At 49.9% G+C, this 138,815-nt stretch overlaps 13 protein-coding genes and 1 long non-coding RNA gene across 16 annotated transcripts; 6 read left to right on the top strand and 8 right to left on the bottom strand.

Annotated features, from left to right (window-relative positions):
* Positions 1–19,351: 19,351 nt before the first annotated feature.
* On the bottom strand, positions 19,352–25,066 carry LOC131215147 (uncharacterized). The gene is made up of 6 exons (XM_058209532.1): positions 24,748–25,066; positions 22,533–24,682; positions 21,992–22,461; positions 21,614–21,892; positions 20,805–21,455; positions 19,352–20,527 (listed from the first exon to the last, which is right to left on the bottom strand). Exons 1-6 carry the CDS (start codon positions 25,064–25,066, stop codon positions 20,428–20,430), a joined length of 3,969 nt encoding a protein of 1,322 aa, XP_058065515.1. The 3' UTR covers positions 19,352–20,427.
* A 601-nt stretch (positions 25,067–25,667) lies between these two features.
* Positions 25,668–28,658, top strand: LOC131213761 (possible lysine-specific histone demethylase 1). The gene has a single exon (XM_058207880.1). The coding sequence runs from the start codon at positions 25,760–25,762 to the stop codon at positions 28,484–28,486; it is 2,727 nt and encodes a 908-aa protein (XP_058063863.1). The 5' UTR covers positions 25,668–25,759; the 3' UTR covers positions 28,487–28,658.
* Positions 28,659–28,781: 123 nt separating this feature from the next.
* Positions 28,782–45,604, bottom strand: LOC131206463 (sarcolemmal membrane-associated protein-like). Its single transcript, XM_058199020.1, has 10 exons — positions 45,158–45,604; positions 33,961–34,362; positions 33,726–33,881; positions 33,305–33,654; positions 32,917–33,229; positions 32,707–32,844; positions 32,494–32,634; positions 32,306–32,423; positions 31,725–32,242; positions 28,782–31,653 (listed from the first exon to the last, which is right to left on the bottom strand). The coding sequence occupies exons 2-10, from the start codon at positions 34,357–34,359 to the stop codon at positions 30,652–30,654; spliced, it is 3,135 nt and encodes a 1,044-aa protein (XP_058055003.1). The 5' UTR covers positions 34,360–34,362; positions 45,158–45,604; the 3' UTR covers positions 28,782–30,651.
* A 1,571-nt stretch (positions 45,605–47,175) lies between these two features.
* Positions 47,176–48,059, top strand: LOC131205568 (uncharacterized). Its single transcript, XR_009156751.1, has 3 exons — positions 47,176–47,287; positions 47,690–47,736; positions 47,921–48,059. It is a non-coding gene; the product is annotated as an uncharacterized LOC131205568 (long non-coding RNA).
* Positions 48,060–48,608: 549 nt separating this feature from the next.
* On the bottom strand, positions 48,609–50,625 carry LOC131216459 (ATPase WRNIP1-like). The gene is made up of 3 exons (XM_058210954.1): positions 50,490–50,625; positions 49,362–50,416; positions 48,609–49,296 (listed from the first exon to the last, which is right to left on the bottom strand). The coding sequence occupies exons 2-3, from the start codon at positions 50,396–50,398 to the stop codon at positions 48,609–48,611; spliced, it is 1,725 nt and encodes a 574-aa protein (XP_058066937.1). The 5' UTR covers positions 50,399–50,416; positions 50,490–50,625.
* Positions 50,626–51,423: 798 nt separating this feature from the next.
* LOC131205219 (uncharacterized) lies at positions 51,424–52,379 on the top strand. Its single transcript, XM_058197233.1, has 2 exons — positions 51,424–51,630; positions 51,699–52,379. The coding sequence occupies exons 1-2, from the start codon at positions 51,424–51,426 to the stop codon at positions 52,287–52,289; spliced, it is 798 nt and encodes a 265-aa protein (XP_058053216.1). The 3' UTR covers positions 52,290–52,379.
* A 5,794-nt stretch (positions 52,380–58,173) lies between these two features.
* Positions 58,174–93,972, bottom strand: LOC131205995 (uncharacterized). 2 transcript variants are annotated; one of them, XM_058198342.1, is made up of 7 exons: positions 93,523–93,972; positions 83,417–84,102; positions 77,752–77,887; positions 68,384–68,526; positions 62,531–62,879; positions 60,737–60,851; positions 58,174–59,527 (listed from the first exon to the last, which is right to left on the bottom strand). In XM_058198342.1, the coding sequence occupies exons 2-7, from the start codon at positions 83,493–83,495 to the stop codon at positions 59,339–59,341; spliced, it is 1,011 nt and encodes a 336-aa protein (XP_058054325.1). In that variant the 5' UTR covers positions 83,496–84,102; positions 93,523–93,972; the 3' UTR covers positions 58,174–59,338. The 2 variants fall into 2 exon arrangements, with proteins under 2 accessions (XP_058054325.1, XP_058054332.1); XM_058198349.1 differs by lacking the exon at positions 93,523–93,972 and adding an exon at positions 93,346–93,444.
* A 29,759-nt stretch (positions 93,973–123,731) lies between these two features.
* Positions 123,732–124,826, top strand: LOC131216579 (uncharacterized). The gene is made up of 2 exons (XM_058211109.1): positions 123,732–124,530; positions 124,597–124,826. Exons 1-2 carry the CDS (start codon positions 123,744–123,746, stop codon positions 124,779–124,781), a joined length of 972 nt encoding a protein of 323 aa, XP_058067092.1. The 5' UTR covers positions 123,732–123,743; the 3' UTR covers positions 124,782–124,826.
* Positions 124,827–124,854: 28 nt separating this feature from the next.
* LOC131215148 (ATP-dependent DNA helicase Q1-like) lies at positions 124,855–126,983 on the bottom strand. The gene is made up of 4 exons (XM_058209533.1): positions 126,338–126,983; positions 125,579–126,278; positions 125,097–125,509; positions 124,855–124,865 (listed from the first exon to the last, which is right to left on the bottom strand). The coding sequence occupies exons 1-4, from the start codon at positions 126,981–126,983 to the stop codon at positions 124,855–124,857; spliced, it is 1,770 nt and encodes a 589-aa protein (XP_058065516.1).
* A 439-nt stretch (positions 126,984–127,422) lies between these two features.
* Positions 127,423–128,875, top strand: LOC131209810 (zinc finger protein 100-like). Its single transcript, XM_058202957.1, has 3 exons — positions 127,423–127,776; positions 127,843–128,588; positions 128,653–128,875. The coding sequence occupies exons 1-3, from the start codon at positions 127,651–127,653 to the stop codon at positions 128,792–128,794; spliced, it is 1,014 nt and encodes a 337-aa protein (XP_058058940.1). The 5' UTR covers positions 127,423–127,650; the 3' UTR covers positions 128,795–128,875.
* A 19-nt stretch (positions 128,876–128,894) lies between these two features.
* LOC131209821 (UPF0545 protein C22orf39 homolog) lies at positions 128,895–129,539 on the bottom strand. Its single transcript, XM_058202968.1, has 2 exons — positions 129,430–129,539; positions 128,895–129,359 (listed from the first exon to the last, which is right to left on the bottom strand). The coding sequence occupies exons 1-2, from the start codon at positions 129,505–129,507 to the stop codon at positions 128,964–128,966; spliced, it is 474 nt and encodes a 157-aa protein (XP_058058951.1). The 5' UTR covers positions 129,508–129,539; the 3' UTR covers positions 128,895–128,963.
* A 482-nt stretch (positions 129,540–130,021) lies between these two features.
* LOC131205250 (zinc finger protein 177-like) lies at positions 130,022–130,912 on the bottom strand. Its single transcript, XM_058197267.1, has 2 exons — positions 130,247–130,912; positions 130,022–130,184 (listed from the first exon to the last, which is right to left on the bottom strand). Exons 1-2 carry the CDS (start codon positions 130,630–130,632, stop codon positions 130,061–130,063), a joined length of 510 nt encoding a protein of 169 aa, XP_058053250.1. The 5' UTR covers positions 130,633–130,912; the 3' UTR covers positions 130,022–130,060.
* Positions 130,913–131,635: 723 nt separating this feature from the next.
* On the top strand, positions 131,636–133,845 carry LOC131205696 (recQ-mediated genome instability protein 1-like). Its single transcript, XM_058197908.1, has 3 exons — positions 131,636–131,987; positions 132,055–132,157; positions 132,223–133,845. Exons 1-3 carry the CDS (start codon positions 131,699–131,701, stop codon positions 133,778–133,780), a joined length of 1,950 nt encoding a protein of 649 aa, XP_058053891.1. The 5' UTR covers positions 131,636–131,698; the 3' UTR covers positions 133,781–133,845.
* Positions 133,811–137,648, bottom strand: LOC131205697 (dicarboxylate carrier SLC25A8-like). 2 transcript variants are annotated; one of them, XM_058197909.1, is made up of 4 exons: positions 137,447–137,648; positions 135,913–136,112; positions 134,764–135,034; positions 133,811–134,698 (listed from the first exon to the last, which is right to left on the bottom strand). In XM_058197909.1, exons 2-4 carry the CDS (start codon positions 136,051–136,053, stop codon positions 134,115–134,117), a joined length of 996 nt encoding a protein of 331 aa, XP_058053892.1. In that variant the 5' UTR covers positions 136,054–136,112; positions 137,447–137,648; the 3' UTR covers positions 133,811–134,114. The 2 variants fall into 2 exon arrangements, with proteins under 2 accessions (XP_058053892.1, XP_058053893.1); XM_058197910.1 differs by lacking the exon at positions 137,447–137,648 and adding an exon at positions 136,666–136,794.
* Positions 137,649–138,815: the final 1,167 nt, after the last annotated feature.

The following is a 138,815-nucleotide window of genomic DNA, read 5'->3' on the forward strand; positions in this document are numbered from 1 at the left end:
TCATGTGAGTTGCGTCTAAACAAAAGTCATTTAACGGAACCGACACCGTTCCGAGCGTTAGTGGCCGCGGGCTGAACTTTAAACCGGAGTTGGTCCCGGTGGGTTGGAAATACGGGCGCCTTTCACCACCCCATTCGCTGGGGTGCTGTTTAAAAGCAAAATGTGATTTGATAAATGCTTCGCATGGCACCAAAACACTGACGGGCTCTTCATCGATTAAAAGCCTGCCTCCGGTGCGGGCTTATTCCGGAGCGATCCCACCGGTGCCCGTGGACCCCCGAATGCTGGCGAATTGGCTGTATATAAATACCTCCTCCTTGCCAGCCTGACCCGGTCCGTTCCTGGCCCGGCCAAGTCGCCACGCTCGAACGGTGAAACCAATTTTTCAGCTAAAATTAAAAAAGATACACCGGGCACCGGGCACCGGGCACCGGGCGGTGGTCCACCCGTCGGAGAAAACCCGGGAAAAACAAAACACGGACCGAGACGTGTCCAGGCCCGGGGGTGCGTGCCGAGCGCGATTTGAATACTTTCGCACTGGCCGGCCGCTTGGACGGGTGCTTTGGGAAAACATAAGGCGAAAGGGAAACCGGGTTGGTTAAGAACCCGGGAGTCACCGCTGGGAATTTCCGGGAACGGGGAGGGGGGCCAGTGGCCCGGGTCCGGTGCGGGGAGAGCCTCTAAATTGCCAGCCCTCCCAGAATGGAAAGTATCGCGCCGCGTCTCTCTATATATTTTGGGAAACGATTTTCTTTTAGCGCGCCGCGGGTCGAGGACGGCGAGGAGCGCACTCATTTTCCACCCCACCCGGGGGGTGGTCGGAAGATAGCGGCTGCCAGAAAAAAAAACCGTACACGGAATTTCCCGGAAAAGAGAGAAAGAATGACGCCCGCAGAAAGGAGTGCGAACAACGCGCGCTTCCGGTGCCCGAAGCGGGATGGGTGCGGGGCCCCGGCAGCCTTGCGATCCAAGTGCCGGATGGACCGTCGGATGGTGGGCCCTTTCATGGCCACGGCGGAGTGGCAGGTGGCAGGGTTAGAGCAGTTGTTAGAGGAAATGGGCGGAAAGGATCCTACAGCATCCCGCCAGCAAGAACAAGCGGACTTTTTGTTTCGTCTTTCGACCCCCGGTGGGAGAGGTTTTGGGAGAAATGGATTAAAAATCAAGTGCTTTAAATTATCATTGCACGAGAAGGAAGCCATTTTACTTTATTTAACAAAGAAAGCTTAACCTAAATCAGTCACCAAAGCTCCGTTGGATTCCATTTTTTCCATAAGTTTAGTAAACCATTTAGGCAACTTTTGGTCTCCCGGGTCCCCTTATTCGCCCCCACCCCGCCCCGAGAGCGGCGGATCACAAAAGAGAGGAAGAGATTCCGTTCTAATGGCCCGCCGAAGCTTTGAAGCAACAACCCTACGGCAGCAGCCCTTCCGGAGTTGCCCCGCCGTCATCGTCGTCGGTCGGGCGGAGAATTCATCAGCCACCTCCGTGGCCACCACCCGCCGCCCATCCGCCTAAAGAAAGTAAATTTTTATGTACAATCAACCGGCACAAGCGGCGGGGCCGGCAAGGCGCACGGTGGACGGAACAACATCCAACCAAAAAAAAAGGGTGGCGGTTCGCTGCTAATGGAATCCGCACGCAGCTGTGTGCGTGCCCCGGTCCGCCTCGCGTTTTCATTTAGGGTGGCCCTGACCATCCGGGGACTACGGCGGGGTGGTACCAGGACCCGGGGAGGGGGGTAGGTTTTGCATACCGTTGCGTCTCTCCCGGGGGCCCCAGGACCTCGGGATTCATTTTGGAAAACTCTGGCTCGGAAGCAATCCCAGCCGCGCGCGTTGTTCGCTGGCCAGCGAAAGGTTTGCTCGGGTATTTAGCGAAGCGAACGAAGAGAAGCCGAAGCCACCGTGCACCCCTCGCCCCGGTCACCTCACCGGGTCGTGAAAAGTTTCCCTTTTTCCACGCGGGGCCGCGAAAGTGAAAGCCCGCGCTCGCGAATCGCGAAATAAACGCGAAAGCCCGGGCCGGGCGGGATGGCCCGTCCCGTGGTCAGCCTCCGGGTAGGGTATCGGGTAGGTGGCTGGCGGTGGTTAAGAAGGTCCCAGATGGCAACAGCAGCAACGGGAACGGGGAGGGGGGGGACGAGCTAAAAATAAAAATCGATTTCGCGCGCGCAACCCATTAATGAGAGTCTTGCGCGTATTTAAAACACGGCGAGCGACAGAGAGAGAGAGAGAGAGAGAGAGAGAGAGCGCGCGCTTCAACCCTATAGAAGGACACAACCGAGGCGGAGGCGGAGGCGGACATGCGCTCTCCAACTTCCGGGCGCCCGCGGTTTTAATGTCGCCTTTCGCTTTCGCGCGATTAACCGAAAGCCCGAACGGCACCAAACGGGTTCCTTTTCGTTCGCCCATTTAAACACCGTGTCCGCTGCGTGGCTGTGTGTGGTTGGCGCGTACGACACACACAGCCACGTGGCGCAGTGCGTAGCAACGACGAGGACCCGTCTCATTTGCATACGCAACCCCGCCACGTGGTCGTGTGAGTGGCGCTTGCTTTAACCCTTTTCACCACGCCGCGGATGAACGGGTTAAGGACTCTCATTTTCTCGCTTCATCACAGCGAAACTCTAAGCACTCTCTCTCGCTCTCTCATCAACTCATCGGCCATGTTTGGTCCGCGGGTTTTTTTTTGGCGCGCGGCGCGCTACGATAGGGTTACGCGAGCGGCCAACGGCTCGGTGTTAACCCTTTCGGTGTGGTCAAGCGCAACCTGCGCCGGAAAGAAAATGGCGCCATCGGGGCCTTTATTTTCGGTGGGGGGGCGTTATAAATAATGAGCACAAAATGGAACCAACAGCGTAACCGGGCACGTGGACCATCCTTGAAGTGGCCCTTGTCTTCGTCGTGCCGCCGGATAAAATATTCATTTCGTCCTCGCTGCAGCGCCATCGTTCATTAGGCGCAGGCTGAGCAATCATAAATCTCACTTCCCAAACCGGTTCGTTAGGTCGAGTCGGTCGGCAAATTAAGGCAGATTACGCGTACACAACCCTGTGGGCTGGGAGGCCCAGATGTCGTCCCGTGCACTTGTAATTCATTAAAACCCACCATATTTCATGCGGCGCGTTTTTTCTTGTTCAATGTTGTCTTTCGTGGGGCGTCCTGTTTTCCGTCCAAAAAATGAAGGAAAAAAAGGGGGAACGACAACGAACGAGGCTAAATTATAAATTTGAAACATTTTACACTATCACGCCGACAACGCACGCACTGGCGAACCGGTGGCCCGAAAAGCGCCGTGTGCTCTATCTTGGTGGATGGAAAATCACGCAGAACGCGCCATAAATCCTAGGGCAGTGAAATTATTTTAGCGGCCACGCACACCACCACCACCGGCGCAAGGGGTTAGTGCCACACCAACCCGACGTTCCGACGAACCCGGGAAGCCGAGCCCCGAGCAGCGGCCCCTAGTCACGCTCGTGCCCTGATGAAACGGATTCCCATTCTGGGACACGGCGCCCCGGACCGAGAGAGGGTGAGGCCACCCGACCCGAGAAGGGGGCCAGCAAATTTGCATAATGTAACCCCCTCATTTTTTCCCCGTGCTTTGTGTCGTCGTCGTCGTCGACGTTTCATTCCTACGAGCGTCGCGCCGCCCGGCGTTCGCCTATTACACTCCCATTACTGCTCCGTGTCCCGGTGTTATCCCCGTCCTTCCGGCGAGATGCAAATAAATTTTTAAAACATCACTTAAAACACCGAGAGACGATCTTATTATCTCTCCTTTTCGCGCTCCGGTTAGGGGTTTCGCGAGGGCCCCCGGAAAGGCTTCAGCAATCAGACGCCACGTCACGCAACCCACCGACCACGGATCAGGACGAAGGAGCGCCGTACGTGAGTTGAGTCAGTTTTATGCCCTTCACCGGCCTGCCCTTTTATTTCCTCGGTGCGCGGGTGCTCCGGCTGTGCCTTATCAGGTGCCCGGGATGCGTGGCTCCGAAAACGGGGTGGCAAATGAAGTTTAAACGAGATAAATCGACGACGGCCCAAAATCGAGTGCACCGAAACGTTATTAGTAGCTTCCGGAGCCCTCGCCGATAGTGTCCTGCTACGGAAGAGTGGCAAATTTTGCGTTCGAAATAAAAGTTGAGAGCCAAGTCGATTCACCGTCCAAGTGGCCCACTGGTCTGGATGTCCTTTTTTATTTATTAAAACACCCACACGATGCAGAGCTGCGTCCGCGGGAGTCACTTTATGTTTGGGTTGTAATTTTTAACAGCCTCAGTGCCTCGGCCATTTCGGCGCCTTTCGTCTGGTGTGTCTGTTGCGGTCGTGAAACCGTGTGCCAGGCGCGAGCTCATGCATGTCACACCTTCGTCACGTACGTGGACGATTCGCGGAAAATCACGGCCCACGTGGATGCACTGGCCGCACGCACGCGCTGCCGGTTTTATATGAATCATTGAAGTATTTTATGGGTCACACATAATTTTCGCACAGATGTCTTATGCCTGGCCAGCGCATCGTATGCGTTTGATGGCCACCGGTGGTTCGGAGTGTCGAGTTGAGATCATCAAAACATTCGCTTGCTTTGCTACTTTGACAGCTTCATCGCGGGCAACGGGATTTGCATTGACAGCCGAACGACAGACGATTTTTCCAGCACCACCCAGGCGTGGTAACGAACTTTGTGGGCTTTTTTTGGAAAGTGAAGGAATGCTGGGTGTCCGTGACACGTTACGGCTTCCCATCCCACGGCGCGCCCGAACAGTAATTGCGCTTCGGCAGTGGGCAAAAAGGAACCGGAAAGGACACGTGTGAGGCAGTTGTCACACGTCGCCCGCTCCGTCCACTCCCCGTGCGTGCCACCCTGCCCTGTTGTTGTTGAGAATTTTCAGTTTGTATTTTCCGTTACCGCACGCCAGCGTCGACGATGATTTCCCAAAAGAATCGTCTCAGCGCGCTCCTGGAGCGCTGGCGTCCAGCGCCAACCGACCACCAACCGAACCGTCGTCGCCGCTCGTATCCTGTAACGGCTGCAGTGAACGGGTCCTTCGGAACTGCCACTCGACGCTCGCGTTGATGGTGTCAATAAGTCAGAATTAACGCCTCCTTTATATGCATACGTTACACGGTGCGTTCGCCCTTACGGCTGACAGCGTCCCCTAGGTGCGATTGGCGCACCAAATGGTGCCAATATTGCGGTTTCCCGGTATGGGTGCGCCGGTTCGCGCTTCCTGTCGGTTGATTAGCCCGCGCGCGACATCGACGAGTTCGACGGTGTAATTTAATATTTTTTTTGTTGAGTGCGTCGTTACATTTTTTGAAATTGTGTAGAATAAGTTGCGCTCCCTTCGCGACGGCTCCTCCTTTCCATCAATCTAGTTAGCATTGATCTGTCAACAGTGCGCCCCAAGTGCTCATTAGCAAGCGAAAGGTGAAAGTTTGAAGTGCCAGTGGCCAGCAGCGAACGCAGTGCAGGGTCCTTGAAGCGCTAAAAAGTCCCCGGTTTCGGCTTTTTTTTTCGCACCCAAATCAAATTCCTTTACGGAGCCTCGAAACAAAACGGTTGCTGTCAAACTTCTCGCCTAGACCCACTCGGGGACCCGTGGGAAGTGTGGCGGTCATTGTTCTCCGCTGTCAGCGGCGTTCCGTGTGATGGGTTCCGGTTTTTTCCCGCGGGAAGTTCATTAAACGGCAATTGATGCGTGTTCCTGGCACCGAACCACTTATCGCCCGGGGGTCAGCCGGTCGGGCTGTGTCGCAAAAACCATCGGTGGCCATTGTTTCTCGGGATGAAATTTTGACGACCGCCATGAGGGCCGGTCGCCACTTTCCTGGTGCCCGGGTTTTTTCGCGCCCGCGGGACCGGGACCACGGTGCGAAATTATAATAAAATAGCTTTTATCGAAACGATTTCCAACAACCCTCGTCAATGGCTGGCTGGCGCACGTAAAGATGCCACGCTTGCAACCTGTCAATGGTCCGGCTGGGAATACCCGCGGCGAACCGCGGGGCGAGCGGTGTTGATAAGGATACCAAGCGAAAAAAAGAACACGTCAACGTTTTAGAATAAAACGTCAACGTTCCGCCCACACCGGGCCGTCCGCCACGTGAGAGGAGATATTAAAATTTAAATTTTCATTAAAATATCCCACCACCACCAAGATCCTTTCAGCTCCGGCACACTCGCTCTGGGCGAAGTGAATTACTGCGGAGCCAGTTCCCGGGACTGGCCCCGGTACTTTGGCGATTATCCTTGACAAAATGGGAACCAAATCTGCGTGCGCGAACCGCGGGGCCGCAGCTGGCCGCCGGTTGTTTGATCTGCGAACAGCGACAGCGAAGCAGCGTCCTGAGAGGGGCTTTCAGTGAGTGAGCCGGATGTTTGGCCATCGCCACACGGACACCACCGCCATTTATGGGGCCATTTACGTGAGCAGAGCCCCGAGGAGAGCTTTGTCGGCTTTGCTGCCACCACCGCGGCGCCGTACAGTGGCGTGGCAAACGTTAAAAGGCAACAATTAATATCGTTAAATTTCTCAAATTACCTAAGCCCGGCACCGGCCGTGCAAACAAAACACGCACATTCCGACGCATCAACGCAGGTAAATCGGAACGATTTCGCAGGCGCCATCTTCCTGCCGTGGCCGCCGGAAAATGGGCGGAAAATTGTTTTCAGTTTTTATAGATTGTCTAATGCCATTTTCTTCGAGTGGGATGCGCCGGGCCCGGGCACTTTCGCCCTCGCGCTCTCTCTCGTGACTTCAGAGCCCATCGGAGCCCGTGGGGCTTTTAGGCGCGACCACGCCAATGTTTTGTGAGTCACTTTGTTTTTATTTTATGAATACTTATTAAATTACACTCATTAATTATGTTGTTTTCCGGTGGGGGTGGCTTCCCGGGTTGAAGGTGGTCCCCGCCCCAACACCATTCGATCTTCGGCCGCAGGATGCGTAGCGCTCATTTAGTGGGCAAACATACTTACGGTTCTTACCGGGCTGTCGCAGAGATAGGCACGTCTGCCAGAATCATAGAAAAGAAAGAAAACGGATATTATTTTAAAGAATTAATTTTAAAAATGACTATTAATTAAAGCTGTTTTTCTAAGTAGGCTATGAAACAAGACTCGTAGATAAAAAAGAATAACATTAGTCATAGTTAATCAACGGGCAATGCTTTCATAATGCCCGAAAAAACAATTTGAAAAAATGTATCAAACTTTTATACAAAATTGAACCACAAAACTGGGCACCCCCAAGAACCTGGCCCAAAAGTGCCCTCACGGTGAGTAATGCCCGTTGTTAGGATTTTAAGAGGCCACCGTACGGAATCTAAATCCTTGGCGTGGCGCACCTTGGCGCCCGCCCCTGGTGAAGAGGCTTTAGCTTAGCGTTAAAAAAAATGATTCCCGAAATGACATTACCGGCCACCGGGCACTGGCCATCCTGCGGCGCCGCTCCATTAACTGCAGTCATTTTGTTTCACTCTCATGTCGTTTAATCAACGGATTCCGATCTTAATTCGGCTTTTAAAAGAAAGTTTAATTTTTCATAATTGCGCTCACCGGGAGGATAAAGCGCCTTTGGAGCGGTTGTCTTATCGTGTTTGGTGCACTGACATTTAAACGTGCCACAGCCTACTGGTTCCGGCACGGTCCCGGGTTTATTTGCTATTTTAACGGTTTTTCTACAACATCATTCCGGAGTGGGCCAACAGTCCAACAACAAAGGTCCTCTTCACGCTGCGGACGCCGTTTCCCAACATTTTTTTTCTCTCTCTTCACAGCATCAGCAACAGCCTTGAGAACCACTTGAAGCGGAGTGAACAGTTATGACCGGGGCCGTGACGCAAAACATATTTCCATTTAAACGGAACGTGTGTCATCATCGCCTGTCCTTCCCGAGCCGGCCGTGCAATCGTCCGAAAGGATACGCCACGCCACGGGGAGTGGCAAAGAAAGGCGACATGATTTCCTTTCCGGCGAATGTCCGTTGCAAAGATCAAATGTCGTTTGTCGGATCGACCGTCGGATTATCCTATCCTGCGAGAGCCACCCGAAGGGTACCGTTCCCGAAGAATGCGACCGGCCGCCGTGTGTGGAAAGGAATATTTCAATTGTCGATGGGCGAATATGATTTACCTGGCCCTGAATGGGTCATCCGGACCAGAAGTCCTGTTTGGTCGAGTGGTCGCCGATAAAAAAAAAATACACAACACGACCCAGCAACACATCCACAAAACGGTCCCGGTGTGACTGGGATTGTGTTCTGGGCTCAACAACGGACCAAGGGAAACATAACAACAGCAATCGGGCCTGGCAAGGGTGTGCGTTCGATTTGGGTCGAAATTTGAATTTGATTTGGTTTTGATTTGATGACAATCGGGCGAACGATTTAATGCCGACATCGGTTCGAACCAGACCCTTTTGGGGATTTTTCTTCCTCTTCCCTCCCGTCATTCAACCGATCGACCGTAAGTGATAAGGCATCAAGTGGCGAATTATGGGCCCCGTTGCCCATCAGCAGCGGACGTGTTATGCAAAAAAAACCCGGACGGCACATGACGGTAATCCGCATTGGCTGCCTGTTGACCAGTCGGCTGTCCGGACACCGGTTTTGGCACCCCAAGTTTCGCACAGCCCCGGGACCGGCCACTTGAGGTTAATTGTTTCGCAAACGGTCCTCCCGAAGACGGGACGGGAATCGCGAACCACACCGGAAGTGGCCGCCGGAGTGGAGCGGAGTCCCATCAATAACTGCCGACAGATGCTAATTCCTTCCCAATTTATTCGAATTTCCGTTGCCACGTTGCATAATGCGGCGGTGCATAAATATTGATGCCACTGAATAATTATCAACAGCTCTCACCGATCGATCCCCGCGTTGGATCAACGAAATAATGGACCTCATTAAAATGTTTGTCATTTCGATTGCTGGGCAAAACAGGCAAAAAAGCAAACATTCCGGAACATTCCGTTCGCAAATGGTGAGAAATTTGGAGAGCATACTTTGGGCGCATACCACCGCGCTTCAGATATTCATTATCGCGTCCTCACAGGACATCGGTGGGCGAAGTGACCGGGATAGATTCGCCCCGTCGGTATTTCGGTCCCACCCCACTAATGGTATGATAATTAACGCCTCATGGTCCGTGGCGCCAAATTTTGACGAAATTATTCAAGGTATTTGGCCCCAAAAAGCGTGATGGTGTTTGTTGGTGAATTTTATTAATTTCGAATTAGTGAGCGGCCAGTGGGCGGAAATTGAAAAGCGTGACACTTAGGAAGACCCCGAGGCTGGACATGCTTTTTTCTTCCGAGCGTATGAATTATGGATCGATTGTCAGTCGTTTGAAGACCAGTCACATGACTCATTGGAGCTCATCTGCATAGCCCTAGCCTAAGTGTTGTTGTTTTAGGAATAAAACCACGACAGGAAGGACTTACAAACCGTAAAACAAACTAACAAGCAGGCGTTTCAGTGAGTCGTGGCAGCGACGATCAGTCGAGCGGAATCCTGTCACGCCGAGTTACAATTAAACTCTGCTCCCATTCCTGAAGGACAAACATTGTAGTCGCCGTTCTTACATTTTCCTTGCGGCTCGACAGGCGGGCATTGTTTTCGAGCTCTTAACGCAACCCGCGGCCATTGCGGCCATTAGGAGCGGTGCTTTGCCGTTATCGGCCCCCCGTTCGCTGTAGGCGCAAAGACGCCCGGGCCCAATGTCGCGACTCCCTCTAGAGTCACCCTTCCGGTTAAATTCATTTGACTAAAGCGAACCGAAGTACACGGCGCGTCCGCAGGGGGGAAGGGTGGCGGAGGCACTGATGCCCACCCGCAGCTGGTGCCACCGAAATGCTCCGTTCCGCAGAATGCAAACTACTCGCTGTAAAGCCTATTAAAACGCGGAGCGAGCCGAGCCGAGAAGCCGGGGCGCAAGTTTCGGTTTCCGGCCGAGACAAGTGCGGCCCGCGGCTACTGTGCCATGCCGCGCTGGAATTGCACGTGGAAATGAAGAGTTTTCCGACAGACAGGGGCACAGCATGGGGAAACAAACGAACACACTTTAGTCCTTGCCGAGTTCTGGCGAACGGTGTGACGGCGCACACGGATCAGGATGAGATAAGAAACAAGGCTGAGGCTGCTGAACGGAAAAATCCTTGGGCTTTCCTCGCGATTCGTGGAACTCGGTCCGCACGTTGGGTGGATGAAAGATTAAAATTAGAAAATTGTTTTACTTTCTCCTAATTGGTGGCCGTTGTTTTGATGGCAGCTCCCGAACACCATTCGATGGTTGCAACGTTTCGATTCCAAGCCTCGAGTTTTTGGCATGAAAAATAGCAGGCACCTTTCCGGTTCACCCACACACACCGGCACAGAAACGGTGTCCAGTGGGGTAGTCAAATGGCCCGGGGTAGCCCTCGGTCGCCATCCCAGAGCACAGCCGAAAAAAGGGCCAGAAATGTTTTACAAGCCAACCGAAAAAGAGAACCGGAACCCCGAGTGCCCAAAATGCCCCGGGCGAACGGAGCGAAATGTAAAGCGCGAACCAGAAACGCAACGACCGAAGGACGATAAAATTAAAACGCAAAGTACACAACTTTTTCCTCCGGCTCGCCGGACGGATTTCGGGCCTGTCGGGTGGACCTGTCGCTCTGTCGGCTCTCTCTCTCTCTCTTTCACGCTCTCTGAAGGGAAGGGCCCCCGGTGAAACGCGGGTGGAGGGAGATCCGGTGAAACGCGAAACCTCTTTCACTTGCGCCAATTTGGCGCGCGGCAACGCCATTTCTTCTTAATTCTTATCAGTTTCTCCTGGGGAGCTCCCCGGGGCGAGCGGAGAAAACAAACCCAAACCCCCGAGCAAAAAGTAAGCAAAAGAAGGTAAAATACATAAGACGGTGAGGTATCAACCCACTCGCGCGGACTCGGCGCCAACCGTGGGGCGAGGGGGCGCGCACGGGGCTGGATCCTTATCCTTTTCTCCTTTCGGCCGAACGCGCCGAAAGAACGAAAGAGACAATGAATGGAAATTAAGCCAAGCCGCCCCGGGCCGTGTCGGCGGCGCTGCTCGTAGGCGATCCTGGCGGACCGAGGCGGTTTTTTGCGCTTCTTTCGCCACACCAACCAACAACGGTCCTTCATTTTGTTTCACTTCCTTTCGCGCAGAGTAACGACCCTGTTTTTAACCCTCTGAGCGAAATGTTTAAATGATCTCGCCACGGCCTCGTCGGTGGCGCTTCTTCGGGCGTTTTCGGCGCGTTCGGGAAATAAGGACACAACAAGGGCACGCGGACACTCGCTGACCCGGCCGAACGACCGACCGACCGAGCACCGGTACACCGCTTTATCCTGGGCATCCTGGGCAGCGCTCAAGATTGCGAAAAGGGTCGGGGGTTGGATGGCCAATTTCGAAGGACAAAACGTGAAAGTGTTCGTTTTACTTTCACCTCGCGGGAAAAGTTGCCGAAAGTGTGGTGGTTATTTTTTTCCGTTACTTTGCCGACCACTTTCTCCTGGTGAAATCGCATTTCCGGCTCACGTCCAATATCACGTTTCGGGGCGCTCGGGGCCATCATGAAATTTTACGCGATGCGAGCGAAGAGGCAAACTTTTGAATCGGAAATCATTTACACACGGAAAGAGTGAAACAACTTTGGCCTTTTGAAGTGTAACTATTTCGGTAGCGCGAGGTCCGACTTAAATTGTTGTGAAGAGAGAAAGAGGAAGAGAGGTTAAAATTGGATAAACATAACTACTGTTGGAGAAGTGAAGTGAGTAGTATAATATGCAACATTCCGGTTCCTAGTGGCCGTATTCCGCTCTACACGCAGAGCATAACGCGTTCGGGCAGGCCAAGAACGTTTAACACGGGAAGCGTTGCCAAAGCTTTCAGAGAAGCGTTGTATGTTCGAAAATGTTAATCAAAGCATTTCTACTTCGACAAGCTCATTGTTGAAGCGTTTTAGGATGAAAGCTTTCGGTGGAGCTTTTTAGATTTAACGGTGGAGAATTTCGAAAAAGCCCCTATACGTTCAAACACCACACGAGCTATGGGTTCTTGTTACATTTTGAGTGGCGCATTTGAGAATGCGTCTGTTCTGTTTCACTATCTGTTTCATTGTTATTGTTTGCTAGAGGTCGTTTTCGTTTAAGCTCTTTTGTGTTATCGTTCGGGTCTTCATTTTACCATTTCTTTTTCTTCGATGGATCGAGCTGAACGAGAAACATTCAGTGCACGATGAAGGTTAAAAAGTACGTTTCGCGACTCGCGGGATCTTCCCCTAGCCGGGATTCTGCAAATCACTCATCTACGAAGGAAATGTTATCCTTCAGAGACAAGTACTTCTACGGGACAGTTGGACGTTAGAGCGTCGCATCCACAATCACATTCATTACGCGCTGTTAACCTTATTGTGTCGCATAAGCTAATTTCGTTTTCGTTCTCTTGGTATTAAAAATTCATAATTTCGTACAAATAAATCATACTACCCGTGATGCTGCCACCGCGAGCAATACTTTTAATGTCACTGCTTTCATAGGCTTTCGTTTTTTTTCGTACGCGATACTGAAACGAAGAAGAAAAATATTCAAAAGTTAATTACAATCAATTAAAGCAAGTGGCAATAAACATTCCTACATTAATTAAAGACGTTTCCATCTGTAGCCGTTTTTTTTTCGTACAACCAACCTAAGCCATAAGCCAAACCAAACCCGCGGGCCAGATCGAGGGGTAACCATTTTTTGCGCCTACTTTAATTGTCATTCCCCATGGGGTTTTTTCTCTATAATCTTAATTTTTTTCTTTCGCTCCGCTAAGCATCCATGGCATCCTTTGGTTCGTTCCCCTTCAGTTTTTTTTGTGTGTATCGTTCGCTCTTTCATCCTCTCACCGGGGAACCGGAATGTAAAAAAGTCCACCCAAACAAACTACCGTCATTAAAAATGAACGTAAATTTATGCTATCTTAGCCTCACGCGACTCGCTGACTCCGTCGGCCTCGGAGCGGTTCGAAAAATACTCGAAACTTTTCTTTAAAATGCAAATTTCATTCCCTTCTTTCGGCAGAAAAGGGAAGAAAACCGGAAAACCTTCCACCGCGAAGAGACTCGACGGTGGCCAAAAATCCCCGGGCCAAAAAGCACCCACCCCCCCCCTGAACAAGGACACCGGTCCACCCGCTCGCTCTATCTCTCTCTATCTAATAGTGCCCTATGTGAGGCAGTGCTGGCGCCGGGAGCAGAATAACACGAAGAGGCAGCCCGATCTGGTGGGGAAGCAACCCGCGCAAAACAAGCAACCAGAAGCGTGGCCAGGGTGGCGGCCTCGGTGGATCGCAAAACACCGTACACAGGCGTAAAGTAGAGCAAAGGCGGTGGAAAAAAATCAACCCCCTCGCGGTTAAATATTCTGGAAATTATTTTTCACGTTTCGCCCGTCGCCCGACATGGCCCCTCATTCCCTCCAGCGGCCCGACAGCATCCGACGACGCGTTCCGGGTTCTTGCGCACCCTGAACCGGCCCCGGTGGCCGGTTTGCCATTTAATCGCCGACACACGCACCACCACAGAGGCAACACCCGTTTTCCGGTCCGTAAGCTTGCCTCCCATCCGGCCGTTTTCCGACCCACCACCGAGGATCGTTTGTTTCCGCGCGGGGCCCGCGGGCCGCCCCAACCTTGGTCTTACTACTCCGTTTTAATGTGCTCTTCGGCTCCGGCTCCGGCTGCGGAGCGAACAGGAGCGAAAGATGAAAGCGACCACCGGAAGGAGCGTCACACCGGAAGTGTGGCAAATCGTGTGGCGAGGAAACCGGGCTGGGCCTTAAAATGAAAAGCCTCCCCCCGCCGCAATCGAAAACTGGCTGAAAGGCTTCGGTCGCTCCCGAATCACTTGCGGATTCGGGCAAGAGCGAGAGAGAGAGCGAGAGGAAAACCTACCCCTAATTTATCAGCCATGCCCGTGCCGAAAAAGTGGGAAAGTTTGGTGGCACTCGGGGTCCGACGTTAGCGCGAGATAGCAATTTTGTATTAAAATGAAACGAAAATGGCTCCATGCGCACCGAGACTCTTTCTATTGCTCTCTGGTTTTGGCGTCTTTGATGAAACGGAGCGTTGTGATCCTGGTAAGCAATCGACCGAACGCCGAAAATTAAGTGAATTCCCATCGGAGTTGGGGCCAACCTTGAGCACCTGAGCTCCCGGCACTTCAACCAGCAGAAAGTATCCATCAAACATGTTGAACGTTACAATACTTATGCTTCAATAGCCATCCAGCCCCCAAGAAGGACCTCCCGTTTCCCGTTGCACCGTGCGCGCGCCGGGCAATTAAACTGATCTATCACCCGCAACGCTGGCACCCAATTTTTGCCGATAGCAAACGTCCTGTGAAATTATATTTCGCCTTCACGCGCGAACCGGAAAGCCACGATCACGGTTAAGTCACGAAGCGAAGCTGTCAATCCTCCAAGTTCCGGCTTGTGTGGCGGCCAACTTTCACCCATTCTAACCGACCCGAACTCCCGCGCCGGCCGTCCGATGGAAAGCCACAGGAATTGCGCCCAGAGAATTGTGCGCCATTTAATGAATCGCGAATCGGGCAAATGTGCCGGAACGGGAAGTGATACAACCGCGCCAGGCGCCCTGTCGCGCGGGGTCCGGGTGTAATAAATTTGAAGATTTTTCATCGCACTCTCTGGACACTTTTCTCGCCCTTCAGCGCCACGGAAAATCCACTTAACTGGTCCCGACCCCCGGGGGCCCTCGGGCTGGGTCTGTTGGGGACGAACGGGCCACGCTAAACAAAGAGTGTCTCAACCGAGCCGAGCCGACATAAATTATTGAACTCTCCGCGCAAAGTCTTTGCCACAGCCTCCTCCGGCGTCGCCGGTGCTGGTGAATTTTCCCGTTCGGACATTAGGAATTCGGGGCACAGGAAAAGGTCACTGCGTGGCTGCGTCGGAGATGTGGCGTAATTTTATAATTTTTTAATCCCAAAGTAAATAGCGCCCAGGCCGAGCCGAGCGAATGAAATGGGATTTACCCAGGGACTGTGTGTTCGCCAGGCGCCCTCCTTTCGCGTTCGCTGGTTTAATGTATCGAAAGGATGAATACATAACGACCGTGGACTGTGGGCTGTGGACGTTTGTTTTGCCGCGGCCGAAGATAATCCCAAGAAATGAAAACCAAATAAAATGGGGTCTTAAAATTTTCGTGCAACATTCAAAAGTTAGTGTCTGCTGTGGCGAATGCCAAAATGGTTGCCATAAGAAAGATTGTAGTATGTTTCAATATTGAAAATAGTCGATCAGCCCATTCAGATGATCCAGGGACGTGTTTAGTCAAATGCACCTCGTTCTGAAATTTAATATTTTTTGTATTATTCTCGAATTTCTTCTTTATTACTATTAGAATTATTACCTGTAGACTCCGTACTGCCCAACAAGCGAATGAATTTAAGGATTGAAGTCTGACCCAGGACCTCTGTTGTGTGCAGGATCTTCAGAAAGTAGAGATTGAGAAGTAAACTATTTTGCGAAGACAACCAAATTAAGAAAAGAAACTCTCAAATGCTTACAAAATAGTATTAAAAACACAGTTGGAGTAGTGAAGAATATCAAAACCAGCTTTAAAAACGCACCTTGCAGCAGCCTTTCGCGGCGCCGCTCCATTGGAGTGGACCCATTCAAAGGGCCCTTTAAGGAGCTCCCAAAAGAGCAGGTGAGCAGCCGCACGTTTATTAATGGGAGTGAAAATTTTTAAAAGGATTTTTATTTGAACAGTTTTCCTTCGCTACACACGGACCACCTGTTTGTGGGCGGCGGGGGGAGGCATTTAATGACTTTTCTTGTGCCATTTCGCGCCGAACTTGTTCCACAAAACTCCTTTTTCTTCGAAAGAGACCCTGACTCGACGATCGGTGACGGACGGACCGCGCGCCTGCCTAACAGCCTATCATCAGGTAGGACCACCAGCAGGGCGCGAGTTAAAACGAGATAATGGAACCGAAATGACGTTCCGCTGCCAGCTGAGACTCGACTGGGCCGCGCCACCGAAGTGAACTAATTTTCGGCATTATTCTATCGCGCGCCCGGCGTCATATGATGCCGCTTTTAATGTTCCATTCGCTTCGCTTTTATGTCCCACTCCCACACTGTGGGCCACTCTGGCGAAAGGTCCGGCGAGTGGGATGAAAAGCCGAAAGAAAGGCCGTTTATAAAAAAATCCGAACAAATAATACCTTCATTATTTTATTCCGCCGCCGTCATCGCTGCCGCCAGAAGGAGAAGCCGGAAGTTGCACAAAAGTGTGGCCCCGTAGGTGGCACTCGTGGCGCCCGCACGAAACGTCTTAAAATCCGTTCCGATTCAACCATTTCGAACAATATTTACTCGCCGAAATTAAAATATATTCTGCTGTGGACGTCGGAGCGCACCTGCAATTGGACTTGCTGGTGAAAAAAAAAACAAAAAAGCAGGACACAACGTCTTTAGGTTAAATCGATCTGCTTCCCTTATTTTCGTGGACCACTTCGGAATGCCAGAATCGTCCGAAAAGTTCGAAACAGTCACACTGACCCAGCACCATCGTTGCCCGTGGCAACGATCAAGCGGCTCAATGGACGGGCGGTACATTTTCCTTTTCGGAACGAGCCAAGCCCGCCCACTTAGATGAGCCGGAGCCCCATCAACGTGAGAGGATAATTTGCATTTAAGATTTTTGATTTGTTTATTTCATTATTATCTCAAGAGAGCAGGCACCCCACGGCCAGGACCGGTCTGCCATCTTCGACCGGATTTCCACCGGCCAAGTCCGTCCTAGGGCCATTTCGTCAATCTGCCGGCTACGGAGAGTGGAAAAGATAAGCTGGGCAAATTAGCGAATGTTTTGCCTTGAATAAAAAAAAGCGCCCCAAACAACTGGACGAATCTTAGGACGAATGCACGCGAATCGCTTTGGGTACACGCCTAAACTTGGCTAGCTTTTCTAGCCCAGCCGTGGCACCGGTTTCTTGGCCAACCGAGCGATTTCACTGATTGGACAGGCCATGAACCACGTGCTGCGAGGCGCGCCCACCAAGAATGCTATTCTAGTGCGTGTTCCGAGAAGTTTCTTACCGTGCGGGTGATGGAGACGCCACTTTTTGGAACATTTTCCCGTAATAAAACACACGTCGGTGCGTCTTTAGTCCGACACAACCGAAAACCCAAACGATAAAACGATTGTCGGAGATGGGGAGAAATTTTAATTTTTGATTACACTCGGTGTAGCCGAAAACGGCCAAAGGACACACAGCACGGGCGCATCATTTCGCGACCGCTTTGTTTATCGATGGCGGCGGCCGTTCGGACGAAGTAAATCTTATTATTCAAATCGCTCACCAAACAAACCCCTGATACTCTGCTGATTCGCGGCAAACAACGGCAGGAAACTTTTCGATTCGGATGGGCAGCCATGGGCCAAATGTGGCTAATTTTAATTGCTACCATAGTTACGGTAAAACAATCCCAGCTTCGAAGGACGTTGAGAAGGGCGATTGGAAAGTTGGAAAGCTTAACATCCAGAAAACTCTGATGGCATCCTGCACAATAAGTGTCAATCGCTTTTCGTGGGACGCCCTTCATTTTGTGCATCAATCACTTTCGCGCGGAAACTGGTAAACAATGGACGACGCGCTTCGCAACTTTCGAAGCTGATTTTCCAGCAACAACTTTTGGGCCGATGATGAATTAGAATCGCCGGTGAAGTCGGCGAGCTCTTTCACCACCACGAGAGGGGGGCTCATTATTGACCTCCCGAAAACATGCCAAAACCGTTCGCGGGGTTCGTTTGCTGGTTGTTTGGAAAAGTTTAAAGCTTCTGCCTGTCGAAACGGCAGCCCCGAATTTGCACACCCGACCGAAAACGTCTCCGACATGTACCGGCGGCCGGCACAAATCAAACGATATGCCGATGTGTCAGCGATCGCCCACCGGAGCTGGCCACGGTCGAATGCATCCATCAAAAACTTCAACGCCAGGCGCAGCCACGCGTTTAGCGAACCGTCCATTGCTGCTTCGCGGCCACAATTGTGGTGCCCCCAAAAGTGTTCAACTTTAGCAACGATCGAGGATGGCTGCGGCTCCACACCGGGCGCTGCTTCCAATCATCAGCCTCTCATCGCCCAACGTCGTCCTTTGGCTTCCGCTTTAGCGGGCGCCCCGAGGCCACCAATCCGAAGCCACCAGTGGAGGCGGGACTTTTCTTCGAGCAGTGTGCGCGGTGTAAATAAATTTGTTGTTTACCGAAATCAATTCAAACAGAAATTTGCTCGTCGCCCAGCAAAACTTTTCCACCCGGAGCACTTTTAATTTCGCTCTTCCGTCGGCCGGGCCGGGCTTTCGCGTGGCGTTGCGTGGAACAAGAAAAGAAAGAGAGAAAAAGCAAAATACTGCGAGAGGAAAACACCAACTTACCCGAACTGGTCCGCCCCGTGGTGGTGGTCACTGAACTGGACGCACCAAAGGTAGGTGGTGCCCGTAGCAACGGTGCCCGACGGAAAACTTTTCCATTTTCCTGCGCCATCTCAGCAAACACAGCCTCACAGCGCTACTCGTTTCCCGGCGCTACTCGAGCGCTCGCAGCAAACAATCTTCGAACAACCAAATTTTTTAACTCGCCTTCTATTGCGCGCCGCTACTGACCATTGCTCTCCTCGCTTTTGCATTTGTTTTCTTTAATTTCCGTCTTTCGGCCACTTTGCTTCGGGTTTCCCGATGTCTTTCCACTGCAAAACGATTCTTCTAAAATTTGCGTTATTTTCCTTTACTTCTGTTTTTTCTTTCTTACTTTCCACTGAACATGAATCTTTTCCCATCGCCCGCCAGGATCTTCGTCGTGGCTTGTTTTCTTGCTCTAACTTTCTTTCTTAGCCCACGTGGTGGATGCACGCCACGAGATGATCGCTTTATCTTTCGCTTCGGAGCATAAATCAAATATTTTGATAAGAACTCATTAATTTCAGCTTGCGCAAACTTTGAAGTTTGTTTCGCCGCTGCCATTGCCAACTCTTATTTTTCTTTCGTACGTCCCTGACAAACTTCCACGGCGCTCTCGGAACCGATAAGCTCCGGTAAACCCCCCGCTTTCGTTGGCTTCGGGGACCGGACGAGGCTGGATAATTGATGTAGAATTTCAATTAATTGTTGAGCAATTAGTTATGCAATTCGTGACACAATACCTGAACGGTTCGGTCAGTTCTTTCTCAGCCGTTGTGGCAAACCCAGTGAACAAATCATTTGCATGATTTTTATTCAATTTTCATTTTATTACTATTCGTTGCTCTTTGTTTTTTCGGTATACATTGTTCTCTCCCCAGCTGCTCTAGCTTAAATATACATTCCGTGGTAATTCATGATTTGTTCGACTTGTCACTTTTATCACTGTGTCCCTCGAAAACGTGGAGGGACTAGAAAGTAAAAGAATTGTTAGAGGAATAAAAAACAATGATCATAGTAATAAAAAGAACACTGCAAACCGTTGGAGTAAAAGCACGAAAACACGGACTAAAACTCAGTTCCAGCACTTGGCCGGCAAACCCAGGAAAAATTGATTAAACTATTTAATGAAAATTTAATGAAATGCGTTAATATCCGCTTATTTTTGCTCTGGTTGCATGTGAGTTGAACGAAATGATAGTTACTACGAAAATTAAGCAGGCCCCACGCGCAGAAATGTAGACAAATACGCTTATTAAGAATTTTGTACTTTTGATCGATAGTTTCGGCTCACTAAATACCAACAATAACCAACAGGGCACCGCCCCCGGCGACGGCACTTGCTTAACCACATTGAATCGACGACGATTTGGCGGCGTTCGGCAGCAGCTTTCATTATCACTTTTTCAAATGTTGTTTACGTCGTCCGGAATCCGTCGCTTACTAACACCATTTTACGAGGAACTAAATGAACTGCACGACTGGTCGGACAGGTCGGACGGGCGGCAGGCAACAGTTTCAGTATTCAGCGCGCTACTGATCGTCACACCATTACGCTGACATAACACTTACACGAGCTTTTTCGCGAGAGGTGAAACGATTTAACCACTGACGCGGAGGGCAGCGTTGGCGAAGGATTGAACGAAAAAACGAAAACTCAACTCGACGAGATAACTTACCTACTGAAATGCACTTTTCCCGTCCCGAAGCAGTGGCCTAGACACATTCGCCCCCGAGATCGAATGAGATCCTGCGTCAACCCCTGGCCCCACAAACGTTACAGGTGAGGTTGTGCTTTTCTGGATTGTCTGGATTGTCTGGGTTGTTTTCTGGATGAGGGAAGATGGAATGGGGCGGGAAGAGATGGAAAACGGAGAAATGGCACGCACGCAAGAGCGGCTTCGTCGCTTGGGCCTGGAATCCATCCATAAAGCTTTGAGAAATCTTCACCCAGGTCACGGCTGACGGAGGTGATCGTATTTGCAGTCCCGATCTACACACTGACCGTCGAGCTCGTACGGACAGAGAATCCCATTGGGAGTGGTGTTTAGAGCACTAAGAAGCATATAGATAAAGAGAGAAAGAGAGGAAGAGACAAACAGGGAGAGAAACAATGCACAAGGAAAATCCGGTGCGGAAATGATCGCATGAGTAGGAACGACATTGATCCACCAACAATGGAGGATCACAATGACGAAACACGGGAACGGATTGTGGATGAACGCAGGGAATGGAGAGGAATTGGAAGGAAAGGAGATAAAGATATGTTTTAATGCAACTGAACAATTGTGATGCAGAAGAACAATGCACAGAACAGGCAGCACTGACTTACCCTGGCTGTTTGAGTGACACTAGCGGTGATTTGTACTCTGTAAAGCGCAACGGTTCACTGAACCCGTCTTCACTCCCATGCACCGGCTTCCCTGGCATGCTTTCGACAACCTCTGATCGGTTGGTTAAGTCCTGCTGGGCATCGTTACCCGTACATTCACTGGGGGTAGCATTCGGCTCATTCGCCGCCTCGTGGGAAGTATTTGATTTGTTCATCGTTGGCTCAACATGCCCGATTAGCATTGGTTCTGTTTCCGCCGGGACTTCTGTGTCACTTCGAGGTAGTTCTTCCTCGCCGGGTCGTTCAGGATTCGCAAACTCGTCCTGATCGGCCGTCCCCGTAGAAGGTTCGAGCTGGTGCGCCTGCGATTCTAATGCTTGTAAATCAAATGATGTACCCTGTGCTTCGGCCATCGATGGCGTCTGCATCGGGTCATGTTCAGTTTTTTGGGTGTCATCTGGTTTTGGTTCCACAACAGGTGCACTATCAACACGAACGCTGTCCGCAACCAGAACCGTCCTTCGATTGGCCAAAATTCGACTTTTAAATTCTTCCAACGTAGGCTTGCGAATGAACTTCAATTGCTTTGTTTCGTTCACCAGAATGCGCAGCTGCTCTTGTAGATGGACCTCAGCAGACGCCGATGGCGGTCTAGAGAAACAGATGGGTGCGAAATGAGGGGAAAAGGGGAAATCCGGATTCAAACGAGGGTTGTTGTTGTCAAACGTGTTTCGTAGCCCCCGTGCCGAAAGTTGTCGATTCCTACGGTAAACAAAACTTGGGAATGCGTTCACATTCCACACACTTACTGATACGCGTCCCCAAGGACCAATCGACCGATGGTAACGCACACCCGCGCCAACTCGACCGATCGCTTCCGGTCGGCTACGATCCTTCGGTGTGAGGTCTGTACATTGGTGATCGATTCGAACGAGCGCTTCCGACGATCATCGTGTATCCGTTCCAGCGATGCAAGCTTTTCACGCATTAACTCGATGCGGTTCTCGAGTTGAAACAGTTCCTGGCGCTCCTGCTGTACCTCCACGAGCATTGTGTTGTGTTGCTCGAGCTGGCGCAAAAAAAAGTCGCTGGAATTGGGAAAGTGATCAAGAATTGAGTGATCAAGTGATCAAGAACACGCCAGAGAGAAATTATGTAAAAGCCTTGATCACAAGATGGTCTTCTACCTGTGCTTCACCAGATGCCTCTCGGTGGTCAACAGCAACCGACTGCGACCTTCCTCCGAAATTGATGGCAGACGACTTTTGATTTGGTGCAGCTTGCGTAAAACCGGATCTTGAATTTCGGTTGCGCTTTCTAAAGTCACTTCGGTCAACGGAGCCGCCTTCCTCTTCCCTGGGCCTTGAACGATCGCTGGGTGTTTGTTGGAAGGATCAAAGGAGTTACTTTGAGTGTTCGGTTGTTGCGAAATCGTCTCGAGAGAGGCATTAGCCGCGGGCTTTTCGACAGGCATAGCTTCCGAATGACTCTGCTGCACATTGGTGCCAGTATCGGTGGGATTGCGAACCACGGCTTCCTGGCCATTTTTCGATGACAACCGACGCTGTCTTGCGTTCTTTTGTCGCTCCAGCTGCGCCATGCGTGCGATCAGTCTTGTGTACTCCATTTGGGCGGATTTTGGAAGATGTTTTACAGCCTGGCTCATCAAAAAGAACAATACGAAACACATTTCAGCAACGTAAGAGAAAGAAACAAAGATAAACTTACCGTTGATGATGCCACCGTGGCCATCACGTCGGCAGGAATCGATTGCGTTTTCTTCGCCATCATCTGCTGCCTGGAAGCTACCGAGTTGTCAATCGATGCGGTCAAGCTGGAACATTCGAGGCCCTGTTTTGCGTCGTCTGTGGTCGGAAGAGGATTGCTGATGGTTTTGCTTCGGACGCTGCGCAAAAAGCGATCCAGTTGCTGCTCAAAGGCAGGACCTGGAGCCGGTGAATTGGGTGTGGGAGGAGCCGCAATTGCCACGCCATCCGACGTCTTGGTTGGCGAAAGAGATCCAAAATCAACATCCGAGTCGGAATCGGAATGACCGAGCTGAATGACCATCCTCGAAACGGGGCGCGAAACGAACGTTTCTACGTTTGTCAACTCTTTCGGTGACTCCGTCCGAACGATCGCAAAGGCCGTTGCTGAAAGCAACGGTGGCGATGGCGATATTGTGTGATTGAGGTTTATCAGTTTGTTCTGATTGTTCAGCAGTTTTTGTGTTCGCACAACCTGCAGCTTCGGGACAATGGTGCTCGTCTCGGACTGCGGTTGCTTAACGTCGCCAGCTGCAGTAGTTGCTGTGACATTCTTTAGACCCCCCACGATCTCTATGCTATTATTCCCTGGCCCATTGGTAACGGAAAGCGATTTCTTACGCCTCTTTCGTACCATCTTTCGATTGACGAGCGTTATCAAATTGGAGTTGCCCGCCTTTGGAGATGTAACTTTAACGTTTTGCGCTGCACTTGAAGACGTTTCATTCGGAAGCACATTCGTCAGTGTTGCTAGGGGTGATTGTTTATCCATTTCGTCTGTCAGCGGAACAGGTTGTTCCAATTCCATTGAAACTTCGGATGCCACTTCTGCTTTCGTTTCCACGAAAGCTGTGTCCTTTTGTTTTTGGCGCATTTTGGACAACAAAAAGTGTCGCAATGCGTCCGCCTCAGCTTCTCCCATCGAGTCGGGCGTCATCGGTGGGCTCTGAGCTTTCGCTCGATCAGTGGGAGGTTCGGATGCAAAAACAATACTTTCCGAGGGTAATTCGCTGCTGGGGTCACTACTTGCCAACTCCATATCAATCGGTAACTGTGAATCTTCCGTTGTCTCGTTGGGGATTGGCCACCGAGCTGGGCTGTCGGCGGGACTGATTTCCATATCGTTGCCATTGTCATCAGTGTCATCGATCGGACGCAGCGCCTCCCCTGCCGAGCCATTTCCATCGCTGAACAAGTCATTGTCCAATTCGTCGTAGATCGGTGGTATTTCGTCAACTGGCGATAACACTAGATTATCGCTAGGAGAATACGGTCGTTCACTCTCTTTCCCAAACCCCTTGAGCCGTAACCGGGCCTCATGTTTCTTGGTATACGCCGACTTCAGAGCAATCATTCGTAACTCGCGCTCTTCGGATCCTAAACGCTCGAGCGGCGCAAAGTGATTGTCGGGACAATTTTTCGATTCGTCCTGTCTGTCGCCACTGATGATTGGCGGAGGCGGTGGAGATGGCACTTGACATACATCAAACATTTCGTTTAAACACGCTTCTTTCACGATGGGTTTCGTACGTAGTGCTAGCAACCGTAACTGCAGTTCCTCTTCGTCCTCGTCGTCGTCGTCATCATCGACGACAAACGGTTCGGATGTTTCGTGACCGCTGGCCGAAGAATCGATCGTCACCATAGGCACCACATCGTTGTGTTTCACCGCTTCTCGCCTGCCCTTCTCCCTCTTTCCCCCGTTCAGCGGCAGCAGAAGTTTGCGCTTGAGAGCATTTTCATTCAGATGCAGCCTCCGTTTTCTGCCATTATCGATCGAGCAGGCGAGGAACTCGCGGTCGTAACTTAACTCGCATTCCGATTCGGACGTTTCTATCATAAACGTGGAACGGTGCATAGGTGTGGTTGCCGGAGATGCACATTTCCGCCGTTTGTGACGCCGGTGAGAATTACGTCGATCCTGCCTCGATTGCCGGTCTTTCCTTTTTTCGCTGTGACGTTTCGAGCTTATCAAACGCTCGCGTCGAACGGTTTGTCGTCGGCTGCTTGATTTGCTGGTCGCTGTGGAAGATTTCCCCACTTTACGGCGACGCGCGTGTTGGTAATGTTCGTTATAGTAAATGTCTTTGCCGTCGGATTTGCTAAGAAAATCTACGGAAAAAGACACCTTTGTCAGCACAACCAAGCGGTTACCCAAACACGGCCCCCACACTTACTGTAGTTATTAATTTGTGCGATCATTTTCAATTCCTTGTTCATGGCCACCAGTTCCGCTAGGCGTTCGCGTATGTTCGACTCTTCCTCCGAGCTTATGTCTTCCAGATCGTGCTGGACACGCCCGGCCGTCCTGCGGACGTTCTCTTTTTCTTCCTCCACGCCGTCCTCATCCGGAATCTCACCTTCCTCGTGATCTTCATCCTGCGAACCATCGTTACTGCTGCTTACCAGTATGAGCCCTGCCGGAAGGTCAATACTCTTGGGGGAAGGTTGCTGCTGCTTGTTATCTGCCAGCTCTATGGCCGATTTTTCCTCCATTGTGCCCTGAAAACGCGTGCAATCAAATGTGGCCACCAGCATCGGCGCTTACACTACTATAGTAAAATATGGAAAACACGGCACACGCTTAGATATGGCATGTGAGGATGGATTTAACAACAGCAAAAACCACTTGTCGTAATTCGCAGATTTTGCGTGATTTCTTTTACCAAGCAGAGCAAAATTTGCCCCTATGGCAGCTGTCACTTGTGACTCACCAATTCCGAGGTTGCTAGAGGCGCGAACAGTCCTTTCAAGGTGTGTAGGACCACCGTCAAACGACTTTCCACTGTAAAAAAGAATGTGAAGTGCACACAAAATTAAAGAAAATGATTAATTCAGTTATTCGATCTTGTAGTTTTTCACAGCCTGCCAATAGTTCCAAAAACACATGTTTAACTCAAACGAACCCCATCGGCACAGTACGCAGCCTTTTCTCCTCCGTTCTGCATCGTATCGAATTTTTCCAAACAAATCTCAAATCAAATTTGCATCTGTCAAACGAGAGAACAAGGACGAATAAAAGCTTTTTCTCGGTCGTTTTTTCGGTATTTACACGATTTTCGTTGTGACCCTTTGCCGTTTAGGAGATTACCGTACGTTCGTAGCATTGGCGGCTGATTGTACAGTTTGCAAACATGGTGCCATAGACAAAACGCCAAGGACCGCGATCGTACACAACCGGGTAGCAAAATGAATGGCTCGTCGGCAACGGGCAGCACCGGGACAACGAAAGACGAAAGCACGGCTGCGGCGGCGGCGGCCACCGTTGAAACGGTGACGCTAATCAGTGACGATTCGGATTGTGAACTCACTCCGGAAGTGAGCACAAAGCGGCGGGCCATATCCGAATCGGACGAAGGGCGTCGTACGAGCCGGCGCAAGAAGACGAAAGTCGAATACGGCGACAATGGGGCGAAAGTGGTCCGTCCTGGTAGTGCTTGCGAAGGAGACTCGCAGACACCGGGAACCGCTCCGAAGACGGATCCGCTCAAGCATGATGGTTCGCAAGGACCACAAACCACTCCCGCACAGGCACAGCCGAAAGTGAAGCGTCGTGAAGCGGATGAAAAGCCTTCGGCTGAACCGGACGCCAACCCGTACAAGGAGCTCATGACTGGTCTCGAGGGTGCCGCCTTTCAGTCGCGACTTCCGGTGGATAAGATGACTGCATCGGAGGCCGTTTGCTTTCCGGAAATCACCAAACACGGGCTGCTGACGCAGCGCGTCTTTCTCAATGTTCGCAATCGCATCCTGCAGATGTGGATAGAGGAACCGACGGTACAGCTGACGGTTGAAAATGCGTTGCTTAAGATGGAACCACCGTTCAACAGTGACCCGGCGCTGGTTCGGAAGGTGCACGCGTTTCTCGAGCGTCACGGCTTCATCAACTTCGGTATCTTCAAACGACTTAAACCGCTTCCGACCAAGAAGCTGGCCAAGGTGATCGTGATCGGGGCTGGAATTTCGGGACTATCGGCTGCTCAGCAACTGCAGCAGTTTGGGTTCGATGTAATTGTGCTGGAGGCCCGTGATCGTGTCGGGGGACGCATTGCCACGTTCCGTAAGAACGCGTATACCGCCGATCTGGGCGCAATGGTGGTGACCGGCATCTGGGGCAATCCGATAACGATCCTCAGCAAGCAGACGGGCATGGAGATGTGTCCGATCAAGAGCACCTGCCCACTGTACGGTTCTGGTGGCAAACCAGTTCCGAAGCACAAGGACGATATGGTAGAGCGCGAGTTCAATCGGCTACTGGAGGCCACGAGCTATTTGTCACATCAGCTCGACTTCAATTACGCCGGAAATCATCCCGTTTCGCTCGGGCAAGCGCTTGAGTGGGTTATCAAGCTGCAGGAGAAGCACGTGAAGGAGAAACAGGTGCAACATCTCTCGAGCATCATCGCCTGGCAACAGAAATTGATTGAGAATGAAACACACCTCGAGGAGACACTGCACCGAATACGGAGCTTAAAGACGAAAACGCAGGAACTCACCGACAGCAGACCGCCAAAAAGCATACCAGCGACCCCGTTACCAAGTAGTGGTGGATCGCAAGCAGCAGTCGGTCAGGAAGCAGGCGCTGGAGTGGATGCGGCCGCAACGAAATACCTGGAGCACGAGTTTCAGCTACGCATGACCGTCCGCGAAGAACACCTTGCGTGGAAGGAGGTGGAACGGTTGCGCGCGAACCAAACTGAAATCGAGGCCAAGATAAAGGAACTGGAGAACGAGCAGGTGTCAGAGGTGTATCTGTCGTCGAAGGATCGGCAAATTCTCGACTGGCACTTTGCTAACCTGGAGTTTGCAAATGCCACGCCGCTGAACAATCTGTCACTGAAGCACTGGGATCAGGACGATGATTTCGAGTTCATCGGAAGTCACACCACCGTCAAGAACGGGTACTCCTGCGTCCCGATCGCACTGACCGAGAATCTGGATTTGCGGTTAAATACGGCAGTCACCAGCATTCGCTACCGACCCGGTGGGGTCGAGGTTACGGCCGATCTCAAGTCGAACAATTCGTCCGTCTGCTACAAGGCAGACTTGGTCCTGTGCACACTGACGCTGGGGGTGCTGAAGATTGCGATCGCGGAAGAGTCGCGACAGCTCAACACAGTCCGCTTCGATCCGCCTCTACCCGAGTGGAAACAGTCCGCCATCCGCCGGCTCGGTTTCGGGAACCTCAACAAGGTGGTGCTGTGCTTCGACCGTATCTTCTGGGATCCGAACACGAATCTCTTCGGGCACGTCGGTAGTACCACGGCTAGCCGCGGGGAGCTGTTTCTGTTTTGGAACATCTCCCAATCGCCCGTCCTGCTCGCTCTAGTCGCAGGCCAGTCGGCCGCCATCATGGAGAACGTGTCGGACGATGTAATCGTCGGTCGGTGCATAGCGGTGCTGAAGGGTATCTTTGGCAATTCGGCCGTCCCACAGCCGAAGGAAACGGTTGTTACGCGCTGGCGAGCTGACCCGTGGTCCCGCGGATCGTACAGCTTCGTATCGATCGGATCGTCCGGCAGCGATTACGACCTTCTGGCGGCACCGGTCACACCGAAAGCACCCGATACTGACAAGAGTACCACTGCGAGCACCAGCAGTGCCAGCCAGCCGCAACAGCAACAGCAAACGCAGCCACAGCAGCAGCAACAGCAGGCCCAAGACAACGGTAGTGGCCAACGCCGGAGAACGACCGGCGTGGGCGAAGAGGAAGACGACGGCGATGGCGATGAGGACAGCAAACCGATCGACATTCCACGTCTATTCTTTGCCGGTGAACACACGATCCGTAACTATCCGGCCACGGTGCACGGTGCGCTGCTGAGTGGGTTGCGCGAAGCGGGACGTATCGCCGACTACTTCCTGGGGTTCCCCAACACCTATCCCGAAACGCCGAAGGAGGAACCGAAAAAGTAACTCCGACACTGTGTCCATCATAAACTACCATTCACGTACACCAAATATTCATTTGCACCGTGATTTTTATGAGTGAGTGTGTTCGTTGTCTAGCACTCCACAGAAGTACCAGCAGCAGCAGTAGCGAGCACGTCCTCCATTTGTCGTAATTCCACTCCGATTCCCACGAGAGTTAGCCATGTTCGATGTTGTAGATACTTGAAGAAACGAACGAACAAATAAAATAATAAGCTAGACTTCTGGCGCTATCGAGGCTTTCTAAGTTTCGATACACGATTTCTTAGTTCTCGTTCTTTGTGTATACTATAGTTTTATCGCTTTTATTCCTTTTGTATTTCATTTAGTTGTTTGCTGTCCTTCGTCAAGTTTCTGTTCATTTCGTGTTTATCATGCATTTTGCTACCTTTCGAGTTCCGGCGTTAGCACACACTCTTCACAGCGTTGTGTCCGTTCGCTTTTCTTTTGTGTTTTTTTACTATATAATACATAACTCAAGCGTCTTCAAATGCGCCATTTTGTGGGGCAACCCCGTGGCCTGCACAGCTTTTGACCTACTGACCTCTCTCTTTCTTGTGTTACCCTTTTTCGTGCTACTTATTTCGAATCGAAATCACATCGTGATCGTCCAGCTTCGTCGTCTGTTGCCGTCAGCAACTCTCAACTCCGCCTTTTAGTTTCCGGTCGTAGTTCCAATTCTTGCGCGCCGTATGTTGTTCCTTTTCTTGTGTTTATGTTTTGTACTTTACATTCCCGATGGCCGCACCATACGGGGTGCGCATTGTGAAAATCTATACATTCCGATAACTTGCAGCGTATTTATTCCGATTCTCGTTCACTTGTATGCCTTGGGTTGTGCAATGCGTGACACACTTGGTGTGCCAGTACTAGAGCTCTTCTCGGTCTGGGTAAGTCGGGTCGGGTGGCGGTGTGTGGTCAGTGTTTCGGTTCGCCGGATTATTATCATCACTATAAGGATTATAGATTATAGATTCATCATATAAAAGCTAGCCTAGCCAACGATCTGGCGTGCGCGTGAGAGTAAATGGCAGAAACAAAAACCCAAAACGGCCTCGCGATAGAAAAGTGTTGCGTTGTAGCGGACGAGAGATAAGTTTGCGGAAGCTGCGCGGAAAGAGTGTTAGTTCTACACCCTACATCAGAATCCGGACCTATCCGAACTTTACAACCTTTCCCCAGCCAAATCCACCTTTGATAACCATTTGCTTAGGGCTTTCGCTTAGCTCATCTGCCGATCACATTCACACCGGGGACATCACATTCATTCGTCTTCACAATCTTACACATTAGCTCGCTTACGCCTCTGGACCCCTATTGCTCTCAACATCACTGGGGTGTCTAGCTGTTGACGGTCAGCCGGCCAAGTTCCACTATTCACATCTATGCAACCTTCTCTAGTGTTTCGTCGCTCCTTTTCGGCCTATGCGGACTTCGGTTTAGTAATATTATTATCGATTCGTTGCAAAATTTCGCCGTTCCACCGCAACTGTGTAAGTTTTCGCAAAGCCCCACACAGAATATTGCCGATAAAATGTCTTTGCTTCGCGATTAATTGTTAATAAATACAGTATTGGCGCTACATGTACAATTGCCGGGTGAAGGTGTTTGTGAGATGATGAAGCTAAGGTGAGATTTAAGCGAACAGCGAAACACGTGACACAAGGAAAGTTTCGGGTAAAAGGGCCACGAATGAGCAATGAATGACGCGCGAACCACGCGGATTCGTGGTTGGTGCGACATGATGAGATTCTACGGAAACCACGGCATTCGAACCACTTTCTGATTTTTGTTTGCAATTTTTCGTTTTGTTTTGAGATTAAAGCTACACACCCTTGTCGCGTCTTCTATCTTGTTTCATACACCTGAACCGAAATGCGTCAAAAACACTGCAGACTGCGTACGGTGTGCGTTTGGACGATACAGATTAATAAATAAATGTGCTACAAAGAGAAACAATGGATGACAACGAAACGAAACGAAAAGTAATAAACAGTACGCCTTACAGTTTCTGCAAGGAACGAGAATACGCGTGTTTAAACCCCCACGTTTTGCTTAATTTTCGCACAGAGGATTTTGCACATAACCGGATGATAAATTCTGTTTTCGCTATCTCCCTCAATTTCTCTCGCCATTCTGGGCCATCAAAATTACGTTCGATTCAAAAGAATGTAACCGAAGATAGCCACGATCGGTGCCATGTACATGAGCAGCTGGAGGATGGACCAGTGCCGGAACTGGCTCATCTCACTGCTCAGCCGCTGCAACTGCTGATTCAGTCGGACGTTCTCCTCGCTTAAGTGCGCATACTTTTCCTTGAAGACGATCAACTCCTCCTCTCGCTGGACGTCCGGATGGTTAATGATAGCCAGCTCGTAATCGAGAGCCGCGGCAGCCTCTACGCCTTTCATATTACAGCTTGCGTCGTCAAGAGTAGAGGCCACCTGCACCAGAGAAGCGTTTCTACCGTTCGCCTCCGCCAACGGTTTCGCAATGGAGTCTCCATCCGTCGTTGGCCGCGGAAGCTCGTTCTGTGCTCTATTTGACGGACCGTTGAATATCGTCGTTGTGTCTATTGTTTCCGTCTTGTCGTCGTCGTCATCATCATCTTCGTCGTCCTCCAGATCCAGATTGGAACTGATCGACAAGTCGCTCACATCGACCGTATCGTCAAGAGGTATTACTGGTCGCTGGTCCGGTGTTGACGTCATTTCGTCGCCCTCGGTTTGCGTTTCCACGTCAACCATTGCTATCATCGGTATCGTGACCGGAGATGGCATTTCGGCCACCGGAGCACTGTCCGTCACAACCAGCAGGGTTTGCGGCATCATCGTCAACAATTCCGAGCTCGACTGCCTAATACCACCATCAGCTTCCGCCAGACACTCGTCTTGCGCTGGCTCCACAATCGCTGACACCAAGGGTGCGTCCGCGGTAGCAACCGCTGCTGAATTCTCTGTGTTTTTGTGATTCAGCAACTCCAGCTCCATCCGTTCCATTTCTAGCTGGCAGCGATCGTTCATGGTGCGCAACTCGTCCACCTCGAAGCGCAACGTATTAAGACTGGCCGCGAGACCGTCGCAAACGTGCTGCTTCTTGTCAAGTTCCTCCTGTTTCGGACGACATTCCAGTTCAGCCTTAAATGCCAGCAGCTGAAAGAGACGATTGAAAAAAGACGAGGCAATGAATGTCAACCGGCGTGGCGACCAATGCTGGCTGTTACCTCTGTCTCCAATTCGTCAAATTTGGCCTTCTGTATCAACTGCTCCGATTGCTTCTGTTGCATGGTCTTCTCCGCCTGACGCAGCAGCGCCATGCAGTCGTTTTTAATCTGGCGAATATTGCGTCGCATCACATTTTGATTCAGCGGCGCCGCCGTATCTCCGTACGGAGGGGCTGGCACTACACCACCACCAGTTAGTCCTTTCCCAACCATTTCCACCTCAGACGCTTTTTCTAGCTCTTCGTCCGTCGGTTGCTCTTCGTGTGAGACACTGGACGCGTCGGTAGTGCTGCTGTTGTTACTTGTGCTATCGCTGCCACCGCCGTCCCCGATATTGCTGCCGGACACATCATTCTGATTGCCATCGCATTCTTTGTTTTTGTCCTCACTGGGTTCCTCGGGTTCACCATCCTTATCAGCGATCGATTCCGGTAGCATCTTGACCGTTGCAACGATTGTCCCCGTCAGGGCACTTGATTCTGTTGTATCGTTTTGGGCTTCGTTCACATCGGCAGCTTCTATAAAACGATCGCAAATGCTAGTTAGACACGGTGGTCTGGAGCAGACCGTCGACAGTTTACCATTTTCCGCTTTCAGATCGGTGCCGAAAAGTAGGCTAAAGTTTTTCTCGAACGTGTTGATGCGCCGTTGAAGCTTCGTCAGTCCTGCGGTGTACTCATTGCTAGTAATATCGGTCTCCTGGAAGAGGTAAAAACACAGTTACGCCACACGATCATCAAAGATCGACACAGTGATCGTCGACACTTACGGTATCGTTGCAAATGGCCTTAATTATGTCTTCTGAACCTTCCAATTTTTTAATATCCGAGTTTTTCAGCCAGTTCGACATCGCGGAGCTGTGTATCTGCTGATGCTGGTGCTGTTGTTGCTCGTCGTCCGAAGAACCAACCTAGAAGCGAAAAGTGAACATCATTCACGATGGCAGACCTAAGCAGATACGACGCTCGATATGGGCCCTTACCGCATACACATCAACAAAGTGGTCCAGTTTGTGCGTGAGACTCGTAATTTCTGACTCTTTCGCCTTCAGCTGTTCCTCGCTGGAGGCAACCTTCTCATCGTACTGGCTTTTTAGTGTGTCCATGCAGACAGTAATTTCCTAGGGAGGAACACATATGTTAAAGAGCAACCAGTGAACGACGAATCTCTAATGTAGCCTCACGCCACCAACCTGCAACTGTTGCTTGGTTTTGTTGAGCTGCTCTCGCAGCAACGAGCATTCGTCCTCGCTCGTGCAGAGCGCCTTCTCTAGCGAGATCTGCTTGTGTACGGCCTCAAGCCGGTCCTGGTGAAGCTTATACATGGTCTCCTTGGCCGAGTTCTGGTACTGATGCTTCTCATCCTGCAATTTCAGCATCTCTTCGCGCAGCTTGTCCTCCGACACGTTCTTCTGACAGTACTGTAACTTTTTCTCCAGCATATCGATCCGGCTCAGCAACCGATCCTCGTCGATCATCGCCTGCCACCCGAGGGATGAATGTTGTCTACGACAAGAAACATGATCAGACAGGTGGTCAATCACTTCCACAACACCGTCCACAAGCAGCCGCTCCACTTACTTGGTCGATTCAACCATTTTCTGCAAGCCGATCAGCTTTGTTTCCAGAATCTGCTCGCGTTGGTTCGCCTCCTGGATGTACTGGTTCAAGCGGTACAGGTCCACCGGTGGTATGATGGCACTCTGGCCACCGATACCCACCTTCTGGCTCGCTTTCGTCTCGCGCCCGTCCGGCAGGAAAAGCTTGAGGGTGGCCGTAATGCAACCGTGCGTTTCCCGGCGCGTGTTCTCCATGACGTCCACTCCGAACTGTACGATGTCGCCCGAGCTAATTTCGAACGGCTCTGACTCGGTGCACGTTTGGCTGAGCCGCAGATTGTTAATGAACGTTCCATTGCTGCTGCCCGTGTCCTGTTGGAGCGCAAAAGATCGTTTAACGCATTCGATCGCACAATCATTCCCAGGCGCTCCCCGTCGTCTACCTTAATAAAGAAGCGGCCATCCTTGTACCACAACACCGCATGGTTGCGCGACAGCACCTTACAGTCGAAGATGGCGTTGTTCTCCGAAACGCGAATGCGCGCCACCGATCGTCCTACCTTAGCTTGGGCACCCGGCTCAAGGTAAAGAGTTCGATTCTGGAACGCAAAGGGAGAAAACCAGAGAGAGAGACAATGTAATCAACGTGCAAAGGCTGCACCGCGCCATGGGACTTACGTTGAAGGGATGCGAATTGGGCCGACAGATGAGCAGCGCCCGGGCAACCTGCGGCTGACCATTATTGTTGTTAATGGTGTTATTGTTGTTGTTGTTGTTGTTTGCGTTCAGTGGGCCACCTCCACCACCGGCAACACTGTTTACACTTATGTTGTTATTGTTACTATTGATAAGCGTGTTGTTGTTATTGTTGTTGTTGTTGTTGTTGTTGATGTTGCCGAGTGGCTGCTGCTGCTGTTGCTGTTGCTGCTGTTGCTGTTGCTGATACACCTGTGCTGCAACGTCGCGGTTCAATGTGGCTGTGGTCGTTGTCACGCTGTTCACTAGCGGAGTTTGCATTCTTACTCCTGGCGCTTTCAGGAATGGTAAATAATCATCTCTGTTGTTTATAATAACCATGACCTATTTAAAGACGTAAGCAAAAAAACGGAACCTTATCAGTCATCGTTGATCGGTACGGAGTGCAGTGGAATAAGAAAAAAATTTGGCTCGTAAAACATTGGCCACATAACGAGAGAGGATCGAGAGCAACGACCGGAACACCACGATGTGTGGGGCAAGTTTGTGCTGTCCCTTCCGATTTCCTCCGCTGGTTAATCAGCATTAAAAACACGTTCATGGTGCACACGTCTTCGTGTCTTACTACTGCCAAGCCTTTCTTAGAAACGATCTTCGATCGCGGGACTCGTACTGAAACCAAAACTTGGCCACAACTTTTCAACGGTGTTTTGGAGAGATCCGTTAGAAAAGGTACCGCCGACGCCGGTGTTCACCCTTAACCCAGTGCCGTCGGATCCATGCCCCAGTACCGGAAGTTTTCAAATAGCCCCACACGCGCTACTTGAAATAATTAAAACAGCAGCACGGCTCATTACGGAAAGTGAATTGTGGTGCGGTGCCTGCCGTTGCTGCTGGGCACTACTTTCGAACTAAGAACTCAATAGAAATTCGTCCATCACAGATTGGCGGAGGGCTGAGAGGTTTTGGAAGGTTTCAGGCGAGAGGTGACATTTGGGAGCAATCGACCCATCCGGAGTTTCTCCGTTAGTCCCAAAACCGACACATGGAGCATGTGGTCAATTAATGGTACGGCGCCCCAATCTCAGATTCGAAACACACATTCCGAGAATACCGTTTCCAACGTAACAGCAGCTAATAAGCTCACCCTTTCAGACCACGTAGTATGTGGGCAAGGTCCGCCACCACCGTCGCCGAAGATGTTCGCCACAAATGCAAACAACCGGGTCCGTAGTAAGAGTTCCAACGAAGGTGTGGCCCGCGTAGGTTGATTACTTTTTGATTAATATTTCCAGGGCACATTCCAGTCGGCCGTGCGCCAGAGCCAACACCGAATCGGGACCGCTCAGCGCAAAACGGAAACATCCATTTGGAGTTTCCCACGGATCCCACACCCCGGGAATAAACGGTAATCAAAGATGCGTGAAGCAGGATTAGCCCGATCGGAGGAGCGTTCTGCATGAATGTATTTTTATGAGACCCAGTACCCCGACCAGAGTAGTCTGATGAAGCATTAGATGTGTTGCTGAAGGCCCACTGCCGGTCACCGGCAGAGAGCTACATTGTGACTCCGGGTTGTTAAGGGGGCATAAATTTGTTTGCAATGAAAGGCTGACAGTTCTTTGACTAACTCAAGGCACTAAATATCGCTTGCCTTCTTTTCATAGTGGCCACGGTCTGGAGGACTGAACTGGAGAGATAAACCAATATGGGTCTCGCCAGTGGGTTGGAACTCGAAGGCAAAGTTATGACAGTGAAACTTTGTCTTACGAATGGTGCGCCGTTCCGCCCGAATGGGCTATCAAATGCTGCGCACCGCTTAGAGTGTAGCGCATTTGTTCGAAATAAAATTACGAACCATTCGATGGTAAAATCAGGCATGCATCAGGCCGCTCTCCAATACGACGCAAGGGCCCCCGCTGGTGGCGAAAACCGCCACTCTGCATACACTGCGTCTTCTGCGCGCTGCAGTGTTGGCCACATAAAAGTTACGGTGGTCTCCCTGTAAAAACTCCTTCCCTACCGAAAGGTTAACGTACGCGTGTGTTTTTGCACCGGCTACACCATCCTGCGACTGGCATCATGCCAAAGGTCCCGTTGGGGCCAACAGAAGAAGAACACTAATAAAACGGACACAGCGACGTCAAACAGGCCCGACTAATCTCCTACAGCAATCCCTTTGCCAAAAAACCCCTTGGAAAAAGATAAAACCTGAAACAGCTGGTGCCTCGGAAGTTGTTATCAGAAATTATCGTCGCAGTCGCAGCCGTAGCCGTCATCATCCTGCCGATGACTCGTTCGGCCAAGGTCCGCCATGATGAACCAGCGCCAGACGGTAGCGCCGAATCGATAAAGCCAATTCGGCTCGAGTGACTCCTTTTATTAGCTTAACCTCGAGTCGGTTGGGTTGGGTTAGTGGATCTTCGCTGTTCGCTGTGTACTTTACAGCCCGAAGGAGACCTCTTCCGTGCGGTCTTCGAGAACCCACCGGAAGCAAACAAGCCGGCCCAAAGGACAAAGGATGGCGGCGTTGGGGACCTTGTTTACCGCCACTACACGTCGGCCCAGAATCGCAAACAGTGTAATACGAACCGGACGGAGCATGTTTATTTTCCATTTTCCCACAAGATGACACCACAACAGCCGCGGACGTGGACAGTTTTCCCACAAGATCGACGGCACAGATTGGAAACCGATTACCGAAACGTAATTATTGGTAGCGGTGAGGGTGGGTCGGGTCGTAAAAGCCGTGACTCCTCGGTGCGGATTCAATTTTATAGGTCCCAACCGGAAAAAGAGCTTCGTTTGCAGTAGAGAGGGGCACAAGTGGATTTCCGGAAATCGGAATGCGAACCACCACGGGCCGGGCAACACTACGCTGCCGTCCTCGTCGTCGGTCGCTATTATTAGCACCACCCCACAGCGAGCGGTTCGCCGCGCCAACAACAACGACGTGCTGCGAAAATCATAATCATAAAATTTTTTGATTGATAAATCCGCACCATAACCGACCTGCCATCAGCGCGGGGCGGCAACAACTCGGTTACCGGGTTATGTGCAGTAGCGCTGTGGAAGTCATCGGGCGGCGGCCGCAAGGAAACACGACGGACCACAGCCGGTCGGAACGGACGCGAACTGGGGATCTCGTTGACTGGATGACCATGAACAGCTGTGAAGCGGGTCTTCTCTGTGTGTGCGTCGGCATCAGGTTTATGCTTCATTCTCGTTCCGTTCCGTGCGTGCCGCTTTCGGAACATCGATTGATGGGATTTTAAAGCTGGGCCCAAAATGGACCCCGCCACCGGGACGGTTTTCGTCCGATTTTATGTCCGCACGGGGCCAACCCGTGGAATGCCCGTGGAAAGGAATGGTTTAAACTGATTTTTTCTCAAGACATCGGGGGGCAATTTGGTGTTTGTCCATCATCGTATATTAGACAAGTTAAGCTCGCCGATAAGCTCTTGCTAATAAACTATATTTTTAATATAATGAGAAACGTTTTCGAATCATGTTTACGACGTTCGATGAACATTGTACGATTTGTCGTGCAATTATCATTCGGGCACAATTTTCCTATTATACATAAGATTTTAAAGTATCGTAAATCGACTCTGCCACATTTATCGTTGGTTACGTCATACGCGCGCGGTGGTCTCGAGTGTTTATCAACCAACTGCGCTCAGAGCCAAGCCCAGTACGATCAGCACGGCTCGAGAAAAACTTACGAACGAACGGGTGTCGTCACCGTGACCACTTGAGCTGCGAGACGAGACGAAAACAAGAGGCAGCTCCCCGTCAGCTTCTTGATCCCATCCCTCGGCCGACTTGTCGCGGCCAGTTCTTCACACTTGATAGTTTAATTAAATGGAGATGAGGTACACGTGGCGCGCCTCGACTCGAAGGACAGCACGCCATAGGCCTGATCGCGACTCGCTGGCTTTGATTGTTTTTCAGTCGTGCAAATCGCGAACATTCATTCCGCGCCCTGCGTGAAATTAAATAAACGAATGTGCACGTCTTCTTGGGCCCGGGCGTATTGGAGTTGATAATAGATAGGCGGACGGTTGGGAATTTAATCACGCGCGGGTCTAAAATTAGACGTGAAGGATGGTGCCATTTTATCTTCGAATGTTTTGTAGCTCCAAGCGGGGGGCAATTTTAACTTCCGGAAGCACTAATGTGACTTAATTCAACATGACAACCAGTAAAGACAGTCCCACTCAGGAACAGTGCACCGATTGCGCAAAACCCTCCTACAATTAGCCATCGCAATGAGCGCGCTAGAAATAGGATCATGGATCAATTTATGCAAATTGAACAATTGCACACAGCAGCAGAACCACGCCAAGCGAGACTCATAATAGACTGACTCATTACACTCAACCAGCAGCAGGGCCGCAGCCGCCGCCGGTACACATCACAAATCGAAACCAGAATCGAAAAACCTTCTCAAGACATCGTCGACTTGTAGAGCGCGGCACCGCCTCGTTCGATACAAACATGCGGCAATTGTGATTCATGGCGCAGTGCACAGTGTCTATTGCACAGCAGAGCAGCGGCCTACGAATGCATTCGACTGCGTTATGGCAAACACAAAGCAGTGGCCGGGGGCACGAGAGTAAGAATGCACTGCGCAACTCCGCGCCAAGACGACGGAGTTGGCAGCAGGAAGCCAGCAGTAGTGTTGCGCGCATGTTCTACGTTCTGGTATCTGATTATCGCGGTAAGTTGGTCCGGCCTCGCGCTGTCTCTGCTCCTCGTCCAGCGCGGCCACTCGCCTCAAAAACACATTCCGCCAGCTGTTCCGCCAAGAGCATCTCCCCAGCGCGCGATGGGAGTTGCCGGCAGTTGGAATTCTAATGTGCGCTACACGATGCACGCACAGTCAATTGGCCAGAGCGAGAGCGAGCGAGGGAACCGGGGGCCGGATCTAATAGGATCTGCTTAAAACATTACACGCTGCTCTGGGCCGCCCGAGAAACTGGTTCGATTCCAATCATCTTCAACAACACACGGCTCACAACACAACGGGGCTTGATTCACTTACAACACCATTCGGCTGCATGATGTTGTTAGATACATTTTTTCCCGCTAGCACACACTAATGAGCCAGACAGGGCACCGCGCAATGCGCATTGCTTCACGTAGCATAAGATTGGCTCGTTCAGTGGGCGAGTTCTGTGCCTTTGGATTCTACTGAAGAGCGTTGAAATTGGAGAGTAATCTCTTGGACCTAAATTACTGTACTCTTCACCATCTTCCTATATGAGAAAGCTTCACCTCTTCAGGGGTGTAATTGAATACTACTAACAAATAATGTATATAGTACCCTAAGTAGCATAAGATAGTTGCCGCGTTGTGTCATAATCTCTGAGTTAGTTTCTCTGATCAGGGTTTAAACCCTGTAACGACCACTCTTCGGTCCGTACCCTCTTTATCCTTCCGAGAGGGTCAGAAACCATCGTAACATAATTATGTTCAATGCAGTTCCCAATTATATTAGTTCCCGGTCCATCGTAATCGGAAACGTTGTTGGGCATTGTTAAGCACAACAAGCGACAAAACGAGAAACAAATGTTACAAACGGAAAGTCAAACCATTTTCCCAGTCCGCGTGTCACAGCAGTCACGGCGAGGAATTAATTTCATTGTGGCAACGGTGCAGCGGGGCTCCGTCGAATGGCGCACAATTTGCGTGCCATTACGACAACACCGATGAACAACAATGAACAACGCCAACCCAAGCTCGGTTGACAAATCTCGAGAAACGGGGTATCTTGGGAGTCGCTCAGGCCACTTTCACTCCCGTTTCCTTCCTGGTTCCACCGGGGAGCGCGATCTTTGAAGGGTTCAGCACGGTGACACGGAACCTCCTTCGAGTCATTGGCCCGAGAGGAGCGTTATCTTGCACCACTCTAAGACCTAGTTCCGACTAGCAAGTAACACCACAAAAAAAATATGGTTAACTGGGGCCGGTAAATTTAAGACACAATTAACATCGCGCGCGTGGTTGCGTCCACCCGGGTGGAACGGGAAAAATGCCAACCCATTCCTCCCTTTTGGTTTTGTATGTTCAGACAACGTGACCAACGTCAAGTTCTAGACTTACGACGAGTTCTGTTTTTCCGGCGTTGAATGACATCATCGGTCCGCAGACTTCGAGTTCGAGTGGATACCATTATCTACGACCCCGCATGGCCCAAATGGCTAGCCGTGGAAAACCTTTCCGCGGACCGTTGCTGATCGGTTTCGATCATTTTCTCCCAATGTCCAACCCAAACACAGCACAGCGTAATGGTTCGTAAATTTCCCTTCTCAATCGGCCGAGTCACGTCAAAGTTCCGCACCCCCGGCGGCTGGATCCGTGAAAAATTAGTCCATGGGCAGCACACGTTGGGAAAATCGGAAACCAGGCAAAACATGCCCCCCCTCCGGCAGGGGCCCATTACCCACCCGCTCTCTCTCTCTCTCTCTCTTTCTGAGCGCTGGCCGCAGTCTACAGCGTCATGGGTTCACGACGGGGTAATGGAAATAGATAATTTTAGGCCCCCGAATTCCGCCCCGAGCCCCGGGAGCCCATACCACCACTAACGACCAACCGCTCGCCCGCCTGACCGTCCATCGTCCGCCGGGTTCTGTGGGGTGTTGTTCGGCGTTGCCAGAAACCTGGCGGCCCGGCTTACAGGGCACGGTGGGCCAACCCGCGAGTGGTTGCTCCGCGATAAATTTAGAACTTCGACACTCGACCGGGCGGCGGCGGGCCCGGCCTCCCAATGGCCTTTCCCGTTTCTTGGCTGCCATTGCGCCATCAAGCTTCGCACGCGCGTCGAACGATTTTACATCTATTTATGCCATTCGCGCCTACCGCCCTGTCTACCACCACCAAAACGTCGTCGTGTGCGCAAAAATTCATGGCACAATAATATTGGGGAAATACATTTCCTATTGGTTGTCAGTCACCTATGGGAGTACAGAAAAAGCGTGTATTACATGGAGTCTACGACATGGGGACAGTGGAAGCTTATGCAGTCAGAGAGCGGAGAGGATCCCGATCTGATAAGCGGCAGCGCGACAGACAGGGCCACAGTTCTGTTAATTAAGCACCATGCGTGACAGAGCAGATGCGAACGATAAGAAAGTGATTAGATTAGCAGTCCAAGTGCAACAGGAGCTGGCTCCGGGCCATTAAACTGGTTATTAGAGGGCCTTTATAGGAGATGACAAGTGTAACAGGACAAAGCACAGGGGAGCACTATGACGAACCTAAACAATTATAATGCGCTCTTTCAATGCTGTCAATCAAACGATTAAGAATCCCACGAACGTGAGAAAAACTCTGCTCAATTTCCATTCAAAATATTCAATTATCAACAAAGATTTTAATCGACTTCGTCAAATGACGATCGTGAGGTCGAGGCTAGTAATACCATAACCGATGCACGTTCAACATTTCACGTTCTTTCAAATAACTTGAATCCGCTTCCAAATTTTTTTGTCTGCTCACATCACATAACAAATCATCTTCTTAGTCTGCTCTCTGCATAAATTAGAAATTGGCCAACACTTTACAAATTGCACGCCACGTGTGTAGGTGTGTTTGTGCCGCCGCGCACCAATTATGATAATGTTTTTGATAATTGCCCGACCCGGCGCAGTGTGCTCGGTCTGGCGTATCGCGTGTCTCTCTAATCACTTCTTCATTAGCGATTCATACGCGAGCGATCAAACGCCCGTGACCCGGGACGAGAAGGTGTTCCGCGACTTCCGGTGAAAGTCTTAAAGAGCCGAGTCGAGCGGAGATCCATCTATCACCCCCCCGGGGGGCCGAAACCATGCCCCAGGTGGCGGCGGCGGAGCCAATAATGACAATGCAACGGCCACCACCCACCGACCCATCATCAAGCCGTCCCTGTCATTAAGTGGGTGAACGAAACGAAACTCCTCCGGCAGACGACGGGGCAGCGGCCAATGTATCTGGTCACATCATCAACAACTTACACATACTTTGCACCATCACACCACCCCAATTATGGTGAAATTTATCAAACATATTGCGACCGACTGACACGATGGCTGGCGATCGCCATACACCCAGCCAAAGTTGGCGGAATGCTTATCCTCGGACCGCGACACGCAGACCACCGAGCGATAGTTTGTGGCTGACGCGTCAGTTTCCACGGAAAATCATACGATACATATGCAGCGATATCAAACGATAAGATATCCCTGAGTTGCAGAGTTACGATCCAGAGGAACACCATAATGTCGGGAACACCAGCCCCCGAGCGACGGGTTGGCTGCAAAAAAAAAACAAGCATACGATCGCATTTTGTTGCGAAATTTAACACTCCGGGGTACTGCATCGGTATTGCCTGCCGTTCCGTGGAATGCGTGGCACTTTACGTGGCGATTTGCACTGTTTATTAAAAACAAACACGGGCCTCCTGTTTTGTATTTAAATGCTAACACCGCACAACAAAATGCGAACAAATAGAAACCACCTAACGGGCTATATAGTAAACAAGTTGATAATTACTAGTTTACAAACAGTGCGAACACTAGCTTATATTGTTCCCAATTACTGTTTTATGGTTCCAATGGGCAGAAAATTCCAAATCAACACAACGCACCAATCGATACGCATCGCACCGCACCGAGAAGGTGGCCCAAACATGTGGGGAACACCGCCGTCCCACCCAACAACCTTACCACCCACGGCCACCTGTCAACCACTAGCTCGATGATGAATGGCAACGGAAGTGACGTTTCGCGCAAGACACCGACCACTGAAACGTACGCGTGAAAATGCGTGAAATTGGTGCGGATCTAAAAAAAACCACTTCCTTCGCGATAATCAAATGGCGGGTTCGCGGGGACGATATAAATAACCACCCAGCAGCAACTGCGCGAGGGTATCCTCGCCTGAATTGCGATCCGTCCTTGGCGCAATCGGTTCATTCGAACTCACACCGGCACAAGGGTGAATCCTCCCGCTGAGAAAGGGACCGTTTTCATTTCCCTACCGTTAGCAGTGGCTAACGTACAAATTTCGCGAAACCTTCCCAGGAGAGTAAATTGAACCAAACATGATGATGATGATGAAATATGATATGCCTCCCGGAATGTAGGGGGCTTCATCGCAGAAGAGCGAGACGTTTCACCAACCAGCAGTCGTCTATCGTCACCTGTCTGAGATCCATCATCATCTGGAGCACCATCATGGTTGTGGTAGTCCTATGCATGCATAACAAACGGCCCAGGAATACGATCACTATACGGAAGGTGGACGTGAGTAGCAGAACATTAGCTGTATAAATGGATCATCCCTTCTGTCCGCTGTTGATGGGCCAGACAACCATCACGGTGGAAAATGGTGACCTGTTGATTTGAAAATGCACTCTATCAAGAGTAGGTGGCACTACTTTCCAGTGCCCCACACCTTGCTAATACCCGGTCTGGGTGTGAAAGTAGGAAATTGAATTTAGGTCTGAACAGCACGTGGAACTTACAGAACGATGGGATCAGCGTGAAGAAATCACTGAAACACTAGGAATATGGAAGGACACTACGTTTATAGAATATTTGACGCCCGCCCGTTGCTGAATGCAAGGTAAATGACGTCTCCAGTCAATCCTATCCTCCCTTAGTTCAATCCAGCGCTTCATCATACTGAACGATTGTATTGAACGGAATGATGTATATCAATTGGCCAGCAAGTACAATGAACTTACAAATTGAAGCCAAGTGTAATAAAATAACATCCTGAAGAGGTTTGCCAATTAGCGAACCTTAAACTGTTCGCTATAAATATTGTAATAAGCAATTTTAAAACATCAACTGTGAACGGTTCAACCTTGCTAGAAGACATCTGGAACATATAACCCGTTCCCAGGGTTGGACATATTAATTTAAGAGGTCATCTAGTTCAATTGCATATGCGCATCGTCCTCCGCGTAAAGACGTCCGAAGGGGGCAATTGAATCAACCACATAATGTTGACAAGGTCCAGCACATGGAAAGGCCCAAACAGAGCAAAATATTGTATATTTTACATGCTGGTAAATAAACGAGAATTCACACTGCGACTCTGTAACTGAGTTGCCCACAGCACTGGGGTCACGAGGTCTTAGAAAGAACGGTCCACATCGTCGTTGGCGCTCCTAATTCGATTTAAGCATAATACAGTAGAAGCATGGGCGGCAACCAACTGGCCATCATTTCCGCAGCTCACGGCCACGACCTTGCGCGCGCTGACGGAATAGCGACACATGGCTTCCACGAGTCGGGTTACAGCAAAGTTGTTCGTAAACTGAACTAACTCTAATCTGTCTTGATTGGATTGGTCCGAACACGAAAGAATCGTTCCCGGATTTTGGTTGAACCGTAGGAACTTTTATTTCAAACGCGCAACAACTTCAGGTCAATGTTGAAGGCCTGAAAATACCGAAAAAACGCAAGCCAGCGAAGAAGAGCCGTGACAGCGTGAAATGAGAGTTAAAATGGCATTCATTTGGAGGGATGTTACATCTTCTCCACCCGCTTCGATGTGTTGTGTGACGGGGCACAATTTTTGAGCGAGGCTGCCCTCTTATCAGCGATCAACCTCTTCTGCAGCGGCTGTGAAACTTTTTGTGGCTCAACTTAGCAAATCAGAGAGGGGACATAATAAATAGAGCTGTTTATTAATATTAAATTGCCTGCGTCATAAACGTGGTAACGCTTCCTTGGCCAGCGGCAAAGTGGCAAAACTTGACTCGAATGCTCGAAACCGGTCAGACACGAATGATTTCGGTAACTGCTTCTTGGACCCTGGAGATAACATGCCATCGTTCTGCAACTCATGAACGGGACCTACCAAATATAACTCGATAAGGCAGAGACTCAGACGGCGAGTATAAATAAACATCGTGATATGCACAATTATGAATCAATCGGCACTCTATCTGTCTCAAAGGCAAATGGGGTGCGCGACACTCATCTATCAACCCGTTACACGTCCCACTTTTGCTTTAAGCATCCCATGATAACGGATCCTTCAGGAATTCCTGCTGTCTGGCCGCAGAATTCATCATGGATTTAATATTAAATCCTTCACAAACAGCGTTGATGTAACATCGTTTTGACCTCCCCGCAGTGGCCTACTTTCCGAGGCAGCTTGTACTGAGCCCCCTATTGCTTACCTGGTCTGATCACTGGAAGATGGACTGATGACCGTGGAAAGTGCAGTTCGAACAAAAGTACCGATTGTGTCCGTACAACACAAAACCATGCACGATACACACAATCGGGCGTTCTAATCCGCGTGTTCCGCTTCCTGGTTCACAGCGTGGTCGCGTTTGGTGTCCTTCTCTTCACGTCCACGTCGATGTCATCGGATCAATGAAGGGGAAGGTCGAGAAGGATGAGCAGTGCGGCAGTGATTCTTTCCGCACCGTCCAAACACACGTTTTTCTCGTGGCCCCGTCGCACTGCCGTCGTGTTAACAAACTGGAAAACCTGCCGCTGCGAATTGCACTATCGAACTTCGCAAACAGCCGAGGGCTACTAGACGCGATTTTCCACGTTCACACACTTTTCACACACGACCTAACAAATTCGATCAATTTCCCGCGAGATATGTGCGCATATTTCCTAGAACACTGTGGTGGGGGAGAAGGTGCACAATAAATGGGTTATTCAACTGGACCGTGTGGACAAGGGAAAACCAGTGCGAGGAAAGTTGGCGAGGTAAACGAGCATAAAACAGAGTCCAAAGGTAAAAATATCCAGCGTCAATAATTGTGACAGTTTGAAGAACAAAGCGAGGAGCGAGGACACTTGGTCTCCACGGCGACGGAACAGGAACCTGCGTATGCACAAACACAATGGCAACCCCCTTTCGCACCGAGCTGCAGAATTGTCTCGGTGCGTCGGGAATACGAGTAATGTGCAATTGCACAACTTCCGACACACCACGCCTACACACGTACACACCGCGAACCCTTTCCCAGCCAGCGAGCACGGTGCAACAACCTGCGCTACTGTGCCAGTCGATTTTCGGCGACGTTTCCCCTTTTCCGGCCCCTAAACGGATCCCGAACAGCTCACTTAGGCGCTCCTTGGCATTTAATTTTCACTCACCCTTGGCACACGCGAAACAGGTGAACAGCGGGATTGGACAGAGGCAGGATTCGAAAGACGCGTCCGCGAGATTAAACTCCCGTTACTAGGCAGCCCCGTGAAGTATTTTCTCGGGTGCTCGACGAAAGGGGGGACAAAGATTCGGAGGCTGTCTCGTAATCTAGTGATGGTCTTTATGAGCGCTCCCAGCAATGGCCACTTTTTAGGAGTTTCCGCACGAGGAGTACCGTATTACTTTTACGCTCCGTCTCGTAAGTGCACCCTTTCACCCAGAACCGGAGTCCGCTGGTTGCGTGTCTTTTCCACCTTACACCGTTTTCCTAGAAGCGTTGGTTAAGAGAGCGAGTGGCACGGGTTACTTGGGTAGAAAAACAACAGAAAACCATTTTCTTCCGTGAAACTTGTGTCAGATTCGTGTGAACCCTTTCTGTGTTTCCTTGTGTGCGTGCGAACGTTTGACAGCGATAGCGGGTTCCCAGTGGTGCGCTTCCATGCGTTTCAAGTCCTGTTGGAGCACGAACCAGAAGGCACATTTTTCCGCCGTAAGTCAAAATTCTTCGAATTGTTCGTTGTTTTGCCAAAATGAGTTATGTTAACAAAATAAAACGAAGCGGAGTGTTTTATCGCCAAAGTTCGTTCGCGAGGATGTTCCGAGGAATTATACTTTTGTGCAGCGATTGATCCCTTGTTCTATTTTAGGGTTGCTGATCCATTTCGACCTAGACAAATCCCTAGTGTTGCATTTTTCATTCGGGCGATGGTTTGAATTTGATGGCATGAATCAGTCCTATCTATTTTAGGAAAATGTAACTAAAATCCTCACTTTTAAAAATGAATTATGACCGTTGACCGCCTTTTTCAAGCGAGGCTGTTGAATATAGCAACCGTTAAGCACCTTGGTTTATACGTCGTGATGTGACATCTGTCAAATGAAAGGCTTTTTAATACGTCAATATAATAGGTTAATAAATACGTCAGCTTCTCTTTTAACCTAAAACCGTCGAAAGGAAAGGGTTGTTCCGGAATTCCCCCGAAAAAGGCTTCGAAATGGCCAACAAGGTTTTCAGGGCGCGTCGTTACCACGTTAACCGCGAAACGAAATCTACTTTGTGAAACCAACAATGTTTGTTACGAAATCTGAAACAATGTTTGCTCTGTAAAGCAAATCGCTGATGGCCTCGTGGATGAAGGTAAGTCAATCACATTTAACCCCACATTTAATCACTTGCCGGTTCTGTAACATAGCTTTAAAGAACGTTTTCCTAACCAAATTCGATTTGCAATATCGAATTTGGGTTACCACCGACCGCAAGGAACCGAACGGAAAATGCTAGGTTATGTTCAGCTTGGCTGGCTAACCGCGTGTCGGACTTCTTAACAAACTAATTTCTCTCTTGTTGCTTGTACGAAAGTGCAACAAATTGTGGCGTCCCTAATCGAAATTGGTTGCAATAGGCAAGCGAAAATTAATATGCCGAAACGATGAGTCTGCAATTACCCTTTTCCATATTATGACCACTATCTGCTTGATATACACAATGGCAAGATCCTTTAACATTCTAATGTTGTATTGTCCCTTTCATTTTACGTAGGTTTTCGCCTCTTATGCGACGGTTATAATGGCACCACGAGTACAAAGGTACGTTAAATATTAGATAATAAATAAGGGATTGATAGCAACACATTTATGATGATTCACATAACCTTGATAATTAATGAAACCAAAATGATTTAAGTACTGTGCACCACTCTGAGGATGCTATTCGAAGATCTTAAGAACTGAAACAAGATTTTACAAACTAACGGCTATCGTTTGTTCACAGGAACTGTACCTGTTCAATAACTCGTGTGAAAACCCAAGAAAAGGAACGACCATTTTCGGCGGGCTCGGCATTCTGATCAGGTAAGAATTGACGATGGCTTTGAATAGAAAATTTGAAAAGCATCAATGATGAATATGCAATTACCCTTTTCATGTATGATCTAAACGTGATTTTGTATGCATGCACCACTATCTGAAAATACTCCAAACGGTTCACAAAGGCAAGCAAATCGTAAACAGTCTTCTAACATTCTACGTTACTTTCTACTTCGCAGGTCCATCGCTCTGTTAAGAATACAGTCCATCAACCGGCTAAGGTAAGAATGAAATTCCATTGCCAACCACCTTTTATACCAAATCATAGTTTTGATGATACTCAATACCCTTGAAATCAATCGATGAATTCAAAATGATTAAATCGTTTACCATACACCCCTCTGAAAATATAGTTTAAACACTTTTGACCTCGTTAAAACGGCATAATACACACATTAACTGATGGAACCATTTCTTTTCAGATTACCCTCTGTATGCCGTGTCTGGTCTCATCTTACGATTGCAAATTTAACGTGAATGTTTATATTTCATGTACTTTGAGAATAAATACAGATTAAAAAAAGTAAAGGGGGATTCTTTTGTACTTCCGATTACGTCACGAATACCACAAATATCAGCGAGTGTGTTTGACACTAATCCGAAAAGTACTTCTCATCTTCGAGTCCCTCGGGCATGTAGGTGAGGCCAGACTCATCCTTCTGAAGATAATTGTATCCCACACCGTATTGCAAATCTTTCATGAGCTTCGTCGGTGCATTGCGCAGATGCAGCGGAACTCCGGGCATCGGCCCTTTCCAGTTTTCGATCGAAGTGCGGCACGTTTTAAACGCCTCGTACACTTCGCGGCTTTTGCTGGTGCGCGCCAAGTATACGGCACAGTGCGCGAGGATACAATCCGCTTCCGGCATGCCGACGGCTTGAACGGCGGCCAGCGTCGTCGTTGCCACTTGCAATGCGTTCGTGTCGGCCATTCCGATGTCTTCACTGGCCATGCGGATCATTCGCCGGCAGATGTAGCGCGGATCCTCCCCGGATGCAATTAGCCGCGTCACCCAGTACAGTGCGGCATTATCATCTGACGCGCGGATCGACTTGTGAAGCGCCGAAATTAGGTCATAGTGTTGATCGCCTTTACGATCGTACAGAAGGTGCGACTTTTTGATGCCCTCCCGGATGTCCTCCAGCGAGATCACGCTTGGGGATTCATTTTCTAACGGCGCTTTCGCACGCAGTGCCAACTGTAGGCTGTTCAGACCAATCCGAGCATCACCGTCGCACGTTTCGGCCAACCACCGGACGGTTTCTTCCTTGATGATGATGCTGTGTGGAATAGAAAATGAACTTGTACTTAGCAGCTGCGGAAACCTTTGAGAGAAATCACTCACCGTGGCACGAAGGACAGCTTGCTGAAATCCGGAATATCGTCGGTGTTGTTGTTGTCCGCTATCATTACCGCATCGTACTGTGGTAAGGCACGCTCCAAAATGCGCATCATGCTTTCGACCGAATGTTTTTCTAAAACGATCACCCGACAGCGACTGAGCAGGGCCGAGTTTAGAGTGAACGACGGATTTTCCGTCGTCGCTCCGATAAGCGTTATCGTGCCAGCCTCGACGTGCGGTAGGAAAATATCCTGCTGCAATTTGTTGAAGCGATGGATCTCGTCCATAAACAAAATCGTCTTGCGTTTGTATTTCTTCTCGTTTTTGGCCTTGCTCACCGCATCCTTCACATCTGCAGTGCCCGACATCGCGGCCGACAGCTTCACGAATCGCGTTTGTAGCTCGCTGTTTTTGCAGTGGTTTGCGATGATGTGCGCCAACGTTGTCTTGCCGCATCCTGGCGGCCCCCAGAAAATCATACTGGGTATGGCGCCACTGTCGAACAGCGTGCGCAAGATTGTGTTCCGCCCGATGATTTGCTCCTGTCCGACGTAATCTTCGATTTGTTCTGGTCGTGCGCGTTCAGCTAGCGGAATACTGGAATCTTCTTGCGCTGACTTTAGCCGATTGGAATTTGCAGCAGACAGCGGTACGACCGATCCCATCTGGACCGAGTTGACATCTTTAGTTTCTTGGCTTGCTTTGTCTTCATCGTCTATTTCGATGCTAATCACATCCGATTCCAGCTCTTCCACCGTTCGATCTGGCATCGGTTGTGTACGCTTTTTTTTCGCGGCCGACCCCGATGGACCGTGTTCGAAGATGCTGTAGTTGCGCTTTGGTGTTTTGACTTGCGTGGAGCTGGATTGAACCGGGAGCTCCTGTGCTTCTTTTGGACCTTCGGAATGGTTTTCGTTGCTCATGGCACATTGGTCAGCATGTTCCTCTATGAGGCTCATTGGGAATCGTTTGTTGCAAATCGGACATACTGATTGCGCCGACGACGTCGACGGAATCGGCGAATCCGTCACACTCTGCATTGTTACCCTTTTCTTTTGCTAAGGCACATTAAACCGTTGTTATTATCTTGATTATAGGGATTTTGAGCTTGAAGCTTCTTTCATCTCTTACCAACTCCTGTTTGCCAGATAAGTGTTGTATTTCTTGTACAGCGTAAACACATTAAATCTTTACTTATTAACACGTTTAGTTGTTATTTCTGTTGTTATGTTATTATCTTGATTATAGAGATTTTGAGTTTATTGTTGTTTTTGTGTTTTTATGAGTCAATATTGCGCGATTTTCAAAGTGACGTTTCGTTTCCAAACACAGATCCCGGGAACGCCGTGGAGCAGTTCCCGGAAAACACTGTAGAGGGCGCACAAGTTTGGCGCCACAAAATTTTGAATTCTCGTCTCTTCACGGGAATATCCGTTTACTTTTAACGTTTCATATCTTGTTACGAATCTAATCAATGACCGGCAGTAAATAAACTATCTTTTCAAATGTTGCATACTTATCGCAACCTCGTCCAATTAATCACACTTACTGCCACAGAATAGATATCCGTGTCTTACATAAACACATTATTTTGTGTCAGTTTTTATGAGTAGACACCCCACGACCCTGGCCGGAACCTTGCGGGGATGGGGATGGCGTGTTGTCGTAGGTTATTACAGTATCACTCCCCCTCCTCGAGGCACGGCGGTTTGTTGATCGGACGATGAAAAAGACAACGATGGTCCGCTCAACGCCTGTCGCGCGCCCTAGGCCAACCGTGTATCAACTGCGAACTGGTTCCTTTTTCGTTTGCCTAGGAGGGGAGCACTGGTGATTGGTTGAGCGTGGCTGAAAAGTAGTGCAAGGGGAATGTCAAGTTTATCATTGGACTGCAAATTTCAGAACATCCCTGTTTGCCTCGCGTGCCCAGCGTGCCTCGTTGTTATCGATCCAACAAGTGCAAACATATCAATTGGCGCTCCGCGGCCAACGGAACCGGTGACGGGACGTGAACGGAACCACATGGATGCGCTTTTCGGCAAACGTGCCCCGGCGGTGCATCGGAATGGACGCTTATCCGATCACGAGCGAAGATCCGGTAGTGCGTCGAAAGTTTGCCGAAAGCATATTCGAAATATTGCGTCCCCTGACGGCGTCCGAGATGCCACGGAGCCGTGCCACCTCCGACGACGAATCCTCCCAGTGTAGTGCCCTGTCCGATCCATTTTCGGACCTGGACGAAACGTACGTAATGTTGGATCAACGGAAAAAGGTAAACGTTGCCGCGATGCTGAGCAACATCCAGCAAAGATTAATACCTGCCCGCTGCTCCGGTTGCAGAAACCTGGTACCGATGAAGGCGACGAAATGTTGCTGATGAACCAGTTTACACCCGAGTTCCGGTCCACGTACGACGAGCTGATGGGCTCGAACCGCCCGCGGAGCAGGCCGGAAGTAAGTGTGGAAAACAGTTTGGACAAGTGCGCCACGCCACGGGCTTCCGAGGCGGAGTCGAGGGGTTCGTTTATGGACATTCGATCCGGAGACTTTAGTCCCAACTTTCGCTCGTTTATCGACGAAATGCTGGCCAAGTGTGACCTGCAGCATCATCTGGACGAGAAGAAGCGCAAGGAGCAGCAGCAGCACAAAAAGGATCGCCGCGTGCGGACGATCGTGTCGGAGGAATCGTTCTGCGGGCTGGAGACGGACTCGCTGTCGGGCATTTGGCGCATGCTGGACGCCGTTTCGGAGGATGAGTGCGAGCTGCTTCCGGTATCGGGGCCCAACTACGATCTGTACTATGACCGGCGGTTCGATTGGATGACCCGGGACGAGATTCCTTGGGAGCAAGTGGAGGCATCCAAGAAAAAGTGCGAACAGTGGTTGAAAATACCGGTCATTTCATCCACCGACAGCCTCAAGCCGAAGTAGACCCCCGAAGATGGGAAGCAAACTTAAAAGTGTGTCGTAAAAATAGTAGATACTTTCAGAACGTGATTTATACACCTATCTATAAGTAGCTTTTATCGAAACATCATTCCAAATCCCTCAACAGACGCGTGTAACGATTGGTTGTGATGTGATCAATCCATGTGAATAGAGCACACCATAGATCCTGATTATTTACCCTTGCTCGGGATGATGCATCTTCGTAGGAGATTTTCAGAGAATCCGAGCCCTTCCGGTAGCCAGCCTATCCGGATTGACCGGAACGGGTCGGATCGTCTATGCAAACGCTGCTGGTGGGCGCTGATAATTGAATATAAACCATTTGGCAAACAGCAGAAAACATTCCCCAGTTATGAGCGGCTCACCACAGGAAGTCCTAACGCGGGTGCCGCTTTTCCCGGTCGACTCTTCGCTCGCTAAAATCTCGTTCTCGGCCCGCAACCGTGGGTCCCCGGTACTGGCCAATGAATAAATGATCTAGTCGCTGGTTTAATTTTAATTTTCACCACCCCACCATTCCGTTCTGAGCACGTTTTCTGCGTTCTCGCAGTTGCAATCCGGCGAAAAGCACTCCGGGTCACCCCGGGCATGATGGTTCCGCCCAACGCCTAATGGTCTAAACTGAATGGATGGCATGGATGAACCTCCGAACCAGCGGTTCCAAAGCGGGTGGGAGGTGTCGAAGCGGCCAGACATGTTCCACGGTCGGGCAGCCCTGGAAACCGAAAAGTGAAGCAAAAAAATACAAAATAATTAATTTATGACACAAACCGAGGCCGGCACCCTTCGCTCCCGGTGGGGGTAGAGGGTCAAAGGGTTTACAGTTTATTTTTTGGTGCTTCGTGGGGTTTGTTTGCCCCGACCGGATGTCCCGCACCAGGCGCACCAGGACCGTAACAGGTAGAATATGAAAAGTGTACAATTTAATTCGTTCATTTTTCATACCCCAAGGGAAGTGGCCCGCCTCGTCGGGCTCGTCCACGTAAGGTCGGAAACGGAGCGAAATCAACAACGGTATTTATTTATCTTCTACTCATCACCATGGATTCACCCCCAGCGCCCCCATCGGGGACGACGTCGCTAGCGAGCGAGAAGGAAGATGCGTTTTTTCCCGTTGCAAATTACTCTCCCACATTAACATCCGGTGGCCCCCCCCCGTCAGCTGGTGGTCATTTACCAACTCCAAGGATTTGAGCGATGAGCCAGCCAGAGATAGACGAGCCGTGAGCATTGGGCCCGGGGGCGCAAAACCCACGCGCACATCAATCACGTGGCCGACCCGATGTGGCCGATTATACGACGGTTAAATCCGGCGTACCTCGTTAATATGGCACAAATAGGTGCTGCCGTTTCGTTTTCTGGTCAAACTGTGTCCACTTTCTGTAAACTGTCGAGATTCCTTTTTCTTCAATTTTGCTGGTGCGACTATTTGGCTGTCCACCCGAGGCCATCTGTACGAGGGCGCTCTCAGGATCCCGACCGGATGTTAGCGTTGATCGGCCTTCCGGGCGCCACGGAAAGGACAACCTCAACGGTTCAACACTTTTAATTACCTTGTCAAACAGTGTGCAGCTTTTTGTGCGCGTTCATTTCGCTGATTACAACCCGAATGACCGGCTACCGGGCGCACGGTGCTTCGACAAATCTGTTTTAAATAGAGGATACTTTCTCGTCTTTTTTTTTACGAAAACGCAAACAGTCTGCAAATTGCTTTGACGTAGCGGCGAAGGTAAACTTGACTCGCTGGCCGGAATTTATGGGTTAGCAAAGCTCTGCCAACGTTTCGTGTCCTTATCAACTTTTCCACCATACTTTTTAATGGAAAAATTAACAATTAGATACGCAACGAATGCACTGCACCGACCGAGCATCGTGTTGTGCATTTAAATTTACCCAACAGCTTAACCAGTATGACCGCGTCCTGAAGTCTTCGGCGTCGGAGTAGATTAAAATCCTTCACATCGAGCTCGTATGCGCGCGTGCCGAACTCGGTTCGGGTAGTTCGGTTTCATTTTAAATTCTTCACCCCCGAAAGTCGGACGAAAAAGAAAGGAACGAATCCTGTTTTTCCTACCCTCCCGACCCGGCCCGATCCCATTCCGGGGTGAAAGTGCACCCGAGTCACCGGAATTCCTGTTTGCGTTCGCTCCAATTTCCGGCTGCTTTTCCAATTTATATGCATTTTATTTTTATCGCGGTGCATCAGCTTTTTTGATTGAAGAAGCGTGCCCCGTTCGGACCGGGCTGGGCGGCGCTGTCCGAGGGGTCGGTCGCTGAGAGGATGTGCGAGAGGATTTCATCATCACCTCTACCGTTTGCGGATCGAACTGCGAAGTGGACGTCTGGGCGGGCGAGCCAGAGAGTAGATTGTGAGTGGTGTTTTGTGTAGCATGTAGCTTGTTTTCTTTCTTATTTGCACTTTTGCCGTACCCAATACCCAACACAGGACGTGCATTTTAGCTCGAGCCGTCACCGCCCCCAGCAGAGCCCCACGGGCCAGAGTCTGCAGCCGGACTGCACTCAATCAGTGGTGGGTGCATCACGCTGGGAGCTACCCGGCACAACGGCGATGTCAGCAGTGAGATTTCCCTCTTTTCCTCTTTATTCAATCAAGGCCTTCGTGATGCAAAATCGTGCAGCCTGAAGACGGGCTCTGGACAGGCTCTACGTGCCGGATTGCAGTAGCAGTTGGCGTGCATTAACGTGGGCCAATTTCGGTGACAATGAGGTATGCGTCAAAGTGTGCTCCGTGAAAGACTCGCCCAGCACGCGCTGGTCGAAGCCGGTCTAGTAGTCCTCGATGGAAGTGATTGCGAAAGAAGCGTTAGCGATTCATCCATCATTTGAACTCAACGAACGCAATTCATAAAATGTTCATCATCGTCTAATTCCCGCAAACCGATTAATTGTAAGTACCGCAAGTTAGCCTTCGATTCCCAATCTCTTTATCGGCAGGCATTTGATTTAAAGTATGAAAACACTCCGACTCTCCCTCTCTCTATCAAACAATTACAACCCGGGGACGCAAAGTCGCACCGCTGCACATCGGGAAAGTTAATTGACGCCGAACGTGCCTAAGCCCCCGAGTGGCGCAGCTGAATTCATGCTTTTCGCCACCGTATTGTCCGTACGTGTCACGTCACGGCGATCTCCACCGTTGCCGTTGCGTGGAGCTTCTCCGAGCGTTGCTGCTACCTACCGAAGTGCCCCGTACCGATCCGTAGTCCGTGCACGTAGCGCTCACCGAAAAGCGTAACCACAACTGTCGTCGTCCTCGTCTTCGCCGAGTGAACAGGAACACATTTTCCGCGTCACTGGCAGGGATAAACAAATGAAGGATGTGGCGAAAAGCTCTAGCCACCAGACACAGTGGCAAGGACATTACCACGTGGATCCTTCCTCCACCGGACGGTAAGTTCAATGCTGCTCGCGGAGCGCATTAATTTAAACCGCGCGATAAGCAGACCGCTGAGATGTCCTCGAATCCCGGGATGTAGAGTTTAGAAAAATACTCCGGCGTTGAAATCGCTCGAGAAGCTCCCGTGGCGCGTGGCTCGACTACGACGCGTGTGACGTGCTTCGTTTTTACGGGTATGTTTGGTTTACACTTCGGGATCACCGTCGCCGACGTTCGGTTGGCCACTTGTTTGCCAACGGGTTTAAGATAGGATTAAACGTGTTTGCCTTTTATCCTGTCCCTTGGAGCACCACGCTCCGAAGGTTCTTCCGGAAAATTCGCAAGACAAATAAAATAAGTTAGTTTATTTGTCTTTTTCGCAATCCGCTTTCGGCCACCGGTGGCCGTAGTGGGAAAGTCTTGCGTCAGCCCGGCTCCGCAGTTAGAAAATGGATACCGCCGTTAGATGAACCGGTGTAGAGCCGAACGAGGCAAAAGGCCCGGCTGACAAGCTGCTCCGGGAGTGAATCGAAATAAAGTTTTCAAAAACAATTAACGGCCCCATTTGCCACTGCCAGCCAGCTTGAGGGTTAGTTTGTTCAGCCTGGACGCAACCTCAACAGGTCGTCGGTATTAAATCTCTTTGATCCATCCATCGTCCGTCCGAGCCAGCGTGTATGTGTTAAATAATTTACCAAACACACAACAGACTGCAAAAAAGAAAATCCTCAACGAATGGAGGCACCTGGTAGGGCGTGATTGGGGCATGGCAAAAGTTTTGCTACCACCACAAAAAAGGGCCCCGGGATGAGGGGTTCCAACCAAAACCGCATTGCAAGTTGCATTAGGTTTCAATCAACGGCACGTCGAGTTTGTTAGTTTGTTTGAACGGCGTTCGGGTTTTTTGCCTCATTCGATTACGACGAGGCATTCCGCCAGGCAGCTTGTTACTGTGTGTCAAATTATGCATCCCGGTTGCAAGTGGCCACAATTGTTTGCACTGTTGTTATGCACGGATTGTTTTAGCCCATGTTTGAAACCCCGTTATTGTGTGTAGCCCAACGGCACTGCCCTCGCTCTATTACACCCAAAGCTAGATGAGCAACGATTTTGTAGCAAAAAGTATTTCGTTTGTGTAACGTGTTTGCTTAATGTTTCGATGTTGTTTGTTGTTTGTGTTTGTAATTTTCATCCTCACCCAAATGTTGTAACACATTCGGCGGATGGCAATATATTAATTTGATCGAAAACCAATCGTTGATTAGATTAAACAGCCCACGTATTGACATAATATCCATATCCGCCTCGGCAGCCAGCCTGGTGAATACGATTCAAATGAAATTCAAATAAATACAGCAGATTGTATGAAAGGGGTGCCTTGTGTAAACATAGTTTCTCCCATTAAATTACGTTTACAAACGCCAATGCTGAAAATTCTTGCAAAAAAACACCGCACCGCTGGAATCTGCCACTTTTTTATACGTAGCAAACGCCCAAGGGCGAAGTGTTTCCGTTTATTAAACTTTCATTGCAATGGAACTACCAATATTTACTACTACCAAAGTTCCAATATTTTCAATGAAATGAGAAATTCCAGTGAACGAAAAAAGGGAGTCAGTAAAAATCATTTCACGTGCCAAGTTCCTTTCTCTTCATTTTAAGGGCTGTAAACAAACCCCTGTTCCGCACGGAGATTCGACAAATAGAACCAACTAGACCCGTTGACCGCCGAGCATATAAATTAGGCTGCTGGACAACCGACGTGGCCACTGGGTGTCACTGAAATGGATACGCAACTGCAACCGTTCGATTCGTGTGAAATGGAAGCCTCAACGTTGGCATAGGTCCACGAAACCCCATCCGCGGCGTACCACGGATGTTTTTGTCCCTAGCCCATTTTTGTCCGGCTGTTGTCAATATTTTTACCCACCCACAATACATGCATGAGAATGAGCTCGAGGTTAGTGTCCGCGTGTCCGCAGCTCAATTGGAAAATAATCCATGCGTTATGAGTAAAAATATTGTCACGATTGCTTTTTTTCCCTTTTCGTTGTGCACCCGTCTGGGTTGGTGCGGAATCTTTAAACGAGATTGTGACGGCCCCAGGCGACGTAGGGGGACACATCGGGAAACCTGCGGGGCCGGTGCCGTTATTCGCGTTACACTTGTTCCCTTTCATGTTTGTCATTATTTAAAACTGATTTACGGGCAGAAGGTTTGGCTGATTAAATTATACCGTAATTGGTACTCGCCGTGCCGTGGCCCCGGAGCACGAAGATTGAATATTGAAACGCGTTTCGGCTGAATCGGCCAAAAAGTGGCCATCGGCCTCGTTTTGATCGTGGCCATGTTTAATTTTCTGCTGCATGTGGTTTTGGTAGATTGAATTGAAACGCAACGTTGGTTTGCGCTACTTTTAAAGTCCCAGACAGTAAACGAGAGATGGTGCGGTTTTGGTTTGGTGTACAGTTTTGGTTTCTTTTATTTTACTCATTTTTTGTAGCGCCTCATGCGTGCGTGCTTCGTATCGCTTTTCTTTTGTTATTCGTTAGTTTGTTTAAATTTTTGCTACAACTCTTACAACGCTTTACACACTATTCCGTCCACTGTTTTATGTTCCATATACAACTTCAATCAATGACGGGCATTGTTGGCTAAACTCCTCTCTCTCTTCCCCCCTTTTCTCTTCTATCGATTCCGATCGCTCTCCAGCTATCCGTATCCGACCAACACTTTAGGTAAGAATTAACAAAGTTTTCGGTTTTCTTTATGTTTCGCCTGGGCCACAGCAAAAATATCGATATCGTGTGTGAACGAGAGCGAGTTTAAGCTTTAGGATTCGTTTCAATTTGTCGTTAGTTTTGGAAAGAGTTTGGAGAAGCTAAAGTTTTATTTAAATTTTCTTCCGAGTGTAGTACTTGCAGCGCTAATAAATAGTGACACCTTTCGTTCGTACGTTTAGAGTGACAAAACTTAACAACAGACGGAACGAAAGCACGCTCCCTTAGCTTTCCGCTTGCCTGCCAGCACAACGCCGGTTCCGGCTACCGGCGACGATTCGTTTTGATCCGTGCGCCAACGGTAGCAACCGTTCACCGGGGTTTGAGTATCATTTAAACGAATGTGGCGCGAGTGCGAAGCGAAGATTAAACTAAACAAATTACAGGAGGGAAAACGTTGCATAGGTTACAGTTAGTGTGCCCGGTTTTGCTGCCCTTTTAGAACTGCAACTTCCATCGTCTTGAAACCCGTGAGCATCCGCCCACGGCACTGTAGCAGCTGGGGCTTGTTCTACCTTCCGTAGCTTTCGCTTCATATTTTTTCATTTGCATTCTTATAGCTGCAACATGCAAACCAGCGGCTCCACCTACCGTGGTTACTGTGTGCCGTTATTACACATTCGGCGTTGCCCGTTTCTTTCCAGCTGTTTTCCATTCTCACATCTGCATCGGCCACTCCGGTTACATATTATTGCCCCACACATGCGCTCGCTCTTGCTGGGTGAGTTCATGAGCTGGACTTGTCATCGTCGATGATGCTGGTGATAATGATGATGGCCGGCTGTTCCGATGAACCAGCTGGACTGTGGTAGTCCCGGTACGCGAAGATCATCTACGATCGACGGTGGTGGCGATTAAATAAATGTGCTCGAACGCTGCTGCAGCAGCACGACCAGGGCGACGTTGACGACCGCGACCGCCACGGTGAGCATATTGATATTTGATGAACCCCAGAACGGCACAAACGAACCCGTCCGGGTCGCGCTCGAACTGAAGTAATCCCGACATTTGCCACTTTCCGGCGTGTAATCGACGCAGTGCATCTGTTTTCCGGTGCCATCGAGAGAGCGAGAGAGGGAGAGAACGATAGATAGTGTTAGAATGATAAAATGGTGCCCACCATTTGGTTGGAATCGCGATCGTGGGTCTCGACGGTGGGGCAACGTTTTCAAAATTTAAACATAACCGCGACCTGGTCGGCCCACTGGGAGGAAGGACATGCGGACCTTGCGGAGCTGGGGAATGATTTGGAAAACTCGGTGCTTCTGCATTCGCGTAACACGGCGGTCACACGGTCGGCTGCGTTTTCCCTATTGTGTCACACCGGAAGGGCACGGATGCGGATGGGCGGAGGGCCGAACACAAATCAGTGACCAGCACGCAGATGCCCAATGGGCCCCTGCCGCCGGTGTGCAATATGCATGCGATTGCATGCACTGCGGATTGCGTTCGCCGGCGAGGGCGTGAACTAAATAATGTGGGCCAAAAAATATGCTGAACTTGCCGACGACAGGGCCATCCCTGTCGACCGGCAAGGGCCATCGGGAATGTTCAATTTGAATTTAGTGTCGCCCACGGCGGTGGGGATGCGTACCCCTAATACGACCCGCCGCCACCTGAGCCAATGGGCAATGTTTTATTCATCAATTTCAACGCACGAACGACGCTTCCAGGGTTGGGGGGCTGCGGTGGTTACAATGGTCCACCCCGATTGGCCCGCCACACCACTGGCAGGGTTCCCGCCGATCGCTGTTCGACCCCGTTAGGACTGTGGCCACGTGGCCCCACGTGCAAATTGTTTAATTGGCTCGGTGGGATTTAAAATGGCGCAATCGGTTCGAGCACTCGAAGTTAGTTTATTCATTTACCGTGCGACTCGCTGCTAGTAAATTACATTAACAATTTCTTTCGCCTAATCTAATGGCAACTGTTAATTGCAGCGACGACCTTGTCACACGCCCGAGTCCATTCGCGTTCGTGGAGAAGTTCCGGCGTGGGCTTTTCGCGCCCAACTGAACCGATTAAGGCGCGGGCGACGATTGATGTTTGCGGTGGACACTAAATAGACACTAATAAACACCGGACGGTGGCACTCTGCCCCCCGGAGAGCTGCAAGTCAATCCGTCACACGCTCCGTTGATCCGGTTCCGGATCCCTGGTTACCCCTGGGTGGCCCGGTCCGCAAACCCAAACCGCAAACAATCCCACAGAACGGCGCTGGCCTCGACGTCGTCCTTGTCGAGCAAACTTACCCGCATCAGCGTGTTGGACATCTTGTCGAGGAATCTGCGCGTGAAGAGCGCCGTCTCGTCGCCGCAGGCATGCCGTACGGTGAACTCCGAGCACTGCATGTACTTCTGGAAGGCGCTGTTGGGTGCGAGACCGAAGAGCAAGAAGAAGAGGACGATAAAACAAGCTGAGCTGGGGGGGGTGGTTAGCATTTAGGGCGACCCGGCGTGGAGATGAAGATAAATACAGCGATGGCGGGCGGCCAGTGTAGCGTGTAATCTGTGTGAAATTGACGGGAAATGCGCCCGATGCAATTGACGGGAAAAGCGATACAAGTTGCCGCGCCTTCAGGACTTGTCAGCTTTCCGCCGTGTGTTCGACTTTCGAAGCACTCCGGATGCGAGGGAACGCTATTTGCGCAACGCCAATGTGGATTTTGTATTAAAAAGCCTGGCTGGCTGGTACTTCATTGTAAATCAATTCACAGCCACAGTTCCCCATCCGCCACGGACAGGCCACACTAGGAAAGGGGTTTGATTTTAGCCACAAAATTACAACGGTCTTGGCGCGGCCCGATGCTCCGAGCAAGCACGTTCCATCTTCACATTTGGTCTTGGGCAATGCTTTTTTTTGTCTTCTCTCAGCGTCTCGGCGGAGAGAAAGATCAGTTCCATTACATCGATCCCGATGGCAATTTGATGATTTTCCAATTCGGTCCCCGTTAATGGGCACTAAACTCGACATGGGACACACAGCGAAATGAAGCCGGGCCCGTCGAGTGACACGACTGACAACCTACAGGCGCACAGCTGTCTCTGGGCCGGCGTCAGCGAATCCTAATTTCGGGAGTGGGCGCCGTCGAAGCATTGGGCCACAAAATATTTTGCCTCACCCGGGCGGGAACGGGAGAGACCGAAATTGAATGGTCATTGCGGACATTTTGCTGCCTCAGCCTCCGAGAGCATTTTGTTTTTCTGTGGCGAAAAATCAACGACGGCGTGCGGTCATCGTGAAGACAACGGGATCGATGCCGATGCGACCGGATGCGGTCCGGTCGGAAGCGCTTCTGCCATGTCACCGGTGGCCGCTCGCAGGACGACACTATCGGCCGCGGCTTCGACCGTTTGGTGCCATTTCGTGTGAAACAATAAAGTTGATTGCTTCGCGCTGACCATTGGCCTCACTTATCCCGTGCGCCCGCGTGTCTGTATGTGTGTCTGGTGCTAATGGTCGGCTTGGCTTTTCCGGGGAAATGACAAACGTTTGTCGTTTTTATTTGGCTCCACCCGGAACGGGAATGCTGTGGAACCACGGAGAGTTACATTTCGGAGAAGGGCAGTTTCATCCGCACCGTTGATTGTCCTCCGTAAGGTGCCTGGCCGTAAGTGTACGTAATTTTCTGATAACTTTCAATTTCCTTACGATTTCGGAGAACAGGACTTCTGGGGAAGCGGGGATGCCCCACGATAGTGATTGGCTAGCATTACGTTGATTGCGGTCAAATGATGGCAATTTTTACGTCCAATCTGATCCGAAGATTTGTCAATATATTGGCCTAGGATATTGCGCTCTGCAAACTGTCGGCAGAGACAGCGAAGTAGAGATGTCGGGACTTTGCATGAAGTACAACAAATCAAGATTCAGGATTCAATTTACTGCATTTGATGTGGGAATCAGCCACAGGGCCTAGTCTGCATATGACATAGAACCTCCATAAGTACTCCATCGCATCGACGTTCATGAATGAGGAAGCTTTTTCCCAAAAAAAAATCCCCGGAGTGTGTCGCCCCAAATGGAGCCCCCTCGGGCCTACTTACCAGCAAACCGTTTTTAGGCGCTCCTCCTCGGCGTCTTCAATGGATTTCGTGGTGTTTGGCGGATGATAGCCCCTGGCCCCTGAATGATTTTCGAACTGCTGTCGGCGATGGTGCTGCTGCTGCTGCTGGCTCATGTCACCGGTGTGGTACTGGCCGCTGCTGCTGAAAGCGGCCGCCGGATGTGTGGCCATCGTAGTGCCGATGTGGTACTGAAAGGCGGACGACGTCGTTGTCGTCGTTGTGGTTGCCACCGTTTGGCCGATCTTGGCCATCGTGCTCTGGTACCGGGCCGCACAGACCTCGTAGTCCTTTTTCACGTGCCGCATGCACGGTGCATGCCTAAGAAAGTCTGCTTTTTTGAATGGAGCACCGATTGAAAGGCCGAATACATTCCGGAACGGAAGCGGATATGCATCCAGCGTCCAGCGTCCGGATAGGTACCGAAAAAGAGAGAAAATAGAGTTCCAAGCAAAAGATAAGGAATGGGCCGGTTTTTTTCTACTCCAATCCTAAAAACCTGTCAGTTCCGTACGACATCAGTACGCCGCTCTGTCCTTTCGTTGACACACGAATAGAAAAAAAAAACACCCGGCCCGTGTTTGTGTTCCGTCAACGAAAGCACTGAGCGGGACCGAAAGGCTTAAGCAAACGAAACTGGACTGGTAGAAATAAAAATACGGTGTTTAGAAAAACCAAAAAGCAGCAACGTATGGATGAAACAGCCAAGCCACAATGGACAAAACAACTACAATCCGCAAGGAGCTACGGAACGCAAAGTTGAAGATTGAGTGACAACGCAGCAGCATGTTAGTTTCCATGAACAAGCATTCCACACAAGCACTCACGTTAAGGACACGAAGAACAAACAAACAAACAAACACATTTAAGCCTATCGTAATCTGGTTAAACCACAGCAATACGTTGGGGTCCATGTGGGATCAAATGGGGATTAGCTAGAAGAACCGCAGAAGAACAAACAAAGTCGTCCTTCCCTCAGGAGAATTTCAGAGACATCGCTTAAGAATTGGCAATCGGTTGCTGTAATCAATAATTGGTCTGTGCATTGGCATTTTTGAACATCGATTTTCGTCACTCAAATCACAGCATGCTGCGAAATGTCAAAATTCGTGCATATGAACTGCGGTAGGATTCCGATGGAAACGAAGTCCGATATTAAGCGTCACCGAGGTGGCATGCGCGTAAACAAAGCTCTCGAGTAAATTTTCTTTCCACCAGCCACCTAATTGTGTTGCCGGCTAACCATTATCTGCTTCGTAACAAGTTTTTCCAGTTTTACAGCACAGTGCTAACATGGAAACGGTCTCGCAACGGTACCTCGACAATCCATCGCCGCTTCCCCGAGGAGAAAGCGAAGAAGGCTACGACTTTCGGTTGAGCTCCGCAAGAGTACAGCAGAAAGCACTAATTAGCAGCTGACAACGTAGTTCAAAAGTGGTTCCGAATAACGGGTTAACTGGCGAAGTAAGTTCCCAACCGACACATTCTACCCGGGCCAAGCCACCAGCAACGACTTATAATTAAACAGATAATCCCCAAAACTTGCGATAGCCGCTCAGGACACAGGCAAGCTAAATGGCAATCACGACACGGCACATACGAGCGTGAGTGTCACAGCCGAAGCTCGGAAAGATATGTATTCACTTCCGCACTGCGCATCAGGACCAATGGGCGGCCGATGTTTTCGGTACTTCCTCGGTTCACTTGCGGGGTTTTTTCCCCACGATGGATCATCATTAGCATGCGGTTTAGTCCGCTCAGATGCTTCGAAGCGAATGAAAATTAGCAGCAACAACACGGCGCACCGTTTAGCGGCGCTTTCGTCGGGCGAGGGCCAAGTCGCGCCATTCAACCGAACTGCTAATTGACCATTGAACCACCTAGCGGAGTACAAAAAAACAAAAATACGCCACCACTGGAAAAACTTTGCCCCGCTTGACGTGTCCAATCACGGGCCAAATGAGATGGAAATGAAACTTAAGTTTAGCTCCAACGGGGCAACGCAGGAGAGCTCCAGCGAATGCGAAGCAACAAATTTAGATAGCAACCCCAGGCGGTGCCCCGGCTTTGTGGAGCAGATTGCGGGGCGCGTGGGTCGGGAGGGAGGTGAAATTAAAACATAGGACCAGATTGGCGCTCATTTGTCGGTGGGCGCACGACGATGACGACGACGATGAGACCGGCTCAGTGTGTTGTGGTGGGGCGATAAAGAAAAGTTTTGGCCGTTCCCGTTCGGTGAAACCGATTTTATGGTACGGTTTTGGACCAAGTTTTATTTTGGTGGAAACTCGGCGGTGCGGGACCGTAGCACCTGCAGCATGATTTGCTACACTTGGCTTCTTTGCTGCGATTTCGATTGCTCGCCCAACGCACTTCGGCTCGGAATTATGCTTCGCTTCGTGGCCTCTTGCTTTGATCCGCTCGATTTGCTCCGCTAACAGATCGTAAATGAGTCCATCAATCAAACTTTTCGTTCCCTGGAGGAGGAAATTGTGCGAGCTCGCAACATATTGATGTCCACCTTTTTTTTCTACATTTTTAATTTATGCCAACCAATTACAACTCTACTTTCCATTTGAACACAAAAGTGCGCGGACTTTGCCAGGACACGCTCCTCACTTGTAATAAACTAATCTAAAAAGGTAATTCCTAGGTCAAAATTAAATTTCTACGATTGATGCTAAACGTCCGGTTGAAGATCACAGGATAGGAACGGCCATTCCAACTCGTCCAGAGAGCACGAACGCTTGCAGCGAGCCGATTCGAAATGGTGCCCATCCGTCCCGAAGTTCATCATCGACTGTCGACCGTGTCATTCCACTTCCAACGGCTGCAGCACGATCATTACCGATGGCACGTGGGACCTGATCGTGCTCTAACCGTACTTATCGCATCGTGACCCTCTGCGTTGGCCAACAATCACTGCGACGGTTCCGAACCAGTCCGATAATCCATTATGGAGACGATGACGGAATCGTCCCAACCGTCCAGCTCATTTCGTTCCGCGTCCTGAAAGCGCTGCGGCCGAAGAATTCCATCATCGAACGTCATCGGACCAAACTAGATCCGGAGTGGCAAATCTGGTTCCGAATCAGAGCCGGAAATCGAATAAAAGGACCAACGCACTGGTGAGACCGGTGCACGTGCATCGCGGCACCCCGAGCGATGGACATGTTGCTGATATCGGCTGAAAATAGTGAACGCGATGCCTCGAAATAGCCTCGCCGATACTTCCGCGGACAGGTAGGCCGCGTGCACGGAGTCGAACGGACGGCAAAACTGACAGTTTGAAATATTGGCTTCATATTATTGGTTCCCGATGGATATAAATCCAGTTTAAAGGTGCCAACGTAAATCGGATTGCACGGTTCCCGTTCGAAGGATGCGGTGTGGCCATTGAATATGAAAAAGCTTTTCCTTTTTGGTCAACACACGTATGTCGCCGCTGGTCGGCTTCCGTGATGTCCACATCGGTCAACGTCTGTCACAGAGAAAGGGAGCGAGAGAGGAAGGGGTGCATCAGGGGGCCACAACAGTGACATTAGTTTTCGCAGTCGCCGGCACCGTCGTCGTCACCGTCGTTTTGATGCATGAGCGGACGTGTGATATTGGGTACGTGACACTGCTCCAAATGGAGGATATCATCAGTCAGAGGAAAATTGATAAGATTTCCTTCCATTGCGCTTTGCTTTACAGAGGCGCTGAGCTTCGGTCCGGTCCGTTGAAAGGGACCATAGCGCCCACCGCCACGAGCTTCCAAGGTATGCCTTTTGTACCTTCTCTGGAATCGGGTCGTTCAGCACAGGATGTGCATCCTTTGAAGCTGGCCCGGCTTGGCGTGATGCTTTTAGGTGCCATTGTCCTCGACTCAGGGTACCGGATGACTGACTGTGTCCACGGGCAGAGTCGAGTGGCCACTGACGATCATGCCGGCTGTCCGAAGACACCCGGACACGGACAGCCGGTGGCAGTGTCTAGCCTTCCAGATGGCGCCCGTGCGTGGGCTCAGTCACCAGCGTCAGAGGTTATTGATAATCCGTACCATCCGTTTGAAGTAACAGGCTTTTTCCCGCTTTTTTTACTCCACCCAGGATCGCTGTGCTGTGGCATTTCTGTCAACACAACAGCCGGGTGTGCAACTTTGCACGCCAGCAACAGACCCAGTACCGTGGCGGATTTTTTATTTCATATTATTTACAGTCCACATGTCGGATGCCTGAGCACAGAGCACGGCACTCGATAAGCTAGATTGCATTTTTATCGCCGACAGTTTCGTACTCTCTATTTCTGAAGCGTACCACGGCGATTCAGTCATTTTTGTGAATGAGAAGCACCAGGCGCCTCCATATTTATTTTGCAAACGTGCATTGTTAGCCTTTTCACATCAACTGATAACGGTGATTCCGGTGATAACATGTTCTGTTAGTAAAACACTGTTAAGACCTCATTAGAGTGAGCTCCCTGTTTGTTGCTCGTACAGTTTTTGTAACGATCGTAAATTCTTCAACAAACTTTGTCATAATCGCGGACACGCTGCCGTGCCGAAGCGAAGGGAAATGAAACGGGGCCGGGCTTAATGTTTCCACCCAACAGAAAGCTAACTCATTTATCCCTTCGGCATTATGTTGTTCTTTTGCCAACCCGCTCAACTAAATCACTCTCCGATGATCCACCAATCGGGCCCGGGCCGGTCTTGGGCCCACCACAGCGAAGGCGAAAGCGGTTCCGCGAAGCGAAACACTTTCACCGGCAATTTGTTGATGAGGAAAAGTTTTCTCGTTAAACCACGAAACAGCCCGAGAGAAACAATGGGTGGTGGCTGTGTGCGGCCAACGGGAGAACGCAGCAGCAACAGAAGCAGTGGCAGCATACACCTCACGACTCCTGCAGCAAGGATTGAAAAGAACTCGTGGCGTGGCGGAGCAGTTCTCACGGTGCCAGCGGACCACCGGTTGGTTAGTGTGGAAATAGTTGGCCCGAGTTAGCCAGGCCCGATTTGATCGCACCGACCACAATGATGATGATGATGATGATGGCGGTGGTGATGATAGTGCTACCGCACCGCAAGGTGGTCACGGTGCACGGTCACCGTTCTGCGCTTAAGCCACTTGAATATGAAAACAGCTCAATTACAGCTAATTAAGGAGTGTAACGGCAAACAAAAAAGTGCCTTCGTTCGCGGCGCTTCGTTTACCGGAGGGCTAATTCCTAGGGCCTCTCGATGGCCGACCGAACAGGGCGAACGACACCCCATATCGGGCGAAAGGTGGGCTTTCCGGAGGAGGTGGCGAATCGGGCGAAGATACGAGTGAAAAAGTTTACCCCCGATAATCAGCGTGATTTCCGATGGTTGGTTAGCCGCACGAAGGCGCGGGTGTTGATAGGGCCGTTGTTAATGACCAATTTGCGGTGCTGCTACTGCTGCTCATTATGCTTATGGGCTGCGCCTTGAGAGGAACTAGCATCTAGTGGGTGAATTATTACTATCTACTATTTAGGTTAAATTTAATCACATCTTTAATCTACCTCTTCTAAAGTGTCAAGTTACACTGTGAATAATTAAGCAAAAACGCCAACGTAAGCATTAATTTTCGTTTCTTCGCTTCACACAACGAAGGTAACTGCTGTCGGATATATGGGACCTATCGTTACTCATTACTTTGTGTGGTTGCGAGCAAAAGAGCAGAAAAAAGGGAACTACAAACCAAATGCTGAACACGCGCCCAACAACGTGCTAACGCGGACTCCTGCAGACGGCGGTCTGACTAACGGAGTCGCAACAAAAAGGAAACGGATACGACACACATTGACATAATTATTACAATACGTACGTGCCTTCCTGATAAGATCCTTCCTCGCAGAGCTCGTGTATCACTTCATTAGTGCCGTGGTACAGTTTGTTGAAGTGATCTCTTTGATGAATATTCATGCAGCGTCTGGTGTAGCTGCGGATACAGTGCAGTCCGGTGTGCAGATCCCTGCGTATGGCCGAGGCCGGGCGAAAGAGAGAAGAACGAGTAGAATTTGTCTTTAGCGCAAGGGCGCAAGAAATTATCGTAAACGGCTTAATGAGATGAGTGACTGCGGTGGCGAGGCGATGAGTGATTTGGTGCGTTAATGGCGTATGTTGATATTCTCCTCCCGGTTCCGGTGGTAGCAGCTTTAACTCGCTCCCCACTTGGATTGGCTGTGGATTGGCGTAAAATGTGCCGGGAAAATAAATCACACACGCGCACACAGTTTATTAGCAAACACTTTCTATTCTCCGGACTATCCCATCCCGTTCGTACAGCTTCTCTGCTCGACCGGAGTATCCTTCTCCGACAGCAAGGCGCCAGGCCATCGTACAATCAATAGGTCAAACGGGCCGTTTCACTGCCTGACGCAGTGGCAGTGGTTACTCCGAATCTTCTCTACCGGCAGCCGGATAAAGTTGGCGCCAGACGGTATGTGCGTGCCCTCGTTTCGGGCACCAAAGTAGGGCAGCTGGACGCTGGAGCGATTGTGGCACACAAAAACACACGGGAACTAACGCGAACAGCGAACTAGAGCATCACGGCAGCATCCTGGCGCAAGCAGACAGCGAGACGGCGCTTGATGGAATTGATTTACTGTATAATGAGCATCGGCTAGCCACACTGTCGCCATCGGGCGGCGCCACCATATCAACCGAGTCGTAAAAAAGGAGCGGAGGCTCGAGAAAGGATGTCACGGCATGTTTTTGCGAAATCGTAACGCAGGATGCCGACATTCTGGCGGTGGCTCGAACTTTCATTCGAAGTCATTCGAGCAGATATCAACCCGGAATGTTTGTGGTACTCGAAATGGTTGATTACATTGGCAAGAAGCAGTGGGCTGTTTCGTGCTTAAATGGCTCTTTAACATATACAAAACAAAAGAACATGCATCAAATAAATCCACGGGTCGGTTGAAAATGAAAATAAACTATGCATTATGCATTACAATATGGATTATACATAAATACATAAATTAATTGAAATCGTTTAAGGACATTTTGTATATTATTTTCTAATGCCGTCGGGTTGGAAGTGCCGACTACTGTGAGCGATGTCTTCTTGGATTATTTTTACAACGAAAACACTCTGTAAATTTTGATGGCAAAATGCCAAAATGGATGGAGACCATAGTAAACGGAAAGTGAGGCATTTTGCAACGCTTATTGCATACCTTTCGGGCGCGTTGGCCCACTATCGTGGCCTATTTTGCACAACCACACACCGAACTGTGTCACATTAATTTTGCGCCATTATTGTTCACTTCCGCAAAAAATGAAAACAAATAGAATCGCTCTGTCCGCTTGATGGCGCCCCTCCCGACCGCAATGTCATAAAAATTTAATTATTCATTTTTAACCAAACTGCGTGTAAACATTTATTGATTCACACGCGACTAATTATGTCACAAAGTACGCATAACGGTGAACGGCGCAGAAGGATCTCTAACTTACGCACACATGCACACGCCCCATTTAACGCTCATGATCTGATAACGACCCATTAAAATGGATGGCGCTCTTCGTTGGTGGGACCATTTTCCAGACACGTCGCTGGCGGGGGCCTACGAGGTTTACGAGGGGGCAACCGCAATGGTGTAGAGCCTACCGGAGCAGGCTCCCCGGTGGTGACGGTGCAAAGGTACCGGGCACCGAAAATGATGGTGTAATTTGTCTCAACATATCATCTCTGACACATCCCGGCAAGGACGCGCCCTCCCCATTGGTCCCCACACACGACCCTCGGTTCTGTGGGCAACCCTTTTTTGGGTAAACTTTTTCACTTCACCACCGTACCGCACCGCATCAGCATCAACCACCCACCGGCTGGGGTCCAGTGGCCCGGCGACGGTGGCAACACCATAACATTGCCAACAGTCCCAGTTTTACGGTGTTCCTCTAATTGCCAGGCCATTTCCGGTTCCGATTTCGAGCCCCCTCGTTCTGCCAGTGCGAAGTGTGCCGACAACGACAACGACGACGACGACAATAATGATGAACGGGGGGGGCTTGTCCGGGTCCCGAGCTCGGGCTGCCGGTAAATTACCTCCTTTAAATTGAGTTAATTTCATTAGGAAAATTTCATAAATTGAATCACCCCCACGGTTTTAATTTATTTTGATACACTTCCGGTGCGACCCTGTTTGAGCTTTTCGGCGAACGGTGGTTGCTGGAACTTTGGCCGCCCCTTATGGGGCCGTGAGCTCACGGGTATGCTCACGGGGTGGTGGTCGTCCCAACACACACGTGATGCTGCTGCTGATGCTGGCCTGGAGCTTGGCCACCGTTGGCAGTGTGTTTAACAAAAAGTTTTCAGCCTATAGGACCGTGAACGAGCTGGCGCACCAGCCACGAAGCCACGCCGGCTGTCATTATTCATTTCGCACGTTCACATGTGCTCGTCCCCGCGATCCACAGGGAATGTTGTCTGCCAAGCTGCGACAAGCCACACGGCGTGAGTTCCTAATCTGACAAGCGGATCGCGGCGCCTCTGGATTAAAGATGCTCGAGGTACGGCACACTAAAGGTGAGCGGCGCTGATCCTGACAGACGGTTGACAGAGACACTGACCGAGCCGCCGGCTAGGATGCTGCGCCACGAATGAGGTTCAAAACCCCCCGGGGTACTTCAAACCGAAAAAGGAACCCCGTCCACCGGTTGCAATCGGAATCGGGCCACTAACACACGCGCAAGTGCTGTCAAGACGGCGCGCGTTATGTTTCATTTTACGTCCTGGAGGAGCGTCCGGGAAAGAGTTGGCGAGAAGGCGCAAAACTAACAAAACAAAAAAAAAAGAAACAACAAGACCCATCCCCAGACCCAGACAACATCCGGGCATCCGGTTTGTGCGCTTAGAAACCGATGGCAACCGAAAACGAGCGCAGCTTTCGTCATAAATTTTAATTACGTACGTTATTCCGTGTGCGCTTGGGCCACTCGAAAGTCCCCGCACGGCACGGCACGGCACGGGGCCGTGCTGACGGGAAGTTGCGTCCGGGAATGTGTTTCACATTCGTAATTTGTTTTGTACGCTGCCGGCGCTGTTTATCTGCAGCACCGACTACCGACTGTTCCGGTTTCCTGGCTTTTTTTTTGCCTGTTGTATATTTTGATACAAAGCCTTCCGGCGACTTCTACTTAACGCACACACGAGAGGTTGAAGGCTTAATTCAGTGCCTTTGCGTCCAGAATTGTGTCGTTTCCGTATCCTTTTCATCCCTAATCTCAAACACTAGTGGCCGCGGGTTGCCATTAGCGCTGAGACAGCCACTTATCCGTTTACTGGCTGTCAGCAAAGCAGGATACTGTCGCCACAGCGCGAAAAGAATGGCACATGCCACAGGGCTGCGGATAGTAATTAAAAGTTTTCATAACGTTACACTCGTTTTGAGACACTCGTGCAGCGTTTTGAAGAGCAAGACGAAATGTCAACATGAAACCGTTTTTATCCTTGCAGGGAGCTTTCTTTGTCGATTCCAGACAAGGCAAACAAAAGATCTGAGCTATGGAAGCTAGTTCAAAAAAATCACACAAACCGGACAATAACTGAACTTGTTCGAGGAAAACTCAGATAAGATTATCTGAGTCTGTAATCCGTTTTTTTTAAGAAATGGAACTATCACTGAGGTGCAAATTGTGTTCAATGGCTGCTAGATCTAGACGTTGTGCTCTGCACTAATCCATCACTTCTGTCCAGATTCCTATGGTAACCAAATGGATCACTCAAATTCGAGTACCCGCCCGAAATGGACTTAAACCGATTCAATTAAAATCACTTCTTGAAGCTGCCAATAAATGTAAGGAATTTCTCGTTCAGCAGGCAAACAGCCAAATCCAGTGCACCAAGCCAACGGCCATTGTGCCATTCCGGAATCCCTGTTCTACATAAGCCCAGCCCGGAACGGCAACTACAAATCAATTTCCAACGCAACTGGGGCTCCGATCCTGACAACAATGTGTTACAAAATGTCGTAACGGAAACGCATTCGTCGAAACAAAAACCCCGAGCCCAAGAAACATCTGCAATTCTTCACCTCCACGGCCACAGGATCACTCTTATCTACATCAATTTCTCGGTGTCCCGGTCTGGCCCCGGCTACGTGTCCGTGTTGGGTGTTGATTGTGACTGTTCGGGTGTGTAATTGAGTGTTTGTTCGAATGGCCTGCCAATGGCCTTTTTCACACTCCACCCAACCCATGTGCCGGTGGATGTGGATTCTTTCCGGCTCGTGCCGACTTCACTCTCCACAAGTGACTGACCGGTCCGGAGCTGACTCCTTTCGTAAGGATTTGAAAGATTAATTTGCCAGCTTTTTTGCACTCGTTCCCATCCATGCCGGTGTCCTTTGCCCTCACCACTTTCACTAGCTGGCCGGTCCAGACCCGACCCGGTACGACCTCGACTTCCAAACCCCACGCCGGACCATATGGGGCATGGCATGAATGGGTGTTCTGATAAACGGACATTGACCACTGCGATGCGGTGGTGATGTTGGCGGCGGCACCGGCGGCGCCGTGACAGGGGTTTGACACATTTCCTACACTACTGTGTTGGGAAGTCTTCGAAGGAATTTACAAGATATGCGTTACGGTGGAACCTTCCCCAACTCGGAAGGATCCCCAACATCACGGCGTCACGGCGGCATCGTTCCCGAGTGCCGAAGTTCGACGCCACTTTGAAAGCAACCCCGCCAGGCCAAGACAGTCCAAGTCCAGGGCCCAGGGTTTATCGCTGGTACATCCCGCCTTTCCCTATTTCCGGTCACTTTACTGTACGATAACAACTGTATCCTTTCCCAGCCGTCCTTTTCGTCCGGGTTGGGCTCCGCTTGGCTAAGCCGCTTCGAAACTTGGGAGAGCATCCGGGCCGGACACGGGCCGGCCACATTTGCGTAAGTCGATTTCGTCTCCTTCGTCTTCGTGCATAATCTCCGGACTCCGGACTGGACTGGGCCCCCCTCGGTGGCGGGGAAGTATGTTGTGTCGCCAAAGCGGCGCAGGGCCTGGACGGAGCTGGTGTTTGCTAAGTACATCTGTTTGTAGCCACCGTGCGAGGGATTTGAAATGGGTTCCAGTTCGGATCCGGTTCACCTTGCTGGCTGGCTGTCTGTCTGTCTGTCGGTCGCTCGTCGCATGTTTACGCTTGTTGGGAAGGGTCCTCCGACGACACGTAAAGCGTATAAACCGGAACTCGGTGAAGCCAAGCTGGCGAGGGTCAGCTGGTTCATTTATATTTCATCTGATTTGATATGTGAACTTTTTGGCAGATGACTATGCTCGGCACTGTAGCCGTCGCGTGCGTGCGAAAGCGGACCCCATTGGGTCCGGAAGGCCAAAGTGACCGAAACACTGAGCATGCCAGGCCCCTGTAGAGCAGGAGTGGGTGGCCACCGGCCCACCCGCTCCCTGCTGTCGGAAGCAAATAGTTTTCGATTCGAGCTCACGCCGGAAGCGGTGGAATCTAAACGTTGTGGTGGTGGTGGTGGCCAACGAAATGTTGGAGTAATGTTTATTTATGTTCAAGTACATGTTTTATTTGCGGAGGGCAAATAGCAATAGTTTTGTTGTGCACACACATGCACGCGCCCAAGACGATGATCACCTTGTGGCGACCGGCGTTGGTTCGTTCGTTGGCTCCGGTTCATTGCCTGGGACCACCAGCTAGGCCTCCTCGGGGTAAAGATTGCAACATTCAAACGGAAGTCTCGATCGCCGAACGCAAGTTAAGCCATTCGAATGGAAATTGCAATGTTCGGAATCCTTACTCCTTGGGTATGCCGTAAGAAGCCATTAGATGTTGTGCCGGCGCTGCGTGTAACAGGGTACGACGATGAATTATTTGCAATATCCTTCCCCCTCCGCAGTTCGAATGCAGTTTGTTATTGAATTTTTGCCGACCCCTTAGTGTCGTTTTTGGGGTCCATTTCCCCGTAAACACTCAATCGCCGAGCGCTTGGAATGGGTCGACATTGGAATGTTGGATTACGACGTTTCGGTTTCGTATGCGGATGGGAAATGCGTTCATTGCCTTAACTGCGTGTCGTGCCGTTTCACACGGAAAAGTGGTACGTTTTCGAGTTTTATGAACATCAGACGAACGTTTTGAAGTGTAGCAAACGTCAAAAGAATTCCTGGTGCCTGTTTCATGTTGCACTTAACACTTGTTGCGGCGCCCGTTTCTCCAGACCGACCAGCGAAGGATAGCCGCCTAATGATGTCGGTAACTGATTTGAAATGATCAAAAACAGAACAAATTTAGGCTCGAAGATGGTTATGACCGTCAAACTTAACAGTCTGGCGCTAGTCTTATTGCATTCAGCGATTCTTTAGTTACTAATCACCTTCAACCGAAAGCCTGTGAAACTTCACGACTTTTTACTCTTAAGTTTATGAGTTATTGTACTTAATAATTTCGTTATTTAATTGTATACTGGGTTTTGATGGGAATAAGTACCATTCGAGCAAAACAATGACTTGGAAAGTGTTATAAGGACTTCGCTTCATCAGGATCAAAAATAAAACATTGGTTCGCTGACTTCAAACGTGGTCGCAGAGACACTGGCAGGTCACAGTGAAATATTCATCGACTATCTTGAGAAGGGAAATGCCATTAAGCATATGGCGAAGAGACAAATTTTGTTTCATTAACATAAGGCACCGTGTCACAAGTCAATCGAAACAATTGCGAAATTACATGAATCGAACTTTCAGCTGCTCCCATATCCACTATATTTGTTTCGTTCAAACCGTCAACGGGCTGCATAGCCTAGTTGACACTTAAATATAAACTTAAAAATTAAAAATTAAATTAAATTAAAAAAAAATTAAGGCCTAATATAACATACACACCAACAGAGGGACACGTAGTAAGAGCAATCAGGCGTTGTGTAATAAACAACAAGAAACTGAGCGTCAAAAGGAAAAGATATAAAAGTTTTTTTTGCACTGGTTTACGGACATGTTGATTTTCATTATCGCTGATGCATGGTCATAAGCTCGGTCAATCCGAGCTTGGGTCCGAGTTAAGCGGGTCAATCCGAGAGGAGGCATGATTGGAGAGCACATCCAACCCATGTGTGGCATGTCTACGAATGACCCGTTTGGGTGCGTAAATATTGACCTTCGCAAGCAGGATGGGAGAGCTAATTTTTGCCGTTAAGAATTAGAACATAAAGAGAACACAAGATATTAAACGCCAATGATTGGGAGGACGAATACCAAGCAAAAGACAACGTACATTATAACTAGGAAGATTATTGGAAGAGTGCCAACCCGTCCTAGCTAAGGCAACTCTTGTAAATCTTCTCTGCATTTCGGGATAGTAGTACAATAATTATAAGCTCCTGAAGGGTGTTGCAGTCCAAAATGCTAACAACAGACAAACAGGCTATATTCGCGACTTGGCTCCCAGCGACTGCTGGCTGTTCGCAGAATCTTTAAAAAATGTGCATCGGTGAGAAATGTTGCTCAAATGAACTCCCCGAACCTAACAGGCACCTAAACGCCATCGGTAGTACTAAATTGAGCCTCTGTACTAACTTTCGAATTTGAATCACTCGCTGTGGACAAAACGCTAAGCGATTGATTCGCTAAACAGGTTCTAAACAGAGCTCAACGGACTGTCGAAGCATCTTTGCCAGCCGCATTGATTGAACCGACTCTGCTGTCACCCACTACTAAGACTTCCACGGTGTGACACCTCCTCGCCGGGGCCACTAATTCCGGCCACGTCCGTTCCGGTGGCGAGAGACGGGGGTTCGTTTCGTGTGCCGCACGGCAGTCACCGGTCCGCGGTCCGCAGTCCGGGTCACCCATGCGGCCCACAGGTGTCGCGATTGCAATCGACACTCCACACGACTCCGGCCGGGAGTTAATTGGCTTTTTCTACTACGTGGTTCATCGCTTTATCGGTTCCCTTCTCAGAAGCCAGAAGGTGACCTACTCCTAAGGTCCTGCCCGCCGTCGGTAGCTTCACGGAACACTTCACGCCCCGTCTGTGTGGATACGTTAAATTAGAAAAGTTTCTCACTTCTAATTATTCGCTCTCGGTCCGGGAGTGTGTGAATATTATCACGACAATGCACATCGCGCTCGGTCGAAAGGGGGCCAAAAACGCGCCAAACGGGGTTGTGGAAATAGTTTGACGGGTCGCTATCCGGTCCGGGCGCCAACCAACCAACCAGCGCCAACCGGAGACTGAGGTTTCCGGCTACCAGGGCATCGGTCTGTCGGTACACGCCCGAAACGTTTGGGTTGTTTTGGGGTTTACCCCGGGAGTCCTGCCCCCGTCGTTGCCGGTGGCCGGGTAGGTAAAACAGACATAACAGCATGCGGTTGTTCTACGGAACTTCAACTGCATCCGATGCCGGGGAAACCGTTCTGTGGTCTACCAGGATGACGACACCGGCACATGGCCACTATTAGTGTGTTGGTGAATGTGGCTCAGCCGAGGACGAGGCACCCAGGCACAGAAGCCACTCCCCGACCATTGCCGTGTCCGCGATGCCTGCCGGAGAGCTGTGGGCCCAGGAATGTGGCTCGGGAAATCGCTTACCAGAACTGTCGTGACCGGCAGGCTGTGGAAACACTCAACACCTCCGATGTGACCCCGATTAGACGCCCTGTGCTGTGGCATTTCGTAGGCTCCCAGCATTCGGTTTCATTTGAATTCCTCACGGGGTAAGCCGGGTTCGCCGGGTTCGCTAAATTCCTTATCACGTTTTCGATTAACCTTCATTAAAACGGTGGAACTTCTTCCGGTGACCTGATCGGAGATCGCACCGAGGTCGGAAGTTCATCGGCAACATGTGATCCCCGGGCGGCTCTCTAACGACCCCCCCGGGCGGATGTGATGAATGCAATCAGGGTGCATCGTTAGATAAAAATCATCTACAAAACACCGGGGATAATGATCAACGTCCAAAGAAACGACCCGGTCTTGACAATCCACGCCACGTACCGCAATCACTCAGTGTAGTGCATTCCGGTGCCCCGCTGCACCGCTGACTTACACCAGGAGCCGGTCGGCCATGAAACCGATACCGTTGCCGGTGACGCAAACCGTCGGACGATGGTGATTACGGTGGCCGAAAATTGACCGAACGACACACCGGTCTCGATGGGGTGGGGTCAGGATACGTTGCGACGGTGTTGGACGGTGCGGTGTGGCCACCGACATGGTTTTACTTACGGGCAAAGTTTATCCAGTTCCTCCTTTTTCGTAACGAACGACAGCTCCGATGTGGCCGATAGGACCTGCAGCGGTCGCGTGCACTGCACCAGCTCCTCCTGGCCACAGTCCTCCGTCGTCACCTGCCGCACGAGCGCTGCAAAAAACGGGGAAGATACGGTACGCTGGTTAGTCTCGGATACTCTGTGTGACCCCCGGATGATGGAGGATCAAAACCCTGGCGACCCGACCTGACTTTTTGTGAGCGAGGGGGGGCGATTAGGACAATTTCAATCATGATACGTAACACTCCACCAGCCGTCCCTTTTGCGGCACCAAGAATGCGCCATCGAACACCGGGACCGAGGACCGATCTTTGGGACGCTTTTTCAACCCGACTAAGCAACTCCGGCGAGTGCATTGCATTTTAAAACGTCCCCGGGACCGGGTCCGATCCACTCTGTATGCGGCCACCGTCGGTCCAGTGGAGAGCTCGGCCTTGGGGAAATCCCCATGCGATTCCGATCAACCGTTAACGGTGATAGGTTAATCGCCCATTGGCTCGGTAAGCAGTTTTCGCTCATTTTCCGGGCAGGGTTAGGCGACTCGGCGATTAGAACGTCACCTCCGAGTGCTTTCGAGCGCGTCCGGCGAGCAAAATTAATCTTCGGTCCCGGTGGTTCCACTCGATCGGATTCGGTAATTGTGCAGCGGTGTGGAGAGAACCCGGTACGCTCAGTTCTCTTGATAAAGTTGGCGGAACCTGAAAGGCCTTACTTATCAACCGCTGGACTTTGTATACAATTTTAAAATTTGACTCCAACGTCTACTAGACCTGAAACAATGAGCTCCTCACATCAGCTAGCCTGCCGTGGAGTGGTATAATCAATTTATGGACGGCTTACCACGGCTCGCATACGCTTACTTCGATGCACTAATCCGTTCCTATCGTTTAGCTTTGGCATTTCAATCAATCAACTTCGCTGGCCTTTCGGTAAGCCGCCTGAAGGACGTGTCGTCTTTCGGGTGCCCACATCGAACCCGGCGAAAGATTGGAAGGATTTTCAAGCTAAAGTTTCCATCGGCCGAAAAGGATTTTCCACGCTCAAGATAGAAACTCCAGCACAAAAGAGGTTCTGTATAATTTATCTAACATTGTGCAACACTTCTTGCCACAATCTGGACCTTCTCCGGAGTGCACTACAATTATTACCGGGCACGGCACACGGCGTCCCTAATGTTACGCAGCACCCACCATCGTATGGCCGGTACGTATAATTGATTTCGAACTAAAATTTAATACGCTAGGATTAGATCTGGTTTGGTCGGCGTCGGTGGCGCGTGACCCGGAGGCCGTATGCGGACCCGCATAGTACCAGCGCCCATTGCCCCTTCGGTGGTTCGGTAGCAGAGAAGATAATATTTAAATGCGATTATCCATCGGGAATGGGAAATTTTCGATCTATTTTCGATTGCGACCCACGAATTAGCCCTGTTGCAGTTCCACCGGAACGACACATTCGAGACCCATATGCGGGCCGGGCCGGATGCTCTCTAGTTAGCGATTGGAAGTGGCCTAATTGGTATTTTTGCGGCACAAACCAAGCATCAGTTTCGACGGCTTTTTAACGTAACATTTTCACATCAAAAGTACGGGAAACACCAAGAACAGGTCGATTGAGAACTGGCGAGCCGGGTCACATACAAATCTCGAATGGTGTTTCGTGTTTCAACTAGTGTCTCATTAGTTCTAAATGTGGATGAGCCCACAGAGACGGGCAGCTAACGTCAACTGCCGATGTACTAGAACGGTGTCCTGACCTGAACGATGGCATCAGATCTGAAGCCGGTGCTCTGGCTAAGCGGCCAACGGAGGCACTTCCACCGTGAAAACCCCGCCGCACGGCTCTGCTGATGATGACGGGAAATAAATTAATTTATTTAATTATGTATACATTTTTCGCAACCCGACGATCCTGGCAACCGTCAGCAGTGTCCTCGTGCCTCGCTCGCCGAGCGCCGTCGAATGAACGTCCGCTGCCTTCGTTGGCGTGTCGGTAAGCCGAACATTGTTGTCACGGTGCGACTAATTACCGGAAGATTATGAACTCAAATCTGGTAGTTCGGGACCGGTGGCCTGGTAAGCCGCGAAAACATGACGCGCGGTGCATCCGGTGCTGAGCGTGCACGCATCAGCCGTCCGATTCACGCAATCGGGAATAATAGTTCCCGACGACCGTTTGGGAAGATTTTAGTTTTAACGCCCGTCAGTCGGCCGTACGCAGGATGTTCGTTGCGAACCACCGTCGGACCCAGGTCGGGCCTATTAGCTGCATTAGGCGGAGGCGGCCACTCGAACTCGAGCCTTGCAGTCGCATTATTTATGAGCTCACCTCACGCAGTCAGTCCATCGGTCGTCGTTACGCGGTCGGCCGGGGAATTTAATTAAAGCTACTTGTGTCACCGTGCAACGTGCAAAGTGCTGATCAGATAGATTGCCATTTTGGGGCGAAGGGGCACACCGAGACTTTCGGGACCACCGTTACATTGGTCCACTGATTTTCGGCGAGTCCTAATTCGGCCAACAAGGCTCCAATTAGTTTCGTTACATAAACCCGGATCCGAGCGGACCCTGGTTTGAGGGTGCAAGTTGTGCCGAGTTTGATCGACGGTTTCAATCGAAATGGATAACCTTCAACAGCTGGTTTGTAGAAGGTTGAGTGACGCCTAAAGTTATGCAATGGTTCTGCTATTTTTTGTCAGATTTTACAGGAATAAGGGGCAAACATTTCTCAGTTCAAAGACTGCAGCTGCATTATTATTAAATTCTATGCACACATTCCATTAAAATCCCATCAAGTCCCAGAAAGGGACCAGCAACGCTGCCAGTCGGTTTATTCGCCCGAATTGCAGTCTAATTTAAAAAAGATAAATTAAACCACAATCGATAAATTAAATCTACATACCCAATCAAGTAAGCACCCAAGCTGCATCCAACCGAAGCCTACAAAAAACGGGCCCCTGTCCATTGGTGGCGCAGGCTTTATTGGAGGCCCCTATTTATTTATTACTTCCTCCCGCTTCCCCAGCCACGTCGGCCGGTTCGGTTGTCCGAAAATTCCCGAAACGCCAGCGCCGAAGCTAACAAAGGATTCACGGAACTCTCTCGCTCACGGTGAGCGAACGAGAGTGACTCCCCGGCGCGTGACTTCGAACCGTCGGCGGCGTCGAACTTCCTGTTCCGCTGGTGCCACCGTTTTTTTTTCTTCTGGAGCCCTCGCCACACCACGGACCCGTGCCAATCAAACTGCACACTCCGAAATGGCCGAAGATACATCGCCTCCGCCAGCCCGATCTCTGTCCTGCCACTGGCCTCGGAGTGAATTTTTAATTAAACGTACAGCGTGTGTGTGGGTTTTTTGTCCGGTGCTTCCTTTTTTAATGCGCCCGGATGTTTTTACGCCCCACCGGGCGCGTCCCCTCCGCTACCCCCGGCCACCGAGCCCAAAATAAGGACCCGGAACAGGGTGGAAAATTTTGCAATCACAATTCCGCACTCCGGGCCCCGAGTACGTGCACGTTGCCCCGGTTGCCGAGGCCGAGGCTGGCTGGTGCGGCCACGACCACGTTTGCCATAATTGTCCGCGGAACTCCCCACGGAACGGGAGCGCGGGCGCGCTTTGTTTTAAAATTTTATTTGATTATTTAACAACAGATGAAATCGTTAATGAATAACGAGCCACCCTGGGTCTGGGTGGCGGTGAGCGGCCCGGTTCCGCTGTGTTCCGACGCGGACACGGCGCGGACGCCGTAAAATTATCGGCCCAACCAACCGACGACGAGGAGCCAGTGGGCGCGAACCGGTTTATGAGACTGTGAAACATCCTCCATCCGAACGGACACGGGCAGAGATACACGGTGTTCCATTTGTTGCCGTTTGCCGGCTTGTTGCTCACCCTTTCGGGCGATGGATTGCCGGGTCCTGGCGCCCATCAACGAAAAGTTTCATGGCTCCGCCAACACGGCGACAATGGCCCAATCGATGCTGGCGCCCCGTGACCCATTGCCATCATCGCCATCAGAAGCATCAGAAGCATACTTGCTTTGTGCAGCGTTCCTTTTAGGACTTGCACTCAGCACCTCGAAGCCCAGTTCCTAATTTGACAGGACTTTATCCCGCGCGATCGATTCGCGGATCCGCCACCGAGGCACTAATTTACTTGCAAACACCGAACCGTGGCCGCTTTTCAATTTTCCATTGCCCGTTTGAAGTGTCCCGTTTTGGAACGGTTGCGTTACGAGCGCCGAAAACATAAGTTTACCTTCAATAATCCCCGCGGATCGCGACCGGTTTTTCCTCTTTTTTGTTTTCCCGCACCGAACCGGGAATATCGATTCGCCGATGTCGCGATTTGGTGCGTCCCCGCAACTCCACACATTGTCGTGGCCAGCATTCGGGTGCTCGCCCGCCCCCCCTGCGTATGATTGCTTTATGTTGTGCCCTACCAGAGACGAACACACCGCACCGCACACCGCAGATCCGCCTCGTTTTAATTGATTTTGTTAACAACGCAATGTCGCCCCCTGGACTCGAGCTCGATTCGGTGCTGTGGCCCGCAACCCGTGGCCCAACCCGTCCCTTTTGGCCTGTCCACCATCATCCGATTAGCGCGATCGGAGCCGGGTCAGCAGCAGTAGCATAAAAGCGTGGCTCACCCACTCGCTATTAGCTTTCGCTTCCGGAAGGGCACGGTGCCGAATCGAATGTTGCTGGTCCCCGGGACGCCGGGCCAACCGAAATACCTCTTCGGGGAGCGCTACAAAACGCGGTCCGGTTGGTGGTCGCCGGACCTCGTAACGGGCGGCCAGCTAAGCCGAAAGCCCGGGCCGGACATGTAAATAAATGTAATTTGCCGAAATCGGCCCCCGGGGAGGTGCGATAAGCAGGAAGCGGACGAGAGTGCAAGCGAGCACCAGCGAGTGCATCCGTGCTCCGCCATCCTTCCCGGGAAAAACCGAATGTCCGAAGTGGCTCGGGTGGCTGCGGTCTGACCCCGAAGACTGCAAGTAACAACGGCAAAATGGGCGAAAATATTGTGTACCATCAGCGCGCTTACTGTTCTGGCTCCGGTCCCTGGCCGCCGGGGCAATGCACGTGATTCGGTCGAGAGAGTTTTCCCCTGTTTTCCCGGCTGCAGTGGAACGCCACTTTTTTGGGCAGCCCACCGAGGGAGACATTACGGCCAAGTGATCGGTGGCCTCGGACTCGCCATTTCGATGCATAATTATGATCCATCCATTACCTTCGAGGCTCTAGGTCCTTTGAGTTGCACTTTTCGCCGCATGCACCGTTCAAGGTCTGCTGGGTAGTGGTGTCCAATCTTGAGCATCTCGAAACTTTGAAGCGCGTATTCCGAGCACCGGATAATGGGAGGCGACAAAGTAATAAACTCGGGAATTTAATTATTGCGCTCGCTGCAGTAAACAAAATAATAAAGTCACCGATTTGCCACCATGATCGAGGGAGTCTATCCAGGAAAAAAAAGAGCCCCATCATAATAAAGCCGTTTGATCGTGGGCCGTCCTGATAATGGAGCGAAGGACACGCTTTGTTGCCCTCTAGCTGGTAGTTCCCGGGCTAGAGAAAATAACTGTCTGCTCCTCCACGGGCGCAGGGCGTACTTACCTGCCATGGTGACGAGCAGCAGATGAAAGACAGTGCCGCAACCGTTGCCAGTGACGTGCACGGTTCGCCTAATCTTCATCCTGGTGCTGCTGTTGTTGCTTCCGGGGCGGCCGGGTTTTGAGGTCGCCCACCGCACGGGTCAATCCGGGACGTCTCGTACGCGAGACCGTGCTTCCTTAGGCTCCCGGGAAGGATATCAGGACACGTCCGGGTGCGATCCGTCCCGAGGTGTGATGAACCCCGTTTTTTGAAAATGAAATGTGTGAAAAGCTCGGTCTCGGGCTCGGGTTTTAATTCTCCCGTTCGCTTTGTTGGTAGCGCCCGGTCGTCAGGATCAGCAGCAACGGGACCACGTTACATACGACGGCCCATAACTTTCCCTCGCACACGTTACACACACACAGGCACGGCTTGCGACTTGCGGCTTGCGGTTTTGGCCTTTTGTCGTCCTTTCGTGGGGCTTTCGTCTTCGTACCGGGTCGGAAGGAAAAGTTCGGTACACTTGCGTTGATGTTTTTCGCTCCTTTCGCTTGTCCGGACCTGAGACTGAGCTGGTATGCGTTTGTCGCCTTCGTCGTCGTCCAGCGAAATACGGGTACGTTTATTTGGCGTTCCGTCCACACCACTCACTCCTCTCTAGCCTGCTGTTTTGGGGCCGGGCGGATTGTTTGCTGCCACTTGTTGACCTGTCGGAGTCGGGAAATGGAAACGGAAACAGAAATTAACATACAACATCGAAACCCTGCCGCTTTGTCCACACTTTAGCCGCAAATGGACCGTAAATGGATACTTTGGCAAACAGACTACTGCCACCGGGAAGGCGTACGTTGGACAACAAAATATGTTCACATTTTTCAGATTGCTCGATAATCACAAGTGGACTGTCTCCCGGTCTGTTAGGTTGACGAAACAGAACGGTCCTAATTCCTCTGGCCGTGGCGTGATAATTATTGTCCGCCAAATTTTTTGACGGAACGGCCTCGGGTTCGCCTGTCATTATCTGGACGGCTGTCGGTTCCGTTTGCGTGACACGACCATTACTTGTTGCGCTCGAGGGCCGGTTCGGCAAATTAGAACCGCGAGTGGGAAAAAATGGCCTTCGCTCACTTTGATGTCAACCCGCTCGGGGGAGGCGACCTTTTGGCCGGAAAGGTCCGGAAAGTGAAATTCAAAAGCCGCCCCCGGGCCACGTCACGATGATGACACTTCTCATAACCCGGGTGTCGCCGTAAACATTCGGGGTCGTCTTATTAGGGGGGGGGGGCGTTTTTTTCTTGCTCTCTCTCTTTGGAAAAGCTGGGCAAAAACTTATGCTTGGCGTGCCGCGGAACCCTTCGCGAATGTTTACCATTTGTCTTGAGCGAAGGTACGGGGTGTGCACGCAAACTCCGGTCGGTCCGTGCCCGTCAGAACTTCTTCAATTTGGTGCCCGTCTCCTAAATTTCACATCTTCATTTTCTATTTCGCGTTTTGCCGTCCGCGGAAAAAAACTTGGACACATCGCACTGCACTGTCCGGTGAAAGTTTTGTTATAAATTTCACCGGCGGAATAACATAAATCATCACCAACATGGTTTCGGTGGGCTTCTTCGCAGCCTTCACGTCTTAGGTAACGAGGGTTCAGTTTTTTCTGTGCATACTAGATCGTTACTTACGGCAGCAATCGTGAGGTGAGGTGAGTCCCAGGAATCAATCGCCGCACTCTCCGATTCATTCGGTTTCACTGTGATCAATCTTCAAGCGCGTGCTTTGATAAAGCATCATCCAGCATAAAATAATGAATAAACAACATTACCAAAGTCCAGAGTTCCTGTGTCAGCGCGTGCATCAGCTTATCAGTGGAGCCTCGCGTCACGCACCTCGGCCCATCATTTAATTTCCCCGAAAGCGGGATTAAAGTTCAAGAACACCACGTAACTAAGTTGAAGTTTCGTTGGTAGATACTGTGACTTAATGGCTGCTTTGTCGGCTGTCTGCTCACTTTTGACAGTAGTAACAGGCTCCGTTGCCGATGATCCACGACAACCCCATTTTCCCCGTTTGGCTTCAGTAACCCACAATTGATTCGAATTTCGTCAGCCAGACTGGCGGTACATCCGGCAGGTTATCACCGTGACGGACATCGTGCAGTTCGAACCAGAATTCCGCGAACTGTTGGCCCACTTGCGGCCTGACCACAGATTGGGCAGGATTCGGGCCAGTGCGCCTGAACCGTGGCGTTAAGATTGGCCACGAAAGCGAGCGCCGCGCGATAAGCCGATTAATCACTGTGCCATTCGCCGATTCGCAGAATGTTCTGTTGTGCTTTGGGTAAACCCCCGTGATACGATGGCGTCTGGTCTGACTTTAAAAAGTCGAACCTTCGATCACGGAGTGCGATCAGGGGCGCGTGTATGTGATAAGCCTCGTGACGACTGTTGGCAAGGCCAAACCAGGTTGTTTGTGGTCCCCGTTCCCCAACGGGACGACCGCCATTGGCAGAGAATAAAAGGAAACTATTACACTTAAATGACAACATTTAAGAAAACTTTCAACCTCGCACCCATCGTTCGGATCCCACCGGGGTCTCTAGTCAATCCGTTCGGTCGGTCCGTACTTTTCGGCCACGTTTTGGCCCGGGCTTCGAACGGGCTTCGAATGGCTTCGAAAATTTTCAACCAAGGAAACCGAAGCCGATGAAAACTTTTCCAGTTAATGAACGGAATCGGGCAAGTTTTCCTTACGGCCCCACCGTTAGCCCGCCCACACGTCTAGGTCTTGATGGGAGGGCATGCGGGAGATTTACGGGAAATGAGAACCCTTCATTAAGCTCGGTTTGATAAATCCGTTTTGTCAATACTGGTGCTTCGAGGTGCTTCGGCGATACGATCGGGAGCTGATAGTTGGGCAGAGTGTAAGAAGGCGGCCAACAAACTATCGGCCAGATTCAGCATAAAAAAGGCCCGGTTGGCAGCCTGATAGAACCAGCGCCAGCGAACCGGCGCTGAACGATACTGAAAACAATACGAAAACTTTCGAACGGCTCGCCGGGCCCCAGCGGATCCTTCCGATCAACTTCCCGCCCCCAAGGGGGAAAATGGCGCAGTGGAACTTTTTGATAAACAGTGTACTGATTTAATTTTATTCATAATAAATTGAAAACTTTTCCCCGATCATTGACGTTCTCCTCCTTTTCACCCCACCGAGCGTTCCTTCTTTTCCAAACCACTCGGTGCTCGAAGCAAACGGATCGGATCGAGTTACACGCCGAGGATAATGTGAAAACAAAGCTTGTTTCGGCCAGGCTCGCTGAGCGGAGAAGATTCCCGTTAGCCTACTTCAGTGGACGGACACGCGACTTAAATCACTAATACCGGATTAAGCTAACGATTCGGTCGGTTTGGCGATAAAACAAAACTTTTAACGTTTCTTGGCCGACCGGGTGCAAGGACAACATTAATAATGTGTTTCCCTGGCCTATGACACCTGACATTTATTGTGCAAAACTTTGTCCAAACCATAAATACTGGCGACTCACTTAATAATCACCAAAAATCAACATCACAAGAGGCCGCGGAGAGAGAGCGAGCTAAACCAACCGGAAAACCCGGACTTCACAGCGTGTCGGGCGATGCAATCTCCAGCTTCCGTCGGTTTGAATAAAGCAGACGGAATAAGTGTGCATCGAAACTGCAATAACGTGGAACGTGTTCCGTGCTTATAGCAGCAGAAAGCTTCACTCCATAAACGGAAAACCACACGCTAGCGAAACAGCTGACTTTTTCCATTTTCCAACCGGGCAGCAACCAGAAATCGAATGAGGAAGGTAAAAAATCGAATCATAGCACAGTTCGAACGGCTTCGGTACGGAGAAACGTGTTCATAAAAGGGGCTGGCTGGCTCTTCAGCTGGCTGGGTTCGGTTCAGTTAATCCTGACCGTTTTTTTCTTCTTCGAACCAAGGAGATCCTTTCCATTGATTCTTTCTTTCATCACCTTTTCTCCGGGTGGCCAAACTCTGCGGGGTGGGGATTTTATCGGGCACCGGCCATATCGTGTTATTAAAATCGCGTAAGTTTCCCGTTCCGACCCACGATGCGATCATTGTAAAATAAACCAATCAAACACTGCCGTTTCCTATTATTTCAGCTAGCCCTTTGGTGCGCTGCCGTTAGATGCTCTTCGGGCGAAGTACAACTTTTGCTTCACTTTCGACGTAATGTTCTGTGCAACGGGAGTTCTCCTGGAGCAGTTCCAGTCCGGGAGTTCCCTTTTCGAATGGGGTGTGAACGTCCTTGTTAGAGGATGCTTTGTCGCTCCCCGGGGAAAGTGTTGAAACTGTGCAAACTTGCCACCTTTGCGCACATTATAAGTTTTCATCTGGTGCAAATGTGGCTACGGAACGACGGACGACTGTTTCCGGCTGTGTTCCCCGTGTTCGGAGCAATTATACTTCGGGCCAGAAAACGGGCTATAAAAATATCTATTTCGAAAGAATCTTCCCAATACAGTTCGGTACAAAAAAAAAAGTTCGGCACAACCAGCTCGACAACTGGCTACAAAGTACCCAAAATGGCCCCAGTGGCTGGCAAACGCCGGCAAATCGGTTGGCGCCGTTCTCCTTCGTCAAATCCTTAACCTTAAACTTTGGTGACACTTTGTTGGCTCGCCCCGGGTTTGGTTCGGTTTCAATTTCAACCACCCTTCGCGGGCCATCTTTTATCGGTTTAACAACTTCTCGCCACCGCAAAAGGTTTTAACTTATGTTTTGCTTCCCACCCAATTATTATTTCTTCGTTTCGCGCTCCGGTCCGCTCGGTTCGGTGGACCGATTTTCTTGGTGGCCCCCTCGGAGCCTGCGTAACTCATTTGCTAATTTCACTTTTCTACTTCGCAGCTGCGGTGCGGCCAGTTTATGGCAGGATCCTGACCGGGGTCCAGCCGATTTCAAGCTGGTAGCTGGTGTTTAAATGGTTCACTTCTCTGGCTCGCACTCGGATTTGGGTACGCATCAGCGTCCAGTGTGCCAGTAGCTGGGCGACGAAGAAGCATTACTTAGCACCGACCGGGATGGCTGGGAAAAGGATAACGAATGTCAGTGGAAAGTAACGCAAACGGAGACTGCAAAAAGACCGAGTCTGGCCATTCGAAGACTGAAGCAGCTCCGAAGTTATAATTTAATTCGCCAAAGTTGCAGATTTTTTCACGCGGTGCGAGCGGCTGTGACGTTCGCAGGTTTCTTTTTGGGGATTGTTTCGCGCCGAATGCCCGTTTGCCCTGGCTCCAGCTCCATTACAGGATTGGCGGGACCGCAAAGATCCGCTGTAACACGGACCGATGACGATCGGCAATCCGATGCACAATTCGGGTACAGTGCGCCTTGCAGCTGCTGGCCGCTGCACTTTCGCATATTGGTTCGGTTCGGTTGTTCGGGCGAAAATTAGTTTCTTTTTGTGACCGGCCTCGGTTTGACGGGGATCCAGATACGGGGGCGCTCCGAGTGAGGGTGAAAAATTATAATCATTTTACAATTTCTTCGCCAGCACGGTGCCGCCACGTCAGCGCCGCGCGCGAATGGCTGCCAATCCTCGGTGACCGGGGCTCGGGGGGCTTGATTATAATTTAATAAAATTATTTTAATGCTAGTTTTAATTCTCCACTCCCCGACGAGGCGAACCCCGTGCTTCGGTTGGTGCTTCTGAAAAGAAAAGAAACAGCTGTGCCACGGTCGTCGCATAAAACCGGGACCGGGACCGGGTAGAACCGTGAGTCGGACCGATTCGCTGCAGATGCACCGTGAAAGGACCGTGTGGAGGAAGAAGCTTGCCATCAGCTAATTCCCGTCAGTGCCGCTGCCGCTGATCCGTTTTCCGTTGGAGTTGGCAAATTTTTCTGGGGCTTTTTCAGCGTCGTGGTAGCCAAGGAACGCACCAAAGCTGGAGGCTCACGTGGCACCGGGGCGAAGGATTACCCGTTAAGACTAATTATGGAAAAAGTGTATGTGTGTGACAAAAAATGGGTTTCGGGTTGCAGTTTAAAAGGCACCAAAAAGGCCGTTCCCTTTTACGGGCCGAATAGCCCAATGCGCCAACCAGCACAATTGAAAGAAAGGCGCAACAAGACTGGGTCGTAAGTAATGCGGCTGAAGCTGCAGAAGCATCTGCCAGGAGTTTAATTAGCGTACGGAAAATTACTTCACGAAATGGGACACACATGTCGCAGGTGTGTTGGGGTCCTTGGTGAGGACAAACGCCTCTACGACAGAGTTTAGTATCGCGCAGCATACATTTAAAGTGTTCGGAGTTAGAGTAACAGTTCGTAGAATCGCAAGGAACGCCGAAGTGATCGAAATTCAAATTCGTCATTCGGCAGAGCTCATTTTGGGGTAAAACATTCACCGATCATCTGCAGCGAAATCCCGTACGCTTGGCTGACCGGCAAAAGGACGCGAGTTCGAGTTATGCATAAAGTATGCGGTTTGACTTCTACCATGGCTTTTCATTCTCTCCTCTCTCTCTCTCTCTCGCTCACCGCCACTCAAAACGGGGTAAACACTCTTCAATTAAGCCGTGGCGATCGATTCGGCACGGATCGTCGGGCAATCGATGCTCGTTTATGCACACCCGGGGCCGCCAGCCAGCGCTGGCCACCGACGCGGAGATGATTGGCCTGTAATGGGCCGTGCGTTGCAAGGAACACGTACACCGGCGCCACCCAAAGGTGTCGTTTCGGTCATTTGCTGCGGTGGCCGTGTGTTAATTTTTGCACCCATTGACTTTCGGGGTGGTTTTATTTTCCACGAAGGACCGCTCCGAAAAACGGGGTGAGTTTAACATATTTTTTGCCGTGGGCGCCGTGGGTCTCGTCATAATTCGCCAACGTACCTTCAATCCTGGCAGGGGTTCGTAGAGGAAAAAAAAAACAGAAACAAGCACGCGAATCCCGGTAAAGATACTTGCGGCCATGCGGCGCTACGCTGGCGAATGAAGCAATTAATATTCATTCTGATAAATGAATTCGTAAACGAGGCGCATTTTTATGATTTTCCATTGCACCCGCCCGCCACGGTGAGGGCAGGGTACATTAAAACGGGAGGGGCCCATTGGCCTGCCCCACCGGTCCTCGGCAGCACACACAATAAGCAGTCAGCAATAATTGTGGCACCGGGCGGGCTGAATAATGGTCTGCGGGTGGTGCATATTTGTCGTGCGTCGCGGTCGGTCAGGCTTTTCCCGCGAGCCCACACCCTCTGGGATTGGAAACACTCAACGAGGCGGAAAAGTGCCGGTTTGTTACCTATTGCCGGTCGGCCAATCGAAGAACAATCGATGGCGTGTTTTATCCACCACAAACTGACGCACCGCCCGTTGATGTTGCGCACAAATGGCGCGTTTTTGGTAGTCTTCGGTGCCGCAACGTAATTACGCACTAGGATTCTTTTCGATCCGATTGATCTTTTCGAGTGGTTTAATTATTGTGTAATGTTACGCTTTTGTCGCCGACGAGTGGCATTAATGGCCGAGTTCGTAGGTGGACAAGCCATTAAAACCCACGGACAGATTATTACAGCGCATTAAATTCTCATTTTTTAAATTTTTTTAAGTACAAGGTAATTCATTTTGTTGTTTAAACAAAAAAATAAAAAACCCATGACATTTAAACTTTTATGAAAGAATTTTTATGATTTTTTGTTATTTTTTTATCATAAACTTTTATGCTGTTCCATTTTGCATGATATACAATATGGTTTGGATGGCCATTTCGGAATCAATAGCAACAGTCGATTCTGATAACATAATTTTCAATGGCTTTTTCGGGTGTTTGGCCATAACTTGCCGAACGTTATTTTTTAAGTGTTCCAAAGTTGCAGGCTGGTCAGCATAAACACGATATTTTCCGTAGGTCCACAAAAAGAAACTATGATTTTCAAACTGTGAAATGTATGTAAATTATAAAATATCAGCCCTGTAATTTCGAAACTACAAAATGGAGAACCCTGTACTTCTTTGTAGCAATATGGTTTCCATTTTTACCTCGCACAACATCCAATGCAAGTGAAAAAGGAACTCCAAATGGTCGCCAGTTGCTAGCTTTACGGAAAGTGCAGCGTGATCTTTACAAAGCCCTCTAAACAGTGACTCGCAAAGATGCTGAAAGTAAAATAAGTAGTAACGAATATTAAATTCCCACTAGAAGTTCATGAAGATTCAACAAAGCATCTGCATAGGAAAATTGGAAAACTCTCCCGGAACGACTCTGCACGGGTGCATCACCTGCCACGTGGCGTGATGTTTGCCAAGCAGCCGGAAGCTGTGACGATGGAGACGCCATTGCCTATGAATTTTTGCTGTCGACAACCAAAACGGAACCACATCCCTCCTTAACCAGGTCACTGTTTCGCGCGCGCTGATGGCCGACGGTGCCGATGGGCTTTTTGTCTTGCAAACAGTCAAGACAAACCGCCCCGGTGGCCCGGTGACCAGCGTGACCAAGTTTTAGATAATTCACTTTGCACCCGAACAACAACCGAGCGGACGTCGGGTTCTGTGGATTCGATGCATCGTTTCCAAACCGACACAGGCTAGTCACAGGGCCGAACGACGCACGCGATGGCCATTTTGATTCAATTAAATCTTACCCCAGGGAGCGTACCACCCGCGAACTTGCCGGCCATTTCGCGGGGTCCAACGAGAGGTTTAGTTCGCGAAAGAACGAACCGCAACGAACCGTGTGACGGCCAAGGGGCCAACAAAAAGTCAACAACCAGACGCTTGTGTCGTCACCTAGCACAACGGGTCCTTAATTAAATGCTACCTGCCTGGCCTCTGCCAGGTCTGACGATTCCGCGTCTAAGGACACTCCGAACGGAAATCGGTGGCCTATTCGCGCACAGTTGATGGATCCTTTAGAATGTCCTGAAAACGTTCGCTTCGAATCGAACCGAACGCTCTCGGTGAACGCGACTGTGAATCTTCAGAATTAATTGATCCTAAACCCAGACCGGGTGGGCGGAATTCTTGGGCAGGAAACTTTTGGCGAAATTTAACGCGCCCACTTTTCCCGAACCAAATCCCACACCCACTCCGGAACACTAGTAATTTTCCAATTGAAACTCTTGCCTCGGGCATCCAACACGGCGGGTTATTATTTAAAGCATCGTTTGGCCCCGGACTGCCCGCCACTCGATGATACTTTAGTCATTAGCCAAATTAAGGCGAAATAATCAAAGGGTCAAAGTTGGTACTCGGCACGGTTCACTTTCGATTCAGACAGCCCGCCAGCCGTCGGTTATCGGTACGTGCTTAAAATAACTTTCCACGTTTTCTGCAACGGAAATGGAGGTTTCGCAAATTAAAGATCCACTCCGGTCCTCGGGCTGAGGCGACCACTTGGTCTGGTTGCACCGATTGTGCTTTTTGTGTCGCTAAAATATTCATTCACGTGACAGTCGCTTCACCTTCAGTTCTTTTCTCAGAGTCACATCTGCGAAGGCCAGCGATGGGAGGGTTTTTTGACTACTCCCTGCTCGATCTTGATGGTCTAGATAATTTCCAGTTTTACGTCGGCGCCCCTTACGGGGCACGGGGGCCATTGATCGGCATGAAACTTGTTTCTTCGACTGCTAATCAACGACGCCAACTAAAGGCCCTTCGGGCCGTCCCAGGCCACGGTGCATTATCGAATGCACTTAAAAAGGGATTGGTTGGGTTGCTTTGGTGCCTGTGTGTGCCCCGAAGGCCGTCTGCAGAACACCAAGCGGAGAACGGGCCTTTCGGAACCGGTTCTCCGTTCGGGGACCATGCCCGTTAAGAACCAGAACTTGCTGTTCGCCGTTGGGCACACACGGGCGTAAACGGTCGGGAGCCGGGTCCGGTGCCACGATCGATAGCTAAACGGTGCGTGGGGACTAAATCACAGAACCAGAAACGATACGGCCTCCGCAATACGTACATCAAATTGAGCGCCAACGGTAATAATCACTTCCCGCCCCGGCCAAGATCCTGCTGCACCGTCGATCGGAGGGTTCCAGCGATTCGAGCGAAGAAGCACTTTCTCCCAGAACAACGGCGGTGCAACAGCACGCTGGCAGCCCTAATGTCCTCTCACGTGCGGAGCAGGACCACTTACACGGGATAATGTTTCCGCAGCGATGGGGGCCCGGGGGCCCTCCTTCAGGGACGATTTCTTTCGTGCAGACACCGAACACCGCAGTTCCACGGTTGCGGTTTAATGGCGCAAATGGCTAATTAGGGTCGTTCTTTAGTTGCACACTCACTAGCACACAATAACACCCGCGCTCGTAGCACTTTGCTGGCCGTGCGCTAATCCAAGCGTGCGAAAACCACTTCCTTCCGCAGATTGTAGCGGAACTGTTTTTGATTCCGATTTCGGCCACCCGGATGCGTTGCCGGCACGAACCGGCCCGATTTTCGTTTCGCCTGCGATTTGCTAAATTAATGAAACGCGCGTGTTCCGAGGAGCCAGCCAGCGCCACGTGGACGGTTTGCAGTTTCGCGCGCAGCGTCAGGTCGCGTACGTAACGCGTCTCCGTCCGGCGGCACGGGTTTTCCAGCTCCTTACAGCAGCAGCCACTCGCGCGAGAGCTCTGAAAACGACTAACTCGGCCCGTCCGGTCTCCGGTGGCCAGTCCACTCGACGGGGAGCACAATCGCTCGGCGTGAGGCGTTACGCGGCGCGCGATTGGTAACGCAGCCGGCCGGTTTCGTTCGGGCGATTGTTTTGGTTTGCCTTCGCCGACTGCTCGGGGCCGACGATGATAAAAAGGCGCCTTGGTTCCTGCGATCCCCAGCGCGCGAATCGAGCAGTTTCAGGACCGCTGCTCGAACGGGCGGACGAGCTTCGTGTTCGTGTCGGGTTCGGGTTCGTTCGCACGTGCAACGTGTTCCCGATGGCGCCGGAAAAGCGGATGTATGGGAAAACCGTCGGGAGCACAATTGTCACACTGTTGTTCCGGTCCTGTCGGTCCGTCCGACTGGACTGGACTGTCAATTTCGCTCATCGTCAGCTTCCCGGGGTGAGGACTCTGCGGGTCGAACTGATTGGCCTTGAGGGGCAGAGATCAGTAGGCCGTTTTCGTCGAAGGCGAGTTGCATCGAATCGAGGCTGTAACAGTTGCCGGGAGATTTTTAAACGAGGTACTTTAAAGGTATTACTTTTAACTTTTGTGAGGGGTTGTTTAACTATACAGGTTTAACACTCTTTCAAACAGTTCAAACATTGTTAATATCAGTCTAGTTAATAGACAGTCTAGACATTTTTTTATGAATTTAACGGTTAATTTTTTTTCTGAATAGAAATAATTTAATAGAATCAATAAGTAATAAAATAAATAAATTCAAGCTTTTCCTCATTAACTGCTCCATTCATAAAACATAAGTTATTACTCAATGCCACGTAGCATAACATGTAATTTAAATAGATTTTAATCAAGATATTTTCATTCCAATCATTTTGATACCTTAGAATTATTAAATAGTTGCAATGCCAATAATAAAGATACAATCAGGTTAAACAAAATTAATAAAATGTAAGTTCACTTGATAATCGTACATTTAAAGAATATTAACTTTTACATTTAACCAATTGAAAAATTAGTAAACAGTTTCATTAATTTCTTTAATTGCCTAAATTATATAAATTGTTAGGAGTGAGAAATCGTGCCAACACAAGATATAAAACTATGATATAAACGAACACAAAACTTCTAAATTTTTATTTGGTTTATCATTCATTAAATAAAATGGACAATAATCAATAAACCATCCTACAAGCATCCCCGATTAATAGCACTCAATTACGGCCAAATCCAATCCGCTGCATGCATCAGACGATTCACTGTCGCTCTTATCAGTTTCACTTCCGCCTAATCGTCCTCCAAATAACATGCTTCACTGTAAACTCCGACTTCCCCATTTGAAGTATGTTTATTTACATCTGATTTCGAAGTGATTTTTGATAATTTCCTGTTCACAGATAGTGCCACTTCTCCGGGGGGCATTCAGCCACCATTCGACAATCTCCTCAGCGGTCAAAACATCGCCCCGATCACGACCGGCCGTGGCTTCGGGTAGACCTCTGACACATTTTCAGTGCCCCGACGGAAGATTAGAGCAGATTATTAATCGTTAGCTGTTGATTAAAATTGATTAAGCGCCGCAACGCACCACGCCACGCTTCACGTGACCGAGGCGCGTGAAGCGTGATCCGCGCTGATTTTAACAAACCCTCGGTGTGAAGCGAAGAAAAACACGAAAAATAAAGTCAGTTGGGGGTGGCGCGGTGTTTCAATTTTGGACATTGTTTGTTTGCGTTTTGCAGTCGCCTCGGGGCGGGCAAAGTGTCACTGATCCGTTGCCAGCCATCAAGGTCCCGAACCCGGCGGGGATTTACTGTCCGCTGTCCACTAATCCGGATTAACCGACCACCCGACCTGCAGAACGTTGAGCCACCCCGAACCACCACCGAGAGAGAGAGAGAGAGATCCCAATCGACACCAGAGACGTCACGTTGCGGTTTCTTCCGGGATTGTCACGCCAGTGACAATAAGGCGGAAAGCGAGTCCCGCGTCCCGTGGGAGCGAATCGTTCCTTGCCAGCCTACAGAGTAATGGGAAATACAGCCTCCTCCAGGGAGGAAGCAAATGATTGTTGTAAATTGAATTATTACCACCACTTCTGTGGTCCGATACAAACGTCGCCGACGCCTCCGGCCAGGACGATGCCGACAACGGCACACAACCCAAATCGGACCCCATAATGGCGTTAGCATTTGCTTCGTTTCGGTCGGGCGTTGGTTGTGATTCGAACTACACTCGGTGGCGGCGTCTTCACGGGAAAGTGTCCGTATGGAAAGTGTCGCGGCAGCCACGGCGGGGTGGTGAATTAACTCGTGGCGAAAGTTTGTCGGAAATCTTAATTAATTTATGGCTTTTGATTTGTTTGTTTGCCCAACGCCCCCCCGCACGGTAGGAGGTTACTCGTTGTCGGGCCACTTATCGGGCCGCTCACAATGGACACGGCTAGGAAAGGCTGGGCTTGACAATTTCTGCCACACACTTGCAGTTTCATATTAATATTTTTTTCCACCCCGAAGAAGGATAAAATGCGCCACCGGAGCAATAAATCTTGATGCGCCCTTTTTGGCCGTAAAGACACCTCCGAGACTGTGGCGGGCCAACCGTGCCAGGCTCGGGTACTTTCAATAAGTGCCACGCATACAGTCGCGCCGCTTGAGCTTGTTAGACATAGTGTTGTGCGCCAACGGAACTGCCAATTGCAGCCAGGAGCCACGCTCCGGAATGGCACAAGTTGCCGACTTTCGGTCGGGAAGTTCTTGTATAGTTGCCTCGTTCCGATGACGATGAAGGACGCATCGCTAACGGGTTGGCGGTGGTGATGATGTAGAGATGTTTCGATCATTATGAACACGGGTCGGGAACACGCTACTTGTGCATATATTTTCACCTTCCCATGGTGTTAAAAAAAACCCGACCAAGGAAGAAACGCAAACGAAAAAGAAGCAAAAGGACGTGCAATTCAAAAAGTGACGCAGTGAATGGGAACCCCCTGCCAAGTTCCCCGGGCCACGAGGCCGGGGTCTGGCTGTCAAACTTCGTTATACAATTTTAATAAATTTTATTTCGTTTCTTATTCATATGCATTAAATTTATTTTTGCAACCTTCGGGACACGCCCGCCAGTGGGGCCGTGGGGAAGAGAGGTGGAGCCGTGGTGCCAAACGTGGCACCACTTGCGTGTAGCCCGAAGGCGATCCTCCGGGCTCGTGGTTCGGGCCCGGATACTGTGTTTGTCGAACTTTTCGGTGGTCATGATTTTTAATATGCTTTAATTAACTCCACTCGCAACTCACGGCGGTGGTCAACGGTGGATACGCCACCCACACATACACACGGGACACCGGGTGATGAATTATGGGGGCGCGCAGGAGTGAACTTTTTCGAAAAAGCAATTTATTTCAATCTCCTTTCCGCGCTCCGACCCACGGTCGATCACGCCGCGGTATGGAAAAACGATGAACGGGAAGCGGGAAGCGGCACAGTTTTGGGGTCACAGTTTTCCTTCACCCACAGAACCCAGGTTTGATGCTGTGTCGCGCGGCCAACATCATTTGCATTCGACGGATCGACCCGGATCTCGCGTGTGCGTCTTTCGTGCGCTTTCGGCGACGACGAGCATCATGCATCCATATTTATAGCGCAGCCACCTTCGTGACCCGCCTTTCGCCAAGACACGGGCTAGGGCCACCGTAAACCGACCATCCTACCAGACGGACCATTTACTTCACCGCTCCCCACCATGTACCAGCGCGGAACGTAGCGTGTTGCATTTGTGCAATAATGCAATATGCTAATTATTACGTGGGCAAACGATGACACAGCTTCGCAGACACTCCGCAGCTGCCATTGTGCTGCAGGAAGGGTTGCCACATAATTACTGCCTTTGTTGTTTGCCTATGCAGTTGTTTGGATCGTACCAATAAACGAACCAAACCCTTACCTGATTTGGGAACGGTACAAACTCACAACAAATAAAACTACACAAGTCTGACAATTGTGAATTTTAATACAGTAAAACGGGCCCATTATTTGACCTGTTTTGCGGTCCAACAATTCCAACATTTGTTCACCTTAGCTGTATTTATTCAAGTATTGTACGCCCAAAGCGCAAGGTTTAATAGGATTTGAGGTCGCTCCACGACTGACGAACTGTCCCGGACGAACCTGGTCGCGTCTAGCAAGAGACAAGCGATCATCGTTCTCACAACTTTCGTCGAAGCGTAGGGCCCCGTCGTCGTTCCGGTGGCCAGGGCGGCCCTAGCCCCCGCCTGTCAATGTTGGTCTTAGTGTTTGATGTTAATTGAAATCAATTGAATTTTCAATTACTCACAAACCGCACGCCGTACGCCGGGCCGTGCGCTTGCGTGAGTTATCATTTGCGTAGAGTTCAGCTGCGGAGGCGTCAATTATGGTTGTGCGAATGACGATTTGTTGCGGCCACGCCACGAACACGGCAGACGGTTTTGTGAGGCGGCGAGGAGCCGATAAGCAACCCAGAACTCGGTGTGGCAGATTATGAATGGATTAAGGTTAACTGGCGACGGCGGTGGCTGTTGTGGCCCCTCGTTGCCCGCCACTGCGGCTTATAAGAGATTTAGCGTGCCTTCGTTGAATCTCTTCCATCGCGTGACTAACGGAATCGGCTTTAAACCGGGCCAAACGGGAAGGCACTTTAGTGATCCGGATTAGTTATTTAATTTTATTTATTTATTGAAGAATTGTCAATGAGCGGCGGGAAATTTAGCCGATAGTCAAGAAGGATGCCTCAAGATCCCGAACGCGGTCAGGGCGTTTGTGAACGTGTAAAACTAAGTGGGATTTCATTTTTCGCTAGATGTAGATGAGTTCAGCCAGAGACGTACTAGTTGATCTTTTGGGCATGAACACATGTTGGTTATCCCTGGTAGGAGTTTCTCCAACACCAGAATCACGAAGACCTTCGCGCAGGCACTGAGCCTCCGTAGTTGTGGGGCTTATTTTTGTAACCGTTTTTTAATATACTGTTGTGTTCAATAAGTTCGTATGGTTGGTATCAAAGAACTACGAGCTTGATTTTTGTCTGTTATATTGGAACACTCTTCATATGAACGAATATGTTTCATAGTTTCATATCAATTGGTCACTTAATTTCTTTTACAAGCCATTTAGTATCGACGCGTCACAGTATTTTTTGCAACGGAAATAAATCAAGTGTCGTGCAGTAATTTAATTTTTACTTTTGAGATGTTTGAAGGAATTTTATGAACGAATGTTGTAAGTGTATAAGGGCTCTTCTCCTTTAATTAGTTCATTAAAAGAGGGGTGTCTAAATACAACGTGGTCGAAACAGCTTTCAAGATGATCCACACTAAAAACGGCAAAAATCCAGGCACAATAACTGAAAACGTAGAAAAAATACAGGATATTGTATTGGAAAATCGTCGAATCACTGAAAGAGATTTAGTACAAGATCTAGGCTTTTCATTGATCAATATAAATATTATTTTCGTTAAAAATTCAACAATGCACCCGATCACAAGAGCATTTTGAAAATGGCAGAAATCCGTGAATTAAAATTCGAACTGTTCGAGTATCCACCGTATTTACCATATTTTGCCCTAGGTACTTTCATCTATTTTCAGGTCAAAAAAAAAAAATCGTGCGTGAAAAGCGATTTTCATCAAATGAAAATGATGACATCATAACAGCAATGGACGTGCATTTCGAAGCACTTCCAGTTTCTCACTTCAGGGATGGAATTTATAAGTTGAAGTCTCGTTTGAACAAGTATATTGATGTTCAGGAAGGCTATACTGAATTAGAAAGTGTATTTCAAACGATAAAAATCTGTTTTCCTTGTCGCCTATACGAACTTATTGAACAGCCTAGTAAAACACTAATTTAAACCCACACATGATGGCCTGACGTGGATTGACATGTTAAAAATGGGCTAGGGTTCTGCATTGCTGGAGAATGTTGGCAGAGATAAAATCGGGACTAGGTGTACATGATCCGGTCAGGTGGTGCATAGTTTTTTAATTTAAACTGCTTTTTGTTTGGTGATCTCCATTTCCAACCTATCTAACGCTGTCCATACTATGCAAATTAATTAGAAAAAACCTACCATAAATAAATTTCCTTACCTTTCTATGTCCACTATGCTGTAACGTTTATTTAAAGCCCCATAAGCTGCAGGCGAAAATAATCGTTATTTTGAGCTTTGAAAGCATCACACGTTGGCGTCCCCGGGGCGTATCGTAAATTAATAACATAAACTCGCACCCAAATGCGCATTATGGGCTCGCACTCCGGCTCGGGTCCGAATTCTTTTGTGTTGAGCCGCCGGCTTCAAGACGGGTACCAGCTTGACCAGCAGCCGGAACGATGAGCACCAACGATGAATACCAACTCGTCATCGTCGTCCTTTCGGCCTGGTTGACCGGGGCCGAAACGCGGCACTGCGGCACCCAAAAACGTGTCCTGGCCAACGTCATTTTGCGCGCTTGCGGCCCTACGGCCCAAGCGATCCTCAATGAATGATGGATCAAATGCACCTATAGTGCACCACGCGCGGCAGTAATCTTCGTCCGTCGGTCGGTTTGGTTGGCGTTTCGCCAATTCCATCGTCACTTTGGGCCCGGTTCGTGACACGAGGTTCGGCGGCCGGGCCCCGGGAAATGGCCGGTCATTTAGAAGCCAGCGCGTGGCATGGCACACAAAAAAAGAAGATAGAATGGCCCATCGGAAGACGAAACGCGGGCATCGTTTAAATATGCGTCCGAAGGATGGGGTGACCATTGTGATGAGGCCTGCCCCACAGGGAGCCTACTCACACCCCGCACTCGTTTTGACGCGTGTGTTCGTTATTTAAGTCAAGCCATCCATCCACTTCCGGTCCGGTCCACCGGTTAGTGAATGGCCCAGCTGGCGCCGAAGCTTATCCTCCGTTTTTGCTGGCCAACCGAGCCGAGTCACCGATCCGGATCCGGAAGCGGGGCAACAAACACACGCATGGACATGCACACACAAAAAAGGGTTAGGAAGCGTTTTGGGTGCTGCACTGTGGGAAAATATGGGAACGGGTTTGGTGATAAATGCATGAAGGTGATTACAAAATATGTTGGGTCAATTTTTAGAACCTTCTATAATTAGAGCGTTTGGCACCAGCTTCAAAGGCAAAGCGCTTCTAAAGTAAAGCCCTGTATCGGCAATGTTACGGCAAAGCATTGCAACCTTATCAACGAAATGTGATGATAACAAAAAATTCCACCTTTATCTACCGAGTGGCATGTGTTGCGTTTATTTGCAAGAGACAGAAAGAGGCCGAAAAAATAACACCGCTACAAAATGCAGATAACGTTTAACGCTTCACGCGTTAAAGAGGATCATGTATCTTCGGGCCGCATCGGAGGTTTTTGTGAGTGTCTCGACCACAAGTGCCTTTCGGAACACACGTCACGAGCACCTCTTCAAGCATGGTTCAGCGTAGTCGTAGTAGTTCAGCTGTCGTTGAGAAAAAAAGAGAGAGGAAGAGAAAAAAGCGGCCAGTCACTAAAATATTTCCGCATGCAAAATATTGCAACCGGTATTTGTTTCCATTTTCCATTCGTCCGTTTTTCCCAACTTTCCGACGCATAAAATGTATCGCCGGAAAGAAATATATGTTCCGAGGCATGTTGAGCTGGCGGAATCGGCCGCTGCCGTGGCGCTCGGGAAAAGTTGAAGCAACAAACTTTGCGCAGCGTCTGGCACAAAAAAAAACCCCGGTGATCCACGATTGGCCGCGAGTTAAAGCTACCACACCGAGACCGAGCCGGGATCAGCTCGCCTGGCCGTCCTGTTGGGCTGTGAACCTACAAAGTTATGAATTCAATCAATTTTATTCGACTGGAAGACACGAGTTTGGCCGCGCGCTTTCGCCTCCGCCACCTTTTTGGCGGGCGCCACTACTCACTAACGATCTTTCGATCGGTTCCGAGATACTCGAACTATCGGCTTCGTTCGGAGCGGACGAACTGTCTGCTGCGAACTGCGAACCCGGTTATCATCTCTCACTCCGCGTTGTACCCGCCCGGTTTATGCTTATATGTGGTGGTCTGAAAAGAAACAACCCGCCTGTGGGCCACCGACGGTGTTTCGTCTTCAAGAACCCTAGCGCAAATCGTGTCTCGCAAGTTTAGGGGCCATCACCATAAACAACCTTCGCTGGGTGGCCACGGCAATCCGCAAACCGACGACGCCGCTCTCGATTCATCATATTTCCAATCTTTTCGGGTGCCGGCCCAACTTTGGCACGGGCTAATAAATCATCAATATTTTTATTGAAAATTTATACTTTTCCGTTTCATGGGTACTCGTTTTTGTTTTTTCTGTGTCTCTAGCTTTGTCCGCGGCCAAAGGCGAAACCATTCCCGGGTTGGATTTTTCGTTGCTGCAAACTGCAAGGATGCTGTGGCCTCTGGCGTGAGTACGAATTCCGGGATTCTCGATAGAGCGCGGTTCTCAACACTACTTTTACCCACTTTAAAGTGTTCCCCTTTCAGCACCTCGTCGTGCTGTTTGAGGTCCCATTAATACCGGGGTTTTGATGTTAACGGCCAGTTAACGGTCGGTCGTAGCGGTGGCACCTAATGGTGGAAACCTGTAAATGCTGCCGCGGAGTACAAAAACCACTTCGAACACGCACAGAGCACACATATCAAGCGCCATAAATCACTTAATCACACCACTAAGCCACAGCCGTTAACCACAGTAGCGCCACCGGCCAATCACCACCAGCTGTGCGGGGTAAGCACACGTCGGTATTGCACGTGGCGTAGCGTTTCCGGCAAATTTCGATAAAAACCTCCGGTCCTTTTTAGCCAATCTCTCTGGGTAATTAAATTTAAAACCATTTTCTTAATGATTTTATGCTGTATTTTACACTCCGTTATTTAGTGATTTAAAGTATTCAAACCCGAGCACGTGGCGGGGAGATTCAAAATGAGCGCCACATCAACGCCTTCATCGGCGCATTCCAGCCGATGGCCAGTGTTTCGATTAGCACCGAACCGCGCGTTATGCTTGCCACCGGCACCCGACATCCATTCAGCTTATCAAAGGGTGGCCCCAGGAAGTGGCCTCCTGTGTGATCCTCGAAAAACTGCATCAACTGCGCTCGGCTGGTTCCGCCGATCGGCCAATCCATCGCGGTTCGTTTTGCTGTCAATATGCCCCCGTTTTTGCTCGTTATTCACCATCACTGGTCGGGTCACCCAACACACCCCACCGGATGGGAAGCCTGGGGCACCCCGGTTCCGGGACTTCACACTGGAAGGACTTTCTGGCTTTTTTGTTTTGGTTTCCCGGCAGGCAGGGGTGATAGTCCCGACCCGGACCACCGTTCGACAGGATGGTGTAAGCGAACGGAGAGAGTGTTTGCCACGTCCACCGGTGTCCGGCGAGCATGTGTGTAACCTCAGAGAAACATAAATTCTAAATAAATTTGTTGACAGTCGAACATCTGTATTCGCACGAGTGCTGGCGGCCCGCGTGCCCGCTGCTTTGTGGTCGGATCGGCAAGAAATAGGCAGAACCGTGGGCGCAGGAGACCAAGCTGGCCATTGGATTTTGGATCAGGATCACGAAGGACCCGCAGAGTCCGCGCTCTATCTCGGGCATGGTGTGTGCCGAACAACAAGCGGCACTCGACCCGGCACTCGATTCCATCGGTCGACAGCGACTGACAAGCGAGCGAGCGACGGCGGTGGAAAGATAAATTTATGGCCCCCGGGCCATGTTAGCTTCAATCTAAACTTCCGGGACGCCCAACTTTTGTCTGGCGATTGCGTGGCGTGTCGGAATCGAAACCACTTTCGACCGTGTCCCGTGATCCAAATCGATTCAGAAAACCCGGGCATGTGTGTCACCCCGGCAATGGTGTCGAGTATTTGAAATATCTGTTCGAACCCCGGCAGCCCTCCGAGAACGGGTCGGTCAGTTCGCGCCCCGTGCTTTTCGGAGCATCCCCTCCCCAAAAGTGTGATAATAAAAATGCTTATGACGACTTTTCTGTCGAAGAAAAACACGAATAAAACACAACAAGCGCGGCCCCGTGTTTGGGTGACGGCCCCATTTCGATCAGTTTAATGGTTTCGTGGTCCCCGTTTTGGATCCACCGATGATTCAATTTCGAACGCCTGGAACGCGCGTTTATTTTCTCATCAAACCGAATGAATTCAAGGAGCTTTTCGGGGCCGAATGTTGGGCGACAACGTACCAGCATCCTCTGTTTTGCGGGTGCCAAAATGATGGAATTTTTGTTTTTTTTTAACTTTGTTACTTTAATGAAATTCGCACAAAAAAGGTGGTGTTACTTTAAACACTTTTGATATTTTTATTACTCCTTCGCGCCGTTCCATAGGCGTTGCACAAAAGTCAATATTAAAAAGCAAAAATGGAATCATGAAACTCACAACTATTATGACAAAATGGCCCCCCCCCCCGAGGTCCACACACGTGGCCCCACCGGAGAACTCTCCCAGTCAGTAACTGCCAATTTTACGGCCCGTACCGATATTTCGATTCGTCAATATGTGAACTTTCTGCTTTCGTTCCGAACCGGCGCTCGATTATTGCCACAATTGCACGCCAGATTTTTGCACCTCACTGATTGCGCAGCACTAGGGGCGAGAGTAAATTCGGGACGAGAACCCTGGGACGGGAACGTTCGAATAACGTTCAAGCAAATCAATCAAATCAAATCCGCCGCGCCGCCAGGAGTCGAGAAAACATAACAAAACAATCGACTTTTTGCCCGACCCGTCAACGTCGCCGTCGCCGCCTGCTCAAACAAACGACGGCTGCAGTGGTTCAAAATTTACATTTTCCATTTGCACATCGTTACGTCAGCACACCGGCTGCTAGGATTGGGCTTCTTACGACCGACACGGAACCAGCGCTCAGCCGGGAACTATCCGCGGCCGGGATCCAACAGCCGTGGCAAACGGGTAACACACGGGAGCAGGATTTTTATATCGTCCTGGACCGGGAAAAGCGAAAATAAAGTTTCCCAACTCCACTCCCTGTAATAGGAGGCGGTGGCCTCACTGCGAGCCTGTGTTAGTTGGAGGAGCAATTTTGCCAATGTGTCACCGTTTACGGGGCCGTAAATCGGGTCTCACCAATTTCGACGAGACGTTTCGGAAAAGTTCGTAATGCTAATGGTGTTAATGATATCCGTACCGTTACTTCGACACCTCAAACAGTAAGGACACCAGCGATCCAGCCTCTTTCGCTCTTCTGCTACCGAAAGTTTATCCCGCAGTTCGCAGACTTGTTAGCACGGTGGAGGTGGTTTTGTGACCATTCCGGAGGGTGGCTTAGGTCAGTCACAATATTTATGTTGGCACATGGTCGGTAAAATAGTTGCAGCCAGGAATGGGATGCACAAAAAAAGGATCGGCCCGAAGCCATTCCGGTCCACGCCGGTGCAGTGTGCGGAAAGTTGCACACTGCATTTGCGTGGCGCAGTAATGAAAATATTTTCCCATTGCGCTGCTCCTGCGCTGCCGGCGGCCAGCAGTTCAGCAGTTGGACTTTGGCGCTGACCACGCTAACCCCTGAAATGGGTGTCCGACACAAACGGACCATCCGGACGGTCCGTGCAGTATGTTGTGCGTTGTTCCAGAAAGGAATATTTATGTCCTTGCGGTTGCCTGGCCATGGCCCAATCCCCGGGCAATGAAGTGGGACTTACTTCCGGCAGCAAATTTGGGAACCAATTGAGAACCTTTTTATAAACCCCATTTTAGTTTTTGGACTGGCCGATGGCTATCAAATCAGAAAGGACCCAATGGGCATGCTAAATGGATTCGATACAAAAGAGTTGACGCCATAGAAGACACTAATTGAATATGATTTGAACGCCGCCCGATTCACTAACAGAGATGGATGCGACCAGTGCCACCCCCGGAATGGGCGCGCTATATCCGGTTTTCCCGGCTGCCACAATCCCGTCGGCGGATTTCCTATCGGCGCACTCCTATCGGCTTCCCGACCGACAGGCCCCAATTTGTGGCTGTGTGCGGTTGATACAATGTTTTGCATGTCTTTTTAGCACTCCCCTCTCGCTTGACTGCCCAGTTGCGTTTTGTCATTCGCCCCCTGACACCGGCTGGCCGCCAATATCCGCTGCGCTCGAATTCCAAAACAACACTCACCCCCCATCGGTGGCGGCGGCGGCGGCTCATCGTCGTTTCCCAGCGTTTCCGGTGGCAGTTCCGGTGGCGGCAATCCGGTACCGTCGCCCCGTTCCACTGTGCGCCATAAAACTTTATCGGCCTGATAATACAATCGTGTTGAACACCATCATCAGCAATCGATTGCCAAAGTGGGCAGCCACCGCCGGCGCCACGCGCACATTCGATTGCGATCTATTTTATTTTTATTTTATTTCATTTATATGGTAATAAAATTAATAGAATTTTCTTTATTCTCACACACCACGCAGCGCCGCGGATTGGGGAGTCTCACCGTCCAGCTTCCGGAGCTTCCGGATTTCACGGGCCCGAACATGACTCTTGGACAGCGTGTGGCTTGGAGCATGAAAAGCATTAGGTAGATAGACACACCGATGGCAGAAAGCGGCCAAACAAAAGTCAGAACCCGTCGAGGGGCGTCGTCAAGAGTTAATCGAAAAACTGCTGAGCTCGGGCACACATTGTAGGGTAGATTCGAAAGAAAAACTAACAGCAACCAAGACCCCTAACCGCGCTTGGTTAAAAATGGACGGAATATTAAAGACTCCTTCAACACTCCTTCGGTTGGCAGCTATTTGATGCAACCGACCAACCTACCGACCGCTGGCGTACCGTTACTTCCATTCCCCTGGAGCCGATCACTAATGCGACAGGTTACTTCCGGCAAGTGATTTAGGGCTTCCTTCACTGGCTGTCAGCCTCCGGGCGTGTCTGACTCCAGTAGGTTGTTGCTCGGAAAATGACTTCGGTGCAGCGAACGAACCCATTCCAGAATCCGATAGCCACCGAGGAAGGGACAGAAATATTTATATTACTAGATTGACGTTTTTTCCTTTTTAATAAAGCATTACAGTCGCTTGTCCCGAGAAGCGAACGAAACCCTTGGGAAAGTTGATTGAATATGTAATTAAATAGAAAAGACCTTTCATAACAAAATATAAAAAAATTATCGAACGTACTTTTTTATAAACTTATCAACAGTGTAAAATAAAATGCAATAAACTTTCTTCACGGTATGGGTGGGATCTAAGAAACGCCCGGAAGCAAGTTGGCTTCCGTTCCGGCTCATGCTCGCTGACTCCATCCTTCCAGCACACCGGAACAGTTTGATCGCTGCACAATGATCCGGTGCCGGGAAAGTAGCAAACGCGATTTAGAAAACCCCATTTGTGGGGCGAAAATAAATTCATTACACTTTCCCGCAGGGTGTCGGACGATTCTTCCCACTTCCGGTCGGGTGGCATATCCGCCCTTTTGCTTGTAAATATGACAAGAAACCATCCTGCGGGTCCGCCCTCTTGTTCCGACAAACCCAGCGAGTGGAAAATTGAACCAGACGGTGAAAAATGGAACAACACCCTTCGCGCCTTGGGTTCGCGTGAGACGCGTTGTTTGGGAAATGGGAAATAAATTTGTTAACACAATAACACCACACCACAGAACAGGGAAGACGCAGTCGGCGCAATCGGAATGGCGGCCAGCGAAGCGCGTGGTGATGCGATAATCGGTAGCAAACCGGAAGTGCAAGCGGAACAATCCTTTCCCACCGTTTCTTCCTATCGTTAAGTCAATTTATTGATCCGTAAATTGGTTCATTCCGTGGCAAACTCCTTAACGACCCAGGGAACTCGGCTGCGCGCGTCTGCAAGTGTCCTGCCTTTAACCCGAAACGACACAGTGGCGACACCGGCCCACAAACCCCGTTTCCGCATGACCGGCCGCAGACGCAATTTATGCCTCGCGTTGGGTTCTCGTTTTGATGTTTCGAACTCACACCAGGGCACCACCAGGCCCGGGGCCACGAGAAGATGCTGATTATGTCGCCTTGCTGGCGCCAAAATTAAGACAAATCAACTGGATAAAGTAAGCAGCAGCAGCAGCAGCAGCAGCGGGTTATGGGATGGGTTGGAGCCGGGAAACACCCCTCCTAGGGTCCGGGGCTGGCGGGCCTATTACTTGCCAAGGCCTCGTGTCCCCGCGGAGGGGGGATACGAGGCTTGGCGAGAGTAAATGGATACGAATGAGCGAGCAGCGAAAATGGCACGGGCAGCCAACGGAGCGTCGGTCCGTGACGGCCTCAGGCACGTACTTGAGAGAGTTCCGGTTGATAAATGGCCCTAAATCTCACAGGTCGTCAGGCGTCAAGTGAAGTTCACGCTCGGCCACACTCACGCCGCCGGCGGTCGAGTGGTCGACGCGGATCCTTCTGGGTAGCCGGTCGGGAACTAACTTTCTCACTCGGGCACTGGCAGAACCGGGTGGAACCCGGAACAAAGGTTGGTGACCACAAATGGGCCACCGGGCGAAGGTGGAGCTTTCGATTTCGTTCGCTGTGACACGCAGCACGCTTGTTGAATGGAATGCCCTCAAAAATGGGTTCCTCCTGTGGTGCTGTTCAGAGGTCAGTGTGTTATCGATCGGAGCTACGTTTTTAAGCGGAATCGTGGAAAGTTTGTTTTTTTTGACTTAAAAGCGGTCGTTATTGTGAATTGGCCCTTTCGGTGCTCAATTAGATGATAGAAAAAGTTTTAAGGAATAAACTGTTTAGTTGAAAAGAGTAACAACCATGAAGGCCACGTGGGTTGGCTGTGTGTTCCACTTAAAATGTTGTTTTAAATACACAAAACCAACGGCATCCGTTGGCCACCGCGGGTCCTTGCGAGAACACGCTTCGGGAGCTGTAAAGTAAGCGGTTCAACATCATAAACCGCCGGCACTAATTCGAGCCCACACAACGAAAGCTCCCAAATTCTTGAACACCCAATAACTACAAGAATGCCTCCTGATGCTGCTGAGTCTGCCCCACCCGCCACGTCGCCACTTCCGGTGCCATTTTATTGCACGTTCCGGCGTAATGGAGTTCGGTTTCGGGGGGGGGGATGGGGCCCGAAAATAGACACACTGTGGCTCTGTGGACCGGAAACTGTGGCATCGTTTGTGCAAATTAACCCACAAAAGCACAGTAGGCTAAATGCAGACGATTGCAGCAATGTCGTTTGGTCGGACAGCGAGAGCCACAAAGCACAGCAAAGTGGTACAATACAGCCGAGCTCACGAAGGGTGGTGGGTTGGGTTGGAGGACGACGACGACGACGACGACGACGGTAACGGTCATAATGTTGATGCAGGGGCGTACACCACCAACACGTGGTCGGATAGTAAAAATCCTCTTTGCAGAAATTAGATGCCCGTATTTAGGTGCCGGTGAAACGTGATGCGTGTTCACAATACCCGAACGTCACAAATCGTCGTCGCCCCGGGCAACCTTAGCCTCCTGGTGTTGTGCCATCAACATACAGGAAGGCATCACAAAGTCACCAGAAGGCCCGAGAAGGCCGACTGCAAGCGACACAAAGAAAATGGTTCCGTTTCGGTTCCGCACCACAAAGACAATCGGGGCGCCTACAGGACTGGAGAGCATTCATCATTACAAAAGACACGACCCAGTAGTGCCCGCCCGGTGTAAAATATCCTTCTCCGGCAGGGCCTACGAAATCCGTACACGTACACGTGGCCACGTCGGCCACCAGGCGCCTCCATTGTGACAGCCAGACCGCCGTCTACCTTTTCATGCCTCGGCCCCGGGGCCAGGTTTGCTTTCCGGGCCCCCCGAAAGTGGTCGATTCGATCCGAACGAAGACACGGATCGAACCTTTTGTCTGAGGCCGCTGCCACCCCAGGATGGGGGAAGGATTGTTGTCTTGTCGTGATAGGAATGTAATCGCTACGGCCAAGTGCTCTCTCTCACTCTCTCCGCGGGACTCTGTCAACTTTGGGTACACACATGGGCTAATGACAATCCATTGGGCCATTGCACGCCACGCACCATCAATCACCGACTTCGGTTCGGTTTCCCGAACTACGTGCTGTGTGCTACAAACCGGCGTCATATCGCCTGTCGGACTCATTTCCGGTCTGGGGCGCGGGCACGCTGATGAAAGATTTGTAGCCCTGATTCCTGCGGTGACCGCCTGCCCCAAAGCATCACTGGAGAAGAGTGTTTGGCGAGCAAATTATTGCACAATGGTCTTTTGATCCTCGACATTGACTCCTAGCTCCACTGTGTGTGGTGTCGACTCGTTTTGCTTTAGAAAAACAAACTTACTCCATTATGTCCACTTCCCCATGCTGGCCCCTTGCTGCCCAGCTGGAACAACTTCCGGTTGACTATTTTGTATGATTTATGGCCCCACGGCCTGCGTGGACGTCCCATGGCACCGCCCGTACTGATACAAGAAACACACCGCCGTCTGGGAATCGGCCAGTTCCGGGCACGAGCTTGGGCACACAACCAAACTTAACGCTCGGCCGACGACAAATCCATCACCGAGAAGTCAAAGTTCGTATCTTCGCCGGACAATTTATTGCGAGCGCGCACAGATACGTCCCGGTTCGTCCGATCCTTCATCTTCCCGGGACAGCGCCCGAGGGGAATTTTTAATTTCTTCCTCACGACGCTCGGATCTCTCGGATCGGATCGGGACGCTTTGGCAAGCGAGGAGGAACCATCACGTTCTTTTTTTGCCTCCGGCAGTCCGGAAGCCAGCAGACGGTATGCCGTTGCAGTGTCCGGCCAACGGCCGCCTGTTGACACCGCGACGCGCGAAGAAGCATTAATCTTATTTTCAATATTTTAATATCTTTCAATTAGATGCGATCCTTTCGCGTCCTGTTGCGGCAATCGATAGCCGGGCCTGGGGGGCGTTTGAGTTTTGCCGCAATTTCGGTGGCGTTTTCTTTAAATAACCCAGTTCGCCTCACCGAACTCATCCGTCTTTTTGTGTGACTTTGAACTTGTTGAAGGACATGCGTGCTACAAGCCATAAATTCGTGCGGCCATGGTCACCTCGTCCATGCTCGTGTGCCATTAATTATCCCACCCGGACAAAAATCACTCACCGCTGATGGGTGTTTTGGCGTCAATTTCCAACTCCAGGTCCAGGCCATTAGAGAGCCATCGAGAAACTGAATGGATTAATCGGATGTTAATGAAAACGGCGGTATAATTGGGCAGCCATAGGTCGGCCAGGTCGGCCAGGTCGAAGAAATGCAAAAGGTAAACAGAAAGCCCCCGGTCACTGAAAACAATTTATCATTCGACGTACTAAGCGTCGATCGTGTGGTGGCCAGAAAACGGCACTTCCGACATTGGGGAAGGTAATTTAATGCGAAAATAAACGTCCAACAGTGTACCTATAACAGTATGTTCATGTTAATCGCTGTTTAGCTCTATATCAGACCATCTACGCCGCAAGATCAACAGCAGACCACGTCTAAAGCCGAACTCCACCGAAAATAGCTCAAAATCGAAAGCAAGGGTCGCACCGTGCATTGGCATTATAGTAAATTTTTACGACCCATTTGAAACTTTATCCCGATTAGGTTCCTTCAAAGCTTCGTTAGGGAGATGTTACTGCAGCAACTGCATCCCGGACACATCCCGGCTCACCGGGGCGCGCGCGGCATGTTTATAAACATCCTTGTTTTGCATTTTCGCTTTTCCGACACTATTTTCGCCCCTCGTTTTCGCGAATCTAATCGCCGAAATTGCAGTTCCGCCGTCGGGTTTGCACGCTTTGATCAGCACAAACGTGGCAAGGGCGCGCAAGATCCGGTTCCGGCATCCGCCGGCCAGCTGGCAATTACCGCGAAAGGTGGGGGCGAGCACCATCAGAAAAGATTGCAATTGACCGTCGTCAACGGGTGCCACATTCGTTCGCCACGAGGACTCACAGTTTTAGAGGGTACTTTGGCGAGTGACATTGGAATGAGAAAATTGTTTTCACCCGTCCGCGGCTTGTGGCCTGCACGGGACTCGGGACTCGCCTTTCTGGTACGTTGGTGACTGTATTACCTGGTAATTAAGTATTATTTTCTTACCAATTTCGTTCCCGTTTGCGCTGCGTCCATTACTGTGAACAGCGATGGCTGGCAATTGTTTGCTCAACTTTGCTTTCGATTAATGGCGTTATTTGTGACGGTTTTGCGTCAGACTAAAGATGGCGATATTGTTAAAGATCTTAACTTACCACGTACACCTTGAACTTAATGAGGTTACAGAACTGACTCCATTTTATATGTGTTCTACAGGGTGCTTTAGTAACGACACATTTTTTCATTTGGTTACAATAGAAAAACGGTTTAACATTTTTCAATGCTTGAACTTTTATTCGAAAGGTTCATTCCAAGGCATATTTTACGACAAACAATTTTGATCAACTATCCACCACATAAATGTCATGTCGTCGTAAATATCAAACCATTCAAACAAATGTTCAACCACTGAAAAATGTTCATCCGTTTTTTTATAACCAAATAAAAAAATGTGTCATTACTGAAACACCCTTTAGTAAAGTTACATCAAATGCAAATGTTTGTAGAACAAAATCTAGCACATGATGGTCTCGAACGATGAATGCATTGAAGGCACACTCAAATTTCGAGTGACTCCAACCAAACACATCACATATCAAGTATCGCAGTCCATTAAACAGAACTGTGGCACTATTCTTTAAGAACTCGCGACGCTCGGAAAACAATCGCTCCCAATCGCGGAGTGTACGCGGTTTTTGCTCACAAAATAAAGTGCACCGTGCAATGCACTTGAACTCCACATTGTTGCATTCGCCGACACAGTACAAAGAACCAGGTTCCCCTTTTGTTCCCCGCAGCCACAAAAAGACCACCAGACGGGCCCTTTTGAAATGTTTTCTCACGCTTTTATTTTATTACAAACAAATGTATGCATTCGCAGAGGGGGAGGCAAGAAAAACCAAACTCCCCGTATCTGTAATAAACAATTGTACACGTACTATTTCTTCGCGGCGTGCCGTGCCAGGGCTAACTTCATTTATTATCACTTCAAAGGCCCGCACCGAACTGAACCCGAACCGATTCACTATTCAGTAGTTTCTGCTTGCGTTCGGAACATTTTCCGCTTGCTCATTCTGGCTCGGACTCGCGCCAAATAACAGTTTCCACTCACGTGTGGCCATAACCTTACCCACCACCCAAAAAAGGCTCCGTACGCCCGTAACTCACCCGATCATGCTGTACCGGGGGGGCAGGTCCGGCGGTAGGACCCTTATCCAGCCTTTAAAACACGTACCCCACGTTAGCCAGCCAGAGGGGCCCACGAATTCTAAACAGACTAACGAGTTCGCTCATAAACGCAATCGGAGTGATCGGAGGATGTGGATCGCTTACCAGGTCCTTGTGTGTGTGTTTTTTTTTTCAGTCGACCAGGTGAAATGTATCGGTTCGCGACTTCGCTTCCGGCGAGGGGTGTTTTATGTTTTTCTTCCATTTTTTACGCTTTCCCGGGCTCCACTCCAGGCACCCTCCAGAGTGGGATTTTTTTCTCTCTCTCTGGTGGAAGCACTTTTCGCCACGGTGCAGCATTTCGCTGCCGGCTGCCGGCGCTTACGATTGTTCATTTCGATGGGTGCAAAAATTCAAGCCAGTCCAGGCGGTCTATTGAAAACGAAACTTTCCTCCCTGTGGGCTCTGGTGGGGAACCAGGGCTCACAACTCACGTGTACCACCACGTGGTACCTGCCGTGGGTCTAGTAACACGGAACGCACCGGGGTTACACGTATGCCTCACCGGCGGCACATAGACACAGTTTGTTCGTTCTCTGCACAGACAGCTGGTCCTGCAGCCGAGGCCAGTGCCAGTCATGCACGCCAGTGCAGAAGGCAACCAACGCCAGCTGGAGCTACTGGACCATAGCCGTGCCAAAGAAGTGCCCAGAGCTTCATCTTCCGAGTTGGGCTTTATTAAACTTAAGGTATGTTAAATATTTTTCTCTTCCGTAAGAAACACAAACGCTGAGCTTGCGTATTTATTACATTTTCTGTTTTGCGGAGCTGCTGCTGAGTTTGTTCATATTGTACTTTAAAATTCGTAGACAAAAAAATGTGGAGAACTGAATGAAAAATCAACAAAGTGAAGGGCTTTTCACGTTGCTCGAGCTCTTCTCAACCAGCGAAGCAACCTTTCTAGTTTGCTAATATTAGGTTGGCTAAAAATAAATCGACGTTTGTTACGAGAATTTCAAAACTATATTTAAGATGCTATCAATTGCCCGATGTGCGTCAAATATGCATCGTTTAGTTGGATAATTTGTCGTCTTTTTAAATAAAGGTTCATAATGACTCGCTTGCAGAATTCTTTTTCGTTATTTGCAAAAAAAAACTCGAGCAACCCTTTTTCACAATCGTTTCTTGATCTCAATTTTTCATCATTCAGTAAATTCGTTTCTGGTTTCTGGCCGTTTCTGGTCAATTGCTAGCTTCGTTGCGGTGCCGTTGTTGACAGTAGCCGTCTGAATTTAGTGTTTAGCCACACGGAAGCTATTAATGATAAACAATTCCTTGCAAGTCTCACCTCATATACCCAGTAGAAACTTCCTGGCCGAGAGTCCAGGTTTGGCCACTGGTTAAGTTGCTTCCCCACGCTTAGACTACGAACATTTTTACACAGTATTGTCGTAATGTATCCCATTTCTCATACCCAGTACCCATCCGTTTAAGAAATGGGTCAATTTCGTTCCGTTTGGCCCAAGATTTGCAGATGGAAATTCGATCCATCACTTTTTTGTGTTAATTCGTGTGGCACTCAAAAATCGAGCAGCTTTGTGAATCCAGCTTTGCGCAAATGGCTTAAAGCTGGTTAATCTTTAGCTCCTGGCTGATGCTCTGACTGCTAAAATGCGGATCTTCTTTGATTATTTCTGTGATTTTATCGAAGTTTTAGACGATGTGTCTGCCTGTACGAGATGCATCTTTAACGTCGAAAATAATCGGAACGGGATATCGAAACCAAAATTTCATGTAACCAGCTGTTCAAGTGTCGGCACCATAAACACCATACAAAATTTCAGCAGCCTAGCTTTATTGTCGTCTTTTTTAAAAAAGAACTACATACTGTACTGTACGATCGATACTCACAAGATATCCATCAAAAAAAGTCATCTATCGTGAAAAATTATTATTATTAGCACCCTTATTTGCCAACCTAATACTAATACTATTGCCCATGCCAAGCTAATGCTAATTAATGGAACACAAAGTCATACTCGAGTGTGCCCAATTAATACTATTTATTCAATTTGGATTTAAAACGACAAGATCGATTGCATGAAACAATTAACAACCTTCGGACCCTTGGCAGCAAGTCCTCGGCTTGTCCTCGCGTACTCTAGACCATACGTTGCCCGGTGGAGGGATAAAACACTTGCCGCCACTACTAACGCGCCCGTAAGCCACTTTATCCCCTTCCGTCCGCCAAACCCGCGCCGTCTCCGCAAAAGAGGAGGGGAACGGATAATAGGGTGCCTGCTGGTAGCATAATACTGACACGTTGCGAGCGGCCTACGAACCGACGACGACGAGTACGCCGCTCCCGAGTGGTGGTGATAAAATCTCAATGCGAAGCGTGAGTTGTGTGTGACTTAAATCCATTTCAGCATTATCCGGTACCGGGCCGGTGCCGAGAACGCACTGACGCGGGAGGGTCCCCGCTTTACTTAGCACCCTTTTTTTGGGGTGGGGGGAACGGGAGTAGCTCTGAAACACATCCTTAGTCCACTCGACCCAAGTGAGCGTTTATCGCTCGGTAGACACCCTCTCGCAAGGGACCCTCGCAAAAGGGCTGACTGGCTGCCTGGCTGCCAGTTGATCCTGGCTCTTTCCTAGCCAAAAAAAAAGCACCGTCCAGAGCGTGTGGTTATTCTCCCGAGTCCCGAGTCGTGTGCTTTGCCGTGGCTCGCAATTGTCCCGTCTGCCCAGGCTGCCGGCCCAGAGCTTGGGTGAAAATTTGCTGAAGGCTAAAATGCGTTAATCCTCTTACAAAGGTAAGATGGCCATTATCCAGCGACGGACAGCGGCCGGAAAGTAGAAACTGGCCAGCGGGAGCCGCAAAAAATGCACGAACGCGTATGCAACGCTTTGGACACTTTCGAGAACTTTCCACCCTGCCAGCACCTTTCCATCCCAAAAAGCCTGCGGTTTTGTGGCCGCCGGCCATTTCGGGGGGCAGCTTGCAGCTTAAAAGGATTTCGGGAGCTTCGGCGCCCGGGCCGTTTTATAGTTCAAACGTTCAAATCGTGCGGTGCGTACGCGCTCGCGCGATGTTTTCATAGCGCAGAGTACTTTCCGGAGAGTGCACTCTAAAACACGCCACGAAGCGGGACACCGGAAAGACTTCCGGTAGCCCTAGTGCGGAAAATACGGCGAGCAATCAAAACGAGGCCATTGCCAGAAACGAAGTGTCGTATTTTAACGGATTTAAGTAGCAATGAGGTGTCACGCCGTTCGTGTGCATGTTGGGTGTGTTGCAGCTTAATTGAATTGCATGCACGAGACCGCCGAGTGTCTCATATCACCCTTTCGATACCCATCATCGATCACCGATACACCGAATTAAACATTAAGCCGCTTGTAGCAATTATAACCGGCACTGGGTCCCGGCCCAAGCAGTCCTTTGCCGGCACCGAAATCCCTTCGCACCGGTGAAACGACGACACGACACGGTTCTTCCGGTTCCGGGGCCACCGGTACTCCAACGCGCTTTATGCTGCATGTTTTCGGGATCCATTCAAAATTTGCCAGCCACCATCTCGCGAGGAGCGTGCGGTAATGCCATGATCGACCATAAATTCTGGTTAGCAGCGGCACACTAAAACCATGTCCGCGTCCTACATCAGCGTCCCAACATCATCCCGGTGCAGAAACTTTCAAGAAGACTCCACCTTTAGCGCCGGTGCTAATTAGCAAGATCACGCACGCACGCACGGAATAACCATCAGCGGTTCTGCCGCTGCCGCCACACCGTTACCATTATGGCCGTTAACACTTCGGTGTACCTTTCGGTGCTAAAAAGTGAAAACTCGTTTTTCAACTTCCCTGGCGCGCGCGCTCTTCTTTAAAAGTAACCCAGGCCCAGTGTTCGGGACGCAGAGCTTCCGGATAATATCACCCAAGCCGCCGGGCAGGCCACGTGGAAGCTCTCCGAAGGCGAAATAAATTGCCGGTTGTAGCGCTGAAAGGATGACACCCGGCCTGGCCCGGCCCGGCCCGGGACGCCCACGACGTAAAGTAATTTCTCCACCGGAACCGGAGGACGCCACTGCAGTCGGTCGCAAAATAAGCGCACGCTGCAAAATTGAGATACCACCCTCCACTATGGTGTCGTCCCTTGTGTGCGCCCCCCCGCAGGGTTCAATTGTTGCCCGCCAGCGCACCACCCTTTGACCTTCTTAAAGGCGCTCCACAGGGCAAGCCCGGTCGTCGTCGTCGTCGTCGGTGTAATGACGATAATGAAGAGATGAAAGTGCCGCTCTCTTACGCTGCGAATCCGAAAAATGGGAACGGAAGTAGAACGATGACGGAGCGGCTGGCGGCAACGATGATGATGATGGAAGCCCGAGAACGAGATTCGATTCGGGACGACCGTGGAACGTGATGATTATAACGTTCCCTCGAGGACTTTCTAGAGCGTGCCCCGATCGAACCGCCGTTGCAGTTGCAAGGATGCAATTTTTGAGCAACATTATCTACCCGGAGAGTTACGCAGAAAGTCGGGTCGAGGCACATAGGCAACCCCACATTTCATGGGCCTCGATCACCGGTGGGGCAAGGATCATTCGGCCGTCGAATGAAAATGAGCCCGAAAATTGATTTTAATGCGCGCCATCCCGAAGGCACCGAACTCAGGCTTGGCTTGCCCGAAAAGGCCAAAGCAACTTACTTACCCCTGGAGGCTCGGTTTCAGCCCGGCCGCCTGGCCCAATCATTTCAATCGTCCATCGTGATCAATTCCCAAGCTGCGCTGCCCAACGGTTACTGCGATTTATATTTCTACTTCGCCTTTACATGCACCAAAGTTTGCGTCGTGTCACTTTTGATGACGGAGCCGCCATCCAAGATGACTTGGAATTTGCCCAGCACCGGTTATGATTCCATTTTCGCAAACATAAAGTCCATTAAAGGACGCCGGGGACGCCATTTTTGTTACCACGAACGCCACGTGGGCCCCCATGGTCTGAATTCCCCATCGGGTGACCCGGACAATTCCCCGAAGGCTTGCGTTTTGTTGTGAGTGGAACGGAGCCCGTCATTGGCGGTTCCTCGCGCGCAAGAAATGAACCATTTTAAACATTACAACTGTAGCCTCGTGGGTAATATAAGATTTATGTGAAAACGTTGTTAAGTATCGCACACCCGCAAAGTGTGACCCGTTGTGACGTGTTTGGGGCTTCCGCTGCATTAACATTCCAGTTACGGGGTGGTGCAAAAAATGGTGCGAAAAAGATTCGCACTTTTCGTGCAGACACTTTCGGCATCACCCAGCACCAAAGACAACGGCTTCGTCGGTGGCTTGGAGAAAGTGTCAAACTTTTGCAATAAGCATTGCCCGGGCCCGAGTCGGCGCTTTTCGTTCGCAAACTTTCATCATTTTCACCGGTGTTAAGCTCGGCTCCGTGACGAGTGATAATAAAACACCAGGCAACACCACCACTGTTCCTTCGCATTTCACGAGCCATTTTGTTGTCAACATTAAAAGCAAAGTGAAGCCCTACGCCACGTGCGCGCCAGGAAGCGGCCCATACTAGGGAAGAGGAGCCAAATTTTAATTTCTCACCAAGGCACGGTGTTCCGTGGTCCAGCACTCCCTTTAGCATCCTTTTGTTTTGAAATGTGCCGCAATGTGTCCGTTTTCGAGGGGTTTCTCTTCGGATCGACACTGATGCGCGGTTGGGCACTTTAATCGCTTCACATTTTATTAATTACATTCTACCTTTGGGATAACGGAAAAGAACCCCCAGAATGCCAACCACACACCTGTTGCCAAACAGCGAATTTTTTTTATGTAGCATAAGCCCAACTACCAAACACAATAAATGTGGCCCTCCGCGGACCTTTCGTTGCTCTTTGCACATAAATAATAAACAGTCGCTTGGATTTGTGGCCCCGAGGACCAATTAGAAGGGGGCCGCATCCTTGGGAATCGATACGCGTTGGCTCGAGCAGCCAGGACAGTCGTTGACAGTGGTATTAAGAGCACCGGCCCTTGGGAGCACGTGCCCATCGAACACACTCCGCACGATGCCCTGAAAAAGGACGCGATGATTTTTCTGTCCCGAAACCCGAAAACTTGTTGACACTCTGCTGTTGGCCAAGCGCCAGCGGCCATTACGGTGCCTTTGTAGGGCAAGCGAAAAACCTACCGCACCAAATGCAATATCCCTTCACGCTTTCTCATTGACCAGGCGGCCCTGGTTCTTGTTGTTGTTGTTGTTTACCCATTGAAAATATTTGTCAATGTCAACCCGTCCTGGGGGGGAGGATTGGAATTGACGCGGCTCTTTTACGCACGGGATGCTCCACGCCTCCACGGGATGCTGTCCATTTCCGGTGCCGCGTAGGATTATGCGGTTTGTTTTTTGTGCAGCGACAACCTCTTTAAAGCGGTGGGAGGGCGATGGGACCGTATTCCGGGGTGACAAACATTGGACAGAGTGTATCACATCAGATTATGATTAAAATTGAAATGAAGCTGTCCCGCTCGACGGCCGACGGTGATGTATGTTCGTTTTGGGCCAGACAGCCAAACTCGAAATGGAATCAGTATCGGTGAGCGGCGAACATATCGCTAAATTATCTGTTGGAATTCTGCTGCGGCCTGCACGTTTTGTTTTAAAGCCGATGCCGATGCCGATGCCGATGAAAACTGAAGCACAACTCTGAAAGAAGAGTAATGGAGTAGCTAGCCTGAACCGATCGGGAGACACTAATTTCCACTAACAAGCGCTCCGTGTTGATCCGGGTGCATGATCGCCACTTTCCAACTGACCTTAGAACGCTCAGTCCGAAGTCCCGGAACGAGGACATTGGTAGTAGTAGTGGTAGAAGTCCCGATGCAAATATGGCTCCTCTGATCCCCAATTTGTACGACACATTTATATTTCTCTGGCCACCACTTGGACACTTCATGCGCAACTTTGAGCCACATACACCGAAACCCCTAATGGCCAAAGCTGAGACCCGCAACCAACGGAAATTCCAAACCCCACCGGGGGAGGTTGCAACGACAACTCGAATCGACTAACGAATTGACTTCTGGAGACCTCTCCGCTGGGGAGAGCGAACAGTTGACCAACCGCACCAAATCCGTCCAGCTCCAGCTTTCCAGCTTCGCCAAATTGTGTGTCGAAAGTGTCAACCGGACCCCGGTCGGGCGGTGAAAAACAATTTGCCAATTGTCCGGCCTGGCCTGGGTGTCGGGGTGTGGTGTTGCCAAGAGTTTCCCGATCGGTCGCCGGATGACGTGGCAGGGTGCTTTATTTTAACAATGTCCGGGGTTCCCCCTCTCTCTCTGTCTGTCTCTTTCTTTCTCTGTCTGTCTCTCTTTCACTGGACACTGGACTGGGGAACGGCGAGAGCAAAAATAGCCCGTTAAAAAGGCAAACCCCTGAAACAATGGCACCGGTGACAGTGTGTGTCCTTAATCCTGCTGTGTTGCTGCAACCCAGGGCGTACTGCACAGATCCGTTCTGCGGGAAGGAATTCGTAAGGAAATGGTCCGTTTAGGATTTCTCATTCTTTAATATAGCCAGGCGGACTCAGACACGTGGAGATCTGTGTCCCCCGGTTGCATGAATCTGCTTATCCCGTGTGCCTAGTGTGCCTAGCCACCAGAGGCACCAGGACTCAAGAGCCGTCTCTCGCCGTCGGCAGAAACAAGCCATTTTACCTTTTCTTGGATTTCCATTTTGGCCGGACGACCGAAACGACGATGCACCCACCGGATTGGGTGCAGCAGACGCGAGGCACGCGGGTTTATCGAATTTAAAACGTCAGTTTCACTTATTCAGCTTCTGCCAGTTCTCGAGCTGTCGACTCCAGCCAGTGCCAATTCCCTGTGTCGTCGTTTGCGCCGGGCGAAGCGCACACACAACTAGAGTGGCCAGTTTTTCCAGTTGCCGACCCCCTGGTGGGAGTGTGAGGGTGAATCCTGACCCGTTTTTCCCTCTGTTTTCCCGTGCTCAACTCCGCCGAATCCCAGCGGAACTGCCGGACTGTTCGGTCGGTGGTTGACCCGAAAATATTCCAAATTGTTTTAAAAATTATCCCGACACGGCCACATAACCTCTGGCGGGATGAATTAGTAATCGAAGCCAAACACGCCAGGAGTCAGGAATAGCCGTCACAAAAGTTCGGCGCTCCAACACCATCTAATCGATGCCCTTTTCCCCGTTTCGTTCTGAACCATTCCAATCGAAGCGATTTTTTGTGCAGCATAAATCGTGGAGCACGTGGGGAGATTTAGTTCCACATCAGCGCTTGACATGCTAAAAATCTTGTCACTTTCTGCGGAAAAATTGAATCTATGATTACGTTTGAACTCGATTGAATTATATCCGTGTGGTGCCTGGTGCCACTAGTAGTTCCGAACATGTTGGAGCACTTAGAGAGGACCAAAAAAAAACATACTCGTTCGAACAATCGATTAATATATGAAAGCCAGCTATTGTCGCAGGATACTCAAATTCTGAGAGAAACATAGGTCGTGATGCTCCATTGTCAACGGGAGCATGATCTTCGAGCATATCGAGACCGCTAACGGGCTAGTTCTCTTGTGTTGGTTAACCAACGGATGTGGTAAATTTGCATTCACACAAAAGGCAGTTTTATTTAATTTTCTCGCTTCATGTACGAACTTCGGATTCGAAAACTATTGGACCGGTAAAATTGAGATGCTGTCAAGAAGCGTTATAAACAGAACACTGGGATTAGAATCTCTTGTCCCATAAGCCCTTCAATTCTTCGATTCAAATGTGGACTAACGTGTCCGATGCAATTAGAGCCAGATGAATAACCACAGCCTCAGGACCTGTTCCAAACTACGCCGCTTATGTCCCAATATTCAGGGCTCGTGCTTGGTTATGCTTTGTAATAATAATTAGGCCACGGCGGCCAGGTGATCAGGTCGTCGTTGCCGGTGTCATTAATTAGAACCGAATATAAATTTTAATGTCCCATTTATATAATGTACCGTTGCACACATTTTGCTGTTATTGTATTATTCAAATGTTACGTTGAATCCCAAAACGGTAAACCACAAAAACCATTCGCTTGTTTTCCCGAATTTACATCTTTCCATCACGTTCATAGTTCATTTTATTAGCAAAATGAAATGAGGCAATGTCAGCCACTAATCAAGGGTGCATAGAGATCGACGGGGACTCGTTGCCGGGGATTCTCACAGAGAGAGAAGGAGTGCCCTCATTATTTGACAACCTCGTTAATTACTCGTAAATATGTTTCAGTACAACTCAAAGGAAACTCGGTGAATGAATCGATCGGCTTTTTGTTTGCCCTGTGTCTGACGATCCTGACGAGGGGTGTCCGGGACTGGGCCACGGAACTGTAAGGACACCCAATTTTAAAATCGCCATAATTAACTTAACGTTACCAGGTCGGGCAGTCGGGCTCCGCGAACAGTTCGCAGTTCGCAGTTGACTGAAATGAGGGAAAAAAGATACATAACAACAGGCCATTTGAGCTTATTCGGGTGCATAAGTGCGAGTATAGGGCATAAATTTGATTTCCTCCCGGAAGCGCAGGGACCCACCGACCAGCCCAAAACCCACTGAAGCACATAATTGCGGCAATAACGATAATTACTGCTTCGCGTTCGCGCCGGATGCAATATGGGTGTCATAATTCGGAGGCCGCTGACCACCAAACGCTTGCTTCGGATCCGGAGGAGCGCCACCAAATAAAAAAAATTGCGACTAGGATACGAACCGTGCTTAGCTTTGGTACTTTGTTCAACAGTGTTGCACTAGTGCAACAAATAATGTTTCGCCATTTTTTCGGATTTCTCTTTAACATACAGAAGCGTGTCAAAAATTGGCTCATCCGCTAAAGGTGCGAAACGCACGCGAGCCGAAAGGAAATTTGATTTACAATAAAACGCGAGAAAATGGGTCACTACCATCCCCAACACAAGAGCAGACAGCCAACGGCTTTAATTCAATAATTGCTTTTTACCATCTTTCAACAGCGCGGTGTTGCGGTGAATAAATCTAGTTAGGTATTGTTCTCGAGATGAAATACGTAATGGATGAGGGATTGGCAACTTAATAATCTGTTATTGGAAATTAACTTTTCATTTGATTGCAAAGATCAGAAAAATTCAATAGTACAAATGCAATACATGCAATAGAAATGCAATATGTTTGTATTATTGTATGTATGTGGTATAGTTCCTGCCCTGTACATATCTTTTAAATATGTTAAACGAACATAGATGGTAATAAATTACCCTCAAACCAACTTATAATTGTTTTCTAACAACTTTTTCAATTCCGGGGCTGTTTTCACTCACGTTTTCGCACTCAGCCAAGCAGTACGCAGCTCACGCAGAGTTGACTGGGAAACGTCAGAAGAGGTCGAAAACTGTAAACAGTAATCTTCGTAAATAAACAAACATCATCAGTTCCCGAACTGTACGGAAAAATTGTGATGGCAAATGCGAGCTCAGCCAAAAAAGCACGTCCCACAATCAATGTGGCGATACACCCGAACTCCGTTACTCCACCCACAAACGGGGGAACCAGTGCGTCCGATGGCGAGTATAAGTTCATTTTCTACGACGAGATAGCGCAAATCATGCGCGGTTATGGTGACTGTGAAAAACCGCTACGAGAGTCCGTGATTCTCGTGGAGAAAATAGTGCTCCAGCAACTTCGGGGCATCATGCAGGAAGCGATCGACCATGCGATGTCGCGCCCAAACTCGCCTACGCTTTCGCGGCGCGACTTTGAGTACATCATGCGCAACAATCAGGTCCGCGTGGCCCGAATGCAGAAGTACTTTCGTGACATGGCCATGATGAAAAAGCGGCTGCGAGACATGTACGGCGATCGGTTCTCGCATCTTCATCTCGGGGCCAACTCGGAACCATCCGATGACGACTCGGATCGGGAGGCGCAGGAAAAGAAAGACGAGGAGAAGGTGCGCCGGTTGGTTCGTGCGGATCACATCTCGCAATTCCTGTCCGGCAAACAGTACGAGGAGTTTAACTTTGCGCGCCGCACTTCCTTCATGCACCGCAACGCGGAAACAATGAAAAGCCGGATGCGAGCATGGCTCAACATCCCGGAGGATGTAAACATCACGCAGAGCTGCCTGCTAACGTTGGCCTACTTGGCCCATGAAACTATTGCGGTGCTCGTAGACTTCTGTATCCTCACGCGGCTCAACTCTTCCAACCGGGTCGTCGAACCATACAGTCGAATTACTTCATCAGGTGCGTATGAGTGTTTAAAGCAGGCAGAATGGTTGCCTTACATTCATGCTTTTTGTCTAACGATAGGAAAGTCCCACAATATGCTCCACCTCTGCTCGGAAGTTACGCAAGGAAGAGGCCTCGACGGAGTGAAACCGATCACGCCCCAGGAAATTCACGAAGCAATGCGGCGACACAGGCAAATGGCTACGAGAAGCTCCGGTCGCTATCGGAATGCTCTCAATTTCAAAGCCCCTTACTTGGCAATGTAATGTATGGCGGACGTTACGGAGTATCGAATGTAGATCCGTCGGTGGTCGAATAACACTGGCCAATAAATGTTCATTATTCACCATCTATTTCGATAACATCATTATTAACCGTCAAGAGAAGATCATCGTTTTCATCGTCTAATGCACTTTGATCTAATTTTTCAGACGCCACCCTGCTGGCACTACTTTTCGCCCTTTTGCTGCTCGGCGCGGTGCTATCCGCTGTCGATCGTTTCGGGTTGCTCTTTCGTTTAGCTGCCGGTTCTTCACTGGATGTACCATTGGTAGTACCAACTAATAACCTGTGAAGCTCACCGGGACGAACTGGCAACTGTTCAGTACTGGGTGGTAGCTTTTTGTTGCCTCTCGTGATGTAGCTAAGTGTTGAGTACGGTGTGTAAACAAAGTCCTCCTTTAGATAGTCGTGCAATATCAGAAATGCTACGATCTGCTCCGCCACACCACGACTAATGAACGGAGCCGGTGTGTCCAGACGAAGTTTCACCGGTCCTTTGTGCAACCACGCGTCAACCAACTTCAGGGGAGTTATCTTCGTTTGGTACTGCTCGGAGCGGTCGATAATCTTGCACAGCTCCTTCAGATACGGCAGTGCGTCAATCTCCCGCGGAACAGCCGTATCGCGATTGGCACACCGGTCGCACATTTCGTTGCAGTCACTCGGTCCCCACACTGCGGAGAAATGTTGGCCAATAAGTTTTCGCCGGCACCTAGTAGGAAGAGGAAAACGTATCGCGTTTTAGATCAATCGTTCAACCGAAGTCCAATCGGCGACTTACTCGCTCGTGTTGATGCAGTATTCCACCATCGAGTACGCATTCTTCAACCCAGTGTACTCCTCAAACATCATCGTGGAGATGCGGAACATGTCGGCAAAGTGGTACAGCAGAATGCATTCCGCCCGCTGTCCATCCCGTCCGGCGCGGCCAGTCTCCTGGTAAAAGTTATCCATACTCTTGCTCAGCGTGTGATGGATCACGAACCGCACGTCCGGCTTATCGATGCCCATTCCGAATGCGACCGTCGCAACCACCGCCTGCAATCTGTTCGTGACCCACAGGTGATGGATTTGTGTTCGCGTGGCACACTGCAAATTGGCGTGGTATGCTGCCACCTTGAGGCCACGCTCGTTAAGTTCACTGCTGATATCCTCAGCATCCTTTATAGAAAATGTATACACGATACCGCTTTGCTTACGGAAACGCTTCAGCAGCAAGCTGGCCAACAGTTCGTACTGCACCATCTTGCTAGACGGTTTCTCCAGAACGTGATAGTACAGATTCGGGCGATTGAAGGTGGCCACAAACATAATCGAGTTCTGGATGCGCAACATTTTCTGCACATCTTCCGTAACCTTTGCTGTTGCCGTTGCCGTCACGCCAAGTAGGGGCACCTTTGGGAACAACTCTTTCAGCACTCCGAGGTACTTGTAGTCTGATCGAAAGTCGTGACCCCATTGTGAACAGCAGTGTACTTCATCTGTGAAGCAAATCTCAACTTTAGCGACTGCAAGGCATGCACACAAAGCGAACACTTACCGATCGCGAACCGGTCAAGATGGCCAAACTTATAGCACTTTTGGAGGGCCGACATGAACCGTTTGCTCTTTGCCATCCGCTCCGGTGTCACGTAGAGTAACTTGAGACTAGGTTTCGATGCACTGCTAAAATCTTTTAGCACTCGACTAACTTCAGACCTTTCGGTGGAACTGCACAGCAGGTTTGCTGAAATGTTTAGCTTCTGGAGAGACCAGATTTGATCTTCCATCAAGGAAATCAATGGCGAGATCACCACGGTCAGTCCATCGGTAACGAGAGCCGGTAACTGGTAGCACAGGCTTTTACCACCCCCGGTAGGTGCCAGCAGTAGTACATCGTGTCCGGAGAGGAGCGCATTGATTGTTTGTAGCTGCTGTGCTCGGAAATCGTTCAAGTGAAAAACCTCCTTTAGAACCTTCCGAACGCTTGCCGACCAGCCAAAGTCTTCCTTTTCCCAATCCTGCAGTGAGATTTTTTGCGATTCCTTGCGGACGCGCACGTGCTCGATGGTTTCTTTCAATTCCAATAATTTGGCCCGCTGGGATTCCAAACGAGAGAGCTTCTGTTCGACACTTTCCAGCTTTTGTGCGATGTGATTCGCTTCTGAAGCTAGCTCTTCTTCGGTTAAAGATAAAAGTATATCCATTTCACAGAACGATTTGTTCGATCAGTCCCATTTACAAACAGTTGTCCACGCTGTGTTTGACATCTCCCGTCAGCATCCGATCTGTTTACCAACAGAGAACGGCTAGGCAGCAGAGACAGTGGCGTAGACTTGTTTCATTGAGATAGGTTGTTACGATTTGTTTCAACATAAACTAATTTACTACTAATCTAACTAACTACTAGTTTTCAACATAAACGAATCTCCGAATCTTATCTGGATCGCCAGACGCGCAAAAATTTGGCATTTATCTGAAATGGCAAAAACGTTTCGTAGCGCATCGTCTGGCCCCGCAGATTGAATATTTAAACGGAAATGTGCAAGAACAAGACCATAAAGTATAAACAATCTCTTACTGTCAGATTGTCACCACAATTAGGTGAGTGAAACAATAATAACATTTCAGTGCATAGGAAAAATCAGTACAATGCGAAACAATAAACATAAAGTACCTGTTCGAAGTGGCATTTAAGAAATGTGTTATATTGTTCCACGGTATTCAAACACTAAAATCAGTCCATTGAAGCTTCGGGCCCTGATTTGATAGCAATGTCTTCGAAGGAAACGTAATCCAACTTCGTATACTTTGCCAGCGTAAAAAGCTCCGAATCTATCAAGTACTATTTCGTGGGCAGCAGGATCAGACACCATGAGCAATAGCAACTGCATTTGTCGCCTTTGTATGGCTGAAGGAGTGGAGCCCGAATCCGATTTTGAACTTTTAAACCAAAACGAAGATTTGCAGCAAATCATTCGTTCATTCACCACTGTTGAGGTAAGCGCTTTATGCATTATCGTCTTTTCGTCCGCCTTAGCTTCAATTTCGTTCATTGTTCGGTAGGTAATTTTGAACACCAACTGCCAGTACTTCATCTGCTCGGATTGCCACAGTGCTTTGCAGGGCTTTCAAGCATTTAGAGATCGCTGTATTATAAATGACGAAATTTTTCGACACAAATATCGCAGCCATTCTGAGCAACCCTCCAATACATCTTACGACTCTTATGAGTTGAAAGCGATGAGTAATTCGTTCGATAGCGATCAACTGCCCCATAAGGTGGAAGAGATAATCATTGAACCAGCCGAGGACACATATCAGGAGGAGTCCGAAGGTGGCGAATATTCCCCAACGGTCAACCGGCAACAGGCTCCGACGAAACGGAGCAGAAATAAAGCTGTGCCGACAGTCACCAAAAGCAACAAGCTTCCATGTATTCAATGTGGCAAAATGATTGCCCGAAACAACATGAAACAACATCTGTTAACACACGATCCTGACCGGCCCAAAGTGGTCTGCTCGTACTGCGGAAAATCATTCAAAGATCCGGCGCGAATGCAGTTACACGTCAACAGTAACCACACGTTGGAGAAGAAATATCCCTGTGAAATTTGCGGAAAGACGTACCTTCGGCCGAATTCACTACGAGATCATATAAAAACGAAACACACCAACGACAAACAGTACGAGTGCAGCGAATGTGGCATATTGTTCAACAACTGGGCCAAACGGTGGCACCATTTCAAGAAAGAACACACAACTGCAAAACCGTTTGCCTGCACGTACTGCGATTGGGCGTTTAAGTTCAAGTTTGTTACTAGTTCTGGCACGTTGCAAGGACATTTCTTTTATCCCTTGCTTTGTCTCTTCCAGGGGAGATCTAACGTTACACATCCGCAAGCACACAGGAGAGAAGCCCTTCAAATGTGACATCTGTGGAAAGGCCTTCAACAAGAGCTATAACGTGGTGATACACAAGAAATCGCATCGGAACGTTGTGCGAAAAGACGCATAGAAGTAAAGTGTTTGAATATGAGCCCCGTTTAACTGTACATCCTTACGTTCAGAAATACAATTCCACGCCGTGTGGAACAGGTTTTTAGCTACGAAGCATGGACGAGTAAGTAGATTTGAAAGAACATTCTTGATTTTCGGGTTGCCTAAGCTACTTGTACCAGCAAGGATCACATAATCGAGCAAGAAAAACTATCACTGTCCGCCGTGTGCGGTCCTCCGCGAAGTTCTTTGGATTTCGCAGCGAGATACGATCCTTCATACTCCTTTTGCATATGTTCCGGCAGTGGTTTTGACCAATCTTCGGGTGGTGCCGTGCGTTTGGTCCACACGTTATTGCTGTAGTGGGCCCGCATGCGTTCCTCCCGCCGGCTCGCCTCACTTTGTATCAGCTCCAAAGCACTCTTCGTGTCGGTGGGATTCTTCTCAAAGCGTGTGCAATTGTCGTAATCGCGCTTCCACTGGTTGCAGTCGATCGATTCACCGTGGATGAAATACTGATGAAAGCGGGCTTTGATGCTGGTGCAGTCGTCGTACTCCTCATTATATAAGTAACACGGTCGTATCTGCCGTGGGGTTTGCACAGGTTTAGTGGCTTTCGGCCTGTCCCATACGGGAAAAGGACCCAATACATACCGACCACAGATTTTTAAACACTTCCTCTTCCTCCGGCGTTTTGGGTTTGATCGTTGAAGCTGCTTCGTGAATGGTCATTTTGAAACTCACAAAGCAAAAGTAAATGTTTATTTTTGTGGTGACAGCAGCAAGGGCTTGTTTCGCGCACTTTTGACAAGTCTGTACTCAGTATTTAAAGCCCGGTCCACACGCTACGGTTTTTTCATAACGATTTGCAACGGCAGATGTAGTATACAAACTTGGTTCACAATTAATGACTTTCTTTTATTAATATCTGAAAAAATATATTCAAGCTTAGATATAAACTTATGTTCTTCGCTCCTTGGGGCGATTAAAAAAAACTTCATTATTATTTATAACTGCTAAACTGAACTCGTCGAGATATGGATGCGAACTGGCTTAACTTACTCCTGTCTTGTCCTATCTGGCCCCAACTGGACGACCTAACTCTAGCCAGGGAGTATTGAAGTTCTAGCGCGATCGGGTTTCGTCTGCTTCCGCTGCCCGATCGTAACCGTTGTTGATTTCGCGTTGTTCTCGGATCGTGGGATATGCTGACGTGGAGCGACACTGTCCGTAACTATATACAGTAAATAAGATACGTGCCACTGATCCTACATCAACAAACCACCTAACTGTGATGGGATTTCTTATGTATAACAACGTTATAGCTTTTACTGAATGTCTTTTTACAGATGTCACACGAGAAGGGTTTTTCGCCGGTATGGGTCCTAGTGTGGACAGTTAGATCACACCTAAAACGAGATTTCAAGGTGAGAAAAATGGTTCACCATTAAGGCTCAAAAACATCCTTTACTTAAACTTGTAAGTCTTGTCACAGTACTGGCAAGCGAAAGGTCTTGCAGTCGTGTGCTCCGCAATGTAATGATGTCTTTTTTTGGAAAAGTTGGAAAACTTCATGCCACAATCCTTGCACTCGTACCGTGCCTCCACGGAATGTCTTGAAAGCTTGTGCTCTCGCAGAGAGTTCGGCCTAAGGTAGGCGACTCCGCACACATCGCATTCGTACTTTCTTTCGAAAGTGTGATGACTGTTAATGTGTACGTTTAGGAGTTGCGAATCTTTGAAAGTCTTTTTACAGTGCGAACAGCTCTTCTTGGGACGGTCCGGATTGTGCGTGGCCAGGTGCTTGCTTATGTTACTGCGCACTATCATCTTCCCACACTGTGTGCACGCAATCATCCGCGGCTTTATTGCTATTTTCTTTTTCACTGGTTTGTGGTTTTCCTCTGCCTCTTTTCGGCCGGATACCGCAGTGCTAGTTTGTATAAGGCGGCTTTGCGATCTACGACTTACACCGGAATGCGTAGATTTAGCGTGCGATCTCCTGGTAGCTTTGCTGTTTTGAGCTGTTTCCGATTGCTCCCATTTTGAGACAATGCTTTCGCTCAGTTTCACCGTCTCTATCAATTCTACACCCACATCCTTTTCGTTGATGTCACTTGCCGAACACGATTGCCGCAATCGCAGCTTAAATATCTCATTATTTTTTAAACACCGTTCACGATACTCTTGAAATTGCGTCAACAGAACCTCGCAATGCACGCATATGAATATCAAAATACGCTGTATGGGTTCAGCGAATATCTGGAATTGTCGAAAAGAACATACTTGTAATAGGGACCCTTGAGATAGATTCAACTATCATACCTTCAACGATGTAAATGTTTCAATGCTCTGTAGAAGAGGTGCGTTACTTAAATTAAGCTCGTTCAAATCGTCCCGTTCGTCCCTCAGGCACAGGCGGCAAATACTTAGACAGGACATGATTCCAAACAGGGGCAGGACCAACAGGAATAGAACAAAAAGGAATGCTTGCCGGAACAAACAAGGTCAATCCGGAATTCGGTAAATGTTTACAAACACTCGTTAGTTCTTTTTTGACATTTCGCGGGATAAGTGTTTAGTGACACTGTCGGGCCACACGATGCGCAACGAAACGTTTTTGGCATTTCAGATTAATTGAATGATATTCAATGCTTATTTGAACTTTGAATAAAAAACATTTTTTAAACGAAATCGTGTACGTTTCATTCTTGCAAAAATAACATAAATGAAAAGTGTCTTCAACATCATTTTATAGGGTCATGGGTCATTTATATCTAGATTAATTTGAAACCGCGCAAGCACGATGACAGATCCAGGAATCAATGTAAACACTGTTTTCGGAAGCCGGTTAGTCGAAGAACATCACAAACAGCATCGATTGCGATCCAATTTCCCGTAACATGAAACAACCACCTCAACAATGATCCAAAACGAGAATAGTCGCGTACAGCATGTGAAGCTGCGGTTTGCCCGGGAGTTCAACATCAAAGTAATCGACGACTGGCTCACTGGATGTGTATCGTTTTGTTTGGAAGAAAACCCCGGAACGTCCAACGAGGATCTGTTCCAGTTCGCGTTCAGCCAATGGTTATTGGCAGACCTTAACGAAATCGGGGTGTCGATGCTACCACCGGGATTTAATGGAAAAACCGAGAAGCAAGTGCTGAATGGCACATTTCCCGTCCAATTGCACCAGTTGATCGACATCGGTAAGAAGGGGTTATCTACGTCGCCGCACTGATCGACTATGTTTTTGTTTCATTTCGTTCACACCAGCCGAATCTGCTTACGATCAGTGGAGAAACATGCACGATAAAAAATTGGACGAAGCCGACGACGAAGTGCAGATGCGAAAAAGTCAAGCGACGCACACCAAAAAGTATTCAATCAAGCGCCTGTTTTCTTACAAGTAGAACAATGATCTAAAACCCTTCCCGTTCAAAGGCGCCGAATGCTGAAGCTTACCCTTACGGATGGAAAACAAACGTTCTGTGCTGTGGAACACAACCCAATAAAGTGTCTTACCACAAAGCTAGCCCCGGGTGTGAAGCTACTTCTAACGGGTCCGCTACGCAGCGTCAACAGTGTGGTGTTTCTGGAGCCCAAAAATGTGCGTGTCCTCGGAGGTGAACTGGATGTTTTGCTCATCAGTAACGCGTACGAAAATGTGCTTCTTCGAGCTATGAACAAAGCCATCACACAGAATCCCAAGATCGACTACGAAGAAGCGGATGTGGTTGAGAACCGTGGCCGACCTAACAGCCACAGCCACATCAAGCCAATCACGATGGGTAGCCGTTCGGTTCAGGGCGAAGGAAAAGTACACAGAAAATCGCCACGGGTCGCTGTTGATGACGAGGACGACGATTCCTTGCTGCTGGCTGTCGATCTGGACTCGATAGAAGGGAGCCAACCACGGAGTTCTGTTGGTGGTGGAAGCAAACCAGAGCAAGTGCCGGCCATAAGTACACTGATGGATGATGACGAAATGGAACAGCTGGTGCATCTGATCGAAGATCCGTGTGAACCGGAAATCATGAACCATCAAGTATCCTCCACTCGACATTCGCAATCCTCACCGGTGCAGTCCAAACCATCCTTGAAGCCACCACCGCGTCCCGTGGAACCAGATGAAGAAGACATTGACATGATGAACATGTTAGAGGATCAGATTCAAAACGAGCTGCGCGATTTTCAACCACCACCGTTCTTGGAAGAACCGGAAGAACTTGAACTTCCGCAAGCAAAGAAAACTCGTTTGGTCAGCGATTATCCAGCACCCCCCGTATCAGAGGTACCTCGTGAAACGGCCAACAACACTGCTACACTGTGGGAAGCTCGGGAAGCGGAAGAAAATTCTGCGACCATTTCCACCCCGTCCCAGGCCAGTAAAAAATTCAACGATTTCAGCGCCTCGTGTGTCTTCGAAGACAGCCTGGACTGTTTGGAGTTACATGATGCGCCCGAAACAAGCACACCGCCAACCAGTATCCTGTCCCCAGCCTATCCATTCCGTATCGAGGGAACGAGCTTGAGTACGATCGAGCAGATCGTGGCACTCACGGAGAGCGAGCGAGCAGGCGCAAGCTTCGTCGTGTACGGGGAAGTGAGTGATGTTATCGAGAGGCCACGCATACGTCAGCAGGTATGGCACTTGGGTCTGATGCTAACGGATCATTCGCTCCCGATGCTGTCCGTCCAGCTGCACACTACCGTGACTCAATCGTTGGTACGCACCGAGCACGATCCTGGTGCGCTGATGCGGATGAACCGAACCGATCGAGAGGGCGCCCTTCAGTTTCTCGGCACGATACTGGCCGAACTGAATGAGGTGCTACAGGAGATCAAATGTTTTTGGCTCGTTGTCTACCCGAGGCCAGGTGCTTCCGCGTCCGATCTGCCAACGGTGACGGAGACGTACCGAATGAATGATGAACGTGGAGCTGTTTTGCGGGACAAGATTGTCAAGGAGAACTGTAGTCAGCTAAGGCAAATGTTGTAGAGTGACCAAGAGTGGCTTTTTATAATAATACAGTTGTCCTTTTTTATTATTGCTTTCTCGTGCAAAGAAACAGAAAAGTTTACATTACATTGTTCACATATTCGCGCATATACAAACATTCTATCACATTCACATTATAAAATTAAAAAAAGACGGACATAGGCGCGCGCTACGCTACAGTTGGTGGCAGTCCGATCTCGATCGTGACCTGCTCGATCATTCATACCGCGTCAATAGATTGAAACATAAAAGTGTCCTTTCCACGTAAGGAGAAAGAAAGAACATTGCGTCACGACGAATCTTGATACGAATCACCGGAGCGTCGAGCAGCAGTTTAGCTTCTGTTGAAAATGGCCAACTTCAGCTGCTCGTACGAAATCCACATCACGATGTTCCACGAGACGAGCCGCGCAAAGGACGGCACGAAACCCTTGTAGAATGCCGCCATTCCCTCCTTGGCGCCCATCCGGATGGCACAGTCGATAGCACCGCGGTACTGCCCGCGCGGAGAGTTCATGTAGCGGGTCTTGACCACGTCCACCGGTGAGGCCACTACCGTCGCGGCCAGCCCAGCAACGACAGCGGCCGAAAAGTGACACCGAATATCGTTGGGCATATGGGCGTATAGGAGCAGACAATCCTTCACGACGTCGTAGCAAACGATCTCGGCCACGTTGACGATTGCGTTCCGTCCCACGTTGGGCATTGCTCCGCGCCACAACCCGCGCACACCTTCCTCCCGGTGAATCGTACGGTAGGCTTCGAGCGTCGAAGCGTACCGACGGCCGGTGGCCGAACGCGTTGCCGCCTGAAATCGTACCTTCACCACGTCGGTCGGTTGGGCGACCAACACGGCCGCACCGCCCGTTGTGAGGCCGGCTAAAACTCGGGTTCCTATTTGAAGACCAGCTTCATTTTCTGGTGTGCGAAAACAGAGGAAAACGTTATCGCCATGGAAAACCGTGGCCGCCGTTAGTACTCACCTTTGAGGATGGAACCGTAGAACGTCTTCACGGTATCATATAGACCGAGTCGGATCGAGCAGAAGCACAATTGCCGTTGCAGGCCCGCCGAAAGGCCATTGTACAGGGTGCGGAATCCTTCCTGGCGGGTGATAGTCGTAATCGTTCCGACCAGACCGCGGTACTGAACGTGCTGGGTCGCAGGTACGGGCATAGGGTTCAGCTTTAGCGAGGCCGGTGTGTTGACGGCCGGTGTCATAGCCACCGTACGCAACGGCTGTTCGCCTTGAATCTGTAATGTTTTAAACGGCGAATCGTTTATCAGCACACGTATCGGAAATATACCATCCAGCGGACGCGGAGAAATCAGTAATCTTATCTTTCAACTATCTCTTCCTTGTAAGAGCGCTTTATGTAAAGTGTTTCTAGTCGGGTTCATTTATTGGCCAGTTGGGCTCATCTATTGCGGTTTCGGTAGATCGAGGGCGCATTTTCGACTCGATGACCCCTTGGCCTTTGCCGTCTTAACACTCTGAGTGTCGTCACACGCGTCCACTGTTTCGCAATACAGCACCACAAGCAGGTGCCCTACTCTAAGCGAGCGCCAAGCAGAAGGACGCAGATGCTGCGTATCCGGAGTCCAAAGTCCCATGGACACGGGCTGTGCCCTACTTCCTACGTCTATACGGATGCTGTACTGTGGTGTGTTGCATCGATCATCAACGGCACGCAAAGGGTTACGCGTGTCGCGCGCCACGATCGTAGGCAGAAATGTGAAACTTGTCAGTTTGAACTTTGTACCGCAGGCGACTGGCCGGACGCTCTGTCCAACGGTGCTTCAGTCCGTCCGCCGGTGTCGAAGGTCTGTCGACACGCGCTCATTATGATTGCAGCGTCGGCGGCGATCATCGAACCGCAGCGAACGTAGCGGAACTGAGAGAAGTAGACGCGATCGTCTAGGGTAGTCGATCGCCCTTACTTACGGGTAATCGCTCGCTAAGAAAATGCAATGCCCTCCTACGATCGCGGAAGCAAACTGTTTTAAAAACCGCTTGCAACCACGTTGTTATTTTGAATCGGCAAACCGCGGACGAGACCATTGGCTACATGTTCTACTTCGGGTGGCTCTTTGCATGTTATGATCTGTAACCTTACGTGTATCCAACGTACCTGTAGCCTAACCTTGGCTGTGTCCAGCGGGAATGTGATGAAGTCGGCAAAGCAGGCCGCGGTGCCGGCCGTCAGGAGCTTCACCGGTACGGAAGCCGTCAGCTCTGACGTCTTTTCCGAGGTGCGTCGTTGAAAACTCATGTTTGCGTATTTTTCTTCTTCTGCCGTGTGGTGTGTTTTTGTTTCGAACAGGATGTATCCTGGAGAGAGAGAGGACGAAAAACAGTCGAAATGATGAAGCATTTTTTGAATGGCGGTTTTTTCATGATTAATAATAAGTAGTCAAATCAATTGCGTGATGTCGTCATTTAGGGCTTTCGATTGCGTGAATTAGGATGGGCCAGCCCACATGGCAACAAGGCGCCATTTGGTGACAAAAAACACCAAACCGCCTTGAGATAGCACCCTAGAGGAGGGAAAAAAGCCGCGTTTAATGAACGCGCCATCGCCAATCGCGACCGCCAATTGGCTCGGGCGTTCGGGGCCGGTCAGCTGATAAACCGGTGGCCGTCGGTGTGCTTTGTCGCTCGGTGGGGGCTCGTCTTCTGTTGGAGAGATCTTTACGACTCGGCAACCGAACACACAGGGTTTTGTCTATCCACGACGCGTCCTCTTGTCGTCACGTTACGATCGCCATCGCCATTGTTCAAAGGGTGACCAGAGGATCGTAATGGTGCGTAAACCGATGAGATGATCGCATCACTCATAATCACACTTTTGCGGTCGCTAACCGGCGATCCGTTTCGTTCCTACCGTGTAGCCAGTTTAGCGGTTTAACTTAGCTCAATGCTAACACAAAAACGAAAACGGACAAATTAGTTTGGCCAAATTAAGGCCGACGACGACGCGCTCACGGAACGTTCTAACTTGCTAAGCCCTTTAGTGGCTACTGTGGCCGATCGATCGATGGCTTTGCGGCCTGGGGTCCTTGCCCTAACGACTAATCTGTTCAGCAATCCAGCCATGGGCAGCCAGCGCCCGTTTATGACAATCGATTTGGGAGCGTGCTCATTGAAACAGAAAAGGACATCCGTATCCATTCCTCTCTATGTACAAAACCTTCCCAATTACTGTCGCACTCAGGTAATTTAACAGGTTAACGAACACAGCTATTTTAACCAGCAACCGACAGGTACTCAAACCGGAATGAGCTAGACACAGGGTAAAGTAGAAAACGCATTAATAGGACACTAATTTAACGAAACAACGATCGCAGGTAACTAAACCGGGAAACACCCTTCTGTCGGCGTCATCTTCCGACCTTGGCCAGAAAGGAACGTTCCTTCAACACATCGGCTGAGAAACAGTACACGTTTTGAGAACACGTTGTTTATTTGGTGCTACCGACTGCCGCAATTTTGAAACCTTGCTTTGACACAACGATCGACTCTGCTCACTTCCGGTTAAAACGGTATTTCGAAGGCTCCCCAAAAATGATGGGGCCTTTCCAAAAGGTGAACGCAATCGGTTGCAACACCGAACACAACAAACACTCGCCGTATGAAATTACGGTCTCACTTGAAACGAAACTTACACAATAGTGACGCTTAATATTTATCGACGCGTTGTAGCAGCGATTGTGGATGATTTGTTTCTACTCGCAACCTCCGACCGTAAATCGCGCATTTGCCAATCCAACCGAAATTCAGCTCCAACGCACTTCCGTTTCGACTTCACTTTCAGAGCTGCAGGAGGTGGAAAGCATGCGGATACCCGCCGCACCGACCAGCGTTCGCTGGAACTTCCAAAACGGCACAGTATGGCCGAGTGACTGCGCGGTCTCATATAAATAGGCTCGCGGGCTGCGCTCGCCAGTCCGCGCGAAAAGCGCACGACGACCAGCAAAGCGCCATCGGCAACCAACACTTTATCGGCGAAGAACCGCGACCAAACGTAGCAAACCCTGGTCAATCGACCCACACGGATCACGACACGACATAGTGGTTTAGTGGTTTGTTGTGACGAGACAGCGCGTGGAAACGGAAAAGCGGACTTCGGATCGTCGTTGGTAGGGAGGCACCTGATCGGCCCGATCGACCGGCCATCTTTGTTCGGAAGCGATCTTGGAAGGCGCGTTCCTTTGCACCAGGATTGGGATCGATGGAAGATCAACTGTTGCTGATCGATATGAGTCAGTCGTCAGTTCGCGACGCGTCTTCGGTGCCCAGCTGCTGCTGACCTGGCAACCAGGCAACCTACGGAAGAACCAGAACCTGCGACAATCGTGTTTATGTCCTGTTCTCTATCGTTCACCCACGCGAAACCGCGCTAACCGCTTGTTCAAATATTATTCGGCTCTATGCCTTCGGGTGTTATTTCGTTTCTTATTTTTGGGGTGCCTTAGAAACAGGGCCCGCCATTGCGAATCAGTTCAGTAAATAGTGAAGAATAACCAATTTTTACCTACAACTTAGAAGATGGGCCGATTTGACGCATCACTTATCAGGCAGCATCCGTCGAAGCGGGCAAATGAATGGGATTATGTTATCTTTTCTCATTGTGTGATTCTGTCATGATTGCTCGGCGTCTTCGTGCGCCGTAAAATCAAAACGCAAATTGCGCCGATTTCTTGCTCATGACCCGCAAGTGACCTCTGCGGCAACAACAGTTTAACGATCTTCGCACGCACGGAGACTTTCGAAAGACTTGTTTTGTAGTCAAAGCATAAGAGGGTTTCGCGGCGTTCGATCATAAAAAGACGGGTTGGGTAAAAAGGGCACACACAGCTCCATCGCAGCACGTTTCCGCAGTCTTCTCGCAACGGTCCCCCCCGATCGTACCAAGAACGAGAAGGCAGCGAAGGTCCAGATTGATGGCTTCGCTCCGGCATTCTTCCGTTTCTGCGTCGCAACACCGTGTTATCAGTATCAGTGGAGGCCAATGGTCCTCTCAAAGAAAGGTGT

The sequence above is a fragment of the Anopheles bellator genome, chromosome 1, assembly GCF_943735745.2.
Source record: "Anopheles bellator chromosome 1, idAnoBellAS_SP24_06.2, whole genome shotgun sequence".
In the NCBI taxonomy this organism is placed as follows: Eukaryota; Metazoa; Arthropoda; class Insecta; order Diptera; family Culicidae; genus Anopheles; species Anopheles bellator.

Bases quoted from the DNA above. Each gene is read 5' to 3' on its own strand.
- LOC131216459 (XM_058210954.1), bottom strand. From the start codon at position 50,398: ATGCAGAGTGTGACGGATTCGCCGATTCCGTCGACGTCGTCGGCGCAA. The intron at 49,297-49,361 runs GTGAGTGATTTC...TATTCCACACAG, and splicing joins AAGCTGTCCTTCGTGCCACG to CATCATCATCAAGGAAGAAA.
- LOC131206463 (XM_058199020.1), bottom strand. From the start codon at position 34,359: ATGGTTATTATAAACAACAGAGATGATTATTTACCATTCCTGAAAGCG. The intron at 32,424-32,493 runs GTAAGTGTCGAC...TACCTCTTCCAG, and splicing joins AGGCCATTTGCAACGATACC to GAGACCGATATTACTAGCAA. The intron at 32,243-32,305 runs GTAAACTGTCGA...ATCGTTTTATAG, and splicing joins CGATCTGAAAGCGGAAAATG to AAGCTGCCGATGTGAACGAA.
- LOC131205219 (XM_058197233.1), top strand. From the start codon at position 51,424: ATGGACGCTTATCCGATCACGAGCGAAGATCCGGTAGTGCGTCGAAAG. The intron at 51,631-51,698 runs GTAAACGTTGCC...CTCCGGTTGCAG, and splicing joins TGTTGGATCAACGGAAAAAG to AAACCTGGTACCGATGAAGG.
- LOC131205697 (XM_058197909.1), bottom strand. From the start codon at position 136,053: ATGAGTTTTCAACGACGCACCTCGGAAAAGACGTCAGAGCTGACGGCT. The intron at 135,035-135,912 runs GTACGTTGGATA...AAAACATTACAG, and splicing joins CAGCCAAGGTTAGGCTACAG to ATTCAAGGCGAACAGCCGTT. The intron at 134,699-134,763 runs GTGAGTACTAAC...TTCGCACACCAG, and splicing joins CTACGGTTCCATCCTCAAAG to AAAATGAAGCTGGTCTTCAA.
- LOC131205995 (XM_058198342.1), bottom strand. From the start codon at position 83,495: ATGAAGATTAGGCGAACCGTGCACGTCACTGGCAACGGTTGCGGCACT. The intron at 62,880-68,383 runs GCACGTACGTAT...TCAAAAAAGCAG, and splicing joins GGAAGGATCTTATCAGGAAG to ACTTTCTTAGGCATGCACCG. The intron at 60,852-62,530 runs GTAAGTAGGCCC...CGCACCCAACAG, and splicing joins CGCCTAAAAACGGTTTGCTG to CGCCTTCCAGAAGTACATGC.
- LOC131215147 (XM_058209532.1), bottom strand. From the start codon at position 25,066: ATGGAGGAAAAATCGGCCATAGAGCTGGCAGATAACAAGCAGCAGCAA. The intron at 22,462-22,532 runs GTAAGTTTATCT...TTGATGAGCCAG, and splicing joins CCACGGTGGCATCATCAACG to GCTGTAAAACATCTTCCAAA. The intron at 20,528-20,804 runs GTAAGTCAGTGC...TATGCTTCTTAG, and splicing joins GTGTCACTCAAACAGCCAGG to TGCTCTAAACACCACTCCCA.
- LOC131205696 (XM_058197908.1), top strand. From the start codon at position 131,699: ATGATCCAAAACGAGAATAGTCGCGTACAGCATGTGAAGCTGCGGTTT. The intron at 131,988-132,054 runs GTAAGAAGGGGT...CGTTCACACCAG, and splicing joins GCACCAGTTGATCGACATCG to CCGAATCTGCTTACGATCAG. The intron at 132,158-132,222 runs GTATTCAATCAA...TCCCGTTCAAAG, and splicing joins CAAGCGACGCACACCAAAAA to GCGCCGAATGCTGAAGCTTA.
- LOC131215148 (XM_058209533.1), bottom strand. From the start codon at position 126,983: ATGGATATACTTTTATCTTTAACCGAAGAAGAGCTAGCTTCAGAAGCG. The intron at 126,279-126,337 runs GTAAGTGTTCGC...TTTGCTTCACAG, and splicing joins TCTTGACCGGTTCGCGATCG to ATGAAGTACACTGCTGTTCA. The intron at 125,510-125,578 runs GTAAGTCGCCGA...TCTTCCTACTAG, and splicing joins TACTGCATCAACACGAGCGA to GTGCCGGCGAAAACTTATTG.
- LOC131209810 (XM_058202957.1), top strand. From the start codon at position 127,651: ATGAGCAATAGCAACTGCATTTGTCGCCTTTGTATGGCTGAAGGAGTG. The intron at 127,777-127,842 runs GTAAGCGCTTTA...ATTGTTCGGTAG, and splicing joins GTTCATTCACCACTGTTGAG to GTAATTTTGAACACCAACTG. The intron at 128,589-128,652 runs GTTTGTTACTAG...TGTCTCTTCCAG, and splicing joins GATTGGGCGTTTAAGTTCAA to GGGAGATCTAACGTTACACA.
- LOC131213761 (XM_058207880.1), top strand. From the start codon at position 25,760: ATGAATGGCTCGTCGGCAACGGGCAGCACCGGGACAACGAAAGACGAA.
- LOC131216579 (XM_058211109.1), top strand. From the start codon at position 123,744: ATGGCAAATGCGAGCTCAGCCAAAAAAGCACGTCCCACAATCAATGTG. The intron at 124,531-124,596 runs GTGCGTATGAGT...GTCTAACGATAG, and splicing joins CAGTCGAATTACTTCATCAG to GAAAGTCCCACAATATGCTC.
- LOC131205250 (XM_058197267.1), bottom strand. From the start codon at position 130,632: ATGATTGCGTGCACACAGTGTGGGAAGATGATAGTGCGCAGTAACATA. The intron at 130,185-130,246 runs GTAAAGGATGTT...ATCTCGTTTTAG, and splicing joins GACAAGACTTACAAGTTTAA to GTGTGATCTAACTGTCCACA.
- LOC131209821 (XM_058202968.1), bottom strand. From the start codon at position 129,507: ATGACCATTCACGAAGCAGCTTCAACGATCAAACCCAAAACGCCGGAG. The intron at 129,360-129,429 runs GTATGTATTGGG...ACCCCACGGCAG, and splicing joins TGTTTAAAAATCTGTGGTCG to ATACGACCGTGTTACTTATA.